Consider the following 141,229-nt stretch of genomic DNA (forward strand, 5'->3'; position numbering starts at 1 on the left):
TTTTTCCTTTTTTCTTCTCCCCCTTTTCTCTTTCTGTCCTTTCCTTCCTTCATTTTTTCTTTTCTTTTTATCTTTTTATATTTTGAAACAGGGTTTCTCTGTATAGCTCCCGGTGTACTGGAACTGGCTTTTTAGACTAGGCTGGCCTAGAAGTTAGAGATCCACCTGCCTCTGCCTCCCGAGTGCTGGGATTCAAGGAGTGAGCCACCATTCCTGGCTGTTTTCAGCATTTTAAATCGCATATGATCTGTGTCAGCATGACTTTGTCTGATGCTTAGAATGGTCTTTAGACGAAATGTATTCCCTGGGGGGTGTCCTTGTGCAGTTTGGCGTGACTGCGCTTAAGGGCCTAGCGGCACCTCGTCTTCCTAGGACTTTTTTTTTTTTTTGGTTTAGTGGCATGAGACTGCGTTAGCCCAACAAAGCCATCCTTGTTGGAATCTTTCTCTGGCCACTGAGGTGATGCAGTTCAGCGAAATCCATAGATTGCGGACTTGAAGCTTTTATTTGCAAGATCCCACTCTTGGGGCGAGGCTCCGCCCTCCGGTGAGGGCCCGCCTCCTCCCTCCAGCCAGTCTGCGCCTCTCACACAGCCCCATCCGGGCCTCAGCCCCCCACATGCACACACCCCTCGCGCGGGTTGTCCTATCCGAAGTGGAACCTTTAAGATGTCCAATCAGAGCGCGTCTCTCCAGGGCCCCGCCCCGAGTCCCGGTGCTCCGGCCCACCCCGTCCCCGCCGGCCCGGTGGCGGAGGCAAAGCGCAGTTACTCTCTGGACCTCGGATCATGTCGCTGCGAGTGGCGAGGAGCGTGCAGGCTGTGGCCTGCAGCCTGCGCACCGCCCTGGCCTTCTGCCCGCCGCGGCCCTGGGCGCCGAGCGCCGCCGCCGTCCGCTCACTGCGCACCGGATCTGGTTTGCTGTCGGGTAAGTGTGGGGCACGTGGTCACCGCTCCTGCCCGCCCCACTCCCAAGCCTCCCGGCCGGAGCGACCTATAGCCCTGCCCGCGCTTCTTCTCGCTCTTGGGATCCTGGTTCTGCGGCCCTTCTCCCTAAATAGGCGGGAGAGGAGACGAGCAAACTTTGAACCCGGGGTAGAAAGGTGGAGCTGGGAGGGAAGGACGGCTGGACCCGCAGGTAAACCGGCCACTCGTGCCGGGCTGAGCTTGCTTTTAGGTGCACCGAGACCCTGAATGTGGGGAGAGCTTAGGTTTGCTAAGTGGACTATTATGATGAACTGCGAAGTGAAATTAAGCAGAAACATACTAAAATTCAGCAGAATGTATATATAAATGAATGAAAAGTCAAAGTACAGAAATAAAAAAGCTTTTTACTCTCCTCCCCCGCAAAGCCAAGAGTAGTGTTGAAGCCTGAGCTGTGAACCAGACAGCAGGCAAAGTGTTCTAGACTTCAGAGGTCTAACGACTGTAATTGAATCACTGATGTGTGCTGGGGCTCAAACGAGGCTGATTTGATGAACTGGAAATAACTGGGAGACCTGCCCATTATACGCGTTTGCACAGTTAGCTGGGAAACAGTTTTATGTGCAAGTAGTGGAGACCTTACTCAGGCAGCACAAATCGGACCGGCTGCTCTCAGTAAGTGCCTTGGGTCAGAAAGCTATGGAACTCAGAATGTCGATTACATTATTCCTCAGTGTGGAGTGCCACGTTGGTTCCTTTCTTGCTGAAATGTTTCCAGTTTGTCACACATCAGTAATATCAGTCTGTTACTGACTGGAGTACAAGGGTAAAGAAATGCTCAGAGAAGCACTCCGTTTCAAAGCTGGCATGGTGGGTGTCTTCTACTTGTAACAATGTCAGCCCTGCTGAGCTGTGAGTCCGAGGCTGGCTGGAGCTACATGCTGAGTTCCAGGTATTAGTTAAATATTGCCTAATATATCAATTCCCATGGTCTGCTTAACGACCTGGATTTTCATTTTTACCCTCTTTCAACTGGCAGGATTGTGCACAGCTATTATGCAGGGCACAGAGCCTTGTGCTTGTTGTTGATGTGCTTGTTGAAACACAGACATTATTCAATTCTGGTTTTTCCTCTTACAGCTGGGTCTTGGGCACAGTCTCTCAACTTCTCAGAACCTCACTGCCCTGCATTAGAACACTGGAGGCAATAACTGCCTCAGAGATACTGGGAAGTCAGGTCCTGTCACCTGCAGCTTGACACATTAACAGTGAATAGTGTTATTAACTATCATTGCGTGTGCACCAGATAGCAACACTGACCCATATTAAGTAAGTTATTGTATGAGGATGCAGTATCTTCAGTTTCAGCTCAGTTTTTCTGAGGCCCCAAACCATGGTGGGGTTTTGTTTCTACTTTCTCAAGGCAGGGTTTCTCTGTGTAGCCTTGGCTATTCTGGAACTCCCTCTGTAGACCAGTCTGGCATAGAACTCATAGAGATCCACCTGCCTCTTCCTCCCTGAGTGCTGGGATTAAAGGCATGCACTATTTTTGAGGTGTGATCTCACTTGTTCATCTGGTAAGATTCCTGTGTAGCTGGGGATGACTGAACACTGCTGGGACTATAGGCAAATAGCGCCAGACCCAGGTTATCAAACTGTGTTTTTCAAGGATTAGGAAGAAAGTAATTATTTACCTAATCTGCTTTCTTGAGTGAGGTCAAGGGTTAATGGAGAATTGTAACCTGTGGCTAAGCCTAGGTAGCATTCCTAGGCTAAAAGGACAATCTGGACTTTGAGGGCAAGTGGATCTGGGTGTACTGAGCTCAGAATGTTGCTGGCTCAGACAGACTAAAGCTGCAAAGTTGAAGCAGAACAGCGACACTTACTGTCCCATGGTGACCAAGGATAGCACAAAAGGATCAAATATTTGTAATTGTCCGCCTCTTTGGTCAGATGTTGTGTTGAACTGATGATTGTTGGTCGGTGATGTAACCAGGGATTCTAAGCCTGTAAGAGAATGGCAGCTGAGAGCCACTGTCACAAAACTGCATCATCTTTGACCCAAATCCCTTTTCCTTTATTTTTTAGCAGGGCTGGGAATTGAAGCCAAGGCTTTGACAAGCTCCCTTCCACTGACCTCCAGGCCATTTCTTCAAGGACAGGCATAAATCATTGCAGAATGCTAAGAACTTGGCCAAGTTAGAATTGCTATAGGAAGACTATTTCAGTCCATAGAACTAAGTGCAGTCACCTTAGTGAACTCTACCTAAAGGCTCACATCACCCTTTTATCTTTAAATCTTTTGGTTTTCATATCTTAAAAGCTTTATGCTATATGTGTCTTTCTCGCATGTATGTCTGTGCACCACGCATGTGCCTGGTGCTCTTGGAGATCAGAGAGGGCTATCAGATTTACTGAAACAAACCGTTACAGAGGGTTGAGAGCCACATGTGAGTGCCGGATCCCACTCCTATGGCCCTGTACAAAAGCAGCATATGCTCTGAACTGCTGAGCCATCTCTCTACTTCAAATCTTTTTTTTGAGACAGGGTCTTGTGTTGCCCAAGCTCCCTTGAACTCAAACTCAATTGATCCCCCTTTCTTAGCCTCTCCACCCATATTATAGCTAAGGTCACTGTGCCCACTGTAAATCAATCCCCTCCCCCACTGGCAGGATTGATCCAGAGCCCCACTTGGTAGACAACTTGTCTATTGAGCTACATACTCAGTCCTTCAAAAACTGATTGCTGTGTTTTGAGATTGTCCTAATGGTATTTTATTTATTTTTATATTTTTGGGTGTTGTGCCTGTGTTGGAGGTCTGTGCATCGTGTGCATGCAGTACCTGTAGAAGCCACAAGGAGTCAGAGCTCCTGGGTCTGGAGTTAAGGATGACCATGTGGGTGCTGGGAATTGAGCACGTGCAGCATAAATCTTAACTGCTGAGCCATCTCTAAAGCCATCTTAATGGTCTTACCATTTCAATCCTACCACCTCCTAAGTGCTAGGTCACAGGCATATGCTAAACTAAACTAACCAGCTAGACTTGCCACATTGCCACCTCAGTCCTATATTCCAGATGGGCTAGCTGTGTCCTGGCAGGCATTACTTTCTGCATGAGCAGGCTTGATTCTGCCTCCCAAAAGCTATCCCCCCAAGCCTGTCTTCAAAAGAATAGTCACTGAATAAACCCAGAAAATATGGTCTGAGGTTTTTTGAGTGACTTAGATTCATGTTAAAACAAATAAGCCCAAAAATGTACAAGGACTCCATTTAAGAGATGATCTTTGGAGTTGGAGAGATAGCTCTGAGGTTAAAAGCACTAGTTGCTTTTAGATCCCCAGAAGACCTAGGTTTGGGTAACTCCAGTTTCTGGGGATCTGACATCTTCTGGCCTCAATGGACTTTGCACACTTGTGGTGTGCATACATATATTCAGGTAAGGCCTACCTGAACCTACATAAACACCAGTCTTTACAACGTTCATCTCAGTCCATGTGGCTGCACAGCTTTTTAAAATGCCTTATCTTTATACATTGTTGCTCTACCAGGCATGGACTACTTAAGCAGTGTCAGTTAAATTAAACACCAACCCTGGAGATGTCTTAACCTTTTGACAGCCATGATGTTTGGAGGGCTTTGAAGAAAGGCTGCTGCTGTTTTTCTGAAATACTGGTCTTGTGTTTTAGTGCGTAAATTCACAGAGAAACACGAGTGGATCACGACAGAGGACGGCACTGGAACAGTGGGGATCAGCAACTTTGCACAGGTACTGGGCTGCCCTGAGTTTGTAACAGCCTGCTCTCAAGAGGTTTGGATTCTCTCCACCTTAGGGAAATGGTGCTGTGCTTTGGGCTCTTCTAAAGACCCTTAGGGGAAAATCAGAAGTAAAGAGGTCAAATGTACATTAGTTAGGGCTTTAGTATGTGTTACAAGGGATACCGTGTTTGGCATGGTGCACAAATCTGTTACTTCATACTTAGGCCAAGGCAGGGCACTATGAGTTTGAGATTAGCCTGTGCTAAACAGGAAGATTCTTTGAAAAAACAATCATACTGTGTCAAAGTAGGGAACATTATTTAAGTGTTTTATGTTGGGCAGTTAAGAGCAAACTTGAGAGCTTGGCAGGAAGTACCGTGAGAACACCTGTGACCAAGGATGGAAAACACAGCTAATGATGAGCACGGCTAATGCAAAGAGAACCTTTTTGTTTAACCGCCCTTTCTCTGTAACCCTAGCCATGCAGTAGTGCTCAGTGGTCTCAACCTGTGCATGTGTGCATTGAGGCAGGAGGGGAAATGTTGGAGAAAGTGCACAACTCCTCAGACATGCTGGCTTCTCAGGTCTCCTGGTCTCTGACACTTTCCTTGGCGTGGCTGTATCCCTCCTGAGGGGGCACAGCACAGTACAGGTTGTTTATCTACAGGGGGAATCACCTGTGTGACAGGTTCAAAATGCATATGATGCAGCCCGTCCGGGTGATGTGAGGAAAGCCTGGTACGGCGAAGCCGTGGAGACAGGACCACGAGGACCTCTGCTTGATGAGTCCATGGATCTCAGGCACAGGGTGCTCAGATCAGAGCAGCTAGGAGTTTTGTTTGGAGCATGAGGTTTGTGCCTGGAGGTCAAATCCAGCTGAAGCCTGACCACCTAAGTTTGATCCTTGGGATACACTTGGTGGGGGTGACAAGTGGGAACTGAGTCTTGCAGGTTGTCTACAAACTTTCATGTGTTTTTGCACACATACATGCAACACATGAACACACGTGCCCACAGAACGCCTAACATTTTAAATTGTTGCCGGGTGGTGGTGGCGCATGCCTATAATCCCAGCACTCTGGGAGGCAGAGGCAGGCAGATTTCTGAGTTGAGGCCAGCCTGGTCTACAGAGTGAGTTCCAGGACAGCCAGGGCTACACAGAGAAACCCTGTATCGAAAAAAAACCAAATCCAAAATAAATAAATAAATAAATAAATAGTTATTTTTGACGGGCTGTGGAGTGAACCCTGGGCCTCACATTCCAGGCAGGCTCTCATCCGCTGAGGTACGGCTCTAGCCTTTCCTTCTCATTTTGAGCTAGGCTCTGACTGAGGTGACTTAGCGGCCTTGAACTTGTTCTATAGCCCAGCTAGGGGTTTTGAACTTGGTTCTCCCCTCCTTAGCCTCTGATATGTGTACCACCAGGTCTCATCTAATCTTTTTTGTGCAATGGAATCTTGTTATGTAGCTGAAGCTGGCTTTGAACTTATAACCCTCCTACATCTGTCTCCTAAGTATTGGGTTTTAGAGATATCCCACCACCCCTGGCCCATTTTACATGTTTAAGGAGATATAAAGAAAATCAAAGAGCCGGGCGGTGGTGGTGCACGCCTGTAATCCCAGCACTCTGGGAGGCAGAGACGGGAGGATTTCTGAGTTCGAGGCCAGCCTGGTCTCGAGGCTGTCAGAGTGAACTCCAGGACAGCCAGGGCTATACAGAGAAACCCTGTCTTCAAAAAAAAAAAGGGAATGTAGCTCCAAAATATAGACTAAATTATACATAGACAAAATACAATTTGTCTCTTTCTTGTTGTCTGGCGGGGTCAACTTCTGAGACACTTTAATGTTTTTATATTTTAGGAAGCTTTGGGAGATGTTGTTTACTGTAGTCTTCCTGAAGTCGGGACAAAATTGAAAAAACAAGGTGAGTGTGCGTCTCACTTGGAATGCCATGGTCCATTTTCTGACCTGATCTTCATCTGAATGGCCACTCGTTTGCACTCAGGGTCAGTTAGAGTAATTTCGGGAAAAGAGAATCTTCAAACAGGACTGTGTAGCAGTTCCTGCGGGGTTCACTGACTTCCACAGGCAGTCTACAGCGAGCGGGTGGACGGCGTTCCGCTACAGAGAGCCACTGAGGAGCTCCTTTCTTTACTCGACTTCCCCCTCAGTGTGTGTATCAGGCTGAAGAAGGCCGTTGGGGCTGTGGAGAAGTAATGTCTCAGCAATCGCTGCCTTACAGTTCTCCACCCAGCTCTGGGTTGTTTATAGTTTATATATTGACACACCTAGCTGTCTCAGATCATGAGCATAGAGAATATCTACTTTATAACGAAAGTCAGGAGGTAGAGGGTCAACACTATCTCTTCACCCACAAAAAAGGATACTGAGGTTTCTGGTTGTAAAGGGAGCTGGTGGTGTAGCTCAGTGGTCAATTTGTTGGCTAGCGTGCACATGTTACCCTGGGCTCCATCTCCAGCACTGCAAAAGTAAAAGCTAAAATCTGCCTACCTTTGCATGTAGCAGAGAGAATCCAGCATAAAGTCAGCCTATTTTTTGTTGCTTTTGGGGGGCGGGTAAGATTTATTTTATTTTACTGTGTATGAGTGTTCGTCTGCATGTTGCATGCACACTGTGTGTGCGCCTGGTGCCTGCACAGGCTTCAGAAGGGCATTGGAACTGCTGTAGTTATAGGTAGTGTGGATACTGTGAGCTGAACACGGTTTTCTCTAAAAGCAACAGGTATTCCTCAGCCCAGAACCTGGTTTTTAAAACCTAGCCTCACAATTTACCAGTCATGTGACTTCAGCAAAGTTACAGAATTGACCGTGAATTATTGACATATATGATAGTACTGTTCATCTCGGATGTCTTGATTTCTAAGTATCTTTAATAGAATCTCCCATGCATACCCACTTTGATCTTGTGTGAGGCTTTCAGTTTCTCTTTGTAATAAGGGTTCTGTAGACTGAATTCAGGTCCTTGTGCCTAAGGCGAGCCTTGTACTGCCTCAGTGCCCTACGGAACCACATTGTACTGAGTTGGTATTGTATGTACCGAACTCCCTGCCCTTCTTGATGATTTTTTTGTTTTTGTTTTTGTTTTCTTGGTTTGCTGGTTGGTTGTTTTGGTTTTTGTTGTTGTTGTTTGTTTTGTTTTGTTTTTTTGAGACAAGATTTCTCTGTGTAGTCCTGGCAATCCTGGAACTCACTCTGTAGACCAGGTTGGCCTGGAACAGAGGTCCACTGCTGGAATTAAAGGTGTGTACCACTACTACCTATGTGGTTTTGGGGTGTGTGTGTGTGTGTGTGTGTGTCTATCTGTCTGTCTGTCTGTCTGTCTGTCTGTCTTGCATATGCCATGGAGCATGTATGGAGGTCAGAGGACAATTTGGGGCAGTTAGCACCAGACTTGGCAGCAGGTACCTTTTGTAAAGAATAAAATAAAGATAGGGTCTCTGTGCTGGAGCGATGATAGTTCAGTGGTTAAGAGCACTAACTGCTCATCCACTCCCAAAGGAACTCAGTTGATTCCCAGCACCCATATGGTGGCTCGCAACATCTGTTCCTCCAGCTCCAGGGCACCTGACTGTCATCCCCTCCACCCCGCCTCTGAGGGCATCAGCACATGCACACAGAATACATGCATAAATGTAGGCAAAACACCCATAAACATAAAAAATTATAAATTTTAAAAATGAATTGAAAGAACAAACAAAAACAAAAATCCAAGGTCTCATTCTATAGTCCTGCCTGGCTTCCCACTCACAGAGGTCCCCCTGCCTCTTCTCCCTAGGTCGGGGATCAGATGCCTGGCTCTTAAGATGTAGGCTTGGTATGGTATGAACAACCATGGCCTCTATAAGCTCATATATTTAAATGCTTGGTCCCCAGTTAGTTGTGTAGGATTGGGAGGTGTGGGCTTTTTAGAGAATGTGTGTCATTGGGCTTTGAGGTTTCAAAAGCCCATACTAGGCCCAGGCTTCTCTCTGGGCCTACGACTTGTTGATCAGACGTGAGCTCTCAGCTGCGGGTCCAACACCATGCCATCCTGCGTCCAGCACTCTGTAAGGAGTCCCAGTGAAGTGCTTCCTTTAAGAAGTTCCTCCGTCGTGGTGTCTCCTCACAGGGTGAGCAGTAAGGAAGGCACTTGGCGTTCCTCTTACTAGGTGATTTTGGCTCACTCTAAAAGGCAGACTCCCAGGAGGGTGCTGCAGTTCAAATCCTGGCACAGTTCTTTCAGCTTACCAAGCCCCTTGGGTGACCGCCTGTGTACCCATAGTTTAGGGCTCCTCCACAGGCCAGGATATGTGATGCCATGGGTAGTAAACTGAAAGTGTGCTGTGGCACTGAACGCCAACACACTGCCAGCGTGCCATTTACAGTGTGCGGAGTATGCATGTTCACTTTGAAGCTATCTATGCCTTTCTTGTACGAACTCCACAGCACCTTGACTATAAATAAAGACACTCAGAATTTTTTAGCCTGACTGAATGGGAGATAACTACTTTTTTTTTTTATAGTTTGCTTTTATATTGTTTTGTAACACTGTTTGTTTTGACGGGATGTCGGGGAGACAACTTGCAAGAGATGTCCTTCTCTCCTTGTACCTTGGTCCTGGGGACTGAACTCAGGTCCTCAGGCTTAGCAGCAAGCATCTTCTCCTAATGAACCATCTCAAGAGGTTTTTTAGTTTGGGGTATTTATTTTGAGACAGGATCTTCTTTAGCTCAGGCTAGCCTCTTAACTCCCTGTGTAGCTAAGAATGACCTTGAACTGATTCGCCTGCCTCTGTCTCCCCAGCACTGATTACAGTGTTACCACCACACCCAGTTTATTCAGTGTTGGGGACTGAACCTAAGGTGCATGAGTGCTAGGCAAACGCTCTGTCCACTGAGCTATATAGCTTACCGTATTTTCTGTTTTGGTTTGTTTGTTTAGACAGGGTCTTACTATGTATCCCTGGCTGGTGTGGAACTCACTTTATAGACCAGGCTGGCTGCAAACTTAGAGAGATCCTCTCAAGTGTTGGGACTAAAGGTGTGAGCCACCACTCCTAGACACATTTTGTATTTTGGGTTTGTTTTTGTTTTTGTTTTTTTGTTTCTCTGTGTAGTCCTGGCTGTCCTGGAACTCACTCTGTAGACCATGCTGGCCTCGAACTCAGACATCTGCCTGCCTCTGCTCCCAAGTGCTGGGATTACAGGCATGCGCCACCAAGCCCAGCAACATTTTCTATTTTCAAGTCACTGACTTGATGACTTGATGACTATCTTTCGCTGCTTCCTTTTAGAGGAGTTTGGCGCTTTGGAGAGCGTGAAGGCTGCCAGTGAACTCTACTCTCCTCTGTCAGGAGAGGTAACTGAAGTCAATGAAGCACTTGCAGAAAACCCAGGGCTCGTCAACAAATCCTGTTACGAAGACGGTGAGTTGCTGCTCAGAATTTCATTCCTACATTAAAGTAACTCAGTCAAGTATGCCTACAGCAGTTTTCTCCATGTTATAGATGAATGAACAACCTCAAAAGTGTAACCAGGGTCGTATAGCCAGTAAGTGGCAATATTAAGATTTGGTTATGGTTCTCTTTGGCTTGCTGCCTTGCCCCTCAGACTTTCCCTTTGGGGTTGGATGGTTTCAGATGGGGTCACTACATAGATAGCTCTTGCTGGTCTTAAATTCACAGAGATCCTCCTGCCTCTGCCTCCTAAGTGCTGGGATTAAAGGCTTGCACCACCATGCTGGCTTTCAATCTTTCTACTTCTATTAGTTCTAATAGTTAATGTTTGGTATGCCCTTAAAAACATATGTCTGTGCAGGTGCTCTTAACCACTGAGGCATCATCTCTCCAGCCCCAAGGTTTCTTTTTGTTGTTGTTTTTCTTTTTTTTGTTTTTCAAGACAGGGTTTCTCTGTGTAGCCCTGGCTGTCCTGGAACTCACACTGTAGACCAGGCTGGCCCTTGAACTCAGAAATCCGCCTGCCTCTGCCTCCCAAGTGCTGGGACTAAAGGCGTGCGCCACCACTGCCCAGCCCTAAGGTTTCATTTTAAAATATTTTAATTAAAAAAAGTTATTTGAGCCGGGCATGGTGGTGCACACCTTTAACCCCACTCTGCAGGAGGCAGAGGCATTCGGAGGTCTGAGTTCAAGGCCAGCCTGGTTTACAAACTGAGTTCTGGGCTGGAGAGATGGCTCAGCGGTTAAGAGCACTGACTGCTCTTCCAGAGGTCCCTGAGTTCAAATCCCAGCAACCATATGGTGGCTCACAACCATCTGTAATGAGAGCTGATGCCCTCTTCTGGAGTGTCTGAAGACAGCTACAGTGTACTTACATATAATAATAAATAAGTCTTTTAAAAAAAAAACAAAAAAACAACAACAAAAAAAAAAAAAACCAAACTGAGTTCCAGGACAGCTGGGACTATTAAAACGGAGAAACCCTGTCTTGAAAAATGGAAACAAGAAAAAATTTGTTTCTATATAGGGATATTTAAGTGCAAGTGCTCTCAGAGGCCAGAGAGGATTGAAATCCCTGGAGCTGGAGTTATAGGTTGTGAGCCACCCGATGTCAGTGCTCAGAACCACACTTGGATCCAGTGCTACAGCAGTATGCTGTTAAAAACTGAGCCGTCTTACTCCAGCTCCCTCCAATAAATGTATTGAAGAAAGAATGGGTTTATGTTAGAGTAACAACATCACTTAAATGGGGGCACAGTATTAATTTGAGGGACTTAAAATTTTACATTTTGAATGAATTTGACTTTTGAAAGGCAATTTGAACTGAGGTTTTGTTTTGGTTTCAGGTTGGCTGATCAAGATGACACTGAGCGACCCTTCAGAGCTGGATGAGTTGATGAGTGAAGAGGCATATGAGAAATACGTGAAGTCCATTGAGGAGTGACATGGCACCCTCCACTTCCAGATAACACTGGGCTGCCACCTGCCCCAGCATGCTTGTCTTAATCTAGTGGAGAATAGAGGACTTGAAATAGCTTCTAGCAGTACCGATGGGAGGAACCTGTTCTTGACAGTGCTCCTTAAGACCCACCCCAACTTCCTAATGGATGCGGCTAAACGCCGTGTACAGATTTTTTTGATAATCACCATACTAAGTATTTAGACTAGGGGTTAAGCTCTGGAATTTAAAATTCTTAAGATCCTCTGTGGTGAACAGCTGGGTTTGGTGACGGACCACCGTTGAATCCCAGCACTCAACAGGCAGATATTAGTTCCAGGTCAGTCTATATAACCAGTTTCAGACTAGCCACAGCTACATGGTGAGATACTACCTACTGGTTATAAGAATTTCACAATTCAAGATAACAGTAGTGCATCTTACATAATTTTGTAACTTGCCCATATCTACCACTGGATTTTGGTCAGAGACTTAGTGTGTTCTCATTGGAAATGATTGGGAATGCAGAGAAGTGTGGTATAGTGTCAGAGGCAGGAGACTGCTGTCTTTGTTTCGCCATGTGCTGTGTTGGTTTGTTTCCCTACCGTGAAGCACTGGCTTTGCAACACTGTGAGAAACAAATAAAACCCTCATCCTCTTTGTTCATCATGGCTTTTATTTGGATATTAATGTTTCATTTAGTGACTGCTAGTTTTAGAAAGTTTAATCTTAATAATAGGAAGTTCCTGTGTCTGGCACTAGGGATACCTCTGAGGCGTATCCTGCCTAACCATGTGAAACTATTAAGGAAAAAAAAATTTAGTCCAGGGGCTGAAGGGGTCAGTGGTTAGGATTACTTGCTGTTCCTGCTTCTCCTGCAGACAGCCTGGGGGGTTCAGTTCCCAGCACCCATGTGGTAGCTCACAGACATCCCTAACTCCAGTTCCAGGGGATCTGATGCCTTCTGACCTCTGAAGGTGTCACACAGGCACATATGGTACACATGCTCAGAGTGAAGTTTACCCATTGTTCTCGGCATGCACTGACCCTGTGTGTTCCCCAAAGGCAAATTCGTTTATAGAACTTGCAATAGTGGGAAACTGCATTCACTCTTTTCCCTGTGATGATAAAGAAAAGAACGAAATTATCTTCACTTCTCATCGTTGCTAGCTTAGAAAGGGAACAGGTGACAGCTGGTCAGCAGTGCACACAGTGTGTCAGTGCACATGGTGTGTCTGAATATTGTGTTCAGGTTTCCATGTAATAGCTGTAGACACTAGAACTTTCTGACACTGGTTTGATGACCGTTCTTTACAACTCAAGTGTACTTCCTGCCAAATGGGGTTTCTGAAGGCTGATGTGGCACATTCTCTAATACCATCTGTAAAAGTGCTAACTGGGAATTGGGGATTCTATGCACACTGATGTGTATAACAAGCTTGGGGGCTCTCAACACTTGGAAGGTGGATGTTGGGATCAGGAGTTCAAGATCCAAGGTCATCTTTGAGCTACAGATCCCATGGCCAGCCTGGGCTCAGACAAGCTTATATAAGAACACAGACAAACTCCATTACCAAACCAAACCAAACCCACGGGTGAATTCCCCCACCCTCCCAAGGGAAGTAGGTAGACTGGTCTATCCTCTCCCCTCCGACTGCAGCATGCAATCCTATACTTAGTAATTGCTTTAGCCTGGCTCTCAAGCCCAGGCTGAGCTGGAGGGTGTAGCTGAGGACCAGCTTGACTCCAGAGTTTCCTGCTTTCATCTTCCAAGGGCTGGATTAGAGGCATGCACCACCATGTCTGGCCAGACTTTAAGCTTTGGAAGAGTACTTTTCTTTTTGCTTTAGTCTTTTGTCTTTTCTTAACGTTGTTGGATGTTTTCAAAGGATTAAATCCTCAGAAATATAGTTTGGGGTGGTGGTGGTTAGAGAAATGGTTTAGTGGTTAAAAGCTCTGGCTGCTCTTCCAAAAGACCTGGATTCAGTTCCCAGAATCTCCTTGGATGCTTATGAATGCCAAACACCAGTTCCAAAGTATCCGATCCCTTTTTGTAACCTCCATGGGCACCAGGCATGGAAGTGGTGCACGGACATGTCAGTCAAAATACCAATACACTTAGAAAAAATTAAAGTTTAAAAAATAGATTGTTCAGAAGGCATGAAAACAAACAAAAAAACCAACGAAAGAAAACACCTTGGAGGTTGACTATGTAGGGTCTCGGTAGAACCACTAGAGGGCTCTCCACACAGTATCTGGTATGAAAACGATCAGAACAGCAGACTTGGTGCCTCAGCAGACTGGAAAATTTGACTCACCCTCTCCCTGCTTCCCCAATGCTGAGCTTTTCTGTGGCTGTTTAAAAGACTTTTGCCTACCTTCGGTTGTAAAGATTATGATTGGGTGGCCAGGTCTGGCACCACATGCTGGTAGTTTCAGCACTCAGACAGAGGGAAGATGTTGACTTGGAGGCCAGACCAGACGGCATAGTGAAATCCTACCTCAAAACACTGAGGAAATGGAGACACATCTCAGTGACAGAGTCTCTGTCTAGCATGTGAACCTAGAAAACAATGAAAGAGTGTGCCTTTATGACTGCCCAGCACGAGCATGGCGTACATACGTATACACAGGCAGAACACTCATACACATAAATTAAAAATACATAGAAAATTTTAGAAATACGTGTCATACCCTTCTATGTTACAAAATACACAGGGATAGCAATATATATTACAATGTGTATCATATATGCTTGTTAAAATATTCCCTGCCCGCCCGCCCCCCTCCCCCCGTCTGTCTGGAGGAAATATCTTAATGAATATTCATAGTCTAGAAGAGTACTTTGTTCTACTTCATAATATGTCACATATGTCACATCTTTAGAGGTCGTTAATGCTATAAATCTTTGCTATAGATTGTATATATATTGTACAGTATAGCATCTGTATATGTATATAATATACATATACAGATGCTATACTGTATATATATTTTATAATGATATAAATGTAAAAAGTTAATTCTTAGCTATTTTTTCCAAACGCCTTTGACTCACCGTGCTTTTGGAGACTTGTTTTCCTAATACTTCAAAAAGTAGAACAGCCTCGGAATTAGACATGGGTTGGGATGCTAGATTTACCACCCAATGCCCGACTTCAAGCCTAGGTTCCCAGCCTGGGGTGCGTTTTTCAGTGCTCAAAGGCACCAAGGGCAACATGGTGGAGAAGTGTGTGGGGGGGGTCCCCTTGCAAGAAACTGCTGCTTCTGCCCCAGTAAAGTGGGCAGAACCAAAAAGCACACAACAAGAAATCCTTCATAGCAGCAGGGGCGGAAGCCCACGCCCTCAATCCACTCGATACTGATGTAGGCCACTGAGGAAGGAGGGTCGCCAGGAGTTCGAGGCCATGACCAGGCTACAAAACGAGGGAGACCCTGCCTCAAAAATATACGAATCAGGAACGAATCCTCCCACCAAGTTCTAAGTCTGCATTCCACTAGCACGCGGGACCTCAAGAAGAGAGGGACGATTCTGCCCAGAGGAAGTGGCCGAATCTTCAGACACTGCCTGGCATCAAAAGGCTGTTTCCAGAGCAACGCGGCCGCCCAATGTCGACTGTGCGAAGCCCTCGAAGCATCTGACAGCACGTGAGCCGCAGTGCGCAGGCGCCGCTGGCCAGACGCCTGAAAGCCTAAGGGCTTCAGGAGGCATCTAGCAACCGCGCACAGCACGGCGGGAATGCTCCTTAGCCCCGCCCTCAGAGGGCCTCCTCCCTTGAGTTGTTTTGTTACGGCATACGTCACTTCCGTCATGCCTGCACCTAGGCCCGCCTCCGACGCGGCGGTAACCTAGGGCAACAGTCCGGCTCTTGTGGGCCGCGACTAGCCGCTCCGGACCTTCCTTGCCTCGCGGCCCCGTAGGAGCGTCTAAGTGGCCGTGGCCACGTCCTCATCCCAGGGAACACTCCCTAGACACTTCACGGGCGGCAGAGCCGCGGAAGGAAGCAACCTTCAGGGCGGGTAAGCAAGACGAAGATGGGGTATGGCTCCGGGAGAACCTGGCTTGGGCGGGGCCTGGGGAGCCGCGTGCGCCTCGGGGAGGAGCCATTGATAGGCGTGGCCTGTGGGGGCGTGGTCGAGGTTCCAATGGGAGGAGCTGCCCTCAGGGACCTTCTGAAGGTAAAGGCTCAGCTTGTAGCATAGTGGGAGCCGCTGGGCGGGAGGAGAGGAACCAGAGGCTGTTATGCGGCATGAAGGAGTATGCAGGGACTATTGGTAAAAGGGAGAAACCTTTGGATGCCACGATTCTGTCTGCTGAGAGCCTTGGGAATCCTCAGGCCATCCTTTCAGGCTTCAGCACGTAGTGAATTCAGAGAGCTGGAAAAAGGGCAAAATGTAACCCTGTTAAAAACAAAAATCAGGCTGGAGAGATGACTCAGCGGTTAAGAGCTCCGACTGCTCTTTCGAAGGTCGTGAGTTCAAATCCCAGCAACAGCATGATGGTTCACAGCCATCCGTAATGAGATCTGATGCCCTCTTCTGAAGACAGCGCTGGAGCGAGAAGAAAAAGTGTCTGAAGACAGCAACAGTGTACTTACATATTATAAAGAAATAAATCCTAAAAACAAAAATCTAGACCCTAGGCAAAAATGCAAAAGGGCGAGAGTTGGAAGTGGTTGGAATACAAATGGCACACGCCCTACCCCACAACTGGAATTATTGACTGTTGTAAGTGGCCTTGTGGGTGCCGGGAACCGAACATGGGTCTTTTGCAAGAGTAGCAAATGCTCATAACTGCTGAGCCATTTCTCTCGCCCTCATCCACCTTATTTTTTGAGACACGTTCTTTCACGTAGTTCTCTGATTTTTGGCTATCCGGCAAGCCCTAGGAATCCTCCTGTCTCTCCTTCCCAGCGCTGGAATTAAAGGCGTTCACCATAGCAGTTGGCTTTTTATGTGGTTACTGGGGATCCGAACTCCATTTGCTTTGGTGATGGAGCCATCTTCTCAAGCCCACCCTAGAAGAAATGCTTGGGCTTGTTAGACAGGCAGCCTCACCCGAAAATGGTAAGCTTCAGGCTCACAGAGAAACTCTCTCAAGGGAATAAGGCAGGCACCTGATGTCACACTGAGTGCACACTTTGACATGAGTCTGCAGACATGTGTAGCTTCGTTTTGAAGCCCTAGGCTGGTGGGTTTGAAGGCCTGGGTTTTCTGTGATGACAGCACTCAGGAGGCAGAGGCAGGAGGATCAGGAATTCGCTAGGTAATGGGTTCCGGGCTAGTCTGTGCTACATGAGACCTTGTATTAAAAACATGGGTTTAAAAAATAGAAAAATATGGGCTGGAAAGATAGTTGAGGAGTTAAGAGCACGGGGCCCAGGTTCAGTACCCAGCTCCTGCATGGTAGCTAATGACTAATTCTAGTTCAGGGGACCCAGTGCTCTTCTCTGCCTCCTAGCCTACAGGGCATGCCCGCAGGACACATACATGCTAGCAAAACAGCCCTACACATAAAAACATTTAAAAAGGAAAGGAAGGTAGCAATACATACCTCCTGCATTCCAACAGAACAGTAAGCCTGAATATAATTTGTGAGAAACCACAGGCCAGTGATGGAGGTACTTGGCTTAATCCCAGCACAGAGGCAGAAGGATTGCTCCAAGCTGAAGGCCAGCTCTGCCTCAAAAACACATTAGAGCGGCTGGAGAGATGGCTCAGTGGTTAAGAGCACTTGCTTTGCCGAGAATTCTGGTTTGATTCCCAGCACCTACATGGTGGCTCTCAGGTGTCTATAAGTCCAATCCTCTCTTCTGGTCTCTGCAGCATGAGGCACACATGGAGTGTGCACATATGTACATGTGTGCAAAACACTCATACACGTAACACAAATAAGCCTGATACACTTTTGTTTGTTTTTATTTTATGAATATAAGTATTCACCTGTATGTGTGTATGTGTACCACATATATGCAGTTCTGCAGAAGACAAGAGATGGACTCAGAATATCTGGAACTCAGAATATTACAGACAATTGTGAATTGCCATATGGGTGCTGGGAACTGAACTTGGGTCCTCTGCAAGAGTAGCAAATGTTCTTAACTGCTGAAGAACCTCTCCAGTCCCCCCAAAATAAACAAATCTTAAAAAGAAAAGCCAAGCGGGGCAGTGGTGGCGCACACCTTTAATCCCAGCACTTGGGAGGCAGAAGCTGGTGGATTTCTGAGTTCGAGGCCAGCCTGGTCTACAGAGTGAGTTCCAGGACAGCCAGGGCTACACAGAGAAGTCCTGTCTCAAACAAACAAACAAACAAACAAACAAAAAACAAAACAAAAAAGAAAAGAAAACCCACAACAAAACAAAAAGATGAACCCACACATCTCTGGTTTTGGTGATTTTATTTTTATTTTTGGCAGTGGAGGCAGGGGGAGGGTGATGAGGGAAGATTGAGACAGGCCTTGACCGCCTCCTGCCTTACTCAGCCTCCCACATTGGGATGACAGATGTGCGCTGTCATCCCCAGCCCTAGCTGATGCTTGTGTTTCGTTGACTGTTGATGTGTGTTAGAAGAAAGGATTGGTGGCAGAAGTTGAAGGTATATTTACGGTAGGACATTGACAATTGAAGTCGTGAACTAACTGACTCATTCATTCTCAATATTGAGGCTGGAAAGGAGAGCACCAGCAGCTCTTGCAGAGGACCCAAGGTTGGTTCCTTGTGTCCCCTTCAGGTACCTCATAATTGCCTGTAACTCCAGTTCCCAGAGCAGCAGTGTCCCTGTCCTCCATGGGCACAGCACAGCACATGCAAATTACCACCCCTACACACACACACACACACACACACTCACACTCACACTCACACACACAGTATACTTAAAATAATACAAAAATTCATTAGTGTAATTAGATGTTTCTATGTTGGCATCCATGTGTCATGTGACTGTGCCCAGGCTCATGTGTGGAGGGCACAAGACAGCTTTCTGGAGTTGATTTCCCCTTCCACCTCTTTTTTTTTTTTTTTCTGTTGTTCTGTGTATTCTAGGCCAGCTGACTGACTAGCTTCTAGAAGGTTCTACTGTCAATGCCTTCCACTTCAGGGCAGTTGGGAGGAGTTACAGATCCAGCTCAGTGTCATTTTCTTTTTCTTTCTATTTTTTAAAAATCAAATGCTGTGGCTTCTGGGAATTGCACTTGGGTCATCAGGTTTGTACTGTGAGAGCTTTTACCTGCCAAGTCATCTCCCTGGCCCCAATTTTTTTTTTTAATTTTTAATTAGGAAAAGGGCAGCCACATTCTCTTGCTAATGGAACATTAGTTTCTGCCTCAGGAGCCTCAGTGTTCTCAAGTAGCATATAATGAATTGAAAGGCAGTGAACTGACCAAACTTTGACATGTTCCCCTGACGTCAGAGGAGTCAGTGCAGGTCATGGGTAAAGTACATATAAAAAATGTTGTTTATAAACAGTTACTGAATTTCCTTTGCTGCAGTGTAATAGAATACAGCTGGACCATCTTCTTAGACCATTGTGGGGGTCCAGTGTCTCCTGCAGCATGGGGCTCACCCCAAACTGCATCCTTCATCCTCTGCTGGCTTTTGCTATCAGTCTGCACAGATACCTTCAGATTCCTCTCAGGGTACACACGGCTGGAAAGGGCTACTCTGGAAGAGAGATGGGATGGTGAGCTGTGGAGACATAGGATCCCTTAATCTCTTCTGTCCTGATAGGCCACTCTGTGATGCAGATGCAGGCATTTTCAGATTCCACAGGCTTAGCCTGTGCACTTCCCCTTGCAAGGTCTTGCTCTGTGTGCAGGGCTAGAAGACACTGCTGGTGTACAGAAACCAGTATTGCTTCTGTATTAGGAAGAAAGGGCTTTCCAAAATCAGCAGTTCTCCAAGCTTGGTGGATCTTTAGAGTGACCCAGGGTTTTCAAAATACCGGGCACTCAGGTCATTGAGAGGGCTCAGCCAGTTACTGTGTCCTGGTAACCTGAGTTCAAGCCCCAAAACTCATGTAAAGGTGGAACAAATATATTCACCACAAATGATATATACACATGTATCAATGCTTAGCTGTAAGTGGTGGCCCATATCCAAAATCCTAGTCACTTGGTGACTAAGGCAGGAAGTTGGATCCAGTCTGGTAACGCAGGGAGACCTTGTTGAAAAGCCAAGCCATGCTGCATCTGTCAGTCAGAGTCCCACTGTAAGTCCTTCCCAGCACCGTGGCAGAGGCCTGAGGGTGAGTTTCTAAGTGTAGAACTCCGAGTAGAGTTACCAGGTTCTGTGACAGTATTGTTTCACTTCATTGTGTGTTACCAAGATGCTGCTTTCCAAGTACTTCCAGTTCACCCCCACACGGGGAACGAGGCTGTCATTTCTCCATATCTCTGCCAACACTCGCTGCTTTGCTTTGTGTGGAGGATGTAAGATTATCCCGGGGGAGCAGAGTGGGGCCAGCAGGGAGGTGTGGGAAGGAGAAACTAACCAGCTTCCTTGGAAGCTGTCGACCCCTAGCCAACTCCGAGGGTTCTGGAAACAAGTGAAGCCCGAGTCTGTAAGCTGTGTGAACCCACTCTTCTGATGTCAGCATAGTGCCATTTGTAGACCTAAGTCCCTTGTGAACTGTGTAGCAGTAGCCAGAGAGAGAGCTGATGTCTTTCTGTTACCTTTTCTTTGTGCCTTTGGTCTTTATTACATTCAGTAGTCTTGGGCTGGTAGACGACTTGGCAGATAAATGGACTTTCCTCACAAGCATGATGACCTGAGTTCAGTCTCGTGTGTGTGTGTGTGTGTGTGTGTGTGTGTGTGTGTGTTGGGGGATGGGGAATTAAAGGACAGAACTACAGAACTGCTGTCCTGTGACTTCTAGTATTAAAGTGTTTATCCTCGATCTTTCTGGAATATATTAATATATTTCACTTGAGCTACTGATTTGATTGAAAAATAATATTAAAACCAAGTTTAACTGAACTTTGCAGGAAGAAGATGTTAAAAACCATAAACAGTCACCCCAGTAATGGATCTCTGTGAGGAAAGTGAGACTTTTTTAGAAAATAAAGAAAACGAGAAAATTGAAGATACAGAAGAGACGGCGCCACCTTTACACTGTCCAGATGAGAGAAGTGAGAGGAACCATGTGTGCTGCCTTCTTGGTGTCAGCGACCTCACACTGGAAGAGGATGGGAGGGCCAGCGAGTTTGCCATCAGCACTGGGTGGGAGGAAGCCGTGAGTGCCTTCTTGGTCTTTCTCACCTCAGCATCTACTACAGGGCTTTTTCCAAAGACGTTTGTATTACTGAAAATGCTGTAGTGAATGTAGGAGCCTTGGGATGGAGGGGAATCGGGGAGGGGGCACCCTTAGATGGTCTGTCAGCATCTGCGTAGCCATCTGGGGCTTTGTGCTGGCAATGAGGCTGCTGAGCCCCCGGAGGTGAACTGTGGCACCCAGAGATCACTGGCTAGTAACTGGCACAGAGGGCTGGAAAGCTCCTGAGAGACCCGCGGGCTCTCCAGAGCCTCTGGATTCTCAGAGCCAGGAGTGGAAGCCAAAGCTTAGCGCTATAAGGCGGGAGCTAAAGCTAGCACAGTCTCCTAAGGAACGTGGGGCTTGGGATTTACTTAGTTGAACTGTGGGCCGGCAAGTTGGCTCAGCATGGAGAGACGCCTGCAGTGCAAGTCCCGGAGACCTGGGGCCCACATAGAGGAGGGAGGAGAGAGCTGACGCCACAGCTCACACTCACACTGCTGCATGCTCGCCCACGCATAGAGCATACACGGCCGTGTGAATGCACAAACACTTAACAGTTAAGGTAATAAGGAAACGCTGTCAAACCTAAGATTAAATGTGGGCTTCCCAGGTTAGACAACAAAAAAATACAGGCTGCCCTAGTTAAATTTCAGATTGTGATCCCTATATAACCCTGTGGGGGGTTTTGATTGATTGTTTTTGGTTTTTTTTGTGTTTTTTAAGTAGGCGGCCTCAGCCAGGAGGCTTCAGAGGTAGGTGGGCATAGCTGGACCTTGCGTACTCGGGCCCTGGATTCCCAGGACTGCTTTTTCTGAACAGTCTGTCCTGTGCTTGGGAAACTGACTCATAGTATGAGAAACCCTTGGTGGGGAATGGACAGCTCTGGTCCATGTTGCTGAACTGAATTGTCCCCGAAGGAAGCTTAGTCTGTCCTCCAGGGCTCGGTGCAGGCGCCGCTGCCCAGGTTTTAGTTAACCACAGCTCCTGCTCATGCCTGAGATCACCATACACTGCTATAACATAGTTGCTTGGGTGAGATTAAAATAGCAAAGTTTGCGTGTTTTGATTTTAAAAGGTTTAGGGTTTCAGAAGTAGAGGCAGGAGTTTATGGCCAGCTAGTCTACATAATAAGACTCTGTGTGTGTGTGTGTGTGAGTGTGTGTGTTTGTCTGCATGTAAGATAAGTCAAATTTAAGAAAAAAAAAATGTAAGCCCAGTGGTGGTGGCACACGCCTGTAATCCCAGCACTCTGGGAGGCAGAGGCAGGAGGATTTCTGAATTCGAGGCCAGCCTGGTCTACAGAGTGAGTTCCAGGACAGCCAGGGCTATACAGAGAAACCCTGTCTCGAAAAAAAACCAAATCCAAAAAACCCAAAAGAAAAAAAAGAAAAAAAATTATAGCTTAAGTAAGGCTACCAGAATAGGGGTGTGGCCAAGATGGGGAAAACAGGGCCTGGCCCAGCTGGCTTGAGGGTGACATGCTACTTTCTCTGCAGGTCCATGGCTGGGGAAGGACCTCACCAACTGCCTGCATCTGGTCAAAGAAGAAAGTGAAAAGGGGGAGGGTTGGAGAAGGCACCAATGGCGGCGGCAACGACTGCTTGTTCTGTATGAGTCTTTCTCAAGGGATTCTGGAGCCCCGGTCCCTCTCGGAGGTTGGGAAACTGGAGGCAGGGGCTGTGACCGAGGTGAGCGCCCAGAAGAACTGGAGCCCTGAGAAGAACTGGAGCAGCCCCTCCCAGGGCCCCAGCACCGCTTCCAGAGAACCTAACAAACTCTGCTTTCCCACATATGTGCATGGAGAAAAAAAAAGCCTGCAGATCAAGGAATTTATCTGGTGCATGGAAGAGTGGGCTCTCCCCGAGACAGTTAGCAGCAAGGCCTGCAGGAACCCCAGCGGAAGCACCGACCAAGGGCTCCCCACCTCAGACTCCCTTCCATCCAAGGCCCTTGTGGTTCTACCTCCACTGAAAAACTCTCCCCACAACCTGGATGTCCTGAGTAAGAAAAGCAGAAATATTTTCTGGCAGCCGGAAGAGAAGGTGCTGAGGGTGGAAAAGGACGAGTGCATGACTTGTGCAGACGGGCTGAAAACAGTCGATGGTCTGAAAACAGTCGACGGTCTGAAAACAGTCGACGGTCTGAAAACAGTTGACGGTCTGAAAACAGTCGACGGGCTGAAAACAGTCGATGGTCTGAAAACAGTCGATGGTCTGAAAACAGTCGATGGGCTGAAAACAGTTGACGGGCTGAAAACAGTCGACGGTCTGAAAACAGTCGACGGGCTGAAAACAGTGGATGGGAAAGGTGAAAAGAGACACTTTGAGCTGGCCAGCCGCCTGAAGGTCACCAACATACTGCCTTTCCCCCCCACCGTGGCCCGGACCCACCTGCTGTCAGCCGAGTCCCAAAGGTGCTGCCTGCACTGGTCCCTCCTGCCCCAGAAAAGCTCTGTGTTCCCACCTAACCCCTCCAACATCCACTATCTTGCCACCCTGCAGGTTTTGGGGCAACAGGGAGGGCAGAACAGAACTAGGCTCAAAGCGAAGGAGGCCAAAGCTCCCAGGACCACAGCTAAACACATAATCACAGAGGCCAAGCAGGAAAACAGGCCCCACGTACTGGAGAGCAAGGTCTTCCCCAAGCCTCTCTTGCCGTCCCTTACAGTGAGCAGAGTTGTCATCCCTGTCTCCACCCACAGAGTCCTCTGAGTTGTCACAATATAATTCCCTGGGACTGAGCGCTGCCTGAAACTCATTTCTCCCTCTTGTCCTGCCCTCTCCTTCCATTTCCACCCCTGAGTCGAGCCTTCTTCCCTACCCCCTTCCTTTCCCTCCCCTCCCCTTCCCTCCCTCCCTCTCTTCTCTCCCTCTCCCTCTCTCTCTCCCCCTCCCTTCCCCTTCCCTCTCTTCCCTCCCTCTCCTCCCCATCTTCTCCACGCTTCACCCCATTCTTTTCCTTTTTTTTTTAGTGGTTTGGATTCTTTCTCAAAAACAGCATATCGAGGTAGGCAGGTGTGGTGATACACCTATAATTCTAGCATTTGGGAGACTGGGGCAGGAAGATGCCAAATTCAAGGCCAGCCTGGACTATACAACAAGACACTGTGTGCATGTTACCTGCTTCTGCTGCTAAGCCATGTATAAAATCTAAGTTGGGTCAGTCTGTGTCTGCCTTCTTGGGCAGTGGCTCCCATGGTGGGGGGCAGAAAGGCACGTGCCTGCTCCCACCCCAGCCCCAGAGCCTCCCACCAGGGCTTCTGCCCACAGCCGAGCCCCAGTCTAGTGCAGGGGCAGCTTAGAGAGGCACTGGCTTGTCTTCTGAACCAGGCAGCTATTGGTTTTTCTTTCCCTCAACAATGATGTAAGATACTTGGGGGATGGAAAAATTCCAGCTGTGTGCAAATGGATATACCAGGGTCCAAGGTGTCATATCTTTGTCTTACATCCAGTCCCTCCCCTGCCTAGGGGGACACATCCTCAGATTGCAGCCTTAAGTATTCGTGTGTCTAGAAGGCTTGATCACAGATTAGCAAAAACCTGAAGAGGAGGTTAGGAACTTGTTGGCCCTGAGAAACCCTCACTGGCTACTCTGACCTGACCTCCGTTCTCCAGCCTTCCCTTGCCTCTGGGAAGCCTCTGCCTGGAGACACAGGGGGAGTGCTGCTGTTACTGTATCCCTGTCTTCCCTCTGCCCTTGGCTTCTTTCCACCAGTGTGTAGCGTCATACATTGTGTATTAGATATAAAATATGATATTTTAAGCCAGTGCTCGTAACTACTAGGCCATTTCTCTACCAGGGCTTATGTTGCTGTGTGGACAGATGCTCCAACCATTTTGTGGTGATCAGGAATCGCTAAACTGCTTTGTAATGGCATAGTTTGAATTGCTTAGAGCAGGCAGTGCTGAGCTCAGGTTTTCCCATCTCCTCTGTGATGACAATATGAGTGTATACTCCGGCTTCACATTTATATTTAGAATTGGTCTCTGACATCTTGTCTGTTAGCCAGAGGGCTTTTGGTTTGTTTTATTTTCATTGTTTCTGGTGCCTTGGTCTCATCTAACTCCTATTGGCCTTGAGGTAGATTTGAACCGACCCTCCGGCCTCAGCCTCCCAAGTGCTTAGATTATAGTTACCGCGCCACAATGTCTAGCCTTCTGAAAAACAAAAACCAGGAAGGGTTGTATAAGCCTGCAGTCCCAACACAGAAAAACAAAGCAAAGACCAAGTCAGACGGTAAAGGAGTGAAAGGCCTCAGCACAGGGTCGTGAGGTAATGCGCTGGCTGGGGGTGGCCCTCGAAGAGGTCGTCAAGAGTCCTTTTGTCCACTCTTCCTTTTCCAAATAAACCACCTGGATGCTATCCCAAAGAGAAATTGGCTATCTCAGTGTTTCTAGAGAGCGAGGTGGACCTACACAGGCCCTGGGCCTGCCCACCTGAGCCAGGGCTATCTCCAGTCCCCTGACTAAGCCAGAAGCATGGATGAGCCCTGTATGTAAAGCAGGCAAGAAGCATGTACTAGCAGAACACCCACAGTAACGGTGGCCAGGACTTCCCTGCTTGGCCCAGAGTCCTTTCTATTGAGTCTTTCAGGCAGATTGGAAAGACTAGGCTAAGTCACAAAATTTTTGTTAGGTTTATTTTATGTATATGAATGTTTTATCTCCATATATATCTCTATATCCTGTGTGTGTGTCTGGTGCCCACACAGGTCAGAAAAGGGCCTCAGATCCCTTGGAACCTGAGTTAGAGATGGTTGTAAGCCATTGTGTGGGTTCTGGAAGTCAAACCCGGTCCTTTGGAAGAGCAGACAGTGAGTGCTCTTACTGCTGGGCCGTTTCTCTAGCTCACACAATAGAAAATCTTAAGTGATCATGCAAAGGAATAGGTTTCATTATGACATTCATACATGGGATAACTTCTGGAGGGAAGTCTTTGAGGACTGCTGAGATGGCTCAGCAGGTGGCCTCTGCCACCACGCATGATGACCTGAGCTCAGTCCCCAGGCTCTGCATGAATGATAAGTTTGAAGAGTGTTCGCATGCACATATCCAGCAATTAAATGTTTTTCAAAATTAGAAAAAGTGTTCTATTCACAGTTAAGTTCTGAGGGACAAATTAGGATAGGTGATGAATAAAACACCATTATAAAATCCATTCCTGGGCCTTTGAGATGGCTCAGCATACAAAGGTATGTGTACAAACCTAATGACCTGAATTGAGTCTCTGGATCCTGTGGTAGGAGAGAATAGACTTCTGGAAGTTGTCTTCTGACCTCAACATGTGTGCCATAGCCCCTGACAATTATTTTATATTCTAAGAATTGTTACCTGGCTAGAGAGATGCCTCAGTAGGTTAGAGTTTGCTGGGCAAGTGTGAGGATCTAAGTTCAAATCTCTAGTACCCACGTTAAAGACAGACTCACCGTGGGTGTCCATAATGCCCGTGCTCTTCCAGGGAGAGGGGCGCAAAGACAGGAAAGGTGCTGGAAGCTAGTGGTCCCCCAGACTGCGGACTGCATGGAAAAGCAATGCGGAAAACCCTGTCTACTGGTGAAGGTGTGGGTCAACATCCACGGTGGCCCTCTGATTGCCACATGCATAGACCCACACTCTCGAACATACATAAAACACTTTGAAAGCATAGGGGTATTTTAATGCTCTTGATTCTCTTCATAAAGCTCCCCCTCCTTTTCCTGTAGGGTTTTTTTGTTTGTTTTGTTTTGTTTTGTTTTGTTTTGTTTTGAGACAAAGTCTTGCTGGCTGTCCTGGAACCTACTCCATAAACTAGGCTGGCCTTGAACTCAGAGATCCTCCTACCTCTGCCTCCCCAGTGCTGGGATTAAAGGCCTGCATCATCATGCCCTACATACATTTCTTTTTTTTTTTTTTCTTTAAATTATTTTACATACAGGAGTAACTGTAGTCCTTCAGACACACCAGAAGAGGGCATCAGATTCTATTACAGATGGTTGTGAGCTACCATGTGGTTTCTGGGAATTGAACTCAGGACCTCTGAAGAACAGTCAGAGCTCTTAACAGCTGAGCCATCTCTCCAGCCCATAAATTTCTTTTCAGGGCAGCTTTGTATTTGTGTCTCGCTACACTTCATGAAGTTGATATGTTGGAAAGAAATAATTGTTTTCATACAGTACATATAAGTCACATTTCTACCCCTCCCCCTCCTCATACCAGATCCCTCCACCTCCCTGCAAACCCAACTACATGTTCTGCCACTGTTACTTTCCAAAACAAACCCCACAAAAATGAAAATCAAACAAGAAAAAAGGCCAATAAGATATACACAAAAAAGCCAAACCAAAAGAAAAAGTCCCCAAAAATCAACCCTGAAGTTTGTTTTGTGTAACTCCTCCTGGGCCCAGGGCCTGCTCTGGAGTGTGGTTGATTTGCCCAGTGACACTTGGAGAGAACAGATTTTCTTTCTGCCAGTGAGTACCAATTGCAAATAGCTTTTTGGTTAAGGGTCAGGTGTCCATGTCTGCTTCCTTTTCTCGGTGCTGGGACCCTGTCTGGCTTGAACCCGTGCAGGCCCTGTGCGTGCTGCTGCAGTCTCTGTAAATCTCTACTTGAATTGGTCCGTCCTGTCGTGTCTAGAAGACACGGTTTCTTTGGAGTCAGCCATCATTACCTCTGGCTTTTACAATCTTCCTGACTCCACTTCTGCATAGATCCCAGCGCCTTGAGGGGGAGGGGGAAGTACACTGAATGAAGACAGGGTACTTGTCTAACAAGCACAAGGCCTTAGATTCAATCTCCAGGACTACATAAAACTGGGCGTGGTGGTGCATGCTTGTCATATGTATTTATCCCCCACCCTTCGAGTGGCCCCGAACCATGTGGAAACCTCATCGGGTTCTGCCAGAATTTCATGTGTCAGTTTCAACAGAAATGTTTATATCAAAAGTGAAGGGATGACCAATGACTTGTGTCACTTTCTGTGCTTGGTTTGCAGAGCACTAGAGACTAGACCCATGTGAGGCCAGGACCTCTGGAAGTCCGAGACACCACACCTCCACTGTAACATGCTCCACACAAGACACATGGCTTCCCCTTGGTGTTCGTGACTGGGAACCCAATGGGATCTCAAATTCCAGTAACCTTTTGCCTTTCCCTCAGCTTATCACGGGGCTGGTAGGTAGCCTAAAATCTCCACAAAACTGGGACAAGGTTTGGGGTGTCTTCATCTACAGAGATACAAGCTAAACTAGGCTAGAGATAGTGTTATATTGTTAAGTGTGGCCAAGAGCCTGAGACCAGCTAGGTCGGGCTTAGGGGAAAATGTACTCTATTATTCTGCTGAGGGAACATAGCAAGAAAATGACTCCTGGTGACACTGTTCCAGCCTCAGACAAGTGCCACACTCAGTCCTCACCGGAGAGGCTGCTTCTTGCAGTACATGCAGTTGTCTGTGTGTCTCAGGGTCTACAAGACACAAAAATAAACCTTCCTATAAAAAAGCTGCAAATGGATAAAAGGGATCGAAACCAAGGTAGTTTACTAGCAGTGCCAGACTTCCAAACAGTGAGGCAAAAATAATTTCCAAGAACAGAAATAAAGCAGTGTAAACAATTCCTAAAGTAGTTTGCCGAGGTTGGCGGCATCCAAAATTGTCAATTCTAGAAAGAAGTTGCTGAGAATTAAAATTTACTAGATTGATTTATGTTCGTGAGTGTTTTGCCTGCATGTCTGTGTGTACCATGTACATGGAGGTTGGAAGGCCTCAAAAACATCCTCTGAAGGACTGAGGGAGCTGAAGGGGTTTGCAGCCCCACAGGAGGAACAACAATATCAACCAACCAGACCCCCTCAGAGCTCCCAGGGACTAAACCACAAACCAAAGAGTACACATGGTGGGACCCATGGCTCCAGCCACATGTGTAGCAGAGGATGGCCTTGTCGGGCGCCAATGGGAGGGGAGGCCCTTGATCCTGTGAAGTGTAGGGGAATGCCAGGGTAGGGAGTAAGTGAATGGGGGAACAGCCTCGTAGAATCGGGGAGGGGAAATAGGAGAGGGGGTCTTCAGGGGGAAACCTGAAAAGGGGATAACATTTGAAATGTAAGTAAATAAAATATCCAATTTAAAAAAAAAATCCTCTGGAACCGGAGTCATGGGTGGTTGTGAGTTTCTAGGTGGGTGCTGAGAACTGAACCCAGGACCTCTGCAAGGGCAGCCAGAGCTCTAAAAGAGTGAGCCATCTGCCCAGCTCCATTGAGGAGAATTTGAATGGTTACATATCTGGCCATGACAAGTCCATTTGGATGCACCAACTTCTGGCAAGGTTGTTTTTTGTTTGTTTGTTTGATTTTGCATGGCCTCTACATTTTCCCAAGTTGCTTAGCACAGGAAAAAAAAAAAAGGCAAAGCAAGAGAGAGAACTGTTTCAAATTGTGTCCTAACCAGCCTATTTGAGAGGCAGTCATGTATCTGCATCTTGCCTGGGGCCCAGGACAGCAGCCGGATACCTCAAATAACTGCAAGGAGCAGCAGTGGCAGCAAGATGATGCCACTCTGAGAACAAGGTTTCATTTGTGCACGCCGGGCTTTAAGGCGAGCCATTCTAGAGCCAACAGGCCTTCGCCCATGTTGAGCAAAGAATTTTGAGGGAGATAACTAGTCACCATAGATCTGTTTTCAATCTTGCTTTCATTTTAGACATACTCTCTGGGCTAGGACTAACATTTTCTCAGAATTGTTTCTAGTTGCTGTTGTCCTTTTGGTAGCCTTCTTTCTTGTGATATCAACTTGCTTCAAAGAACTGAAGGTTAATAGAGACCTATGAGAGTCAATATGCTTATTGTAGGCTAGCCTCTGAAATCTGTAGAGTGAGAACAGTCACAAATGGTTTTATTTTGTTACTTAGTAAGATAATATAAAATGTAGTCTTTGAAAAGAACAAGGAGCCTTGTTGATGCGGTCCAAGCAGGCAGTGTCCTTTGTCCATTTGCCCAGTTTGGCCCTTGTTCCTTCCAAAAGCTCCCCTTTCAGTGTTGCCCATGTTATTAACTGCTTGAGAACCCAGAGTCCAGGACCCCTCTCCATTTGTCCCAGAGCCTGTATGTCCTGATGTGTGAACTAAGGCACCAGTGTGTCTGCTGATAGAGATAGCCCTGGCAACAGAAAGGGCCCTTTGAGCACCATGCAGACAACTAAGGCTCTCTTTGGTCCTAAGAATATCGTACTAGGCAGCGTTTGGCTGAAGAAACTAGATGAAAATTCATGTCACTTAACAATGAGAGTCACATCTGGATATGTGGATCTGGAGTATGGAGGGGTCTATGACACTTGAACACTCTTCAGGTGACAGCACAGATGCACTGTGATGTAAGAGAACATAATTTCATAGCACTTGGTCCCAAAGCTGCATGCCCTGTCCTCATGATCTCTTTAAAAGCCTTAGAAAGCATTCCATGCATTGATTTCAATGTATAAGTTGAAGCCTCAGGAGCCAGAAGCAGGATTACCGACATTGTGTCAGGCCAGGGCTACATGGCAAGGCCCCCTTCTTAAAAGACAAGAAACAAAAGCGCCTGAAGCAAGTATTTTTGGAGTTTTTGCTTTTTGTTTTTTGTTTTTTTTTGCATTTTTCATGATTCTGTGTGTGGTCTTCATGTATGTATATGTTCATATGTATGTACACGTGTTTGTGAACATAGTCATGTAGAGGTTGATACTGGGAGTCTTTAATTTCTTTCCACCTTACTCACGGAGGCATGGTCTCTCAACTGAACTCAGAGCTTGCTGCCAAGACTGGTCTAGCTAGCCAGCTTGCTCCGGGATCCCATCTTTATCTCTCTGGGATGGCATACTGGCGGGCTGCCATGCCCACTCTGGCCCACTTCACTGCTCAAGTAAGTGTGCCAGGTCGTTTATTCACTACGCCATCTTCCCAGCTACGGGACTGCTAGTTGGGATGAGCAGGCTCAGGTGAAATGAACATTCTAATCAAGTCCACACAAGGTGACAACATGCAGCCCCATCAGCTCCTAGAGGGACCTCAGCCAGACCACTGCTGGCCATTTTCTCCGAGTGAAAAAGCAGTATTGAATTTGACTCAGTATCTTTCATATAAGGCTACAAAACCACACATTTTCTTTTTATCAAAGGGAGCAGAGACATAAGTTTGTCTTTCCTGTAGATGACAGCAAAAAGCCATTGACTTGCGGTTTCTCTTGTTTTAGTCTGAAGCTGTTCAGGGAGGGATGGTAGCCCATTACACCAGGATCACATGTTCTGAGTGTATGAACGAGCCAATTATCATAGTTTTTTTTCCCCCCATACTGGTTTCTCTGTATTATAGCCTTGGCTGTTCTAGAAATCACTCTGCAGACTAAACTGACCTTGAACTTGGGAGTTCTGCCTGCTGGTTCTGCTGGATAAAAGGCACGCAGAATTATTAACAATAATAAACTTTCCTAAAAAACTCCCGTTATGTCATTGTCTATCTCAAAATGCAAACTAGTAATTGTGTACCTTAAAAAAAAGAGATGTGTTTTTTTTTAAAGATTTTTTTTTTTATTATCTATCTAAGGCAACTACACTGTAGCTGTCTTCAGACACAGCAGAAGAGGGCATTGGATCCCATACAGTTGGTTGTGAGCCACCATGAGGTTGCTGGGAATTGAACTCAGGACCTCTGGAAGAGCAGTCAGTGCTCTTAACCACTAAGCCATTTCTCCAGCCCTGTTTTTGAGAAAAGGTCTCACTATTCAGCCCTGGTTGATCCTGGGAACTTGCTAAGTGGACTAGGCTGGTCTTGAACTCACAGAAACTAGCCTGCTTCTGCCTCCAAGTGCTGGGATTAAAGGCAGGTACCATTATATTATGCTGGGCTTATGGTTTTAAAGATTTATTTATGTAGGTACACTGTAGCTGTCTTCAGACATACCAGAAGAGGGCGTCAGATCTTGTTATGGATTGTTGTGAGCCACCATGTGGTTGCTGCGATTTGAACTCAAAGACCTTTGGAAGAGCAGTCAGTGCTCTTAACTGCTGAGCCATCTCTCCAGCCCCATACTTTTAACTTACGAATGTTGTGTATGCACATGTGTTAGAGTGGCCTCTCAAGTCCAGAAGGCATCAAAGGCCTCTCTAACACATGCCCAAGAAGGCATCAAAGGCCTTGAAGCTAGACCCACATCTGGTTGTGATATGGGTGCTGGCAATCAAAGTTGGGTCTTTTGGAAGGGCAGCAAGCTGTCTGAACCACCAAGTGCCCTCTTCATCCCTTGAGGAAAAGTGTCATTGTCTTTCGGTGCAGGTAGCTGGGCACAGCCATGTCATCACCATCGTCTGAAATATACGAGTTCATTCAAAGTTAGGGCAACAAACTCGCATCCTAAGTATGGACAAAATTCACACAGAAAGGTAGAATTCTAGCTTCTCTTTAATCACCAAATTTATGTTTACAAACAACCTTAGGGGAGTTCAGGTGACTTAAGATTTTTGTGGGGACAGTTCTTGCACATAAAGGACAATTACATGCTCCATTCTTTTTCCTGTAACTATTAAGACACATTGCCACAGACACAAAAACTTAAAGCCATAGATCGTTGCACTTATATTTACAAAGAGCCACGGGCAGACATGCATTTCTCCTTCAGCTGGAGGGCTTAAATAGATAGCTTAAGGCAGTGACGATCCAAAACAACAGAAAATCTAAGTTAAGGCTTTATGTCTGTTCGGAAACTCACATTCACAGACATGACCACAACCACTGTTTAGCTCCTGGGTTGCATTCATCTGCCGGGCTGTTCTGAGCCCATTACCGAGTCCCTTGCATTGGGTGAATGGGCCACAACAGCAGCAGTACCAACACATTGAATGAGTCATCACCAGTCCTCTTACGTTTTATTTTGAAGGTCAGCTTTCAGCAGCACAAACACATGCCCCAGAAAGAACAGGGCTTTCCAGGCTAGAGTGGAAGCGTCCCCAGGCTGTGCTCATTCTGACTTTGCCTCAGAGCTGGGTAGCAGCTATGAATCCATGATCTACTTTGCCCAGGGAGCCTCCCCTCAGAATGAGAAAGTGTTCTTAACCATTGAAGCAATTGGTCTTTAGATTTTTCCTCTTTAAAGCATGTATCACAGCAGAATCTAGATTAGCACACACTTTGATGGGTCTGTTCTACAATTGCTAGTCTCAAGGTACACATGCTATGCTTGCCAGATTAAAGAGCTTCCTTCAAGGAAAAGATGGGGGTGCCTGGAAGGAAAGACGTTGTGGGCCCTGCTTCTCCCATCAACATTACAAGTGCAGCATACTGATGGGGCTGGGCAGGAAGGCCTTTCCCTCATCCCATGTCTACTTTTGAATTCTTTGAGGGTCTCTGAGTCCATTATGGGAAGCAGTCGGGTAGGCCCCATGGTCTATCGTGGAGCTAGAAGGATATTTGTAGGGGTGGTGATGTATGTATTTGCACACAACTTCCCCTAAACACAACCTGTTCAGAAAAAATGTTTTGCTATGAGGTCACTGGTAGCTGGTAGCCGCCAGACAGTAGTAAGACGGGGACAAGTCACAGGAGTGACCAAGGAATAATTAATGATCGAAAGGTTGGGCTATTTTTAGCTTCATCCTTACCTCCCAAGCCACTGGGAAGGGTGACACTCAAGCTTAAATTGATCACTAATGGTTTAAGCGACTCTCTACCCACACAACAAAGCAGCCATTAACCCTGCAAGACTGGGTTTGGAGGTTTCCGCAAGGCTAACACGCAGATTCTTGGTAGGTGGTGTGCCTAGGAGGCAGGAAGTCCTCTGCCCCTTTCTACTCAGCCTACCCTTCACAGAAACAGTATCCCTGAGTTCTAGTAAATTAACAGAGCACAGAGAGTGGGGAGTCACCGGAACCCCAATTTATAGAAAGCTAGAAGCTCTGGGGCCGACCAGGAACTACCCTGTAGCCACTGTTTGCTCACAGCTGGCTGCCGTCTGGGGTGTGGCCATCCCACAGATTTGGTCACAGAGATCTTTTTGATCAACACTGTCGAGGGAGCAGAGGAAAGCCTGTCTATGAAGCAGGAGGAGCCCAAGATGACCAAAAGGGCGGGTGTCCACGTCCACAGGGCACGTCTCCACAGGCTAATGCACTGAATGAGTCATCACCAGCCAGGCATCACCAGACTGCCTTCCTCTCACCAAAACTGCCATTTACACTAAGTGCTTGCTGGCCTCACACTGGGTGCTTGCTGTCCTGTCCTCACACTAGGGGCCTGCTGGCCTCACACTAGGGGCCTGCTGGCCTCACACTAGGGGCCTGCTGTCCTCACACTGGCCAGTAACCTCACGGTGGGAGAAGGATGGCACAAAGCTGGCAGAGGTCACAGCTCAGGAGGGAAAGGACAGCAAAGACTGAAAACTGTCATAAAAGCTAAAGACAGCTGTGGCTTCCCTTGGTGCTTCCAAGTCAGAGGGACACGACAAGGCAGGGTAGTGGCACCTCGGGCGTCAGCGCCACGCAAGCATTGTCTATGTATCTGGCGCCCTTTATGCGGAGGGGCACCTGCTGTGCGCTACTCAGTTAAGCAGATGCAAGGCTCGCACCCTATTATCTGGTAGGCTCGGCGATAGCTAAACAGTTCTAAGTTTTACAGTGTAAAATGCTTTTTTTTAAAAAAGATAGAATAGCTACACAGGAGCAAACATAGGCGACATTTTAGATCAACACTTTACACTTTATAATACACTCACATTTGCACACCAATCTTGTGTTCACAAGTACAAAACACCAAGAACTGCAGAGAATCTAAACAGCTGCCCCACCACATCCCCAGGCGGTGCCACTGTCCTTGGCCCCGTGTTCTAAACGCATAAGGAGGGGATGCCTGGCTGTGACTTCAAAAGCTGGAGACAGCATGCAGCTCCGCACACGTCTGCGTTTCCACAGAGCTGAACTGGGACTCCATCGTATTCCAGGCCAGATCGGCTAGAAGGAAGTCATCCATTGCTGTCTGAGTTTCGTTGCTGGTGAGGAACAGGTTCCCCAGGGGCTCGAGGCCAGAGCTCATGGTCTGTGTCTCCGTGCTGCTCAACTGGACCTTGCTCTCCAGAGCAGGGGCATGCCTAGTTGGGGAGGCTCCTTCGGTTTGGGTCTCTGTGTCAGAAGAGTCAGTGCTCACGGAGAAGCTGGAGTGTTTCAGAATGCTGCCCAGGGGCAGGTGAGGACTACTGTCTAAGAAGAAATTGAAGTCTGTTTGTGTCTGTGTGTCAAACATCTCAAGGCCCAAGAAGCCGGAACCTGCCCTGAACCCATAGGGCTGTGCGGAGGGATCGGAGAGGAAGATGTCAGTCTGTGTCTCGATGTCCAGGGACTCCAAGACCGGCTCAGTGCTCACGGAGCTGAGCTCACTCTCCTCAGTCTGAGTCTGGATATTTGAGGCTGAGAGGAACTCTTCAATATCAAAATCAATCCCAGAATTCTGGGCCGAGCCTGACGGCAGCTGGGCATCAGCCCCAGGGTTTGTGTCTGACAAGAGGCTCCGGTTATCCAGTGTCTGACCTGGAAGATTACTTGACAAGATGTTTTCTAAGTCAGTCAGTAGATCTATGGTTTGGGTCTGATTATCTGTCATATTTTGTGAAGGAAGCATGCTGTTCTGGGCACTGAAGTTTAACACGGGTGCAGACTTTTCGATGACCTGGCTTAAGATCTTAGGGTCACTCTGAGGTAATAGACCATGAGTTACTGTCTCTGCAACTAAACTGCTACTCATGATGGTGTCAGTGGGAACACTGTATGACGAATGGACACTTTCAAAAATGTCCCCACATAGGCTAGTGTGGCCCATCGGCACTGGGTCATCTGTGCGGTTCTGCATCCTGCTGGTCTGGGTTTCTCTGGAGACCCCACCAGGCTGGAAACAGGCATCTATAAATGCATCTGTCTGAGCAGCTATGGATGACGTGACCTTAGAGCCGGGCACCAAAGTCTGGGTGTGCACACTAACAGGAAGGGACACTTGAGAATCAAACGACAGGTCAGTCTGAGAACACGATGACACAGAGGAATCAGTGCCAAGCCACTGAGCAGAGGGTATCAAGTTGGCTGAGGCATACGACAGATCCGTCTGCACATTGGTTGAGGAAATGCTGTTTTTCTGACACACACTCCCTACCTCTTGTAAAGGACTACACAGACTTTTGCCCAAGTTCACTTGAACACCTGTATTCATTGGCTCAACAACAGGACTGATAATTTTTGAGAGAGGTAGGCTCTCCTTCAGAGAGCAGGCCTCTGAATCCAGGCTGAGGATCAAGGTTCCTACTGACAAGGGTACCAAGTGCACAGCACCCACTGCGGAACTGTGATCCACGCCTAACACCACAGGCTGGGCTGAGGAGTCGGCGGTAGGCACGAAGACAGGCACGGGGGAAAACTGCATGACTGGGAGTTTAACCAGAGCCACCTTGGGCTTTGGTAGAAGCAGCTTCTGGGGGCACCTGGGAGGCGTCGAGATGCTCTGCTTTTTGGTGTGGGGGCTACAAGAGTCTTCGAGGGATGCTGCTAGCTTTACTTCCTGGTTAGCATGTGGTTCATGCGTGACTTGTTGAGGGGCTGGTTGGTCACTCAGTGGTTCAGTGGTTTTATTGGACAACTTCTGGCTTTGCAGGTAGCTTTCCATTTTCCTTTTTTTACTAGGTGGGTCTCTGGAACAGTAACAAAGCAAAAATAAATATAATTGAAGATGAAACTTACATTTATTTATGTGCATGCGTGTGTCTCTGCGTTAGTTATGTGCACTTGGTGACAGAGGCTGAAGTGGGTACTGGATTCCTCGGAGGCAGAGTTCTGGGTGGTTTTGAGCTACTTGAGATCTGTCCTGGGAACCAGACTCAGGTATTCTGCAAGAGCAGAAAGCGCTCCTAGGCGCCGAGTCATCTCTCCAGCCCATATAGCGTCATCATCACTCAATGCCATTTCCCACAGGACAGTGGCGAGGATGCTTCCCTTCTGGCATCGCTAAGAGTTAGGCTTGCACGCGGGAGGCAGAGGCAGGTGGATTTCTGAGTTCGAGGCCAGCCTGGTCTACAGAGTGAGTTCCAGGACAGCCAGGGTTATACAGAGAAACCCTGTCTCAAAAAAAAAAAAAAAAAAAAGTTAGGCTTGCATTCAGAAACAGACCTCTCGCCAGGGACTTCCTCTAGCTCTGGCCTTAACTTTTGGGACCTTTCATGCTTCTGTCTCCTAAGGGATTTCATGCATATGTTTAGTACACTCCATTCTCAACTTGAGGTTTTTTGTTGTTGTTGTTTTCGAGACAGGGTTTCTCTGTGTAGCCCTGGCTCTCCTGGAGCTCACTCTTTAGACCAGGCTGGCCTCAAACTCAGAAATCTGCCTGCCTCTGCCTCCCAGAGTGCTGGGATTACAGACGTGTGCCACCACCACCCAGCTTTGAGGAATTTTTTAAAAAATTACATTTACTTCTTATGTGTGTGCATGTGTGTCACTCACATCTGTTGTGTGACGGTCAGAACAACTTGCAGGACTCGGTTCTCTCCTACCGCGTGGATTCTGAGGCTCAGACTCAGGTCGTCTGCCTTGAAGGCCTTGACTCACTGAGCCGTCTCTCTGGACCCTTAGCTTAGATCTTTAAAATCAGAACTTTAAAATCAAGAAGCTTATAAGTATCATACCTACAGCAGAAAGCCACTACACCAAATATAAATTTGCTGTTTTAAAATGCAATTTAAAGCTGAGCCTGTAATTATCCTAGCTACACAGGAGGCTGAGGCAGGGTGTTTAAGAGCGGCCTAAGGCACAGAGTGAGTCCAGGGCTGGTGTCAAGGAAGAAGTTCGAGGACTGGATGTGACTCAGGACTGAGCCCTTACCCAGCATTCACGAGGCCCCGAGTCGATCTAAAGCTCCACAGAATGTAGAGAAACAGACAAATGAAACACGGAGTCACACTCTAACTTTGAGCTCTCAGCAAGCTGTTTCCCTAGAGAAGATGCTGGAAGCTGAGCTGTTCAGATGGGAACAGGAAGGGAGCATCGGGAACTGTGTGCTGGGGAGGTGGCTCAGCGGTTAAGGGCACTTGCTACTTCCCAGAGGACCTGATTTGGTTTCCAGCGCCCACATCAGACAGGTCACACCACGGTGACGCCAGCTCCGGGCACTTCAATGCCCTCTTCTAGCCTCTGCAGGAACCTGTGTATACATGCCATTTGCATACACATACTGATACACACACATACATATAAATAAAAATGAAAATCTTTAAAAACACACAGCACCTGGATCAGTAGTACACACATACCTATAACCCCGGCACACAGTGGTGGGGGAAGGGGGCGCACACTTGTTATCATTAGGTCCAGAATCAAATAAAAAAATAAAGAGGATCCTGGCCCGGGGGCCCTTCCGTTATTACTGCTGCTATTCCAGAAGCACGCTTTTGAAAGCCACAGGTTCTTCCCTGGTCCTGTTCCCCATGTGGCTGGCTCCACAACTCCTCATAGCCACCCAACATAGCATCTCTGTTTTACCTGTGTTCTGCAGGGATCTCGTGGCCAGTTCTGTAGATGTGAGACTGCAGTGCGGTTCTGCTGGCGTAGGGACAGCCGCACGTGCACTGGAAGGTCTTGCCGCAATCCTCCTCGTGTCTTTTCAGGTCCCACTCGGTGCCGTAGGAATTACTGCACTTACTGCATTTGTGCTTCTTCTCTGCATGCATTTTCATAAAGTGCTGCAGAGAACACGGTGGGGATGAAGACAAGAGACAGCATCACATTAGGATCCACCCACACACCCAACTTCCCCATGATCACCAGGTACTGCTGCATTTGCCAGTGACAAACCTCAGTCTAACATATGCCTCTCCTTATGCACAGTGGGCAGGCTGCCTTGGAACCAACTGTGTATTCAGATTCTCAACTACACTTAAGTGCTGTGGGCAAGAATATACAGTGTGCTGGCTAGGTTTATGTCAACTTGACATAAACTAGAGTTATCTGAAAGGAGGGAGCCTCCATTGAGAAAATGCCTCAAAAAGATTGGGCTGTAGGACATTTTCTCATTAGTAATTAATGGGGGGAGGCAGCCCATTGTGGGTGGGGCCATCCCTGGGCTGGTGGCCCTGGTTCTACTCTCCGTGGCCTCTGCAGCAGCTCCAGGTTCCAGCCTTCCTTGAGTTCTTGTCCTGACTTCCTCTTTTTTCTTTTCTTTTCTTTCTTTCTTTTTTTTTTGGTTTTTGTTTTTTTCAAAACAGGGTCTCAGCTGGGCGGTGGTGGCGGCGCATGCCTGTAATCCCAGCACTCTGGGAGGCAGAGGCAGGCGGATTTCTGAGTTCCAGGCCAGTCTGGTCTACAGAGTGAGTTCCAGGACAACAAGGGCTATATACAGAAACCCTGCCTTGAAAAAACCAAATCCAAAAATCCAAAAAAAACCAAAAAACAAAAACTAAAAAAACAAAACAAAACAAAAAAGACAGGGTCTGTGTAGCCCTGGCTGTCCTGGAACTCACCAGGCTGTTGGTGGGCCAGAAGACAGATAAGATTTCTGTGGAGTTCCATGCACCCACACTGACTGAGGAATCACCGTGTGATCTGGCCAGCAGCTCCCTCAGAACTCACACTTGGATCTCTGGTTCTGCCTGCTCCGCAGGTGTGGCACAACTGAGTTTATGCCATCTGTATGCCACTGTGCTGGTCTGATGGCTTCACAGGCTCAGATATTTGAATCCTTGGTCCCCAGGAGACTGGTGCTGCTGTTTGGTTAAGTTTAGGAGGTGCAGTGTAGTTGGTGAAAGTATGCACTGGGGAGGGATGGCCTTTGAGGTTTCAAAGCCACATGCTTTTCCTAGTTTGCTTCCTGCTTGTAGTTTAAGACATGAGCATTCAGCGTTTGGTACCGCCATTATACCTGCTGCTGTGCTCCCAGCCATGGGGTCCTCACTTCTCTGGAACTGTAAGCCTCTTCCTTCTATAAGCTGCCTCAGGCATGGTGGTTTTATTTATTTTTTATTTTATGTGTATGGGTATTTATGTGCATGTATGTCTATGTACAACATGTGTGCAGTTCCTACAGAGGCCAGGAGAGAGGGTGGGAGCTCTTGGAACTGTAGCTACAGACATTTGTAAGTTTTGCTACGTGGGTGCTGGGAACTGAATGTAGCTCCTCTGAAGAGCAAGCAGTACCCTTAACCACGGAGCCTTCTCTCCAGCCTGGTCCTGAGCAAGCAATGCCCTTGACCACACGTCTCTCTAGCCTGGTCATGGTGTTTTATCATGGTAATAGCAAAGTAATTAGCACACACACACCCTGGGAAAAGTATAGTTAGTGACATACCTGTTTAACCAGAGAAAACTGAGAAAATGGTCTGTCAGGGCCTCGAGGACATCCTTTGATGGGACAACAGTAGAATTTCGGTACAGTTTTCAAATCTTTTCTTATTGTTGGATTGACTATGCCATCCTACAAAAGTAAAATCCAACAGTTACCTTTTTTTCCCTTTTAAGGTTGGCTCTCTCTATGTAGACCAAGCTGGTCTCAGAATCAAACATTAGCCTGGAAGTAAAGGTGTCTGCAGCACACACAGCAACTGTCGTACAAAGTCCATCACCTCAGGCTGCTGGCAGACATGCCCTCCCAGCCCCCACACCAGGCAGTGCTAGTTCCTGGGTGTCATCCTCACCCACACTCAGTCTCAGCCCGAGAAGACTCCTGTAAGAAGGATGTGGGCCCCGTTAGTAGCACTGCAGCTGTCCATTTCTTACTGTGTGTATGAGCCTGCACACACATGCATGATATGTAACTGTATAAAGGTTAGAGGTCAACACCAGGCCTAAATCATTCTCCATTTTATTTTTACTTTTAAGAAGTAAAATGATTTATTTAATATTTGTGTGCATGTGCTACAGAACACATGTAGAAGTTAAAGGACAATTTATCAAAGTCCCTTGCTCTGCCATGTGTGTTCAGGGACTGCCCTTAGGGCATTAGGCTGGGCAGCTAGCACCTTGACCTGGTGGGCTGTCTCACTGGCCCTCCATCCTGTTTTTGGGAGACTCGGCCCCTTACTATGATGGCTACTCTTGGTTGTCAACTTGGCTATGCCTGGAATGAGCTGCAATCCAAAACTGGAGGGCACACCTGTGAGAGAGCTTTTGCTTGGTTTGAAATGGGTGTATCCATTCCCAGTCTGGACATGTGAGGTAGGAAGACACACCTTCAATGTGGGCCTCACCTTCTGCTCTGTGCCTGCTTGCCCTCCCCTTGCTAGTGCACCATCCCTTCCCCAGCACCCCTGTTTGTCCTCCCCTTGCTAGCACAGTACCCCTTCCCAGCATCCCTGCTTGCCCTCCCTGTGCTAGCGCACCATCCCTTCCCCGGCACCCCTGCTTGCCCTCCCTGTGCTAGTGCACCATCCCTTCCCAGCACCCCTGCTTGCCCTCCCCTTGCTAGCGCAGCATCCCTTCCCAGCACCCCTGCTTGCCCTCCCCTTGCTAATGCACCATCCCTTCCCAGCACCCCTGCTTACCCTCCCCATGCTAGCGCAGCATCCCTTCCCAGCACCCCTGCTTGCCCTCCCCTTGCTAGTGCACCATCCCTTCCCAGCACCCCTGCTTACCCTCCCCATGCTAGCGCAGCATCCCTTCCCAGCACCCCTGCTTGCCCTCCCCTTGCTAATGCACCATCCCTTCCCAGCACCCCCGCTTACCCTCTCCATGCTAGCGCAGCATCCCTTCCCAGCACCCCTGCTTGCCCTCCCCTTGCTAGTGCACCATCCCTTCCCAGCACCCCCGCTTACCCTCCCCATGCTAGCGCAGCATCCCTTCCCAGCACCCCTGCTTGCCCTCCCCTTGCTAATGCACCATCCCTTCCCAGCATCCCTGCTTACCCTCCCCATGCTAGCGCAGCATCCCTTCCCAGCACCCCTGCTTGCCGTCCCCTTGCTAATGCACCATCCCTTCCCAGCACCCCTGCTTACCCTCCCCTTGCTAATGCACCATCCCTTCCCAGCACCCCTGCTTGCCCTCCCCTTGCTAATGCACCATCCCTTCCCAGCACCCCTGCTTGTCCTCCCCGTGCTAGCGCAGCATCCCTTCCCTGGCACCCCTGCTTGCCCTCCCTGTGCTAGTGCACCATCCTTGCCACCCCCCCCATCCCCCCACCCCCCGGTGCTAGCGCAGCACCCCTTCCCAGCACCCCTGCTTACCCTCCCCTTGCTAATGCACCATCCCTTCCCAGCACCCCTGCTTGCCCTCCCCTTGCTAATGCACCATCCCTTCCCAGCACCCCTGCTTGCCCTCCCCTTGCTAATGCACCATCCCTTCCCAGCACCCCTGCTTGCCCTCCCCGTGCTAGCGCAGCACCCCTTCCCGGCATCCCGGCCTACTTCTTTGGGACTCCAGCACATACTGAAGACCAGCTGAGACCTTCCGCCTTGTGATGCTTGAACTTGGTGTTCACAGCCAGTCATTGTCAGATTAGCTAGACTGCAGCCTGTAAGTCCTTCCTATGGATCCCCTGTACATGCAGAGAGATGCATTCTGCAAGCCCAGCTCCTGGAGAACCCTGACTGATACACTCACTGAGTATGGTACTCTTCTCCTCCGCTGGGCTGGTGGCTACGTTCCCAGGCAGCACTAATGTAGGCGTGGTCGCCACACTTGGGTCTTCATGTCTGCATCATGTGCACTTTATAGCTGGAGCCGCCTCCCCACCACCCTGTACTGAGGACTGAACCTAGGGCGTCACACACGCTATCAAGTGCTCTAGCACTGAGCCGTGTCCCCAGCTGGGACTTGGATCTGATTATCATTCTATCACCTAAAGTAGCTTTAATATAGTCTGAATGTAGGCTCTGGCTGCTGGCCGTGTAATGAGCAATACAAGGCCCTACGCACTTCCTATTAAGCCTTGTTGTTTTATTTTATGTAATGTGGGCATTTTGTGTGGCTGGTGCCCACTGAGGCCAAAAGAGGGCATCCGATCCTCTGGGACTGGAGTTACAGATTACAGATGGCTGTGAGCTGCTAGTACTAACCACACAGCCTCCTCCCCAGTTCTGATAAGTTTTTGTAACTAAGTGTAACTCAATTTTTCTTAACCCAGTATTTACCATGTCCAGTTCCTCCTCCCAAGTTTCCCTTTACAAGGCCTCACTCAGTAGGCTAGGCTGGCCTTGAACTTCTCCATCTGACCCAGACTCAGAAGTACCCGGAATGTTAGTGTTACCATGTCCAGCTTGTAGAATGTTTTCTCTATTTATGTGTTTAATTCTGGGCCAGTGTTACCCAGGGACAGAGTCCAATTCCCAGAACCAATGATAGAAGGCATGACCATTTCTTAAAAGTTGTCCTTGGACAACCATGAGTGAGCCAAATAATAATAATAACAATAATAATAACAATAATAATAATAAAAAAAATATAGGGCTGGAGAGATGGCTCAGTGGTTAAAAGCACTGACTGCTCTTTCTGAAGGTCCTAAGTTCAAATCCCAGCAACCACATGGTGGCTCACACCATCCGTAACAAGATCTGATGCCCTCTTCTGGAGTGTCTGAAGACAGCTACAGTGTACTTACATATAATAAATAAATAAATCTTCAAAAAAATAACAACAACAATAATAACCACAAGTGAGCCAGCCCCTAACAACAACATCAACAATAATAATAAATATAAAGCATTTTTAAGAGACATGGCTTTTCATATGTTGCTCGGGATGGTTCTGAGGCTCAAGTTAGCCTCCTCCCTCAGTCTCTGGACATATACACACCCCACCACACCAGGCTATAAGTGGCATCAACTGGGAGTTTTAAGGAAATTGAAGTGCATGTGTATGTCCTATGTGTGGAGGTTAGAGAAAGCCTTGGGTAACACTCTCAGGAACGAGTTTCTCTCACTGGCCTGGAATTTTCGAGCTCTGGCATTACTAGCACATGCTACCTTACCACACCAGGCATTTTTACTTGGGTTCTGTGGCGGATCAAATTCAGGTCCTCTGTGTAGGCACCCGCACCTCACACTCCTGGTGGCCTCAGACCTGCTTCTTGTCTGCCCCCTCCCAGCACGCTGTAGAGGAGGGGTGGGCCGTGGCCGGCTTGTCTCCGGGTCAGCAGAGAGAGAAGTGAGTGGCAGGTTCAGGCGGCAGCTGTTACAGAGCGCCTAGAAATCCCAGTCCTCTGGCGTCCCGCTAAGAGGCACAGGACCCCGGGCGCACCCAGTGAGAGATGCTACCAACCGGCCGGCCCAAGTCTCCCCAGGCTCGTAGAGGTACAGGTGGCCCTGCTGACTGCCCACTCGCTGAGAGGGAAGGAAGCCTTGTTTTGTCCAAACTCCATCACCTGACTCTTCATTTTAGATGAAGTCATTCCTGAGGTTTCAGTGCTGGTCCACTTGTCAGGACCATGGCACAGCTCTGGCAGTGACCTTCCTGATGCTGCGACCCTTTCATGTGGTTGGGGTCACCTCACGTTGTGGTGACCCCAACCACAAAATTATTTTGTTGCTACTCCATAACTATAATTTTGCTACCATCATGAATGATAATATAAATATCTGATATGCAGGATATCTGGTATGTGACCCCTGTGAAAGGGTTGTTTGATTCCCCCAACAGGGTCTGGGCCCACAAGTTGAGAACTGTTAGTCTAGAAACTCATACTCACTTCATATTTAAGTGGCCTCCCAAAGAAGTCTCCCTTCTCTTGTTCCCAGTAAAAGTCTTGAATCGCTGTTTAACCAAAGTATGTGATTCCAGCTCCTGATCCCTCCAACGTGCCACTTAAAAAAATTATTTGATTCTTATTTATGAGTGTGTGTGTGTATCACACTGTCACACATGCAGTGCCCACAGAGGCCAGAGGAGAGCCTCAGGTCCCCTGGAGCTGGAGTTACAGGGCTGCGAATGAACCGATGTGGGAACTAGTACCCAAACTCAGGTTCTCTGCAGGAGCAGAAAGCACTCTTCGTCACCGAGCCACCTCCCCAGCTTCAACCTTCATCTTCTTTTTATTGTCACTGTTTTGTGGGGCTGACTGAGCCATCTCCACAGCCATGTACACTTTTGATTTTTGCCAAAAGACTTAACATCAATAAACAGTTCCCTCAGTTCCCCCGTGAAGGTCTTGGTCCTCAACCTTCCTGATGCTGTGACCTTTTATACAGTTCCTTATGTTCTGGGCTCTATCCATAAAATGATTTTGTTGGTACTTCATAACTCTAATTTTGCTACCGTTATGAACTATAATGTAAATATCACTATGCCCCTCCCCCCACCAACCCCCTCCCCCACCAAAGGGGTCATGACCCACAGGTAGAGGACCATTGGTCTAACTGACCACAGTTTTTGTTGAACACTGGCACTTATGACAACTAACACTGTCATCACCAGCCTCATCTCATTTACTAATTTATCATCTGTTTTATTTGTTTGTTTGTTTGTTTTTGAGACAAGGTTTCTCTGTGTAACCCTGGCTGTCCTGGAACTCACTCTGTAGACCAGGCTGGCCTCAAACTCAGAAATCGGCCTGCCTCTGCATTCCCAAGTGTTGGGATTAAAGGTGTGCGCCACCACCCGGCTTATCATCTGTTTTAATGGAAAACATTTGAACCAACTTATACGTTCGCCATCGGGTATGACCAGTGAGAGGAAACGCACAGGCGTGTGTTCAATTGAAAGGTGCTTTCCAGCTCCTGAATTCATGTGTCCATGAATGTGTTCCTTCTGCTGATTCACACTAAGGAGCTGTCGCCTTCATCAGGTCCCAAGCTGTTAAATGTGCCCAAAAATTGAATTGGCATCCTGCGTATTTTGCCATATATATATTTATTTATTTATTTATCCTGGGGCTGGAGAGCTGGCTCAGAGGTTACAAACACTGGCTCCTTTTCCAGAGGTGCCCTCTTCCTGTACATAAGTACACGTGAGGTCAGCACACTGTATATATAATAAATAAATCTTAAAAAAATAAACATTTTTTCTGAAGTACTGTGTGTGCATGCATGAGTTTTTGCATACCACAGACATGTAGGAGCCTGTGGAGGCCAGAAGGGTGTCAGATCATCTGGAACGTGTGTTGCATGTGGTTGGGAGCATCTATGTGGGTGCTGGGGACCAAAGTGGCCCACTGTTAAAGCTGTACTCACTCTTAAATCATTGAGGTATTTTTTTAAATTAATATTTTAAAATTAATTTTAAAACATTAATTTTTTGCCCCAGATGAATATATATATTTATAGATATATAAAAATAAAAATAAAGGTTTATTTATTTTATGTGAGTACACTGTTGCTGTTTTTAGACACACCAGAAGAGGGCATCAGATCCCATTACAGATGGTGGTGAGCCACCATGTGGTTGCTGGGAATTGAACTCAGGACCTCTGGAAGAGCAGATGGTGCTTTTAACTGCTCAGCCATCTTTCCAGCCCAGATGAATATTTTTACAATGCCCCACGCCATTGCCTTGTACGGGCCATTGCAGCAGCTTCCTGATGCCACCCATGGCCACACTTCACTGGCCCGAGGCACTCGAGTGCCCAGCCTTTCTTGCATTATTTTTATACCTAATGGAGCTCAGACTGAAATGTCCTTTACAAAGTGTTTGGAACCAGAACTGATTCTGAGATTCAAATATTTGTACAGACTTTACCGTCTCAGTATTCCTAGATGGAAAACCCCCAAACACTCCTAAATCTGAAAGGTTTTTGAGCTTCAGACTGGTGGTCAAAGAGTTGTGGATTTGGAGCATTTCGGGTGCCCTGCCTGTACCCTTAACTACCAGCCTTTCACTGGTGTTACCAATTGGCTCTGAGGATTGTGAACCCAGGAAATATTCAATGTAAGCTTGCAGTTTACGTGGATGCTAAGCCCCTGTGCCCCGGCAGCCACCCACCGCCCCACACTTCCCTCCTTCTGAGGACCAACTTTTATATCATAGGTGCTCACAGGGCTTTGGGGTTTCTTTCTACTGTTCTGAGACAGTGAGTTCAAAGGTCAGCTGGGGAGGGGAGACAACTATACACCATACAACAGGAGTCACGGCAGGCAGGAGAGCTGCATTTCCCTGGCTGTCCTTTGCAGAGTCAAGGACAAGTGCCAGTCGGGGACACCGTGCTGTGTCTGGATGGAATGAGGGTCTGAACTCCATCACCTTTTTGCTCGTAGTCTACTCCCAGCCAAACGCCCCTCGTTCAGATGGAAATGTGGGGACATTTTATTAAAATGATATTATGAGTTACAGGTATTAAAAATAATATATCTAAATAACAATATTTAAATGTTTTAAGAATCTACAAAAGAGAAGAGGGTCCCAAAACAAGATGGTGGGGACCAAGGCTGTCACTCAGTGAGAATCACTTGGTAGCAGGAGTGAGTCCCCAGGTTTCATCTTTAGTACCACACAACAAAGCCTCCAAAAACCAAGACAGGAAAAAAGACACAGATAAAAGGAGGGGGGCCTGGGGAGAAGGCTCCAAGGTTAAGAGCGGGTGCTGCTCGTGCTGAGGTCGGTTTCTAGCACCCATGTGGCAGCTGGAAGCTCACAGCTACCAGGAACTCCAGCTCCAGGGGACCCAGTGCTGGCTTCTGGCCTCTGTAAGCATCCATACTTTAGACATGCACACATGCACACAAATGAGAAAAGAAGGATACTTTAAAGAGCTGAAAAGGAGGGCGAAGGGTGTGTGGCTGAAGACCCGAGTCAAGAAGACCATAAAGATGGAGGCAGAAGCTGCCTAGCACCTCACCGCCTTGCGGAAAGCGCCCAAGGAGCCTACTCTAAATGGAAGGTCAGTAATCGTCACAAGACATTCTGTGGAGCAGCTTGCTGCCACCTTTCTAACTCACTTAACCATATCCCTGGCTGGAGCAGAACCCTGGGTCACCAGGCTGCCCTTTAAGAAGCCGAATGCCACCTGAGAACAGGCTCTGGGAGTGCCCACCTGCACCCTTCCCTGCTTTCAAATCAAATGCGTCTCCAGCAGCCGGGCGGAGCATACCTCCTCCCACTCCTCCTCTGGATCATTTTAGCTCTCTCTCCACTGCATCACGGCTCCTTCTCTGCTGAGCCCACTGCAGGCACGGCTGGCTGGTGACATGTCCACACTTCCTTTCAGGGTGAGGAATATAGACATTTATTTCAAGAACCTGCATCAAACCAAGGGCGGCTTGCAATTCCTCAGCCTTATCTGCCATCCTTCAGAAGGGCTTGGGTATTAGGCTGCGGGGTAGATTAGAATATAATAACCATACAACAACAGGTAGGCGAGAGAAAAATTATCACGGCCAGGAAATTAGAAAAACAAGGAACGCAATTAGAATCACTCAAGTAGCTGTAGGCCAGACAACGAGAATTTCCATTGAGTTGAAGAAACTCAGCCAGTGTGAGGCTGGAGAGATCAGGGAGCTCAATCACGCTCCCCCAAACACAGGGCCTTCTTTCTGGGGACTGTATGTCCTCATGACACTCTTTTCTTTCCTAATAATATTTTGAGAATAACACACATCAAGAATGGAACTGAGGAGCCTCTGCGCAGTTGCCAGCTTGAGGGCACCGTTTGCTACCACAAAGGTATGGCTATGTCACACAGGCCTCTTCCTTCATAGGAAAAAACCGACTCCCTTTCCATCCGACAGAAGACGCCTAGGAACTGTGGGGCCCTGGAGGTTAAGGAGGCAAAGGTTACAAGGAAGTGAGCAGCTTGACCAGGAAACGGCAGCCACGGCCCTGAGGCAGTTGAAATACGGCTAAACTAAGCTTCCAGAGACCAAGCAGGAATCTCCCAACAGCCTTTTCTGTTGCTCAATATCTGGGTTCAGGAATGGGCCAGCCTGTTTATTGCCATCTCTAGATAGCAGAATCTGAAAGTGGGAATGAAGATTCTGGAAAGAATGACTTCCTTCACAAAGGCTCCAGGCTAGAGAGGACTCTGGTTCTCTGACATACTCAAATCTGAGTAAGCATCTGACTGTTGATATCCACATTTGCTGGAGCAGGCCCTGACAGTGCACACTGTAGCCCTGGTGCTTGGGAGGAGGCAGCAACATTCCCAGTAAGTTGAAGGCTGCTCTGGTCTGCATAGTGGATTCAGGCTAGCCAGAATGACGTAGCAAGGCCCTGCCTAAGAACTGAACTGAACCAAGCCAAGCCTGTGCTGCCTCAGACATGTTCCTCCAGTCCCATGTTGTATACCTGGCCTCTTGAGTATTTCTGAGCTTTGAGCACTAATCTAATGTTCATCACCACACCACTTCGCCATAGCCAGTGGCATCTTTGTGCTTCCAAGGCATAACCAAGTTTTGAGGGTACAGTGCTTCCAACAACAGCTCCAGAGAAAAGAACAAATACCTTGCTAAGAAATGCTGGCTAGAGCCACCGTGGCCAAGGCCAATAGTACGGCAGCTTTGCTTTGGGATCAGAAGTCACCTGGGGCTGGGGCTGGGGCTCAGGCTCAGAAGAGTGCTTGCCCAGCATTCCTGAAATCTGGGTTTGATCCCAAGCACTGAATAAAAATGGGCATGATGGCGCATGCCTGCAGTCTCAGCATTTAGATGACTTTAAGAGCATTTAGGGCAGGAGGATCAAGAGTTCAAGGTTATCCTCAGCTACACAGTGTGTTTGAGGATAGCCTGGGCTATACAAGGACATGAACTATCCTATCAGCAAGGGGGACAACACTGAAAGCAGGTTATGGTTGTCGAATGCAAGCTGTAAGGAACAGAGGGATTAGGTTGTGGAATTCTTACAGGCACACCCACTCTTCACACACCTAAATCATGGTGAGAAGAAGAGAGAATTTAACATTTAGGATGAAACCGGAAGTGCAGGTTGAAGCCCGCAGTGAGTGGTGGTCTGGAACGAGGCACACAACTTCCTCGGCATGCCCCTGCTGACATTCCTGACTGACCTTTCTCTGAGATCACTGTTGCGTCTTGTGTCCAGCTGCTAAGTAAAGGCAGGGCATCCCCTCAAGAACAACACACTTATTTGCCCTACTACAGATTAAAACCTCAAAGTTACTGTTGGGGAGTTCTCGGAGGGGAAAGCCCAACGTGGGTTTGCCTGAAGGTCAGACAGATCCTGCAACCCTTCGAGTAATGAGAAAATCCCAGGGTAAACGTGCACAAAACTGCTTTCAGTGACTTGCGTTTTCCAGTTGGAGCCCTTGGGGCAGAGAGATCTGATGGTGGAAGGAAGCTTCCTACTGTAAAAGCTGTGACTTAACAGGTCTGGCAGGGGGGTCCTACCATCTGATTCCCCCCCTCCCCCAAGCTTCCAGAGTATACCATAGGTTTGAAAGCCACCTTCCCCATTTATGTAACACGGGGAAGTCTAGGTTAGACAACCGTCATACTGGTGGACCTCCACCAAAAGATCCGCGGGAGAAACCTCCTTCCCCTCTCATTTCGGCGCAGAGTTGATCTTAGCAACCTTGTGAAACTTGTAGCTCAAGTGCCCAGAGCCCAACCCGCAGCTGCTTTTGAATGACCAGGTAGGACCCTCCGGCAGTTTCGTGGGAGGGGTGGAGAGCGTGTGAGGTTGCATCTGGGTGCCCCGGCGGCATCACCTGTCGCTCATCCTCCGAGCCTGGATAAACAGGCAGCTCGCTGAGGTGTTGCGGGCGGGCACGCCACCGAGAGAAGCTGCTGGCCCGGTGCGTGTGCGCGCCCCGCGCTCTCGCCGTGCTCGGTCGGGCGCAGGTGGCAGGCAGGGCACCGCGCAAACCCCGCACACCCCGCGCCCCCGCCGCGGCCCGCTCACCTGCAGTCGGTGGCTCTTGACTAGGTGCATGTTGAGCGCAGGACTGTTAGGCAGGATCTTGCCGCAGCCGCGCACAGTGCACAGAATATTGGTGCGCACAGCCCGGGACAGCTCGCTCACAGACGGCTGGATCAGCTCCCGGGCCGGTGGCACCGGGGCCGCGGCCCGAGCCCTGGCCGGTCGCGGTCGGCTGCCATGCAGTCGCGGCTCCGACGGCCTCCACGGGCTTGAGGCGGCGGCGGCTTCCCGCGTGCTCGCCGGCGTGGCCGGGATACCCGGGGCCGGACCCGCAGATTCAGCCGCCGCCGCCTCCGTGGCCGCCATGGCTCCCGCACGGCCGCCAGGCCCCTCTCGCTGTGCCCGCCCCCGCCGCAGCCACTTCCGGCAGGGGGCGGGGCCTCCGGGCTCATTAGCATCCGGCTGGGCGGCGGCCGCAGCGCCCCCAGCCGGCCAAGGCGAGCGCGTATTGGAAGTTGAAGTCCCAAGGGCTGGGAGAACAGGTGAATTGGATGGGTTCCATGGATCCACACTTTCTTCTTCCTAGGCACCTGAGCTCAGGCCACAGCTGGATAGCTTTTAACACTTAACCTTTTTTTGTCCGTTGCTTTATTGTTATTAGACTTAATTTTATATTGTAGACTATTTTTTAGCATGCTAAAGTCCCTGCATTTGATCAGCAGCACATTAAAAACAAAATTTATTATTTGAGGCCCCGTCTGGCCTCAGAATCCCCACATATAGTCTAGGAATCCTAAAACTCCTGATTCTCTACCTCCCTAGTCCTGGGATCTTACTAAGCCTGGCTAGTAGTGTTGAAGATTGAACTCAGGGCCTGGTAGGTGTACTCTGCCAGCTGACCTACATACAGCCCAGGACCAAAAGACTATCTCTTATCTCTGAAGAAGGAAGAGCCCGAAGTGGATGTAGTCAGCTGAAAACAAGGTGTCAGCTGGGCTTTTTCTTCCAAGAACCTTACCTTTTGCAGCTTCTAGAGGTCAACTGCATTTCTTTGCCCTTCCTCTACACCAAAATCAGTAATGAGAAGTTGAGTATGTCACATTCCACACCTGATATCTATTGTCATAACACTTCCTATTACATTGGACCTGGGTATCCCAGGGCCATCGCTCAACTGCAGGGTCCCTTTGTCTTGAGAACATACTCAAGACTCCAGGAATTAGGAAGCAGACATCTTTGAGAATTGTTCAGCATGATGTTAGGCTATTAAGCCCGACTGCTGGATGGATATTCGTGTCAGAAAAATAAGGCTGGTCATGTGGCTGGAGATGGTGGCCCACCCATCACCACAGAACTCAGGAAGCAGAGGAGGGATTGCTTTATGTTCAAGGCCAGCTAATACAAAGCAAGCGTTGTCTTACCCACTCCCAACAGGTCAGAATGCTGCCTGCTTATAAGAGCTTGAAAATGAATTAACGGTGTAAGTACCACAGTGCTTACCACAGGTAAAGTGTTCAATCAACAGCCATCAGTTTGGGAACTGGTGGCCTGAAGAATGGCTGTCATAGGCTCATGTTTGAATGCTTGGGTCTCAGTTGGTAGAACTGTTTAGAGGATTAGGTGGTCTATGTCCATGGAGGAGGCGTGTCCCTGTGGGTGTGCTCTGAGGTTTCAAAAGTCCACCCCATTGCCTGTTGGTTCCCTCTCTCTGCCTCATGCTTATGGCTAAGGTGTAAGCTATTTCAGTTACTGCTCCAGCATCATGCTTGCCTGTTAGCTGCCATGTTCTCTCCAATGATGGGTCTTGGTCTTTAATCCTTTGTAATGGAGATCCACCCCCCCCCCCCTGCCCCATTCAGTGATTTCACTTATAAGTTGCTTTGGCAGTGGTGTTTTGTTATAATAGGAAACTAAGACGGGAATTCTGCTGAGTCGGTTTTGACTGTAAAGGTCTCTTTGGCCTTGCATTTACTGCAGTGTCTATCCCCAAGCATTTGCAGATGGCCAGTAAGTATCCAACAGGTAAATTTGAGACGCCTTGAATTTTCTTAAGCTGGATCCTCACTCTGCTCCTGAGGTCTGCAGGATGCAGCCCACTAGAGGTGGGATGCAGTGGGTCTTTCTTGTTCAGATTCCAGGTCTTTCTTCCTGCCAACGGTACCAGGGAGAGCCATGTAGAATACCCCAAGAAGTTCAAGTTTCTGCAGTTACTGTGGGCATTCAGGAACCTTGTCGGCAGATTGACTTAGTATGTGACTGGTCACAACAGTGGTCAAAGGGAGTTTGTGGGTCTGGAGGGATGGCTCTGTGGTTAAGGGCACTTAATGTTCTTACAAAGGATAGGTTTGATTCCCAGCACCCAAATGGCGGCTTACTGTAACTCCATCTTCCGGGGATCAGGCAAGAATGTGGTACACACACACAGATGCAAACAAAGTACTCATACAAATGAAATACCCTCCACCCCAAAGGTATATATAGGGGAAATGTCTTTAAGTCTTACTTAGGGTTTCTATTGTGATAAAACACCATGACCAAAAAGCAAGTTGGGGGAGGAAAGGTTTTATTTGGCTTATACTTCCAGATCACAGACCATCACTGGAGAAAGTCAAGACAGGAACTCAAGCAGGGCAGGAACCTGGAGGTGGGAGCTGATGCAGAGGCATGGAGGGGTGCTGCTTACTGGCTTGTTCCTCATGGCTTGCTCAGCCTTTCTTATCGAACCCAGGATCACCAGCCCAGGGGTGGGACCATCACCCCCATCAATCACTAATTAAGAAAATACCCTTCAGGCTTGCCTACAGCCCGATCTTACGGAGGCGTTTTCTGAATTGAGGTTCTCTCCTTTCAGATAACTCCAGCTTATATCAAGTTGACATGGAACTAGTCAGCACAAAGCCCAAATATTCAGATCACTGAGGGACAGGGGAAATGCTGGACATGTCAGGTCACACTAAGTCTAAAGACGGTTTCATATTGGATGACCCACAGCCTGCACACACCACAGCATAAAGCATTACTTAGTCCTGTCATGACTACGCATTCTGCTCAGCCCGTTTGATTTTCATGCAAAGCAACTGATAGGCCAGTTTGTCAGTCTCTTTATTCACAAATCAGTGTAACAGTGATGCTCAGTTTCAGTGTTGCATGGAAAGCATATGTACAATAGGAACGTTATTTTACACAAAGAAGCTGTTAGACATGCAGCCTCACGCAGTCACCCCCAGCTCCCCTCTGATTCTCCTAGTTTGGGATTGGGTAATTTCTTGGTTCTTCTATTTGTGATGGAGGGTGTAACAGGGAGTCCACAGAAACAGACTTCTGACGATAAGCAGCAGCAGCAGCAGCAGCAGGAGAGAGAACAGCAGGTATCTACAGATTCAACTACTGTTCCTATGCTGGACTTCTGTGAGTGCCAGGGTTGACTGTATGTCTGTGCATACTTGTGCATGTGTGCGTGTGCATGCGTACACACATTAAGTACACAGCTGGTGTACTTAATAGGAGAGAGCGCATGCACACACAGAGGACAGATTCAGTCCCAATGGTTACATTAAAAACATTGAATTTCCAATGCTAAGGATTGGTTTCTAAAACATAAGCACAGTTAGCTACAACTGGAAAGGCATGGGCAATAAAAAAGCTAAGCCAAACGTATTTCATTTATCTCTAATTTTAAAATAATTCATTTTCTTGCTTGGTATGCAGGTGAGCAGGGGAGAAAGTGGCACATCTGCTATGCCTGAAAAAAAGAGAAAACAAAATGTAAGAATGATCACGGGGACGATCAGTTTAAAAGTGGCCCAGGTCAGAAGCGAACTGTGGGCACCTCCTCCTACTCTCCTAGGCATAGACATGAAAAGGGTTTGATGGGAAGCAGACTGGAGAGGTGGACACTCAGACGGAAGCAGCTCACAGGGAACCAGATGGAGAGGTGGGACACTCAGATGGAAGCAGCTCACAGGTAACCAGATGGAGAGGTGGACACTCAGACGGAAGCAGCTTACAGGTAACCAGATGGAGAGGTGGACACTCAGACGGAAGCAGCTTACAGGTAACCAGATGGAGAGGTGGACACTCAGACGGAAGCAGCTCACAGGTAACCAGATGGAGAGGTGGACACTCAGACGGAAGCAGCTCACAGGTAACCAGATGGAGAGGTGGACACTCAGACAGAAGCAGCTTACAGGTAACCAGATGGAGAGGTGGACACTCAGACGGAAGTAGCTCACAGGTAACCATATGGCCGCCTTCTGGGAAGCGATAGCTGCTCGTTACCTGCCTGGCTCGTCACACAGGCTGAGCACTCACCGGCTGGTGCTAAGGATTTCAGTGCTTCCAAAAGATGTGGACTGGAGAACTTTACAAGGCACCGGAGAGGCTCTTTCCTGTCAGCCAAGATGCCCCGACCTAGGTCACTCTTGAACTTGGTTTCCAGCTGTCAAAAAATGTATTTGTAAATGATGGTTAAGTATGGGATCTGCTGGGATGGTGAGAGCTAGTGAACAAATGATGTATTTCATTAATTCCCACACATGGATCAACAAATACAGGCAAAGCCCATTTAACTTGTTAACTGCACAGAGAGTAAAGTATCTGGTATAGGAAAGATCTGACAGAAAGTGTGCTATCTGCCGAGCTGCCCAGCATGGTACTGTTCTACATGGAAGCTGAGTGACTACACTTCCCTCAGCAGAGCACCCTACCCGAGAGAGAAGCCAAAGGTTTGTGCTGCCCTCAGCAGCTTGTTACATTCTGCATCCAAATAAAAGCAATACATCTCCGGCCTGGAGAAAGGGCTCAGTGGTTAAGAGCACTTGCTGTTCTTACAGAGGACCTGAGTTAGGTTCCTAGTTCTTATATGGTGGCTTACAACCATGTGTCCCTGACTCAGTTCCAGGGGATTCTACACTGCCTTCTGGCCTCCGTAATGGGCATATATACACATCCAGGAAAAACACACACAGAACAAAACAGAACAAACCTTAGATTTTTATTAAGGAAGACTCAAACATGCCTGGGAGCCTCATGGAGCAGCACATCCTTAGACTCCTAGCTCCCAGGAAGATGAGTCAAGGAGGATCCCACGGTTGAGGCCAGACAGTATCCCAACAGCCAAATGCACCCAAGAGCCTCCCAACCCAACCCCATTGTCCAGAAGGAACACACCGTGAGTGTCACGTGTGTATCATCCCGAGGAACCTGTTGCCAACAGCTCTGGATTCACCTGTTACAAACCAAACCCCCAAACCTAGGTGATTCTTAAAACTTGAAGCACCACGCTGAGATATCTGCAGGATGCTTAATGTTTGCAATAAATTCAAATTGTAGCTATTGGTGAGTTAAAGTGGACAAATGGCTCAGTATTATTCCAAAGCTGTTTTCTGAGGTTGGAGAAAATCAGGTGTGAGGAAATGACTACACTAACAGAACTCAACCACTCTAAGATGTTGAACAAGCAATGCTGCCCATCTCCTGAACCAGTGGCTCTCCAGCTTTAGCCTGTGGCCAGGAGCATGCAAAACTTCTGGCTGGGCACACCTCTCCTGAACCTGGAGGAACAGGGTGGAGCCAGGAGGAACTGGGTGGAGCTAGGAGGAACAGGGTGGAGCCAAGAGGAAAAGGGTGGAGCCAGAAGGAACAGGGTGGAGTCAGGAGGAACAGGGTGGGGCTATGTTTCCTCCCCACAAGAGACTGGTTCCACCACTCCAGAGGCCACACATGGAGGACTAATGTCCTAGATTATGAGCGTTTTAAAGCTTAGCTAATACTACACAGCTAAGAGCCATGGCCACACCAGTGACAGGAAGCAAGCAGCAGGGTCAGAAGGTCAAGGCCAGCCTTGGCTGCATAGTAAATGAGAGGCTTTCCTAGACTACAAGACCTTGTCTGAAAAACAAGCAGTCTGAGGTCCCCAGAAGCCATGGAAAAGCAAGGTGTGGTGGCATGCATTGTGACCTAGCACTTGGGAGGGAGGCAGAGACAGTAGGAGTTTGGGGCTCCCTGCAGCCAGTCTAACTGAAAAGGAGCTCCAGGCTTCTTTGTCTTCATAGTAATTCAGTTGTATATTGCCGGCTGTGGGGACTGGGGAGGTCTATACCCTACTAGCTTATCCACACATAGAACAGTATTTAGCATATAGTAAATGTTCATAAATACTTGAATGAGTTAGGTATGGTGGCATACACCGGTAATCCCAGCATTTAGGAGACTAGAGGCAGAAAGATCTCAGATTTAAGGCTAGCCTGGGCTACTTTGCGACTTGGAGGCAAACCTGACTGACTGACTGACTCAGAAACCCAAAAACAAGAAGAGAGAAAGCATATAACCTACTTAGCTGATTGGCATCTGATGCAGAAAAATCTGTAGTGTAAAGATACTGTGAATTAAACTTGTTCCAATGAGGTGCTGCTGCCCATCACATGGCCGTTAGAGATGACGTGCACAAGCCCATGGCCACCATTAGAACTGTCACTGGCACCTTGACATGAGCCCGTGCTCCTTCTCATAATACCTTCCTTCCCAACCCCCAAGAGAACGGCTTCCTGTGCGTCTTCTGACAGCTACAGAACCCACTGAAACTCTGCTACTGATCTGCTCACCCAGGCCCACAGACTGTTTGGTTTGATTTGTTTTCAAAGGAACAAGTTGGAGATTTTAAAGTGGATTCTGAGAGGTTGTATGTTTAAGTCATATATACACACAGCTTTGTTCATGTACGCTGACAGTTATAAAGGCCAAAGGTTGGATAGTTTTTTGTGTGTGTGGTTTTTCGAGACAGGGTTTCTCTGTGTAGCCCTGGCTGTTCTTGAACTCAGAAATCCTCCTGCCTCTGCCTCCCAAGTGCTGGGATCAAAAGCGTGTGCCACCACCGCTCGGCAATGTTGGATATTTCTTGACCTTGCTCTTTGACACAGAGTCTGTCACTGAGCCTGGAGCTCTTTCACAAAATCATACGTACACGTACACAATGTGCTTTGATCATATTGGCAAAAGCATATTCAGAATTTCATGATGTCTCCTTTGCTAACAAGAGAATTTAGAAATATAATGAAGAGATCTAGGTAACTTATTAAAAAGAGACTAGTGTTTGGACATTTTTCCAATCAGTTCCTGTACCTAACTTGCTGGCAACGTCTGCTGCACCATCTTACCGTGTACTGGGCGAACTCCAGCTGTGGCTGCGGATAGGCTCCAAAGGTCTCTTGAGTGACTCTGTGGATTCTCACTTTTTCTTCTTTGTTTTCATGAATGATCCTTGAATCCACTGTGGAGGGGTTCAGATTAAGAGTGTCATTAGGAACACACGTCACCTTACATAGCAGTCATCCCATCCCTAAACCTGCAGATGGTTTGTGTAGCTCAGATGTGCCCAACACCTTCTTTTTTCATTGAAATAATGATATGACAGAATAGCTGGAAGGCACAGGCTGACGTAGGGAGTAAGAAATCCCACCGTGCCATCCCCGTCTAGGTTCTAATACACCTCCTGAGTAGCTTCCTGACAGTCTCCATGAGCAGATCTGTACCATGCTTCTTCCTTAGCACAGGCCCACTGGCAGGCCTTCCGCCGCTGGAGTCTAACAGTCTCTGTTCCTAACGTCAGCTTTATTTTCTTCCTCTGCTAATCTTGAGTTTAGGTGTTCTAGGGAGAGACTCAGGTTCTCCCGAGTGGTGACACAGCTACCACATCATTCTAGAACCAGCATACTCCGCTCATTAGGAGCACAGGCTCCACCTTAGGACAGACTCAACTCTTGCTTTGAGTTACCAGGCCTTCCCAAAACTGGCTTTCCCGGTGGATAGCACATCTTTGCAGGACGGCCATCAATCACATGCAAACCTTGTGGTATGCTGGTGGGCATGAATGCACTCTCAGTGACAGTCAGCCATTTCAGTAAATTCTCAAGGACACCTGTGGCAGCTTGGCTTTCTGCCTCCAAATACTTAAATCTTGGAGTTTTGGAAAGTATGAAGCAGTTCTGCAGTGAGATCCCAGCACAGATGCTTTACAGTACGGCTGCCATCTGAGAGCCCTTCCCAAGCCTGCCTCAGAGCACACGTACAACTTATCTCTAGTCCAAGGCTTCTTTCATGCAAAGACATTGTGGAGTTGTAATTTTCAGAGGTCTGGGAGAAAGAAAAATAATATGTTACTAATTTGAACATGTTGGAGTAAGACAATTTTCTAAGGTGTAAAGAGATGTTAAATCTTAGTTTTTAAAAAAGTGGCCTTGTCTTACTAAATAGAAAGAAGCAAGGGCTCTGCCACAGGCTGGCAACGCTGAGCACAGCTCCTGGGACAGGAGCCACGCACAACCACGCAGCATGGTTGTGTGAGGAACCGGCGTAACAATGCATCGAGGGCAAAGGATTTAGCCTAATGTTAGAGCATCTGCCTAGCCAATGTGAGGCCTTGGGTTCACCACAGCACCAAACCAAACCAAACCATGTCTTCATACCCCAAAAAAGTCTCTCAGGGGCCTTTTGGGAAAAATAACTTTGTGACCACAGTCCACATTTCTTGCATCCTTTTCATTGACTCTTGCTGGAGTGAGTGACGGTTTCCCAGTCTGGCAGCTAACACGTGACTTCTCCTAATAAAGGGCTGGCTGCACCGCAGGGCAGCAGCTGATGTCTTCTTGGCAGGAGGGTGGAGGGCAGACAAAGAAGGGGCAGTCAGGGAGAGAGCCATCAGTCACTAACTTCTTACCAGGCCAGCATGGCAGCCCAGGCCTGTATCCCCACACCTGGGAGGCAGAGGCCTCAGCTGAGTAATACGTTTTAGACTAGCCCGGGGTATACAAGATCCCATCCTAAACCCCCAACAACAAAAGTAAAAATTATTTTCCTTCTTAAAAGGAAGAAGCATTTATGGTGGCTCACAGTTAGAGTTTATAGTGGCTGAAGTCACAGAGGCAGAACCTTGGGGCAAGAACGTCCTCATGTCCCCCCCTGTCCCCTTAGAGAGTGACTTGCAGGGAGCCCTCACTTCTCTGGTTAGAACAGAAGATAGAGCATAAATAACCTCCTTAAGAATTCCATCTGCCTAGAGTCTGACCTTGTGCAGACATTTGCCATGTACAAAAGAAACCTTAAGACCACAGGGGCAGCTTGTCCTTGTCATTCAATGGAAATGCCAGCATCCAGACAATTCATCATTCTGTCTAGGGGAGGGAGGGGCTCACGAGGCCCCACCCCATTCTGAGGAGCTCTAGGCAAGCACACAAGCAGCCCTAATTAAATGTTCTGACCTCCAAGGCCCCTCCCTGCCTTCCCACCCAGCCAGCCTATGAAGGGGTTTGGCGGGATGAGGACAGGGATAAGAGAGGATAACGGGAGGGGGAGCAGATATGATCAGAGTACATTGTGTCCGTACGATTTTGTGAAAGTTACGTAAGCACACTAACAAAACGAGGTGACTAAAAGCGTCATTCACTGTGTGAGTGACGGTGTGGCCTCCACCTATTTCGTGTGTGCAAGAGAAAAGGAAAACTCAACTTTAAAGAGTTGCTGGCTGGCTCACCTGATTATACTCTCTGAAAGCAATAGTCTTGAGTGAGTCCAGGTGCCGGCTTCTCAGATCCAACTGCACGATCTGATGGTGCTTGCTGGCGACTTTCAGTGCCTTGGAGAAGAAGGAGACTGTTAGGTTGTATGTGGGTCTACACATACTGCTCAGGAAAATGCAGGCGCTGCAACTGAGAATGGAAGAGCCCTGTGTGGGGTGCAGTGCACACCTGAGGCCCCGGCCCCAGGAAGGCTGAGGCAGAGGTGAGCCCTGTCTCAAAACAACCCCCTGACTCTTACAAGTGAGAAATGTAACTCTAGCTCATCCCTTACTCGTGGGACCCCAAGGCCTGCTGCTGACCGTGGAGTGTGAGGTGCATTATCAGACAGATGTGTGTGGAGAGCCGTGCGGCCAGCCGCAGAGCTCCTCACCTGTCCCCAGCTAACAGGAGGAGTAATCACTAAGCCCACATTTGGGATGAATTCTTTTTGGGAAAGCTAGGATACCCACAGCACAGAGGTGTGGTTTGAGTAAGAATGTCTCCCACAGGCTCCAATACTCCAGTGCTTAGGTCAGGGAGTGAACTGTCTGAAAGAATTACAGTGACTAGAAGTAGCTGTAGGAAGTGTGTCACTGGGGTGGGCTTAAGGTTGTAAAAGCCCACAACCCAGTCGGTGCCTCCCCCCCCCCCCATGCACCAGGAGGTAGGTTTCAGCTTCTAGTCCAGTGCCATGTGTGCGGACAAGCTCCCACCACGACTGTGATGGACCAAACCTTTGACACAGCAAGCAAGCCCTCAATTACATGCTTTCTACATAAGAGTTGCCTTGGGCATGCTGCCTCCTCACAATACAATAGTGAATAAGACACAAAGGCAAACCCCTAAAAAGAGAGAGGCTACCTCTGACACGGGCAGTATTTTTGTATACACCAAGTGTGGACAATGGTCATAAATGTCAGTTCCATCCACAGGCAGACTGTAGAAACACAGAAAGCACTAATCCTGACACTGGCAAAGCCACAAAGAGTTTGGGGGTGAGTGGGGTAGGGTAAAGGGGTGGGGAGCTTCGATGACTCGCCCTTACCTTTAGGGACTTTCTGGTTTTAATATTAAGCACATACTTTTACATTGACAATAAAGACTAGACCAAGGCAATACCTTTCGTCACATTTCTGACAGAGAAAAGCTCTCTCTCCTTGGGAGAACCAGAGCTGGGTATTTGTTCATCTTGGTATGCGGTTTCTATCTACGCGGCCCTGGAGATAAGGGTTGCGAGCACTCCAGGTGCTGTACTCTGTTCCCTACCTGATGGAGAAGGGGCACGGTGCTCCTCAGATGGCTGGAAGAAATGAAGACATACGGGGTCTGGGGATAGTACACCACAAATGTGGGCTTGTACTGGTTTGGCTGTGAATACTGAGTTCCCCAGGCAACCCGAATCCACACCGAATTCTCCTCGGAGACTCTGAAGCTGATGGTAACCTTATAAAGAAAAGATGGCCGGGTGGTGGTGGTGGCGGCAGCAGCGGCAGCAGCAGCAGCAGCAGCAGCAGCAGCAGCAGCAGCAGCAGCAGCAGCAGCAGCAGCAGCAGCAGCAGCAGCGGCGCACGCCTTTAATCCCAGCACTTGGGAGGCAGAGGCAGGCCAATTTCTGAGTTTGAGGCCAGCTTGGTCTACAGAGTGAGTTCCAGGACAGCCAGGGCTACACAGAGAAACCCTGTCTCAAAAAGAAAGAAAAAAAAAAAAAAAAAGAAAAGATGTCTTCATGGTTAAATCTCACCATGGCACCAACTACAGGCACCTGAGACACAGTCAATGTCAGTATAATTTTTTGTGCACGTTGGTTTGTAAGTATGTCAGTGTACACATTGCCACAGCACACACATGGAGGAGGGCTCAGGCCACACTCTGTTGGCTCTTTCGACTTCTTATGATACCATTTTGGGACTGTTCAGGAAAACATTTTGTGATTATTTTATGAAGATCTATTTACACCTTGTAAAGTATATCTGAGAAAGAAAATCCCTTAAAAAAAAAACAAAACAACCCGTATAATCTGGCAGGAGAGATGGCTCATAGGTTAGAGCACTTGCTGCCTTTGCAGAGGATTACAGTTTGTTCCTAGCATCAACAGGGTGGCTCCCGGGCATCTGTAATTGGAGGTCCAGGGGATGTGATGCTCTCTTCTGGCCTCTGCAGGCACCAGACACACACTTGCTATACAGATATATAGGCAAACATCAATATACAAAGTAATAAAAGAAATTTTAAAAAATGAGGTATCTGACTGCACATACCTTTAATCTCAGCCTTAGGAGGCAGAGACAGGCAGACCTTTGTGAGTTCCAGCCAGCCAGTGATAGCCTATCTCAAAACCAAAGCAAACCACAGGGAAGTGGGTGGCTTTCTAGAAGCCTTTCTGGCATAGAAGGCTCCCACCCTTAGTTTGACCCTTTGTTTACAGCAGGATTCCTGGGTGGCAATGAGCCCTGAATGCACGCTGATCCTGACGTGTGTCTCAGCAGCTATAGCGATTGAGCAATGTGGTAGCACAGGAGGTCCTGTGGCACCCATTTCATGGCCAGCCATCAGTCTTTCTAAACTTGCAGCTACGACTGGACCTGCTCTGGAGTTTAATGGCCACTGCTAGGCCGTCAGCTAGCTCCCGTCCACCTCTGGGCTCTGACCCGGGAAAGGGGAACCTGCAGAGGGACAGCTGGCTGGCTCCTCTTCCCTCTGGGACTTACTCCAGGAAGAGCTCCTGTTTCCTGATCCCCTGCTGCAATGGCGAGGAACTCTCCCTGGCTGCACTGTGCATTTGCAGAGCAGTGTGTCAGCCCCTGGTGAGCAGCGGAGGCCATGCTCGGTTTTGGGGCTCAGCGGCCCCTACTGGCTGGACCAGCAGAGTGTCCTACTCTAGGCAAGCGTGACTGATGACCAATGGCAGAGCCACTAGCCACATGTGGACCATCTCATGGGAACTCTTTAAGTAAGTTTAAGGATTCATTTGCTTGGTCCTATCAGCCACCTCTCAAGTCGTCATGTGGCAGGCAGGCAGCTATGAAGTGGACACTGTCACCCGAGGGTACCTCTGCCACAGCAGAGCGCCACTGGGCAGTGTTGCTCCTAAGAAGTACTGGGTGGGATGGGCAGGTGAGAGATGGAAGCACCATTTCAGTTTGTTAAAGTAAAATGGCAGCCGGGCGGTGGTGGCGCACGCCTGTAATCCCAGCACTCTGGGAGGCAGAGGCAGGCGGATTTCTGAGTTCAAGGCCAGCCTGGTCTACAGAGTGAGTTCCAGGACAGCCAGGGCTATACAGAGAAACCCTCTCTTAAAAAAAAAAAAACCAAATCCACTCCCCCCCAAAAAGAAAAGGTAAAATGGCATATTATCGCCCACCCCTCCATTTCCCAGATATCATTAAACTGAATTTCATACAAACCTAAGAGGACTTGGGTTCTTACATTTTTTAATGCTCTTTGAAGAATTCTCTTAAAGGAATGTTGGAACTGTTCCATATCAAAAAAGTCAATTTCTTCACCTGTCAAAATGCAGAGATACAGAAATAAGAAAAGGAGAGGTCTGATGTCTTTGTCTCCTGTACCCCAGAGCAGTAATGACCACACCACACGCATGCTCCTGACAGGGCCAGGGGACACACATGAGCAACAGTCACATCCTTCCAAAAGCCTACAAGAGCAGATGGCTGGGCTGGGTGTGGCGGCACACACCCGCAGTGTCACCACTCTGGAGGCAAAGGCAGGAAACCTACCATAAGTGGCGGACTAGCCCTGTCCACACAGTGAGCTCAAGGCCAGCTTTGCCTAGTACTGAATTCTAGATTAGCCGATGATACACAGGGGTACATCAGAAAAAAAACAAATAAAACCCTCTGACAAACAAACAAACACCACTTGCTACTCATTTCTAAACTGCTAAAACACCAATACAGGCGTTTAATTTAAAGCAGGAAACATTACCTGGTTCTTTTCTCATCTGAAAGACAGTCCAAAGCTTCTGGTGCCGATGAAACTGAGTATCTGAGAGAGAAGGGCTTACAGTTAGTACTGCATCTTAGGACTTTGAAACATGTGCTGATAAACATATATTCATTTTTAAAACTACATAATGTGTTAGATGACATGGACATTTTTGAGCAAAGTGTACTTTTGTGGTTCTCCTCATGCCCCAGAAAATACATATTTTTAATACTATACAATAATAGTAACCAATGGATGAGGTGACACAGCTTTGAAATCAAAGTTCAAATGTAAGAAACCCCAAACATAAACTATAAATGGAGTAAATTTATTGCAGACACATACCAATTATTCAACTCAACAAAGATGAGAGTTCAGTTTTAGTATTTACCATCACTCTTGCCAGGTTGTTATTTTTATTTATTTCAAATGGGCAGAGGTTATCTTCTGTTTGTGGTGTTTCACCCGAATTTATGTGTGCCTATGCACGTGAGTGCCTGGTGCCACTGAGGCTAGGAGAGGGCAGAGGGGCCTCGGGGTGGAGCTACAGGTGGTTGTAAGGCAGCACACGGGTGCTGGGAATGAAACCCCGGTCTACTGGGTTCTTTCTGAGCCAGCTCTTCAGCCCTGTATTTGCCACTTTTTACAAACATCTGTTAAGCAAAACCCAGGACACACCCACAAGATGGACTAACTCTGACAAGGGTGTCACTGCCGGCCTTGAGGCCTGAGGCCTCTTCTCCAGTTCCTTAGACACCTCAGTCTTCACCTGCCTGCTTGTCCTCTGCAGCCACCACCCAGGGGCCTTAACTCATTCCACTCAAGCTGCCCCTGGTTCCCTCCAGGGCTGTCACCCTGGCTAACTAACCCTGCCCGCATAAAGCACTCACTGTGTGGACTGAAGGCAAGGGTAAGTGTGTGACACAGACCATGTCCTTCAGAGAGCAAGAGGACCTGAGCAGGAACGGGAGCCAGCAAGCTCAGCTCTTTCCCATCATCCTCCTGGATTCAAACTTCCCTGTGCTGACCTCTGTGTCCCCATCACTCAGGGTACCGGCAACATTGGCACCGTTTTCTTTCCTGAGCCCACATGTCCCTGTCACTGGTCCCTACTTCCCTTCATGGCAATGGGCCTGGCAACACATCACTGACAGATCGGTGTCAAAAGGCAAAGTGTGAAGCCGGCCCCAGAGCATCTCCTGTGGTTTGTTCATCCATCCTTCCCTCCACCCATCCTTCCTTCCCTCCTTTCTTTGTCTGATCCTGTGTCTTATTTGGTTCTGTGTTTGGAGTTGGCAAGACTTGCTAACTGGCCTCTGAGTTAGACTGGTGGAGCAGAAAGTCAGAACTCTTGTCAAAAGCTCTGCTGCACGTCACCTAAAAGGTGACCACTGAGGACTTAGGTCAAATGGAGACAGCTTTCCCTGCAATAGGCACATGCTAGCCTCCCCCCACCTGTGACGTATCTGATATACCTGCATCTGCACCTTCCTCAGCATAAAGGGGAGGCCCCTAGCTCATGTGAAGGTGCAGAGAATCCTGCAAGCTTACCCCACTTGTCTGTGTCCCTGGGTTGGGTGGAAGCCCCTTCCACGCCTTGGCCCCTACCCTCCTCTCTATCCAGACTACAACCTCATGTGGGCTGCTGCCCTCTCTTGCTTATACCTCTCTGGAAGATCCCTCAGGTGTGTGAATTCTAGTGCCCCGGTCTTTTATTCTGTAACCAGCATGCTCTCTCAAAACCCAGGCACCTAGTAGTTGTTTTGGCTCAGAACCTGTCCAGGGCTGACATCATTAGGAGAGATGCTGAGACCTTTCTAGTGGCTTCCAAGTCTCTGTGTTACCTCACTGTCCCGTCCACGGGACCCCAGCTCACCTCTGCGCCTGCAGCTCAGACGTCCCTCCCCCGCCCCCCTCCCCCCAGCGTCGGCTCTGCCAGGCTAGTGCTGACTCATCTTTTAACTTGAATACCATCTCCTCAAGGAAGCTTCCTTACATGACCGCTGGAAAAGAAGTCCCACCGTGCTCCTATAAGCTCTTAATTCTCCCTCACAAGCTAATGTTAGGTCTACCTGAGATAGGTAACGCTTCTCCTCAGGTAAACCCTAGTCAGTATCTAACAGAGCGCCAGGCGTCTGCTCTGCTCACCAGGGTTTTGGGGATCCACTTCTTTTTTTTTTTCCTAAGGAATTAATCATTTTCACTTTGTGTGTATGTGTCTATATGCATGTAAGTGCACAATGTGTGGGCCCGGTGCCTAAGGAGGCAAGAAGAGGCTATCGGAGCCTTTGTAATGAGGGTTAGAGACAGCCGTGAGCTGCTGTCTGGATGGTGGAGAGAACACAGGTAGCAAGTACTCTTAACCGCTGATCCATCTCTCCTGCCCTGCACCTACCACAGCTTAGAGTCCAATTACCGAGAACAAGGCAAACTAAATCACGCGCAGATGCAGCCATATCACAGCTGGGAAAAAGCTGAGAGGGACGATTCTCTCCAACACTTCCAGTCACATAGGCAACTGGTTAGTTTTCTGTCAACTTCATCAGACTGGCCTGTCAACAAGCCTGTGGGACTTTTTTTTTTTTTTTGATTGGTATGGGATGGCTCAACCTGCTGTGCTGTCTATCACCCTTATGCAGGTGTCTTTGGGTTCTACAAGAAAGCAAACTGTGTAAGCCAGGATGAGAAGAAGCCAGTATGTAACAGTCCATGGTCTGCTGAGAGCTTCTGGTGCCACTTCTAGGAATTTGGCATTTGTCACTGGGCTCGGACAAGGAAGCAGGCTCAGATAAGAATATTAGAAACAGCGACCACGGGGCTCTGTTTACTTAATTATTGTCTTGTGTGACCCCTGGGCTCACTACTTTGCTTAATTACTATCCTGTGTGATCTCCTTGTTTACTGCTTCGCTTGATCCCTTTGCCTTTGATCTAAGAACTGACCATGTGTTCTGGATGTACCTAGAATGAAATCAAAGCAGGCCGGAGATAAAGGAAGCTGCTTCAGCCCCAGCACGGGCTGGACTCATGGTATAATGCTGGCTCATTGTCTTCTTTTTCAGCCCTCCCTCCCTCCCTCGATACCCTGCTGACTGACTGAGCTGGCTTGCTCAATGGCCTTTGCTTCAGTTCTTGCTGGCAGGTTTCACCCCTGATTTCACCTTCATGATGGACTATAAACTGAAATACAGTGGCCTTTCTTCCCCAGATCGCTTTTCATCATGGTTTTTATCCCAGCAATAGAAAAAACAAACAAACAAACAAACAAACAAACTAGGGCAATATATAATGACAACAAATTAGTTTAAAAAGGGGGGGAGGCTCTGGGTCAGAGAGTTCAGCTGTTAGGCACCAGCTACCAAGCCTGGCAGCCTCTTGGCAGAGTTTGATCCCTGGGGCCCTCAAGGTAAGACGGAGCCGACTTCAGCTACCTGTCCCAATGTCCACAGGTGTGTTGCTTGTGTGCCCCTTCTAGTAAATAAAATTTAAGAGACAAACCCCTGCATCCAGAGGAACTGCATCTGCTCCAAGGGCTTGACATGCAGTTTCGTCTGATCCCACTGCAGCCCTACTTGATTTTGATCATTATTATACACATTTGCCAAAAGGAAGTAGCCAGGCAAGTGTGTGAGCTGCCCCCCCCCACCCCCCAGCACTTACAGGCAAGCCATGATGGAGACATGAAACCAATCCAAGCTGTCTGTTCTTAGGGTCTATGTTCTGAAATTTTAGTAAGGGAATTTTGAAGAAAACAAAGCCCAAGAAGTAGCAAACCGTGAGAGGCAGCACTTATGACAAGTTTTCTGTGGTGCATTCCCAAACGAGTAACAAAGCCAGACAACTGATACCTTACACTCGTGATAATGAAACAGCTCCTGTCTCTAAAGGTCCTGAGTTCCCACAGTCCTAAAGATGGGGTCTGACTGGTCCATGTCCACTGACTTAGGTGAAGTCTGAGGGCCAGGGTGGAGATACAATTCAACAAAGGACACTAGACCCGTCAGTGAGAGAGCAGGAATCTTGTTCCAGGCCTCTCGACTGTAGAATCTGCTTCCTTAAAGATTTATTTATTTTGCCGGGCAGTGGTGGCACATGCCTGTAATCCCAGCACTTGGGAGGCAGAGGCAGGCGGATTTCTGATTTCGAGGCCAGCCTGGTCTACAGAGTGAGTTCCAGGACAGCCAGGGTGACACAGAGAAACCCTGTCTCAAACAAACAAACAAATAAACAAACAAAAAAGATTTACTTATTTTTATGTGTTATGTTTTGCCTCAGTGTGTCTATGTACCATGTGCATACAGTGCCCACAGAGGCCAGAAGAGGACAACTAGAGTTACAGGTGGCTCTGAGCACCATGTGGGTACTGGGAACTGTACTCAGGTCCCCTGCAAAAGCAGTCGATGCTCTTAACTCCTGAGCCATCTCTTTTGACCCTAGAATCTGCCTTAACATAAGAAATTCCCTCTGATGAAACAAAATCCCAAAGTAAAGGCAAATCCCCAAACTTACACATAATGTCTAACAGGGCCACGTCATCAAGACTTGCACACTGCTTCTGAAAAAGAGGGGTAGACCAATTAGGAAACAAGGCATTAGCTCCTCAAGCCCATTTTAGGGCTGGTCAGAGCATCCCATGTTGAAGTGCCTATTGCCTTGGTGGTCTATCTCCAATCTATAGTCTCTTCATAAGAAACAGACACCCCTCCAATTCTTACCCTCAGTCCACACTCTCCAGAAACTCACTTCACATTCATGACTTAATGTTTACATGTTAAAACAGAAAAAAAGCTGGGCAGTGGTGGTGCACGCCTTTAATCCCAGCACTTGGGAGGCAGAGGCAGGCAGATCTCTTAGTTCGAGGCCTGGTTTATAAAGTGAGTTCCAGGACAGCCAGGGCTACACAGAGAAACCCTGTCTCAAAAAAACCAACCAACCAACCAACCAAACAAACAAACAAACAAAAACAAAAACAAAACAGGAAAAAGCCAGGTATGGTAGGTCACGGATGAAATTCTACTCCTTGGGAAGCAAAGACAGAAGGGTTGTAATGAGTCAGCCCTTCTGATTCATTAGGCTGAGGTCAGTCAGGACTACAGAGACTGCCTTAAAACAAAACACCACTCTTGAACATACAGGGAACTGCACACACACTGGTTTGCATGTGAAATGTCCCCAGAGGCTCACATGGCGAGCACTTGTCACCAGCAGGTGGTGCTGTTTGGGTGGTGGTGGTGGAGCCTCACTGGAGGACACAGGTCAGGGGAAGTGGGATGCTCTGGAGCTGGCCCTACTTCTTGCTCCCTGGGGTGCATGCAGCTTGACTGGCCTGACTCCTGCTGCCTGTGCTCTTCCAAGGCTGCTGTGCTTTCCGAATCATGGTGGACGGAGTCCCCAGGAGTGTGAGCCAAAACAAACCTGGTCTTGCTGGAGCTGCTTCTGTCAGGGCATTTCATCAGAGCCACAAGGAAGCCGATAAGCTCACAGTTTTCAGATGTGGCCACTGGCATGTCAATGTGGCAAACATGTCCAACAACCTCCAGGTCGAATTTCTCTGTGGCTCTCACTCTCATATCCTTTCCTGTCCCCAATTCTCTTCGTCCCAGTCCTTGGTACTGAGACAACTACGGATCCGTCTGCTGTCATAACATTTGTAATTCCCAGTTTTATATGAACGTTAACATAAGGTTGGATTCTTTTCTGATCTGGCTTCCTTAACTCAGCATAATTATTTTGACACCTAGCCATATTTCTGCATCTATAGCTCAAGTCCTTTTATTGCTAGCAGCTTTCTGTGAACAGACACAACATGTTGCTTACCTGTGGTTGGACTTGGGCTGCCTCTAGGTTTCAGACATGAACATTGTGCTAACAGATGTGCCTTTCTGTGGACATGCCCCTGTTTTCATTTCTCGTGAGGAAATGTCTGGCAGTAGAATGACTCAATCTACGGTCTACAGTGGCAAATATTTAGACTTTTGGAGAACTGTCAAGGGCTGGAAATATAGCTCAGGGAGAACACTAACCCAGTAGGTCTGAGACTCTGGCCTCCATTCCAAGCACTAAAACTCAAAATGAATGCTGGGCTTGAGGTATAAACAGCTCAGCAGGAAGTTCCGACTTAGCAGAAGGAACAGGGCCCCATCTATTCCACAGGTATGCTCTGTCTTTTCAATCGCAGCCATCCTAGCGACCATATTTTGCGGCATTTATCTGCATTTATTTGCTGACTAGAGATTCTGAGCACTTCTTCACATGCCTGTTTACCATTGGCATGTCTTCCGTCCAGAGTGTCTAGCCAAATGTTCAAAAAAATTACTATGAGTGTTTTGCCTGCATATATATCTATGTACCAGGTGTGTCCCTGGTGCCCTGGAGGCCAGAAGAGGGTGTAAGATCCCCTGGAACTGGGGTTAGATAGTTGTGGGCTGCCACTTTGGTGCTGGGAATAGAATCAGGTGTTCTGGGAAAGCAGCTGGTGCTCTTAACCACCAAGGCATCTTCCCTACCATCATTTTTATTACTATTATTATCATTATCATTAGTATTATTACTTTGATTCTTTTTTTTCCGTATTACTGACTCCTGAGGCATTCTAACATGCTACTTGCAGGTCCCTGACGGACCAGCATTTAGAAAGTTTCCTTCAGCAATTATCAAATTCATCTCGAACAACAAAAAACCCAGGATACCTAAAACTATTCTCAGCAACAAAAGAAAATCTGGGGGAATCAGTATCCCTGACCTCAAGCAATACTACAGAGCAATAGTGTTAAAAACTGCGTGGTATTGGTACCGTGACAGGCAGGAGGATCAATGGAACAGGATTGAAGATCCAGAAATGAACCCACACACCTATGGCCACTTGATCCTCGACAAAGAGGCTGAAAACATCCAATGGAAAAAAGATAGCCTTTTCAACAAATGGTGCTGGTTCAACTGGAGGTCAGCATGCAGAAGAATGTGAATTGATCCATCCTTGTCTCCTTGTACTAAGCTCAAATCCAAATGGATCAAGGACCTTCACATAAAGCCAGACACTCTGAAGCTAATAGAAAAGAAACTGGGGAAGACCCTTGAGGACATCGGTACAGGGAGAAAGTTTCTGAACAGAACACCAATAGCGTATGCTCTAAGAGCAAGAATTGACAAATGGGACCTCATAAAATTACAAAGTTTCTGTAAGGCAAAGGACACCATCAAGAGGACAAATCGGCAACCAACAAATTGGGAAAAGATCTTCACCAATCCTACATCAGATAGAGGGCTAATATCCAATATATATAAAGAACTCAAGAAGTTAGACTCCAGAAAACCGAACAACCCTATTAAAAAATGGGGTACAGAGTTAAACAAAGAATTCTCACCTGAAGAACTTCGGATGGCAGAGAAGCATCTTAAAAAATGCTCAACTTCATTAGTCATTAGGGAAATGCAAATCAAAACAACCCTGAGATTTCATCTTACACCAGTCAGAATGGCTAAGATTAAAAATTCAGGAGACAGCAGGTGTTGGAGAGGGTGTGTAGAAAGAGGAACACTCCTCCACTGCTGGTGGGGTTGCAAATTGGTACAACCACTCTGGAAATCAGTCTGGCGGTTCCTCAGAAAACTGGGCACCTCACTTCCAGAAGATCCTGCTATACCACTCCTGGGCTTATACCCAGAGGATTCCCCACCATGTAATAAGGATACATGCTCTACTATGTTCATAGCAGCCCTATTTATAATTGCCAGATGCTGGAAAGAACCCAGGTATCCCTCAACAGAAGAGTGGATGCAAAAAATGTGGTATATCTACACAATGGAGTACTATTCAGCCATTAGAAACAATGAATTCATGAAATTCTTAGGCAAATGGATGGAGCTAGAGAACATCATACTAAGTGAGGTAACCCAGACTCAAAAGGTGAATCACGGTATGCACTCACTAATAAGTGGATATTAACCTAGAAAACTGGAATACCCAAAACATAATCCACACATCAAATGAGGTACAAGAAGAAAGGAGGGGTGGCCCCTGGTTCTGGAAAGACTCAGTAAAGCAGTATTCGGCAAAACCAGAACGGGGAAGTGGGAAGGGGTGGGTGGGAGGACAGGGGAAGAGAAGGGGGCTTACGGGACTTTCGGGGAGTGGGGGGCTACAAAAGGGGAAATCATTTGAAATGTAAATAAATTATATCGAATAAAAAAAATTAAAAAAAAAAAAAGAAAGAAAGTTTCCTTCAGTCTGTGGCTTTTCTTCACAGTATTTTTCAAAGAAAAACAAGTGATTAATTCTATCAGTTTACCAATGGCCTTTTCTTTTATGAACCATCCTTTTGGTTAGTCCAGTGGAGTAAGGATTTCCCTCTTGCTTTCCCTACATATTTGATAGGCTTCAGTATTGCATTTGCGTCTTGGATCTAATTTGAGTCCAGCTTTCTTTTCTAAACAGTAGAGGGGATGGGATGACTTTGTCATATTCGTTAGACAATCCTCCTATTCTGCTGACCTTGAATTCACTACTTAGCCTAGGCTTTATCTGAATTCTAGATATCCCTGCCTCAGCTTCAATAGTTCTGGAACTGAACACATCAGCTGCCTCGGGCAGCAAAGGTGTTTGTTTCGCACGCAAACATCTAACAGTTGTAGCCTGTCTGCTGGAAAGATTGTTCTTCCCAGACTTGTTCTTCGTAGCTTTGCTTTTTTTAAAAAAAGAATCCATTAACAGTATGAACATACTGTATGTCTAACTGTAGTCTATTGTATCAATTTATCTGGTTGATAATTTTGAACACCATTACCTCACACAGCAGAATCACTTCCTGGGCGAGAAATTCCTTTCTCTGCTTCAAGTTTACAGTCTGCAGTTGGCCTTCAGACAAGAAGTCCCAGGCTTCTAGGATGGGCTTCATCTCACACAGAGGGATTTTTAGGATGAGCCTCCGCAGGAACTCGGCAGTATTCTCATCCATCTCCGTGGCCCTGGACCAAAACAAAGAGCACAGTAATGCATTCCTCTTTAAGCTGCACAGGTGAATATAAATATGCATATGTGCATATATATATATATGTGTGTGTGTGTATATATATATATGTGTGTGCGTGTATGAATGTATGTATATATACATGTATATACATATGGTCTCAGGGAGCCTTAGGCTAGACTCAAACTCAGTATGTGGCCAATGCTCACTTTAAATCATTAAAAAAAAACCAAACCACACTTATTTTAACCATTCATTTCTTGGTATGACAGGGAGCCTCTGCACATGAATGCAGGTATCTGAGGAGGCTAAAGGTACCAGATTCCCTGGAACTGAAGTTAGAGCTGGTTAGGAGCCCCCTGATGTGGGTGCTGGGAATTGAACTTGGGTCTTCCACAAAGAACATCAAGTACTCTTACCTGCTAAGCCATCTCTCCTGCCTGACCCTTCAAGTTTTGATCCTTCCGCCTCTAGTTTCCACGTGTGGGATGATGGAGTGAGTCAGTGCACTACGTTCCAGGCAGTGGTGGGTTAAACCTCAGGCTTCCTGCGTCAAGCCAAGACTCTACCAACTGAGCTAGACCTACAACCCAACCTCTAGATTTTTTTCCCTTCATTTTTCCAGAGGCAGGGTTAGCCTGGAATCTATCATGTAGCCAAATCTGATCTCCTGCCTCAAGCTCAGAGCTGGAAATAGAAGGATGAGTCACTATTTCCAGGATGCTTCAGAATTAAAAATTAGTGCTGTTATAATATGGATAGGATTTGTATTTCACAAGTCTGCACTGAACACCTACTTAATGGTACTGAGAGTTGGCCATTCTTTAAGAAGCCTAAAGGAAGCTGATTCAGTAGGTCACAGGGATATGACCCTCAGAAGGGATTAATGCACTCTCATGGGAAGTCAGGTCTAGTGGAACTTGGGTTAGTTTCCTACAAGGATTTTCTTCTTTTAAGAGAGCACAGGAGATGCTACTGTCAGTAAAGCCCTTGCTCTACATTAGACTGAGTCTGATCCTTAGCACTCTTGTACACATCCTGGTGGCGGAGAATAGTGTGTGTTTTGCGGGCAGAAGCCTTGAGGTGGGAGGCTTGCTCGCCAGGCAGTCTAGCAGGACTAGCAGACCACAGAGTGAGTCTGTCTCAAAATATAAGGTGGAAAGTGACAGCACATGCTAATCTAGTCATGGGGATACAGGACTGTAAACTTAGCTCAAGGAGGCTGCTAGGGCTACAGGGTGCTGCCCTGTGTGGCTCCTCCCCCCAAGTCTCTTCCAGCCATCGTCTGCCTTCTCAGCCTGCCCCTCACACAGGACCCTGCATTAAAGCCCTCCGCCATGCTCCGATGCACCTAATAGAGTGAACGTTACTCAGAAACTTATTTCTGGAATTCTCTATGTAATACTTTAGGCAGTGGCTGACTCCCTATGGTTGTGAGACAGTAAGCATGGACACTTGTGGCACTTGGTTTTCATGCTTCTGCGCACCGCCAGTTGACCATACTGTCCTGCTCTGTGTCTGAGGCAAAGCCGTCCAGGGCCCACTTTGTCTTGAGCCCTGAACATGGGCTAGCTCCCTTAGCAACAGGTGACACTCGGGCGTATTAAAGCTGTGGTACCTGGATGGGAGATCCTGAGCCTTTTATCTTTCTTTAGCGCCTTTAAAAGGCACAGCTAATCCTGTTACCTCAACTGGACGACCAATGCAAACAAGCATAATTTCATTTCTTTTCTTCTTTCCTTTCTTTTCTCTCTCTCTCTCTCTCTCTCTCTCTCTCTCTCTCTCTCTCTCTCTCTTCCTTCCTTCCTTCCTTCCTTCCTTCCTTCCTTCCTTCCTTCCTTCCTTCTATTTTTCTGAGACAGGGCCTTTCTACATAGCTCTGGCTATACTGGTACTCCCCATGTAAACCAGGTTGGCCTCCAACTTAGAGATCTACCTGTGTCTGCCTCCCAAGTGCTGGGGTTGAAGGCATATGCCACTGTGGCCAACAAACAGGCATGATTTTCACGTAAAGACTAAACAAAGTTTTAATTTCCTTGACCAGCTTGTCTTCTAGAAAGAAGCAAGGCCTTCAGTGTCCATGTTTAAGGTGAAAGGCAGCCCTGTCACATCGCTTCCCTCACACCCGAGGACTAAGAGTGAATGGATGGCTAGTCCTCATAAGAGTCCTGGCTACACCAGGCATCCACTATTACAAGAGCTTCTTGAATGCTGCGTGTAATTTTCTGCCACTGACTGTTGGCTAAAGATATACAATTGGATATACTTAATTTCTTCTTAGATATGAGTGTGACTGTGCGAACATTACAACATGGGTGTGCTGGGTCTCCCATCTAGACAAGTGTCCTGTCCCGGAACTGGACAGACAGGCAGTTGTGAGCCCTTGATGTAGCTGCGGTGACCTCCACTCAGGTCCTCTGCAGGAGCAACACAGAGCTACTCTCTAGCTCCTCCTGTGAGACAGGGTCTCGTACAACCCAGGTGGGCCTGACCTTCTGGTCTCCCTGCCTCCATCTCCCAGGCGCTGCCATTACAGGCGTAAGCTACCAAAGCCAGGTTCATGTGGTCTGGGAGATGGACCCCCGGGCTTACCGCATGAAAGCAAGCATTCCACCAGCTGAGCTGCCTCTCTAGTCCCAGTCGAGTTCATTTAAAAAGGCAATGAAAACCACAGCATGACTGAGGATAAAAAAGAACTGAATTAAGGTTGTGAAAGTGGAGTTATCATTTGCCGTATTGTTCAGTTATGAGCCTATTCTCCCTTAAAGTCAAAACCAAAACCTTTAGCATGGTCTACAAGACCCTCTATCACATGGCCTTTGCTTCCTCCATGTTGCTTGCCTCCTCCTTTTCTTCTTTGTGTGTGTGTGTGCACACACGGATGTGTATGTGAGGACGGAACGCAGGGCCTTCCTTGAGGCAAACAATCTACAACTGAGTTACAGCCCTGGTTCCACCTCCTCAGCTCCACTGTGTCTCAATTCCTGTAAGATAAAGGGATCCCTCTGAGGAGAGAGCATTGTTCCTGCTGCTACCCTCTATAGCGGTTATTAATAAAAAGGTACTGCCCCGCCAGGCCTCTGCACCAGGGCTCGGTGGGTCTCACTCTGGACAACTCTCACTGCATCCCAGCTGTGTTTCCTCTCTGCCATTGACTCTGTAAATGGTGGGAATCCCACACTTCTGCCCAGCACCCATTCTTTCCAAGTATCCAGTAAACCATGACTCTTTAACTTAGTTAACCAAATACCTTTATGTATATACAACTCCCAATTACATAATGTCAGTTTACAATGATAAAGTCTTATCCCAATATTTCTAACCTCTCCAAAACACCAGGAATACGTCTGAAGCCATTTGGATATCCACCACCTTTTCTGCTCCCCTTGTTTGGTCTACACAGCCTCTCTCCGCTCCTCACCTCTCTTAGCTCCTCCTCCTCTCCCTCCCCCCCCCTCAATCACTGGCCTCTCAGTGCCTCAATGTGAATGGATTGGAAATTATCTTGCAAAAACCCTCACCTATAATTTCTTGTGGTAATTCAGTTCTCAGCTTCGTTTCCCCCCAGGAAGCACACTGCAACCATCCAATTTTTTTTTCTCAATCTTCCATTGCTGATTGCTCCTTACAGAACCACCTGCCATCAGATTTATTATCCTATCATAGCTACATCCATTTTCTTGTGTGCGTGTGCTCAAGACAGGGGCTATCTTGATCTTATTCATGACTCTGTCTCTAAAACATACACCAGTGTTATGATTGTCCTGGCAGGAGCAAAGCTATTCTAAGGAGAGTCACTTGTGAGTTTCCCCTTTGAGACAACAGACAAGAGAAATGGAAACTTGCCAAGGAATCTAATGGAGAAGGAAAGGCTGACACCTGGTGCCAGTCAGAGGGAGTTTTCTGTCTCCTCGTCAGACCCTCTTGCAGAAGAGACTGAAACCTGGACAACGATGGCTCAGAGATGGGCAGGACCACACCGTGACCACGACTACCTAGTTGCGTATACCTTCTGCTTTCTGTTTAATGTTCTGTTTCAGGACTGAACACTTGGTGTGTGGGTCCCTAGACCTCTTTTGCCAGTGTGCTCACACCGAATGCATTTCTCTTTTCTGTATTTCATTTAAGACTTGTCCTTTTAGTTGGCCTACTGAGCCTAGCTTGTTAGGGCTGCCAGGGCTCGGGGCTCTGATCCCAGCAATTTCAGTGACCATTTGTCAAATCACACAGTGAGCCTGGTCACCCAAGAACAATGTCATATGCACTTGACCAATGCCTGAAGGAAGAATGACTGGATACCCACCCTAGGCAGTGTGCATATGGGAAGGATACGGCTCAACCATCTCTCAATTATTAAACCATCTGAGAGGGCTTTCCTGGCCTCGGTGAGATAAATTGGGGGAGGGTGTATGCAAGGCAGGCGTTTCCCCTACTCCAGGACTGACCAGGCTAGATGCTGCTATAAGCTTCGGAGATCAGGGTATTCAGGGTGGGATAACCAATGGCAAGATGTGACAATCCTTAGCACTTCCAAAGATTCCTAATTCTGAGTGATCTGTAGCATACCATTCTAAAAAGAAATGACAGAAAGGGCGTAAAACATCAACAGCGTTAGCAAGCTTTTGAGTGAACTTTTGACCTATTTCAATTTCTATTTTCTAGCGCTTTATTATGGTAGCTACTGAGACATGGGTGTTGAATGAACACGTGACAATAATGATCCCGTAGACGCGCAGGGGCCACAAAAACAGACGGACGCGACGCTAGGATTAGGGGAGCTGAGGCCCAGTCGGAACGGAACCTAAGGACCAAAGTAAAGCAGCTCTAGAGCTGGCAGCCCGGAGCTTCCACAGAACGTATTCCAAGGGGCGCATAAAGCCCCACCCAACTCCGGGCGGATATGACGCCACGGATGCTCATCATCGCCCTCTTGGCCCAGACCAGGCTCAACTAGTGTCACTCCTAGGCTGAGAGCCCATGGCGGAACTGCGCCGTGGCAATGCCCCCGTAGAGGTCTGGGGCCTGGCTTCCGCAGTCCTCCCGCCGCCTCTGTGTCTAAATCGGTGTCGCTAAAGTCCACCTTACCAGTCCGCATCGGCCTCCTTGTCTGCAGCGGTTCCCGCCGAGGCGCTTTCGAAGCCGCCAATGGCAGCTTGGGCCCCGCCCACCTGGCAAGGCCTCCGCACGGCTCCGGCTGCACAGGGGGACGCGTCTGTGGGCGCCCTATGGAAAACGCTTTGGATCCCCAGAGTCCCTCCACTCAGGGATAGGATCAGGTAAATATTGGTGTTCTCCGGCTTGAATTCCACCAGAAAGTCAGCGCTCTGTGCTGTCCCCGCCGAGCATCGGTCGTGGAATGGCTCTAGATCACCCCTTAGCCTCGGACACTGGACTGGTCCAGGCGGGGCGGGGGGGGGGGTAGGCGGGGCGGCGCATGCGCGGAGCGTCGGGGCAGGTGCGTACTCCTGAGGGAGCTGCAGGCTCAGTGTCCGTGACTTCTCTTTCAGTGCTTCCCGTGGGGGCTGAGTGGCGGTGAGTGTCGGGTGTCGTCCTTCAGCCTCCGGGCGTCGGGGATCTGCGGCGGGAGGACGCGGATCTTCTGCTTCCCACGCCGCGCTAGCTGCACCCATGTCCCTACCCTTGGACTCTTCTTCGGAACACTCGCTTGGTGAGCGGCGGGTGTGAGCTGTCACACTGCTGAGATCTGCCTGCCGCTCGCTGGCATTGCGACCTTGGGTGTGCGACTCGTCGAGTGCGCGTGCCCTGCCGCCAAACTTTGGAGAAGCGTGACACTGTGGGCGCAGTGAGCTAACTGTTCTGGATGGCTACGTATCTAGGGAGCTGCTGTCAAAGTTCCTTTACTGAAAAGTCACTTAACTGGCTGGTGATGTGGGTATCTGTAAAGATCCTCCCCCAACTCCACGGTACACTTGGCAAGGAAAGTAATGTTTAGGGTCCGTTATATAGGCTTCGAGGACGACTGTGAGTGTTTTCACACTAGATGTATGTAGAATTGCAATATTAGAAGCCTCTGTTAAAACTTAGCGAGATCAAGCAAAATCCCAAAATCCCAAAATCAGTCCCAGCTCAGGGGAGGAGGTGTAGGCAGGAATCAGGAGTTCAAGGTCACCCTCAGCTACATAGGGAATTTTAAGCCAGGCTGGAATACATGAGACCCTGTGTCAGTGACAAAACCCACTTTAAATGTATGTGACTTTGCACTGGCAAAGGTATTCTCTTGACACCCTTTCTGTCTTGTACATTCAAGCCTTGGTATTTGGCTGATCGAACTGAAAATAAGCCTTTTCATTTTCAGTGTTAAATGTCAGCTTTCAGCAGATATTTATTGGGCACTAAATATTTGCACTTTCTAGACTTCTTCCTCACAGGCTTCTGTTCTATCACCTGTGTGCAGACTGATTTCTTCTCTTCTCTTCTCTTCTCTTCTCTTCTCTTCTCTTCTCTTCTCTTCTCTTTTCTTTTCTTTTCTTTCTCCCCTCCCCCCCAACAGGGTTTCTGTGTAGCCCTGGCTGTCCTGGAACTCACTCTGTAGACCAGACTGGCCTCAAACCCAGAAATCCACCTGCCTCTGTCTTCCAAGTGCTGGGACTAAAGGCGTGTGCCACCACTGCTGGGCAACTAATTTTTTTTTTTTCTCTAAAATTCCCCTAGTCTTAGCAGACTGCTTGCCTGCCCACCTGGTACTAGTAAGAGATTGTTCCAGAATGATGCAGAGGAGACCTATTCTTTTGAGAAGCAGTTTAGTGGAATTCAAAGGTAGTAAGCAATGTTGACTGTTATCTTGCTAAGGTTGATAGTTGAGATGTGATTTGTGTGTGTGCGCGCGCCTGATTGTCTGTCTGTCTGTCAGTCAGAAGGTTCTCGCTGGACTTAGTTTTCTTCTTCCACCATGTACATTTTGAAGACTGAATTTGAGTCGTCATGCACTTGGTGGCGTGAGTTAGTGTGTGGTGTGTTTGTATATGTCTGTTTTGTAACCTCAAACTGTCTGTTTTGTGTTTGGGGGCTGACCTCTGTCCAGTCAAACCTCATTCCCTATCTCTGTCTGCCTTACAGATTTGAGACCAGGTTTCTTGTTAACTGTGCTAGCTTGCTGTTTTGGCTAGGTCGGCTGGCCATGAGCACCTTCTTGGGGTCTGTCTGTCCCTGTCTCCTCATTAAGGGTTACAGACACCCAAGGCACAGCAAGAGCTTTACCCGCCAAATATCTCCCCAGCTCCTTGCTTATTTTAAACTATTAGAAACGGCAACTCTACTGTAAGTTTCTTTCTTGAGCAGCAATAGTAGAAAATCTTTCTAAAAGAAACACAGGTGGCATTAAAATATGAGGATGTCACCTAGTATAATACCCTCTGTTATCAGCCCGCATTTCCTCATACTAGTGTCTCTCTATTTAAAAATGTGTCTGCTGGTGCTAAAGCAAGGACTTTGTTGAATAAGGGCTTAGGTTAAATATTGTTCTTCTTGCCTTGAGTGGAAGAAAACAAAATTAACATTTTATTCTTTGAAACAGCCATCTAGAATAAGCAACGAGAAGAGCCCATTTTTATTTCTCAGTTAAAAATAAAATGAAAACGCTTTTTCTTTTTTCTGGCTAGCCCTGTAGTAATATACATATTTTAAGTATGCTTTTGTCACAATGGGAAGAAAATACATGTAATTATGTGTGCTTATGTTTGTTTATGATACACATATATAGATTAGTAGCCAAATGCCTTCTCAAGTACAGATACTTACTAACTTGTGGTCAGATTATGGACGGATATATGCACTGTGAGTTCAGACCTTCATTTAAAGGGCAAGGTGAAACATTGCCATGGCTGGTGTTTGGTTGGCATGACACACGGCCCTTGGTTTGACCCTCTGCTCTGAAAAGCCAATGATTTTGGTATACCTAATGGACTGATAACCATAGCTTTCCCTGGTTTATGTCACCATGCCAGAATGTTTTAAGGTAGAGCAGAATCTTCTAACACAAACCCTGTTTTTAAATAACATGTTGCATATAGTATGATACATAGATATGCATTTTTCCAGACATGGAAAAAAATGTGGAAACAGAAAACACAATGCTGCGGGGCGTTGGTGGCGCACACCTGTAATCCCTGCACTTGGGAGGCAGAGGCAGGGGGATTTCTGAGTTTGAGGCCAACCTGGTTTACAGAGTGAGTTCCAGGACAGCCAGGGCTATACAGAGAAACCCTGTCTTGAAAAACCAAAAAAAAAAAAAAAAAAAAAAAAAAAAAAAAATACAATGCTTCAATGAATGATAGCCCATCTGGTATACCCGTAGTGTGAGCCCAGCCTGGGTACCACTGCTCAGCACCAAGAGAAAGCATGCCTCTGCTATAGTTTATGCTATAGCATAAACTTTGCTAGTTTATGAAAAGTTTACGATTTGAACAACATCTCATCTTTCTATGATAATGAAATTGAGAAATTGTAAGGTGGGCCATCAGAAGTTGGAGACCATATGTCTGTGTTGCTAATTAAATTGCTCAGAACATCTTAAGTTTGTGTTTGACCTATAAAGGAACAAATTTGAGGGCTGCTTGATCAAAATGTACAAAAATATTTTGACAAGTATGTTTTTGAAGTGAAATAGTCAAGCCATTTTCTAGGTGGCAGATCTGTATTTTCGGAAAATACAAGTGAGATGAAAACAAACTTAACTACAGTCTACGTTCTGTTCCATTATTGCATACGGCAGATGTTGGCGCTTACCTCCGTAATCTTGGCTTCTGAGGTGTGTAATTTGTGTCATTGAAAGAACCTGTAGGATTGGAGAGACGGCTCAGTGGTTAAGAGAACTGATTGCGGTTCCAGAGGTCCTGAATTCAATTCTCAGTGACCACATGGTGGCTCACAACCATCCATAATGAGATCTAATGCCCTCTTCTAGTGTGTATTAAGACAGCTCCTCTATACTCATAAATACATTATTTAAAGAAAAAAAAAAGCATTGACTACTCTTCCAGGGGTCTTGAGTTCAATTCCTATAACCCACATGGTGGCTCACAACCATCTGTAATCGAATCTGATTCCTTCTTCTGGAGTGCATGAAAACAGAGCACTAATACATAAATAACAACAACAACAACAACAACAACAATAATAACAATATAATAATAATAATAATAATAATAATAATTTGTAGTCAGTGCCTTGGCTGTGTTTCCATTTTCCATTTCAGACACTGAGCTGGGAGGAAGAAGCTGATTTGTGGTCTCTAGCTATGGTGTAGGTTTGGTAGTTTCTGAAGGTAGTGGTTAAAGCTGCAACTTAAGGTAGTGGCTTTGCTTTAGTCCTTGGGAATTATTTATTTAGGTTTCTTTGGTATTTGTTGGAATTGAAGTGGGCAGTTTGTGAATTTCAAAAATAAATATGTGTTTCTTGGATTTTTTAAATTAAAAAAATTTGAAGCATAAAGTACATACCAAATTTGCCTACTGTAGTGAGTTTAGTGATGTTAGTGCATTTGTAGGATTGTGCAGCCATTACCAGGACCTAGTTTTAGAACATTTTCATCAGCCGGGCAGTGGTGGTGCACACCTGTAATCCCAGCACTCTGGGAGGCAGAGACAGGCGGATTTCTGAGTTCGAGGCCAGCCTGGTCTACAGAGTGAGTTCCAGGACAGCCAGGGCTACACAGAGAAACCCTGTCTCGAAAAACAAAAACAAAAAACAAAAAACTAACAACAACAACAACAAAAAAAAAACCCTAGAACATTTTCATCACTTTAAGAAGCCTGTGCATGTCCATTTACGAATTAACCCTATTTTCACCTTTATTCCTAATCAACTGGTGGTTTGGTTTCTGTTTCTGTGAACAGGAGTGTGACCTTTTGTAAAAACTGTTTCAATATGTGTCTGGTGTCTACTCCTCCAGAATAGGGCTTTTCATGAGGATTCCAGCATGAAGCTAGTGAGTAGCTATTATATAGTTAGGCCGCATTTGTTTGTGTTTACCTGGTTAGTGACACTGGGTGGCTTTACATTCCCGGGCCTAACTCTGAAGAATAATGCTCCCAGCCTGGTGTGGAGGTACACGCCTTTAACCCCAGTCTCTGGAGGCTGAGGCCTGCAGATCTCTCAGATCAAGGCCAGTCTGGTCTACCTTGTGAGTTTCAGAGCAGCCAGAGCTGCCTGGTAAGACCCTACTTCAAAAACACTGCGAGAATAAAGGAAAAAATGCTTCTGCATACGTTCCTGTAGGTCTCAGTGGGAGGTTAGGCTTTTCTTTCTTGGGTGGATGGCCAGGTATGCTGCTGCTTTCTTTATCTAGGTATCGGCATACTGCTGCAGGTGGTGCAGGAGATCATCTCTCCTCCCCCTAACCCTGGGTGGTAGTGTCTGGCTTCTGATGCAAAGGTGGTTCACTTTAGAGTGCTGCAGAAACAGCGCAGCAGAGACCTGCCTGCTGTTGATGTTCCCTTTGGTCCTCTCCCTGGCGGAAGGTGTGGCGTCTTGGTGGTAGGTCGCAGCCTGGCCGTAGCTCCCAGTCAGCCTCAAGGTCGCAAGGAAAAACTTCACAGTATCCTTTTAGATATTGTGGTTTTGTATCCCATCATATCTACAAAATGTCCTTCCGTGTACCCTGCTTCTGATGTGAAGAAAAGGAGGAAGGCGATTACTCTAGAGATGAAACTCAAAAATTATCTCCCAGCACAAAGGTGGCCAGCCAGTGGTGGTCATCTCATGGGAGCCAGGAGTTTCCCAGTCCACAGTCTCAACCATCTTGGAGGATGAGGGGATCAGTGGAGTTGTAAAATCACCAATGTTCATTGTTAAGTCGGCTTTTGTCACTAAGAGAGCCAGACCAATCAATGATATAGAAAAGCAACTTGGAGGGTAGACAAAAGAGCTGTGTAGAGGCGCCTGTCTCTCAGCCTGCTGAGGAGCTAGGCTGAGCCTTTCCAACATGCTCAGGGAGCATACGGAGCACACATATACACAGATGTTTATGCCAGGCCATGGGGTGACTGCCGTGCTTCGAAAAGTGTCAGAGTTTTCATACTGTGACATTCAGTGGTGGGGCAATAGCTGCTGATAGTGACTGCGGAAGCTTTGGAGGAAGCACTGCAAAGGGTAATTGTGGATTGGAAATTCTTAGCAGAAGGGATATTTCATGTTGATGAAACCAGCTTGTTCTAGAAGCGTATTGCAGTGAATGCTCATCCAGAGTGCGAGAGAATGCTGGGATTCAGAGACCATGTGACTCTGCATTGGGAGGAAATGTGGCATTCAAATTAAAGCCTTTCGGACCTACTGTTTAGAGAATTCTAGAGCATTCAGGAATGTGCGCCAGCAAACAGTTTGGTTTTCTATTGCCATAACTAGAAAGCAGATGACATCAGCTGTGTTGGAGAGCTGGTTTCTGAACTGTTTCATTCTACAAGCTAAGAGATATGACAGGTAAAGCAGCACCCCGTTCACAATGCTCCAGACATTGATGGCGCATGGTTAAAGTGCATCCTGAGGTGACAGTGTCATGCCTGTTACTGAACACCATCATACTTTTCCCACCAATGGACCAGGGCGCCATAGCTACATTTGAAGCACACAGTTCATACCAGGCCTTTGCCCAGGCTGAGGAAGCCTCCGAGGGTTTTGGAAAGGCATCACTCTCCACTGTGCCATCCAGAGTATTGCTACTGCATGGGGAGAAGTCACCCAGCAGTGCGTGAACTGCCTCTGGAAGAGCGTCCTGAGGATGTATGTGAGTGCACTCAAAGGCTTCAGCGAAGATGCTGTTGATATAGTCAGTAACAAGACATTAGCTTTAGGGAAATGGCTGGAATTGGACATTTATGAGGAAGAGATTCATGAGCTTGTCAGGATGAAGAGTTGATGTAACTGCAGGAAGAAGGAAGGGAAGCAGTTGAAGTGGAGGAAGACGTTATCATGCCTAAGGCACCAAAAAAGTTCACAACCAGGAAACTGGCAGAAGCACTTGCCACTAGCCGGGTCATGCAGATGCTAGAAGTTGAGGACGGCCATAGTGGGGAATTTGTGAGTGCTGACAGGCTGACACAGGATGCTCTGTGTGCTGTGGAGAAACACATCACAAAACCCAGAAAGTGGGGAGTCAAAACTTGGCGTTTTCTTGGAAAATACGATGTTTACTAAACCAGTGGTATCCTTACCTCTGCCTTCCACAAGCTTTTCCGAGCCTCTCTATACCACAGTTGAGTGCTGCAGACTCTGCTGTGACTCAGTGTGCTGGAGTGTATACGTGAATGGTGAGCGTCCACAAGCCTCTCTGTTTTCACTTTCACTACAGCATTTGGCAATATTTGAGGTAACCAGTACTGCATTATAAAATAGACTTACAGTTTTTACTTTTATGTAAATGTGCATATTTGTGTGTTGTGTGTATGTCTGAATGTAGGGCCTGTGTAGTCCAGTGAAGACATCAGATCTTCTAGATCTGGACTTCCCAGGTGGCTGGGAGCCATCTTCTGTGGATGCTGGAAACTGAACCCAGGTCCTCTGGAAGAGCATGAGCTCTTGTGTTGAGTATCTTTTTAAGGGCTTCCTTAACTTAACTCTTCTTATATTGTAGAAGTATTTCTTCAGGTCTTTTGCCCCTCTAATGGATCTTACAAATTGGCATTTTACTGAATTGTAGGCCTTTTTATATTCTTAGATAACAGTCTATAAATCTCTTTGTGGTTTCTTTGTTTTAATAGATTGTAGTTTCTAGAGTAGTTTTAGGTTCATAGTGAAACTGATCAGAAATTACACGCCCTTTCCCTGTTTCCTCAACTTGTGCAGAGCTGTCAGAGTCCTGAAACTAGAGCTGTAAGTGTTCTATAGCTGATGCCACTGTCGCACTGTAAGTGTGCTGTAGCTGATGCCACTGTCACACTGTACTGTAGCTGATGCCACTGTCATTTTAAGTGTGCTATAGCTGATGCCACTGTCGCACTGTAAGTGTGCTGTAGCTGATGCCACTGTTGCACTGTAAATATACTGTAGCTGATGCCACTGTTGCACTGTAAGTGTGCTGTAGCTGATGCCACTGTTGCACTGTAAGTGTGCTGTAGCTGATGCCACTGTCATATTTTAAGTGTGCTGTAGCTGATGCCACTGTTGCACTGTAAGTGTGCTGTAGCTGATGCCACTGTTGTACTGTAAGTGTACTGTAGCTGATGCCACTGTTGTACTGTAAGTGTGCTGTAGCTGGTGCCACTGTTGTACTATAAGTGTGCTGTAGCTGATGGCACTGTTGCACTGTAAGTGTGCTGTAGCTGATGCCACTGTTGCACTGTAAGTGTGCTGTAGCTGATGCCACTGTCGTACTGTAAGTGTGCTGTAGCTGATGCCACTGTTGCACTGTAAGTGTGCTGTAGCTGATGCCACTGTCGTACTGTAAGTGTGCTGTAGCTGATGCCACTGTTGCACTGTAAGTGTGCTGTAGCTGATGGCACTGTTGCACACTGTAAGTGTGCTGTAGCTGATGCCACTGTCGCACTGTAAGTGTGCTGTAGCTGATGCCACTGTTGCACTGTAAGTGTGCTGTAGCTGATGCCACTGTTGTACTGTAAGTGTGCTGTAGCTGATGGCACTGTTGCATTATAAGTGTGCTGTAGCTGATGGCACTGTTGCACAGTAAGTGTGCTGTAGCTGATGGCACTGTTGCACTGTAAGTGTCCTGTAGCTGATGCCACTGTTGCACTGTAAGTGTGCTGTAGCTGATGCCACTGTGCACTGTAAGTGTGCTGTAGCTGATAGCACTGTTGCACTGTAAGTGTGCTGTAGCTGATGCCACTGTTGCACTGTAAGTGTCCTGTAGCTGATGCCACTGTTGCACTGTAAGTGTGCTGTATCTGATGCCACTGTTGCACTATAAGTATACTGTAGCTGATGGCACTGTTGCACTGTAAGTGTGCTGTAGTTGATGGCACTGTTGCACTGTAAGTGTGCTGTAGCTGATGGCACTATTGCACTTTAAGTGTGCTGTAGCTGATGCCACTGTCATACTGTAAGTGTGCTGTAGCTGATGGCACTGTCGCACTGTAAGTGTGCTGTAGCTGATGCCACTGTTGCACTGTAAGTGTGCTGTAGCTGATGGCACTGTTGCACTGTAAGTGTACTGTAGCTGATGCCACTGTTGCACTGTAAGTGTGCTGTAGCTGATGCCACTGTCCCACCATCACCACCTGTCTTAGAGTTTCACTGCTGTGAGCAGACACCATGACCAAGGCAACTGTTATAAGGACATTTAATTGGGACTGTCTTACAGGTTCAGAGGTTCAGTCCATTATTATCAAGGTGGGAACATGGCAGCATCCAGGCAGGCGTGGTGTGGAAGAGTTGAGAGTTCTACATCTTCATCTGAAGACTGCTAGCAAAAGACTGACTTCCAGGCAGCTAGGATGAGGGTCTTATAGTCCACGCCCACAGTGATACACCTATTCCATCAAGGCCACACCTCCTAGTAGTGCCACTCCTTGAACCAAGCCTATACAAACCAGCATACCATCCCATTGGATAAAATCAAGATTTAATGTTTTAAAATTACATTTCCTTATTTTTGTAAGTTGCCACAACTAGGACAGCTCCAGGGACAGACCTGACTGGGGAGAGGAGGTAAGGAAGACAAAACAGACACAAAGCCAGGAAAGCTGGGTCAGGTGGTCTGGGTCCTTCGCTGGAGAAACAGCATCTCCCCTATTCAGCTTGGTTATTGTGCAGAATTGAACAGGAAGTGGGGTTATTGCCTACAGCTGAATCAAGAAGACAATGGGTTATTGTATGCAGATAAGGAGACAGGGTTTATGGTAGACAGCTGGATCCAGGAGACAGGTTTAGCTTATCTCTGTAGGCGCAGTCTGTGTAGGAGAGGTGGGTAGAGGAGAAAGCTGTGGTGAATATTTCTTCGCACACTAGCAATACAGACAGACACACACAGAGACCAGAGGGGAAGGCATTGCCATTTTCTCCGTGGGTGTGAGGGTCTGGAGTCCTTGATGTGGCTGTGACAATGTCAGTAAAACACTTTTACCTGGGACTTAACTCACTCAGGGCTTCCTCTGCTCCCTACAGTGTGTGTATGTGTGTGTGGGCACGTGTGTGTTGTGGTGCTTGTGTGGCTTCTGAGAGTGAGTTCTCTCACTGTGTGGGGCCAGGGGATCGAAACTCAGGTCATCAGGCTTGGCAGCACGTGCTTTTGTCTGCCAAACCATCTTGCCAGCCGGGGACTTTTAGTTTTCTTAACTGTGTTCTCCAAAGTGCAAAAGATTTTAATTTTGATGAGATAATCAAAATTTTGTTTCATGGATAATCCTTTGATTCATCTAAGAAGTCTTTGCCCAATAAAATGTCTTGCTTTTTTTCTTTCCCGCCCTTCGTTGTAGTGAAATACACTTAACGTAGAATGGGCCATCTTACCCATTTCCAGGCACGGTATTGAACAGGTGAATGGGGGCTAGAGAGATGGCTCAGCGGTTAAGAGGAAGGACTGCTCTTCCAGAGGTCCTGAGTTCAAATCCCAGCAACTACATGGTGGCTCACAACCATCTGTAATGGGATCTGATGCCCTCTTCTGGTGTGTCTGAAGACAGCTACAGTATACTCATATAAAAACAAACAAACAGGTGGATGATGTACAGTGACCACTTGTGTGTGTGTGTGTGTGTCTGTGTCTGTGTCTTGGAAAAGGAACTGTCTCTTCCACAGCTCCCATGTCCTCAGGCTAGCAGCTCCTGCATGTGGACAAAGCTTTTCAGTCAATGCCATCGTCACTGTGGGGTTTGGTTTGGTTTTAAGAATATTTTCTTCAGCATTGTATCCCAACCTTATCCCTGTTGCAGCAGGAAATGGCTTTCTCCTGCCCCTGCCTCCTGAGTGCTGAGGTTGCAGGCATGGGCCCCTGTGGTGTAGTTGGAATGACTACATAACTCTCACAGTGGCCGAACCAGCGGTACACGGGGTGTCCAGTCTCCCAGTGTCTTTGCAGCCCCTCCAATACTTGTATTGTCTTTTACTTTGGAAAGACTATTTAGCCCGAGAGTGGTGGCACACACCTTTAATGTCAGCACTTGGAAGGCAGAGGCAAGTAGTCTCTGGAAGTTAGAGGACAGCCTGGTCTACAAATCAAGTCCAGAACAGTCAGGGCTGGTTACACAGAGAAATCCTGTCTCAAAAAAGGAAAGGAAAGGAAATACAAGAGTATTTAGGGTGTGGTGTGTGTGCGCGCGTGTGCAGGTGCCCTTGGAGGACAGAAGAGGGTGTTGGGTCCCTTGGAGCTGTAGTTACGGGGCTGGAGCTGCCTGATGTGGGTTCTGGGCAACTCCAGTTCTGGAAGGACTGAGGTATCTCTCAGCACCCCCTCCCTCCCCACCCCTCAGCTTTCTTTTTGTTTGTTTGTTTGTTTGCTTGTTTGAGAAAGTCAGGATTTCTCTATGTAGCCCTGGCTTTCCTGGAATTTGCTTTGCAGATCAGGCTAGTTGCAAATTCATAGATCCACTTGCCACTGTCTCACAAGTGTTGGGATTAAAATCTACCTGGCAATGATAGCTTTCTTAATAGATCTGAGGTAGTTATATCTTCTCATTTAGGAGCTTTTAAGAATTAAACAAGACGTGGTTCTTTTGGTTATGTTTCTGAATTAGAAAATGAGGCAAAAAAATAGCAGAATAATACTATAACAGACACTTTAATAACCTTGGTCCCTAATTTTCTATTTTGTAGTTGACCCATTAAACTAATCCTGGGAGCTTGGATTTCTGTTTTTAGTACAGTAATTACTTTTGTGCACAGATCTGTTAAATTTGAAAACTGCTTATTGCTTGTTTCTTCATTAGCTAAGTGTCTGAGCCAGATAAGAAAGCGGTCTGCATTCATTCACATTAATGTGAGACTGATTATGGCCCTTATACCTCACTTAGAGGAATATACAATTTAAAAGAAGTAATAAGCCAAATTTTTTTCTTATAATTAAAGTCCTTAAAGTCCAGCTGTTGACACAGGCAAGAGCTCCTGTCAGCCTGACTGCTTTTCCTCTCTAAATCCAGGTAACGCGCCAGCTGTTTCCATCACGGCTGGTTCACACTAGCACTTTCTTCTGATAAAGGCCATTGCTGTCTCTTGAAATTACAAGTGTGTCCTCACATACTCAATGCACTCTTGTGTCCACAGGTCTGCACCTACTCGTCCTCCTAAGATGCATCCTGACCTGTCTCCACACTTGCACACTGAAGAATGCAACGTCTTGATTAACTTGCTTAAGGAATGTCACAAAAATGTAAGAATCCTGAAGAGTGACTGTAAGGCGGAAGTTACACTTAGGTACAACACTAATGAGACATGTTCTCTGTTAGTGCAAAGGGACAGTGGCAGGGCATGAGCAGCATGTGTGAGCTGCGTGAGGCTGGACGTGTGTGGTTCCGTGTTCTTTATGACTGGTGAGGTAGAATCTGTGTGGTCCTGCGCAGAAGCTGCAGGGCATGTCCTCATATGTCTTAGTGAAGGATGCTGGGACGGTGGCCACATGGCGTCATTCCAGGTTGTCCCTTGGCAGTCACCTTTACGGAAGCGTGTGTTAAGTAGCTGCAGCTTTCGGATGGCCAGATTTGAAGGGTTTACTTAAGTCTTGGTGGAATGGAAAGTAGAAAATGTTGCAGATCAAGTTAATGTCTTTGTGGATGTTGAATACATCGTTGTTACAGTTTTATGAAGCATTAGTGATTTTCTTTAACTTTGTGCTTCTGTTTACCCTATGATACTGTAAACTGTAGATACATCACACTTAGTAACAGTGACTGCCACTCTATTGGAGGACTAAGATTAAGATCAAAGAATGATACTAAGGAATGTCTGCAGCCTTGGCAGACACATTCACTGGGTCACAGGATGCTGTTGATGACAACACACTTTGGGCAGACAGTTTACACAGTATCTGTGTGTGTGAGTGTGCATGTGCATGTGCTCACACATGCACATATATATGGATTAAGAATATGTGCTCTTACGCAGGATCTTGGTGGCACACCTCTCATCCCAGCACTAGGGAGGCAGAGGCAGGTGGATCCCTGGTGTGTCTTGAAAAAGACAAAGAATTAGGCACTCTTGCACACACTGGACCTAACTGGAAAACAAATCAGGTGATATAAGTGGAATACAGCTTCAGGGTTTTAAAACGAAAAATGTCAAGTCTTGTTTGAAAAGGGATCCGACTGTGTTGACTTAGTACAGGACGTTTCCATGCTGTGTATAGTAAACACAGACAAGGGCAGAAAAGAGCGAGAGACTTCAGAGAGAAACAGCTCCATTTTGCCACTGAGCATTAAGCCTGGGGTACTGCCTTTTCATATGCACTCTCTACCTTAATGAATTAATGGTCAGGAGTTTCAGTCTTTGTTTTCAAATATTCTTTGTGGAGCTGGCAGGGTGGCTCAGTAGGTAGCAGCGCCTGCTGCCAAGCCTGAAGCCCTGCATTTGACCCCAGAACCCACAGGGGAGAACCAGGTGCGGAAAGCTGTGTTTTGAGATCCGCATGGTGTGCACACAGCATACACAAATGTAATTTCTAAGTTATTCTGTGTTACATGTTATTTGCATATTAACATTCAGTCTCATACTATTACAAATTTCAATCATTTTAAGCATTTGGTTCTGTTTTTCATTTCTAAAAGATTTCATACAGTAAGGGTAATATCTCAAATTCTAGAACCAAAAGGTAAACTTTAAAAATTAATATCAATACATACACAAACAATACATTTATAGTTCTAAGTGTACAGTTGAGTGAGTTTGACCAGTACGCATGCCTCCACGTCACAGTCAGTGCATGATGTCCCTCTCATGGGTGTCCCTGCGGAGAGTGCAGTGCTCCTCCCTCTCACCCGGCCCTGGAGCTGTAAATGTCCTCTCTGCATCCCTCTGCCGTGCCCGTAGCTCAGTGGCTCCTATTTCTGAGTGTGGTGCACTGTGTGAATTTCTACAGCCTGTTTCCATCCTGGTAGACATTGGCTCTCTTGGAGTTGCGCTGTGTTGAATAAAGCTGCTATGAATATTTGTTTACAAGCAGTCATGAGAACATCTTTTTATTTGTCTTGGATGAGTGCATTGGAATGGAACAACCAGATTGTGTGGTGTCTGTAAGAAACCGCCAGGCACTTTTCCATTGTGTGCTGTGTAATGGTGTCACCAGCACTTGCTATAAAGGTTTGAATCTCAGCTTTAATGGCTGTGAGGATGTAGTAATGTCTCCTTTTGATTTTAAGAATGTGTTTTTCTGATGGGTAATAATTTTAATTTTTTTCATGTGCACCTTGGCCACTTACACAATCTTTTCCTTATGTTGAAAAATTTGAGTTGCCTGAATTTTTTTTAAGTGATATGGAATATAAGTCTGATAAGTGTGCTATTTTCTTTTATTCTATAGTTCTATAGTATTGTCAGTCTTTTCTTTTGGACCGGGTCTTACCTTGTAGCCCTGGCTGGCCGTGAACTCACAGAATCTCCTGCCTCTACCTCCCTAGTGCTGGATTGAAGACTTGTACTACCGACCATACCTGTCTTCTCTCTCTCTCTCTCTCTCTCTCTCTCTCTCTCTCTCTCTCTCTCTCTCTCTCTCTCTCTCTCTTTCTCTCTTCCCTTCCCTCCATTCCTTCTTAAACATTATAAAATTTATTTTTATTTTTTTGTGCATTGCTGTTTTGTGTGCTTGTATGTCTTTGTGACAGCGTCAGAAGCCCTGGAACTGGGGTGCTGGGAGTTGTACCCAGACCCTCTGGAGGAGTAGCCAGTGCTCCTAACCACTGAGCCGTCTCTCCAGCCCTCTATTTCTTTCTTTTTTTAAATTTATTCATTATTATATGTAAGTACATTGCAGCTGTTTTTAGACACACCAGAAGAGGGCGTCAGATCTCATTATGGATGGTTGTGAGCTACCATGTAGTTGCTGGGATTTGAACTCAGGACCTTCAGAAGAGCAGTCAGTGTTCTTAACCATTGAGCCATCTCTCCAGCCCTCTATTTTTTAAAGATATATTTCAAAGAGAAACTTGCAATTTGTTAAGGTCATGTTTATCTTTTTCTTTTATGGTTTGTCTTTTTTTAATTTTTTTAACTGTCCTAAGGATCTTCGCTTGTTTCCTGTGGTCACAAAGAGAATATTTTTCTGTCTCTCTCTCTCTCTGTGTGTGTGTGTGTGTGTGTGTGTGTATGTGTGTGTGTTTAAACTAGAATCATATGGTTTTGCTTTTATATGTAGGTCTCTGGTGGATGAAGTTAAGTTTCATGTGTGGTATGAGGTGTGATTTTTGAAGTCCATTGTTTTACTGATAGGTACTTAATTGTCCTAGCACCATTGGTTGAAGAGACTCTCTTGCCTCTCCATCCTCCAGTTTATCTTCAGAAATCACCTGACTCTACGAGAGTAAGTAAGTGTGTTCCTGGCTCGGCAGCCTGCCCGCTCATTCTTAAATCTAATGTCTCTTTTTTTTTTGGTTTTTCAAGACAGGTTTTCTCTGGGTAGCCCTGGCTGTTCTGGAACTCACTCTGTAGACCAGGCTGGCCTCAAACTCAGAAATCCGCCTGCCTCTGCCTCCCATGTGCTGGGGTTAAAGATGTGCACCACCACCGTCTGGCTAATGTCTCTCTTTTTAAAAATTGTTTCTCTTTTCCAGCTTTTTAAGGATTGAGGTTATATATTGGAGCTTAATTGCCAGAGTGCTCGAGTTCAGTACCCAGTACTGCCTGTCTATAACCGAGCATTTAGAGCAAGGGCCTTCAATCTTCCTACACTTACCCATGCTGTGGTGACCCCCCAACTATAAAATTATTTTTGTTGCTATTCATAACTGTAACTTTGCTACTGTTATGAATTGTAATGTAAGTATTTGATATGCAGGGTATCTGATATTCTACCCCCAGAGGGGTTGAGACCCACTGATTTAGAGGAAGTGGAGGCAGGAGGATCATATGCTCAGTGATCCTTAGGAACATAATAAGTTCAAGGCCTGCCTGAGCTACGTGGGATTCTTCTCACAATAAATACGCAAAAACCCCAACCTCTTCAACTTCTCAAAAGAGGATTTCATGTATGTATGTGTGTATATGTATGTATATGTGTGTGTATGTAGGTACGAATGCCAGGGTGTGTGTGTGTGTGTGGTGTGTAGAGGTAGATGACTACTTGAAGGATTTGGTTTGTTCCTCCCACCTTGTTTTGAGGCAGGACCTCTGATTTCTGCCATTGTGCTGGGTGAGAGAGCTCTGGTCCATTTTGTCTCTGCCTCCTAATTTGCCCTGTTAGTGTTGGGGTTACAGACTCAGCTCCGTGTAAGGTTTTACAGCACCAAACTCAGTTTGTCCGGCTTCTGAGGCAAGCACTTTATATTACTACACTGCGCTGTCTCCTCAGCCGTGTGTCTGTCCGCTTTCTCCTCAGCCGTGTGTCTGTCCTAGGACCACACAGCCATGGATACTGTTGCCTTGAATTGGCTCAAACCCACACTCCAACTGTGTCCTTTCTTTTTGGAGATAGGTCTCACACTGTAGCCCTGGCTGGCCTTGAACTCACAGATCTGGCCTCCTCTGCCTCCTAAATGCTAGGATTAGAGGCATGCACTGCTATGCCCAGCACAACCATGGTTTTGGCTATTCTAAAACCTTTGAAATTCCTCAGATGTTTTAGAACTAGCCTGTCACTTGAAAAAAAAATCTTACTAAGTGTTTTTCATTTGGTGCTGACCATTTGGGTTTTGGACAGACAGACAGACAGACAGACAGACACACACACACACACACACACACACACACACACACACCCATAGGCAAGTTAATTTACTGATTGAAATTCTCTGCTGGATAGGCATGTTGTTGAGTTTCAAGGGCTGTCTGGAGCTTCTTAATTAATCTTGATCCTAGGTTCTCTGCTGCTCGAGTGTTGAGTGAGGTGTCTGTTGTGGCTTCTAAGAACCTCGTGGACTCTTAGCTGCTTTTCAGCCTCGGCTTCTACAGTTCTTGTAGTTACTGCAGCCCTGAGACACGTCAGCCCATAGGTGTGGTGGTCCTGTGTGGTACCCTTAGCTGACAAAGCTACCTTTCCCCCAGAGCTGTACTACTCAGCCCCCTGTCAGGTGCTGTAGAAGGAAGGTAAACACGGGGTTTGCCTTGCTCTGCCTCTTCTCAAATGCTGCAGACCTTTACCATCTGTGGTTTTCTCACGTGTTCTAGCCATGCGTTGGGTTGTTGGAAGACCAGTTCTTTCCTAAGGATTTCAAATGGAGTTTTAATGGCTGACACTAGAACAATTGCATAGTCACTTGGAAAAGTTAAAATCAGATCCTTATACTAGACCTATGAATATAGTCTGGCGGGTCAGGGGTTAAATGTCAAAAGAAAATATGCCACACACATAGTAAAAAACCGTGTGTGTAGCCTGCATATGTGGAAGACTGGCCATGAGTCACTAGTCTAGGTGCAGTATCTATGTAGTTACTTAATGTTTACAGTCTGGGTTATAGACCTGTCTTATTTATTTAGTGCTAGCAGTGTGGACTCATGCATCCTGGGGCTATGATCTACTAATACAGGTTTTGTGGCCCAGGCCGGTTCAATCTGGGCCCTGGGTGTCTGTCGGTGTGCTGTGTAGAGAAGCTAGTGGTAGCTCAGGCCTCCCTCAGGTAAGACATGCTCAAGAGGCAGAGGCAAGATGACCAGGAGCTCAGGGCCGGCCCAGGTTACACCTTTAGCTGGGCGTGGTGGCCCATACCTTTAATCCGTGGCCTCAGAAGTGTGTCATGAGTAAAACCACATGGTTATAACTTTATTCCAGATGAGTCATCTAGCCACACCAGAGGGAAGGATGACCAAAGTGAAGTCAGGTGGACATGGGCCAAGGGTGGCATTGCTGTTGGTAGAGCGCGGCTCTTGCCGTGGTGTGGGTCAGCCGGTTGAGAAGCGCCTTCCATGTGTTCTGTGGCCCCAGAGGTGAGTGGTGAGAGACTGAAGCAGCATCACTGGGGCCCTGCACCCCTCCTGCTCACAGTAGCACTGAGCTTCAAGTCAGAAGCATGCCTAGGTGTACTTCCGTAGAAAGTGCTGCAACTAAAGCTGCAACTTCCTGCCGTTTCCAGCGCCTGCAGAGGACTCTGGGTGTGCACCACACACTGCCCCGGTAGTTAATTGATAGGATGGTAGACTGAGTCATCTAGCTGCTGCCCCCAGTTTGTGTAGCAGTTTTGATCTCTCTGTTCCAAGGCTGTGTCACTCTGGCTGTCCCTTTCCATGCGGGAACAGCAGTGTTCTCTGGTCTTCCTCATCTCCAGTTGGCTGTGCTGCAACACAGTTTGGCAACCCCTCGTTGTCTCTGCATCGGCAGCATCCGCAGGCTGCGTCTGATGGACTGGCTTGTCTTGCCTACATTTGTCAGCAAGACTCCAATCATCTGCACTTAAAATACAGAATGGAGAGCAGCTGTCTCTGTGAGGGCCCTGGAAGTCCTTAATGTGGTTTTCTCTGGTTTATAAAGGCAATATTTAAATAATACATGTCATTGTAGACAGTATGAACAACCCAGGGAAGCATCAAGGGAACAGGAGCTCCCGCTCCTTTGCCACCAGAGAGAAAGTTGCTGAGAGGAGGCTTTACAGAGCGCTCTCTTATCTCTCTTTCCCCCTTTTTGGGGGCTGGAGGTGTCTTCCTATTAACATTTTAAAAGACTTACATCTTCCCCATCCTGAGAACACAAACATAATTGCAGTAATCCCAGGCCTCAGAGCAGACTTGAAGGAGTGTTTGCTCTCTCCTCTCTGTTTTCTGTAGCCAGCGAGGTCGCTGCCGCCGAGGTTATACCAAGTGCATGTTGAACTCGGGGTGTCTCCTCCAGCACTTGCCCCACTCAATAACCTTGACTCTGTCACCTGGGGGTGACTGCTCTCCCTCGGTCTGCTTGGCTGCCTAACCTCTACCCTAAGCCCGGTTCTTGGCTATACCATGAGAGATTCTCTTGTCATGTCAGCGACTGAAATCTCTGGCTCAGACTTTTTTCCTGAACTCTGTTTATCTCTGCTTTATATCAGCTCCATGGGCTTAGCTGTTCCACAAACAGGCTCAAGTTGTCCAGACAGACTTAGCTCTCCTGAAACCACCCCCCCTTCTGTCTTAGTGACAGCTGCCTGTCAGACAGACACTAGACTTTAATTTCTTCTGCCCCACTTCTCTCCAGCCTCTGGAGCTGTCTGCTGTCACTCTTGTGGGAGGGTGAGAGTGGGCAGAACTGATAAGTACTTGGAGTTATACTGAAAAAGAGTTTTCCCGTATTTAAATTTCTATCAGAGTTCTATGTCTGTTATTAAGTTTGTTGACAGTTTCATGCATGTGTGCAGAGCTTTCTGCTTACTCTCTACATCCTCTCATCTCCTTCATCCCTCCGTCATCCCTCCTCCCTTCTCCCTCCTCACCAATCCCTCCGTCACCCCTCCTCATCTCCTCCATCCCTCCATCATCCCTCCTCCCTTCTCCCTCCTCACCAATCCCTCCATCATCCCTCCTCATCTCCTCCATCCTTCCGTCATCCCTCTTCCCTCCTCACCAGTCCCTCTTCTCATCTCCTCCATCTCTCTGTCTTCCCTCCTCCCTGATCTGCCCATCCCTCCTGGCTGATCCCTTTCCCACATTCATGCCTATTTCTTTTGTTTTACCACTACTGATTTTAATCAGGATGGATCATGAGCGTCTCCCAGTGACAGATTCTTGGGCCCCACAGCATGTCCGTGGACTACAGTACTGTTATATGGAAATAGTGCATTTTGTCCTCTACTGCAGTGAAAGCAGGGCCAAGGTCACTTTGTTCACTGCTGACACCCCAGTGTAAAAGGTGTTCAGATACCAACTCATAATACGTGCCTAGTACTCGCAGGTGCTAGGGAACTCAGTCCACGGTGCTTTCTCCAGTTCCCCTTGGGTATTTGGGCTCCATAAAGTGTCACTCTCAGGTGGGCTTAGCTGGTGTGGAGGTGATAGGACAGACGTTAGTTTTTATCTTAGGTTTTAAAAAGAGCACATGTGTATGAGAAGCAGCTGGAGTGCCGCTCAGTTGGTAAGTTTCAACTGTGTGTCTGAGGGCTGCGTTCTACGCAAGCACCGTGTAAGAGCGGGCACAGCAGCGTCCACTCAGTTGGTAAGTGCTAACTGCATGTATGAGGGCTGTGGTCTACACAAGCATGCATGTATGAGCGGGCACAGCAGCGTGGGTACCTGGCCCGGGGAGGAGCCCTGGTGCTAGCCAGCTTGCTAGGGTGGCCCAATGGGACATCTCCAGGTTCAGGAGACCCTGACTGAGAAAGTAAAGTGGAGAGAGATGGACAAAAACACCAGCATCAACCTCTGATCTCTATACACGTGCACATATTAGGGTCAATATGTATGTATGTACGTATGTATGTACATATGTATGTATGTACATATACATGGATGCATGCTTGGGGGCCAGGAGCTGTAGGCACTGAGTACTGTGCTGTGCTTTCTTAAGTGCTGTCTTCTATTTTTTTTTAGAAAGGGTGAACATGCCTTGTTCTTGTTTATTTGCTGTCACAGAAATCATTTAGGGAAAACACAGGAAGTGCTTGTTCTGAAAAGGCCAGTAGGTGACAAAGAGGAAATCATGGGCTATTTGAAGTATTTATTGGAACAACTCAGACTGTTTATTCATTATGGACCTAAGAAGTGCTTCTCCAGTGGCCCTGAAGGAGAAAAGAGAAATATCACAAGGTGTAGCTTACTAACTATGTGTTGTCTGGTTCCTGTGAAAACCATAATTAGGAAGAGAAGGAGAAACCTGCTTATTAGGCCACAGTTCAGCAGTTACAGCAGATCGCTGTGCTGTCTGGCCCACCTTAACCTTGTGACATGCAGGCTTGCCTAACTTTACTAAAGCTGGGTCCTTAGTGCCTACCTCTGCATTGGCCAAGCATCATCCATAGTTTTGGCAGCAGGGTTGGAAACATAGATGAGATTTTGTTTTGCTTTTCCAATGAAGCAGACTTTGAACTTGAGAAACATTTTTCTTTACATTTTTTCGAAGTTTATCTTTATTTTATGTGTATGGATGTTTTGCCTGTGTGTACATGCGTGTACCATATGCATGCAGTGCCCGTGGAGGCCAGACAAGGTTGTCAGGTACCCTGAACCTGGAGTTACAGCTCATTGTTAACTGCCATGTGGGTGCTGGGAACAGAACTCAGGTCCTCTATAAGAACAGTGGCGCTCGCAACCACTGAGCTGTCGCTCAGCCCCAATACAGGATTTTCTTACACACTAGTGGCTTATTTATATAAGCCATCAAATGATATTCTATATTTCTGATGTGTTTTGATGACATTTGGGATAGAGGCATGTGAAGCAGTGGCTTTGGCAGCAAGTGTATTATTAAATAACTTTTTCAAATGTATTTTAAATTACACATGCACACATAGGGAGGTGTGTGCATACACACATGCATGAGTGCAGGTGCCCACAGGCCAGAAGAAAACATGGGTACTCTGGAACTGGACTTGGGCCCAGTGTAGGTGCTGGGAATTGGATTTGGCCTCCTACAGAGCAGCAAGTACTCTTAACCACAGAGTCATCTCTTCAACCTGTAAATAGCTTTTATGGACCACTGTTTTCCTAGTGAAGACAAAGTTAGTCTTCACTCGTGTCACTGGGCCTGCGTTTCAGCCACATCCTTCTAGGAGGGATGCACAGGGCGTGGTACTTAAGGGAATGAGTGATTTTAGTTGATTAAACTTTATTTCTTTTTAAAGTATTTGTATGTGTTTTTCTGTCAGAGCATGTGTGTATGGGTACCTTTGGAGGTCAGAGGCATTGGATTCCTGACCAAGCCAGCTCAGTCAGTCAACAGGGTCTCAAGGGAGGGAGGGAGGATTGAAAAAGAAAAACAATTAAACAAAATTATAACATGACTCCAGCCTGTACTGAGGCTGAAGTTGCTTCATTTTATTTCTTTGTTTGTTTGTTTGTTTGTTTTAAATGTATTTGAGTACACTGTAGCTGTCTTCAGACACCCCAGAGGAGGGCATTACAGATGGTTGTGAGCCACCGTGTGGTTGCTGAGAATTGAACTCAGGACCTCTGGAAGGGCAGTCAGTGCTCTTAGCCGCTGAGCCATCTCTCCAGCCCGCTTTATTTTTTTTCCCCAGTCTGCTTTCATATCATCCTAGGTACATCCCCAAACCATGGTCAGTTCTTAGATCAAAGACAAAGTAATCAAGCAGGAAACAAAGAGATCACACAAGTTGGTAATCAAGTAAAGGGGTAAGCAAAGAGGTACACAAGGTCGTAATTCAGCAAAGGAGTAAACAGAGCCCCAGAGTCGCTGTTTCTAATATTCTTATCTGAGCCTACATCCTTGTCTGAGCCCAGTGACAAATGCTAAATTCCTAGAAGCAGCACCAAGAGCTCTCAACAGATTCCTCTGGAGATGGAGTTACAGGTTGTTATGTGGGGGTGCTAAGAACTGACTGAATTTGGGTCCTGGAAGAGTAGCAGTGCTCTTAGCTGCTGAATCATCTCTCCACCCTGTGATTAAACTTTTCTACTCTTTCACTATGGAAGGTTTTAATGGGTTAGGAGGCTATTTTGTGTTTTTAAACTAAGAAAAAATGTGTGTGCGTGTGTGTGTGTGTGTGTGTGTGTGTGTGTGTGTGTGTGTGTGTATGTACGAGAGTGTGGAGGCCAGGGGTCAGTATTTGGTATCTTTTTCAATCCCTGCACTCTTGAGACAAAGTCTCTCACTGACTGTGGAGCTCGTGGGCTGGGTGGGCTGATGAGTTTTCTGTCTCCTCCTCCCCTGGCTGCCTGGCTTTGACATGGGCACTGCAGGGGTGGCTTGGGTCTTTGACCTTACATGGATCACAAGATGACCCATCAAGTCATCTCATTCAGATTTGTGTGGATTCTGTCCTGCAAACATTTGTTAAGGATGGGGTAGGCCTCCTTAGGAATCTTGTTTAATCTAATTACTCACAGAGCGACATAGTAGGTGACATCTCCACAGCAGTGTCCTTTTACAGTCCGTGTTCCAGAGATGTTGGCAGATTGAAAGCTGAACTGCTTCTCCCTTCTCTTCCCTGTAGCACAACATTCTGAAGTTTTTTGGCCATTGCAATGACCTTGATCGGGAAATGAGGAAGTGCTTGAAGAACGAGGTAAGACTGGTGTCCAGAGTTAGGCTGTAGAGCATTTCTGGATATTCCGTTGTTGTTGTTGTTAGATTTCCTATACTTTTGGTCTAACAGCAAATCAACTTTACACATATGGCATTCTCTTTCAAACCAAGAGGACTGAGCTTGCTGTGGGAGCATCTTTAGAGAGTCGTCCCCTTTCTTCCATGTACAAGAAAATATTCAAGAAATGTAGCCTCTGGCATCAAGGCGGTGCTTTGTGACCTTGATGAACTGTTTTGTAGGTGACCGAGAGTCTTTGAGCCTCAGTTTCCATAGGTAAAGTGAGGGGGCTAGCTTAGGCTCGATCCTTCTTTAGTGAGACGCTTAGAGTCTTTGTGCTGTGAACAGCAACAGGGATCTTGTGTGATCATGTGACACTGGTGCAGGCTGCACCGTGGACCCGGACGGGGGCCAAGAGCTAAGCACCAGGCGTTGCCTCTTTCCAGGTACTAACCAAGCAGATCTGCTTTAAGCTTTTGAAAACAAGTTACTTCCATCTCTGTTTAATACATCAGTTACTTTATATCCAGAACCTTTTAAAGTAAGTAATGATTACATGTATAGGTGCTTCTATATATTAATATTATATATGGACTAAAAGATTCATTTTCCAGTTTTAATTAGATGTGCGTGTGTTTGAACCGCCTCTCCACCCCCACCCCCCATTAGTTTCAGTTATTATTTGAATAACTCTATACAGGGTTATGGTCCATTCTTAAATAGCCCAGTCTGATTTTTAAACTCCCAATTCTCCTGTCTCAGCTTGCTGAGTATTGGGTTAAAGGCATGTGCTCTATATCCAGGGGTTGTATCTAGGGTGATCATCTTTGTTATAACAAATGTGTGTGTTAGGATTTAAAGATGGTTCTTGAAAAATGTTTTTCCTTCATGTTCAGGGGCTGGTTTGTGTGGCCACTGGTGCTGTGTAATGTGCTTGTAGAAAACAAGTCCTGTGCTATTCTGACACCTACAGTTTTGTTCACACGTGTTCAATTCTATAGATTTTTGCTTATGCTTAGATTTATTGTCCCAGTGTAGTTCAGTAATTTTACCATTGTTTCGATGACTAAAACCTCACGTGAGCTCTTCTTCCCAGCTGGTCCTGAATGTTGTTAGTGGCCCGTCAGCTGGCTGTCACAGAAATGTCTTGTGTATAAGATTTCCTCTTTCCTTCGGTCTTAGTTAGCGTTCCTATTGCTGTGATGAGTCACCATGACTAGAGCAGCATGGGGAGGAAAGGGTTAATCAGGCTTACACTTCCACATCACAGTTCATCACTGAAAGAAGTCAGGCAGGAACTGAATTGAAGTTGGAGTCAGGGTCTGCTACAGAGAAGACTTCTGCCGTGGAGAAGTGCTGCTTACTGGCTCGCTCAGCTTCCTTATAGAAACCAAGGCCACCAGCCCAGGGATGGCATCACCCATAATGGGCTGGGCCCTCCACCACTAATCACTAATTAAGAAAAAATTTACAGGCTGGTCTGCAGCCGATCTTACGGAGATTTTCTCAATTGATGCTCCCCTCTCTCTGATAACTCTAGCTTGTGTCAAGCTGACAGAAAACTAGCCAGTGCACCTCCCCGTGTTTAGTGTTGCTTCATTTCTGCAGCCGATGCGTGCTCCGTGTGATCTCTCTACTCCCGAGTCTGCTCTGCTCTTTTTTTTTAAATTTCCTGTTCTTTTTTTGTTTTGGTTTGATTATTTGGTGGTTTGTTTTCAAACAAACAGGGTTTCTCTGTGTAGCCCTGGCTGTCCCAGAACTTGCTCTGTAGACCAAGCTGACCTCTTAAGTCAGATTCATCCGACTCTGCCTCCCAAGTGCTGGGATTAGAGGCATGCGCCACCACCTCCTGGCTTCTCCGTTCTTAATAATGGCACCAGAGGCTGTTCTGCCACCATCCCTCCGTTGGTGGGAACTGTTAAAGAAATTATGTGTATGTGTGTGGGTGTGTGCACATGCAAAGACATGCTGTAGGTGGCGGATTCCCTGGAGCTGGAGCTGGGCCTCACATGGGTGCTGGGTACTGAGATTGGGTCCTCTGCAAGAGTGCACAGGCTCGTGCCCTGAGCCGTCTGAGGCCCAGTGTGATGGGATATTCCACGCCACTTTAAAGGTCTGCATGATGCCGCTGTCTGCCGCCTTCTCCTTCGCTGTTACTGCGCTGCACGCCCTTCCTCCCTGTCAGTTCACTGTGTGCTTAGCTGTCCTTTTTAGTCTGTGCCGTTAGATGACGTCTCGCCAGTGGCTTTACCCTCTCACTTTCCCCTTTTCTTCAAGGCCATCTCCACGTACTCCATCAGCACACAATCCGTGTGCTCATTGATTTTCATGCCTGATGCACGTGTCACCTTTGACCCCTCCTCTTGTGGTTGTCATGGACCATCCAGTGTCAGATCCCTTTCCCTAGAATACCTCTCCCTCTCCCTCTCCCCCCCCATGTCTCTGTCTCTGTCTCTCTGTGTCTCTGTCTCTGTCTCTGTCTCTCTCTCTCTCTCTCTCTCTCTCTCTGTGTGTGTTCTGGGGTAGTGCTTTATATTGCCTTCTCCCAGGCAGTCCTTTTGCTCTGTTTTGTCTTTGAGACAGGGTCTCCTACAGCCCACAGCTTGGCCTCCTGCATTCAGAAATTTGTTTGAAGGGTCCCTGTGCCTGTCCTTCCTCACCTTTTCCTTGTTGTTGGTTTTTGTTTGTTTGTTGTTTTGTCTTTTGTTTGTTTGGGTTTTTTTTTCTGAGACAGGATTTTGCTGTGTAGCCCAGGTTGTCCCAGAACTCAGCCCTCTGCACTCAGCCAGAATTACCAATGTGATCCACCAAACCCAGGCTGGAGTAGCCTATTGATGAAGAAAAACAGTTTGAAAACTGTTACTTAAGGGCTGAGAACATGGGGTGAGATGCTTGAGGCCAAGGGGACCACCTGAGTGCCATCCCTGGGACACACATGGTGGAGGAGAGAATTACCTCCTAAAAGTTGTCCCCTGATCGTCACACATGAACCATGACATGTGTACACTTTAGACACATGACACATAAACACGTAGACATAAAAGTATGTACGTATGTATTTGACACAGCATCTCACCATGTAGCTCTGGCTGTCATAGAATTCATTCTGTAGACCAGGCTGGCCTCCAACTCACAGTGGCCCACAAGCTTCTGCCTTCCAAGTGCTGGGATTAATGGTGTATGCCACTACACCCAGCAATAAATGTGAATTTTTAAAACTGCCATTCAATGGGATTTATACAGTTCTTCAATCAAAATCTTTGCTTTGAGATTGTATTGACTGAAACTTGTTAGTGGTTATGTGGGTGACTCTTTGTGTTTGAGGTTCCTGCCTCAGATGAACAGAGGAGCTCAAAGGTTGAAAGTCTACATGTGTTGTTCTTAGCAGTTGGGGAGGGATTCCAGTCAAGTTCTTGGTGGTTTGTTACTAAATCTTCTATTTTTGTGTTTTTTTCTTTCTGTGTCTGTGGCCCCTAAAAGATGTTCCATTGTTCATATATGGTCACATTTTAATTTAATTTCTGTCTTTTCCTCTCCCCAGGGAAGAATAATTTATTTTGAAAATATGTCCATATTTACCTATTGATAATATATAAACACATGTATATTAAGACATTCTGGTTTGAGATTTGAGAAAATCTAAGTGCTCTTTCAACGGGGGCAGTAGGGGGAGGGTTATGACCAAGAGCTTTGTTTACTCTTCGTAGTGTTTAGAGAAACACATCAGAAGCAGGCTCCCTCACCCATCTGTCAGCCATGGCTTGAGTAATTTGTTCAATTCTTGTTCTGAACTTTTAATAAAGATATTGCTATTAAATTGACCTATAAGACAAGTCAATTTACAGGGTCAGAAGAAAGGGGCCAAGCCCTCTAAACAGTTGGAGAAACTAGTAACATTTGGGGTAGAATCGAGGGAAAGAGGGTCTCCGTTGGCCATCAGTTACCTGAAGGTTACTTTAAAGTTGCTTAAAGCAAGAGTAATAGAAGGCAGGAGGGGCATTTTCCAGAAAATACCGCTTCACTGTGGCAACTTCGAATAAGCAGAGCTGCCCAGCAGCTGAACAGGCTGCTCTCAAGGTAGTGACCCTGGTGATTAGACAGAGGAGCTACTAGGGACAAGGATAGGATGCATCTGTCCAAATGTCCCCTGACTCCTTTGGAAGGAGCTCGACGCCACTGTTGACAAGTCTGTTGAACAAGCTTGCGCCCCATGTTCCTTGGGGTCCCTGCCTCTGCTCTCAGGTTCAGGGAGTGTCGGTGAGTACACTGTAGGGCTTAGCTGATCCAGCGCTGCTGTGACCTGTCGTCTCTTCTCTCCCCTCCCCTCCTTCCAGTACTCACAGAAGAGGACCAGGAGCAGGGAGCACGGCGCTGCAATGCGAAGGAGGCTTTCTGATCTTCCAGAGGAAGCTGGGAGATAGGCTCACTGGATGCCTCGGCTGGGAGACCTGAAATCCCTTCCTTTTGGCCTCTAGTACTCTTTGAATGAAAAGTACTCTGTGAAGAACTGAACCACAGAGAACCACTGGAATGTGGGTTCTCAGTATGTGCTGAACTTTAGTGCCATGCACTGTGTCTGCGAAAGTTTCCTCTGCTGCTGCCCTGAGTCTGCGTCCACCTCATCCTGACTCACCTCCTGCAATAAAGTCCTTGGACAGTGTGGTCCTCTCTTTTCTTTAACCCTCTTGGGGCTAGAGCGAAAGCGGTGCCTGTAGGTGCTGTTTGAGAGCAGGGTGGTTGAAGGTTAGTTAACACTGTGAAGACACAAGCTAACTTGGGTATTCTGGGGAACCATACCGAAGCTCCCGGCTTTATTGTTTTAAAGAGACATTTCCTGAAAGGTCAGGTATTTCTAGTTAGCTTTCAAATTATGGGTGGAAAATATTTGGAAAATCGGACCTGTAGTGAACAGGTACATGCTCCTCACCATTCTTTAGATAGTACAGCAAGTACCAAAATCATTTATACAGTCTATCTATTAGGCATCAAGTAAGCTAGAGCTAGAGTGGCCACTGGTGGAAGTGTGTAAGTCTTATGCAAATACTTTGCTCTTACGGAACTTGAGCCTTTGCAGGTTTGAGGATAGAGGGTTCTAGAAGCAGCACTGCCTGGACCTCTGCAGTGATGACTGATGTGGGTAAGATTGCATCTGGCTAGGCCTCCGTGGCTTGGTTGAAGATTCTCACTATGGGTACCAGTTAACTCCTGGGCTCTAGCCAAAGAACCCCAGTGCTCTTCTTGTGTTCACCCCTCCCAAGCCCCCCCCAATCCCCACCTCACGAATACTACTTCCAGTGGTTTCTGAGACCTGTGACAGTTTGGAACCCAGCAACTCCAGCCGCAGCAGGGTGTCTTGGGCCTTCTCAGGAGCCACAAGACTGACCAAGCTATAAACTTCTCATAGTGTTTGGTGTATATAATGTGTGTATGAGACCCCACTGGTGTCCAATAAATGATTTTCATATTGTGGGAGAAGCTGATCATTCAATTTGCAAGGTGGCTACACAGCTGATGAAAGGGGCAGGGCCAGAACCAGAATTCTTGAAGTCCCTCCTGTGTCAGTCACTGTGCATAAATGTTATAGAGCCTATCAAAAGGAGACATTTTGCTAGTAGAATCTTAAACCAATAAACTGGCTTAACTATAGTCAACACATGGTCATTACAAAAACCCGATGATTAGGGAGGTGTTAAAATGTAGCAAGGGAACATGTGCCCGGTGTTCATTACAGGAAGGCTCTCTGGTGAAGGTGACTTTTGGCAAGGTAAACTGGCGTACCATCACAGCACCAGCAGGGAATCTGTCACTGGGAGATGGAGCTGATGGCGGAGGACGAAGGGTCTATAAAGCTCTGAAGTCTAGGCTTGTCTGCAGGAACTTGGAGAGAGTTATAAGTGGGCTGTTTCAGTTTGTGTGTGGGGATTTGTTTTTTGAGGCAGGGTTTCTCCGGGTAGCCCTGGCTGTCCTGGAACTCACTCTGTAGACCAGGCTGGCCTCGAACTTAGAAATCTGCCTGCCTCTGCTTCCCAAGTGCTGGGATTCAGTTTGTGTCTTAATGCATTTTTTTTGGGTTACAGTTTCGGGGTCAAAAATCAATCCTTTTGCTCAAGGCAGCCAGAACAGCAAGGGAGAGTCTGGGAGCAGATCAGGGAGCTAATCAGGAAGCAGCCGCCCTACTCACACGCTCTGCTTGGTTACAGGAGAATGATGTGAGAGGAGTGCTGGCAATAGGAGCTGACAGAATTTGCAGATATTCCAACTGTGACACCTGCTCTCAGCCCCAGGGGTGGCAGGTGGCCCTCTTGCTCAGTTCTAAAAGGCTCCTTGGGCAAGACATCTTGAAGTCTGAGACATGCTGGGTGGGCTGAGGCAGGCAATGAGCCCTGCCTGGGCTTGTGGCCCAGGAGCCAGGGCTCAGAGGCTCCTAGTCCTAAAGCTAATTTTCTGTGATCGCATTAGCAGCTAACTCTAGCTCTACGTGAATCCTACAAGTGACCATGGGCTAGTTATAGTTCATAAATTATGCCACATCAGCCTCTGGCTCAACTCTAATTTTGGTGAGGGTTTTGTTTTTTTGGGGCACGGGGTGGGGGTGGGGGTTGGGGGTGGGGTGGGGGGGTGGGGGGGGTGAGACACATACCCGTGTATAGACACCTTGTGTGTAGCTATGTGCACATATGTGTGTGTTTATATGGAGACTAGATGTTGGCAGAATCCAAAACACCTTAAGCCTGGGTGTTACATCATGAGTAGAAATAAGCAGGAGGGAAGTCCCTGTGTGTGTGCCCATGCGCCCAGTATCTTGTATGTGATAGGCCAGCGCTATAATCCACCCAGTTTCCTCTCGGGCTGATTTAACATTCTCCCTAATGAAGTTTGTCATCAGGAGCGGTTTGGTCAGGGTTCTGTTTGTTTTGTCTTGTTTCTCTTCTGGTCTACGCTTCAGCTTCCGGTGTTGACATTTCTCACCCTCCTTGGAGCCACTTTACCGATTGGAATTTATAGGAGGAGGAGTGTTGAGAGTCTGCGGAGGGGTTGAGTCCTATGCAGGATGATTCTGCTCTAGTCTGGGTTCCTTCCAGGCTCTCTGCAGTACGGCCTGGGAAGCCCTTTACCAGCTTGTCAAGCCATGGGTAAGGTCTTCCAGCCATTTTCAATCCCTGTGAAGTAAAGACTCAAGGCCTGGGCCACATGGGTCCTGTCAGTCTTGGAGCTTGAGGAGAAAATACCATAAAGCTGAGCATTGTGGGCAAGGCCCAGTGAGACAAAGGGAGGAGGGAGTGCATGCTGCCCAGGGCTTGGGAACCACAGAATGCAACAGAGATACTATTTAGTACACATCATTGTGTGGAATGCTTTTATCCTGACCTTCCTAAGACTTTTCTCTTTATGCCTTCTGGGAAAGAATGGGGAGAGATGAAGAAAGTCAAGCCCATGGTAATGCCTGTCATAAAGAGTTAAAACAGGCTTCATTGAGATGCATAGAAGAGCAAATTCTTTGGCTTTGTCAACATTGCTGTTTTTATAACTGCATGCAAAGTAGGGAATTGGAAACAGTAACCCTACATTTCTTTCTTTTTTTTTTCTTTTTTTCTTTTTTTCTGAGACAGGGTTTCTCTGTGTAGTCCTGGCTGTCCTGGAACTTACTCTGTAGACCAGACTGGCCTCGAACTCTGAAATCTGCTTGCCTCTGCCTCCCAAGTGCTGGGATTAAAGGCATGCGCCACCACTGCCCGGCTCCTACATTTCTCTGGTATACACCATACCACTTGGGTGTACCACCCTTTTGGACAGGAACCCACTGATGGGGGAGGCACAGAGGACAGGACTTGGCTAGAAGACAGAAGGAGGGGCCAGGTCTATAGAACTTACCCTGTTTTAGTTTGCTTGCTTTCTTTTTTTTGTTTTTTTAAAAAAAGATTTATCTATTATGTGTAAGTACACTGTCTTCAGACACTCCAGAAGACAGATCTCATTACAGATGGTTGTGAGCCACCATGTGGTTGCTGGGATTTGAACTCAGGACCTTCGGAAGAGCCATCAGTGCTTTTAACCACTGAGCCATCTCTCCAGCCCTCTAGTTTGCTTTCTATTGCTTTGATAAAACACCAATGTAACTTGGGGAGGAGAGGCTTTATTTCACTCTGCAGGCACAGGAAAGTCAGGACCGTAATCTGGGGGCAGGAACCGAAGCTGTTACTGTCAGTCCTCATGGCTTTCCCAACCTGCCTCCTTATACAATTCAGTATGGACCACCTGCCCAAGTGTGACAGCATCTGTGGTGGATCCTTCCCACATCCATCATGAATCAAGAAAACACCCCACAGATTTGCCTTTAGGCATTTTCTCAGCTGAGATTTCCTCTTACCAAGTGTGGTTTGCATGAATTGTCCCCCATATCCTTGGGCATTTGAATATGTGGTCTCCAGTTGGTGGTGCTATTGGGGGTTCTTTGGGGGCCTTGGTGGAGGAGGTGTGTCGTGGCAGGGATGAACTTTGAGGTCTCAAAAGCTATGTGGCATGCCTAGTTTGCTCTCTCCTGTTCGTGGTTTGAGATGGGAGTTCCCAGCTTCCAACTCCAGCATCTGTTGTCTGCTGTCCCTGCCATTGTGAAACTGACCCTCTGAGACGAAACCCCAAATAAACCCTTCTATAACTTGCTTTGGTCATAGTGTTTTATCACAGCACTGGAAAAGTAATGAATACACCCGTTATTCAAACTTCCGTCAAGTCAAAAAACCCACAGATACCCCACCCTGACCTTCTTCCATGGCTCCTTGGCTCCCACCATTCACGGACAAGAAGGCTGATCATCACCTTCCACAATCACACCACCTTTGCCTCACACCACCTCTGGCTTCCCTCATTTTCTTCAACGTCCGGTAGACAAGGGTGGAGTCCCTGTTACTCTGTCTAGAGCAAAAGAGCTGTTTTTTTGTTTTTTTGGGTTTTTTTTTGTTTTTGTTTTTTATTCTCTTGGTGGGAAAGGAGCAGACCCCTCTTCCAGCCTTTGGGGAGCAGTGCCTTTGGCATTGCCGGATGCTGCAGGGAAGGGAAGAGCAGCAGGGAGGTGGTGTGAGGGGTTCTCGGGACTGTGAGTGCCACCCAAGTCATCTTCTGTGGTATAGCTTTCCTTCTGTGGGAACTGCGGAAGCGTCTGGTCTGCGGGATGCAGTAGGTGAATAGATTGACTTTTTAACTTCATGCCCCCTTTCCGTTGTAAGGCACTGTCTCTTGGAATTTGAAGGGCTCAGGCCAAGGCTTTCCCTAGAAATCTAATTTTGTTGAACACTGAACCCTGATGCTCCAGTCGTCACAGATTTACTAACGCTTATTGCGAGAGGCGGAAAGAATTTTATTTGAGAGTGGAGAGCGAGAAAGCCGCGCTGTTTCTGACCTTTCGTGAGTCGAGTTTAAAATCGGGTTAATCTCCCGAGGTTTTAACTGAATACACAGAGAGTTTTCCGGACAAATCTTGGCCTGAACCAAATAAACTGTGCCCCCAACTTACCTGCTAGACAGTTCATTTTGTACTTTGCAAAGAGAAACAAAACATGCCTCACAGGCACGAAGGCACAGCCTTTTCCACCACAGCCTTCCAAATTGGCTGTTTACTTCCATCTATCTATCTATCTATCTATCTATCTATCTATCTATCTGTCTGTCTGTCTGTCTGTCTATCTATCTATCTATCTATCTATCTATCTATCTATCTATCTATCATCTACCTATCATCTATCTATCTATCATCTATCTATCTATCATCTATCTATCTATCTGTCTGTCTATCTATCTATCTATATCTGTCTGTCTATCTATCTATCTATCTATCTATCTATCTATCTATCTATCTATTATCACACTCCCCCCTTCTTCATTTTCTGGTGCTGGGGACAGAGAAGGAATTCAAGGTGTTTGCTACCACTGGGCTAAGTCTCCAAGCCCTTAACTTCTTAGATTTGCTCCAGTGCTTCCTCAGTCTGTCTGACTCCCTGAGAATTCAACTGAAGAAGGCGCTAAGGACCCATGAGAAGAGATATGAAAATGTTGTGGTGGTTTGGATGGGACATTTTCTCATTGTCATTTAACTTCTTGGACTTTGGCTGCCGGGGGTGTTGGAGAGCGTTAGAAGGCGTGGGCATGTTGGAGCAAGTGTGTCACCTGAGATGGGGTTTGGGAGTTTTAGATTCCTGCCATTTCTAATTCGTGCTCTGCTTCATGCTTATGATTTAAAACACGAGCCCTTGGCTTCCTGCTCCAGACGTCAGTCATGCCTGCTGCCTCTGCTCTACCATCATGGACTCTGATACTCTGATACTCTGAAACTAAGCCCAAATAAGCTTCCTTCTATAAGGTGTTTTTTTTTTAAAGAGATTTATTTTATTTATTTTATGTATATGAGTACACTGTAGCTGTACTGATGGTTGTGAGCCGTCATGGGGTTGCTGGGAATGAAGGCTACTCACTCCAGTCGTCCCTGCTTGCTCTAGGGTAAAGATTTTTATTTATTATTATATGTGAGTACACTGCAGCTGTCTTCAGATACACCAGAAGAGGGGTCAGATCTCATTACGGATGGTTGTGAGCCACCATGGGGTTGCTGGGATTTGAACTCAGGACCTTCAGAAGAGCAGTCAGTGCCCTTCACCATTGAGCCGTCTCTCCAGCCCGTAAGTGGTGCTTTTATCGCAGTGCTATGAAAGTAACTAATACCGAGGCTTAGTCGCTCCATCGCCTACCTCACTGTAGGATGGAGAAGGCCTGCTGGACAGGGGCTCTTCTTCCTTTGGACCCAAGTCTGATCTCACTAACAGCTGTAGGCATTTGTGAGTCCTCTGGTGCAGGTGCTAGGAGCTGAACTTAAGGGTCCTGTGCAAGAGCAGTGTCTCCGTCGCTGTCCTGCTGTGGTGAAGAGCCGCCGGGACCAAGGCAAGCATTCAATGGGGGCTTTGCTTCCAGGTCAAGAAGCTTAGTCCAACATCACAGTGGTAGGAAGCATGGCAGCGGGCAAGCCAGGCATGTTGCTGGAGATGTAGTTGAGGGCAACATGCTGATATGGAGAGAGAGAGAGAGAGAGAGAGACAGAGAGAGAGAGAGCTTCAGCCCTGATGTGATTTTTTGACCCCTCAAAGCCCTTCCCTGGTGACACATCTCCCCCAACAAAACCACACCTTCTAATCTTTCCAGTCCTCTTGAATAGTGCTACTCCCTGGTGACTAAGTACTCAAATATCTAAGTACTCAAATATCTAAGTACTCAAATATCTAAGTACTCAAATATCTAAGTACTCAAATATCTAAGTACTCAAATATCTATGGGAGCCATTCTTACTCAAACCACCACAAGCAACAAGTATTCTTAATATCTCCAGCCCTATATATAAATAGTCTTAATGGACAGAGGAATGGAACACTGAATGAGTTATTAGCCTGGAGAAGCTTACATTTCTCTTACTCTTCTGTAGATTACTGGGTAGGTACATTTTTGGGGTATTTACAGTCAAAGTGAGAAGGGCTCCCTTTGTGCACTTCTAGGGGAGTGAGGAGACAATGGTGTGCTCAGCCAGGCGCAGTGGCGCACGCTTGGATGCACGAGGTGCAGGGTAGGGGAACAAAAGTTTGAGGTCACCCTGCGCTGTCTGATGAGTTTGTAGTGAGACTGTGACACGTAAAAAAAAACCCCAAGCAGCACATTTACACGGAAGTGCAGTGCAAAGCCGTAAAAGGAATGGCGCTTTTCTGTGTGTGCCTGTGTGGGTGTGGCTATGTACGTAAAAAAGAAAATAAACTGTGTAGTTTTAAAAGTAAGCAACTACAGAGGGATTATTTTGGTGTTCGGTCTTGACTGCCCATCCCTAGGAGATACATTCTGAGAGTAAAAAGCCAGCAAAATCTGAGATTATTTGCTTATAATAATGATCCATCTGGCACTGGAGAGATGGCACAGCCACAGAGAACAAGCACTGTTCTAGCTAAGGACGGGACTTTGGTTCCCAGCGTCCATGTTGGGAGGTTCACAGTCACCTGTAACTCCTGCTCCAGGGGATCTGGGTCCCCTGGGCATTCAGAGATCGAGGCTCTGTATGCATCTGTATATGCATGGCATATATACACAGTGACACACACACAATCACTAAAATCTAAAAAATAAAAAAAAAATGGAGATCCTGACGTTTTGGGTACTTTTATTTTATATCATTTCTATAAAACACATCAGACCATGGTAGTAGCAATAGAAACCTGGGTTTTCAGCCAAATACAAAACAAAGAACAAGAATAAAACCCAAGTCAGAACACCGTAATCATCCATTTGAATTGGAAATAGGACTTTGGAGTCATGAGTCTTTTCTTTCTAAAACACACATTTTCCAGTTTGGCTCAGTAAAGTGGTGTGCAGAGTGCCAAGAGTGGTGATCGCCACCTTCAGTTCTCAGACGATGCTTTTCAAAGGTCTGTCCCTAGAAGACACCAGGCCTCTAGGCCAGGCCAGGCCAGCTCCTGGGAAGCAACATCAGGCTATCTTGTACCAGGAAATGAGGACCCTGTTAAAGACCACTGAGATCACACCAGACATAGGAGCACTCACCCGCTATGAACAGACAACCTTGAACATGAGACTTGAATACATTGAATAAACATCCTTGAGCTGTGGAAATACTTTAAAAGGCATTGTCATCACAGAGCAGTATGAGGGCATCCAGCTCACTACTCGGAAGGGAAAGAAAGAGTTATACTGACTTTACTAGAAAAGCCATAGTCATAAGAAAAGAAAATCCTTGGTATCGGGAATTGAAGCCAGGGCCTCAAGCATGCTTGGCTAGCACTTTCCCCACTGAGTTCTGGCCCCCAAAGGAAAGTTGTTTATTTCATTTTATTTTGTATCTTTCTTGGGCTATAATTCTGCACATGCCATAAAACACACCCATTGAATGTAATGGTTTTGCTATATTCATAAAATGTTGCCCTGCTAATCAAGGTCAAAAGATGACATTATGGGAAAGCCCTGAGCTCAGTGCAAAATGTTGGACTCTCTTGGTTGATGAGGCTTCCTCTTCTCAACCTGGGGGATCCCAGACCCCACACCCTCTACCTGCAGAATGTCCTTAGTCACCTCGACCTCCAGACCAAGTGGAAGGGATCTGGGTTTGAGTGGGGAGAACCTGAACACCACAGCATTGGAACCAGACAAGGGTGTCTTTGCTCCCCCGGCTGGACGAGCGATTGTCTCTTACGCAATGTACTCATCCATTTGAAAGCCTAAAGGCTCTGCCCAGCGTGGCCCGAGAAGAGCCTGTCGCTCTGGTGTGGAACGCCAGCCTCTATTGTCACTTCATCGAATCTAAAAGCAGTGGTTGGCAAGTGGGTTTGGTAGCTATTGCTCCAAAGCATTCGCATTTCAACAGGAAACAGATGCCTAGCATCCCCATTACTGTGACTATTCAGAGTCATTGGAACAAAACACAAACCCACTCCCTTGTAAAGCAAAATGCCTAGGAAGGCCAGGGACAGGGACAGGGAAGGGTGGTGGGATGGGAACTGGAAATCTGTAAAGCCTGCATGCAGAGTTAGATGTCTGGAAGACCTTCATTTTACCAAAAGAAGCTTAAAAAATGATCCATTTATCACCGGAGGGATATAGAAACACAGTCATAATTGAAAGCGTGAGTCACTTCTTGTTCGACCAGGGAACCAAGGGACTTAGAGGCAGAATAAAGTTAATTAGTTTGTGTCTCTTAAGAACATGATGTTCAGCTGGGTGGTGGTGGCACATGCCTGTAATCCCAGCACTCTGGGAGGCAGAGGCAGGTGGATTTCTGAGTTTGAGGCCAGCCTGGTCTACCTAGTGAGTTCTGGGACAGCCAGGGCTACACAGAGAAACTCTGTCTCAAAAAACCAAATCCAAAAGAAAAGAAAAGAAGAGAAGAGAAGAGAAAAGAAAAGAAAAGAGAAAAGAAAAGAAAAGAAAAGAAAAAAAAGAAAAAAAGAACATGATGTTCTCTGCCTGCTTGTGCCCTTGGGGTAAAAGGCGAAGTGTCAATCCTGGTCTGAAGCGGTCACGGGCTTTATGACTGGCCGTTTGTCTGAGGCTCCTTTTCAGCGTATTAATGACGCTAATCATGTTGTCTAAGGGCCAGCACCATGCCTTGTGCTCTCCTTGGCTTGCCTCACCCCCTGTTACCCTCAAGGGAAGTGAAATTCTCTCTGTATTATAGATGAGGAGGCGGAGGATTGGAGAGCTCGGCCACCTACCTAAAGCCGGTCTCATCCCGTAGGTGTCATGAGCAGCGGCCATAACTCAGCTGTTACACTCACTTGTCTTATTGTCCTGTAGGATGAGACTTCTCCTCCCCACCCCAGTTACAAACTGCTGTGGCAAAACCTGTCTGGCCACGACAACAGCGATCAGCCTCAGCAAAAAAGATTCAGGGGCAGAACTGAGCCGTCGGATGGCAGTGGGTATTTGTGTGTTTCTAACTGCCTGACTCTCTTCAACCCTTTCCTATTTCTAAGTAGGGCTCCAGGACAGCATCCAGTAGCTTCTTAGGAAAAGAATGCAATATATTTTCTCCACATGTAAAGGGCATTCCAGTTTATTTCCTAATAAGATATAGTTTTCCCCTTCAGATTCTCACTGATGTATTAACACCTCAAGCAGGTTCCTGAGTTCCCAGAGCCAGTACATAGAGTTCTGTGTACCCTGTGTTTCTTCCCCTCAACAAGTATTTATGGAAGCCCTCTCTTCCAGGGTCCAGTCCAAGCCTGGAACCACAGCTATGAAGACATCAGGCTATGCCCTTGGCCTTCCACCATCAACAGGGTTCAGAAAGGTTATTGTCTAGTCTCTCTCTCTCTCTCTCTCTCTCTCTCTCTCTCTCTCTCTCTCTCTCTCTCTCTCTCTCTCTCTCTCTCCCTTCCCTCCTTTCTCTCTGTCTTCCTCCCTTCCTCTCTCTGTCTCTCCTTGTCTCTTTCTTTTTAAAAAAAGATTTACTTATAATGTATACACATTGTTCTGCCTGCATGTATGCCTTCAGGCCAGAAGAGGGCACCAGATCTCATTACAGATGATTGTGAGCCACCTTGTGGTTGCTGGGAACTGAACTCAGTACCTCTGGAAGAGCAGCCAGTGCTCTTATCCTCTTATCTCTCTAGCCCTATTGTCTAGTTTTTAAGCCAGGCAATTCCTCACCCTCTATTGTTTACTGCAGTCTATTCAATATCTGAGCTGAACACTACTCTCCAACACCTCTCTATGCCGTGCCCCCCCAGCCCCCTGAAAGTTCCCAAGCAGAATCATTCCAAATGTCGTCTCACATCTCTATGTCCTCCAGGGGGCACTACAGCCCCTCATGGAAAAACCACAACCAAAAGTTGGCCTTGTAACAGATTATGTGTGGGTGGAGTCAGCATCAGTTGTGTCTTGAGTAGGGTGGGTGTTTGTTGTTACTCTAGGGATTTAGGACTGAGTATAAAGAATGAGTTTGAAAAGAATCAGAGAGATGGTTCAGTGGGAGGGTGCTTGATGAAGAAGAAACATGAAGAGTTTAAATACCCAGCATCTTCATAAAAAGCTAGATGTGGGTGGAGAGACAGCAGTTTAGCACTTAGCACTTGTTGCTCTTGCAGAGGGCCCAGGTTCAATTCCCAGCATCCAGAAAGGTGGCTTACAACCATTCATAGCTCCAGTTCCCGGCGATCTTTGACATTTCTAACAGGTGATGTAAGGACCTTGAAATGGGCACAGGACACCCCAAGATCAAGTTCTCAGCACAAAGGAGATTTATTTGCCCCAGAGGGACAAAGGACGGGTATTAGGAGACAGAGACAGGAGATAGAGGATGAGGGAGAAGGGAGGGGAACAAGGGAGGGGAGGGAGAAGGGATATTTGCCTTGGATGGACAAAGGCCTGCCTGTGGATGGAGAGGAGACGGACATGGACCATAGGCAAATGCGCGTTATAAAGATAAAAGAGGAAGTCTTGTGTTAAGATGAGGTGTTTAATTTTAATTGGGCATGATAATTAAGTGAGCCAAAGGGGGCTTTTGATTGCTGGACTTCAATAGTTTGATAGCTGGACCTTGGTAGCTAGCCTCAGGAGGAGGAAGTGGCCAAATAAGGGAATAGACCTTGGGGGCCAGCTCTAGGAATATACACTAACAGTTTAGCAAGGCAGAGGGGACTGGCAGAGCGGTAACAGGCAAAACCTGCCTTCAATATGTCTGCCATGTTTGCCATGCTTGGGCTGGTTAAAGCCCTTCTGTGACTATCCCAGAATGCAGGTGTGACCAGAGCTGTCCCGTCAGAGCCTGGGCTGCTGCAGTCCTAACACCCTGAGCTTACCCACCTGCTGTCAGTTAAACAGATGAGCGAAAGAGAGACAAGGAGAAGAGGAGATTCAACACATACACACAGGGATGAGCAGACAGAGAGCCTCAGTAACTTTCCAAGTCATGGCAGCAGAAACAAAGCAGGAGCAGCCCCCCCCCCCCCCCCCCAGCAATCGGGAGCACCACCCAGGAATCCCACCAGCCACTGGTCCTTCTCAGCCTCCTTTCTCAACATGCTGGAGCTACATGCAGACCTGCTCTCCAATGGGGACAGACTTAAGAAGCAGCGGACAAGACACTGTGAGTGGCAAAGCAAGAAGTCAAGCCTGTGCTATCGATCGTCCTAAGTCCACGCCATTTATGCCTTTCTGGAAGGAAATACTCTTGAGGCTGAAGGTACTTTGGCTTAGATTTTCACTGTTTGGCAACCAAAAGTATCGGGCTATACCACAAAGGTTGCTACATAAGCATATGGAATTACTTACAAAGCAGCAGAGAAACAAAACTTTTTTTAAAAAAAATTCATCCAATTTGAAATTATTCCTCCTATTTTTTTTTAATACTTAAATGTTTATCTCTGTATTAGTCTGTCCTCTGTTTCTGTAACAGAATATAGAGGCTAGGTGCTTTACGAAATAAAGAAGCTTGTTCAAGTTATACATGAAGCCTCAAATTTTGGCAGCCCCGTCTGTTCAGCTTCTGGTGAGGGCTCCTTCGGTGGCATCTGAACATGGCGGGTGGGATAAAGATGAAAATGGGTGTGAGGAGGAGCGATCCTGGCAAGACAGAAAGTCAGAGAGGTACTCAAACTTATTTATTTATTTATAATAATTTTTATTGAATATATTCTTCATTTATATTTCAAATGTTAAAACCTTTCCCATTTCCCCCCCTCCCCGCAAACCCCCAACCCCTCCTCCAACCCCCTGCCTCCAAGTGTATGCCCCTCCACCCGACCCACTCCCACCTCCCCCGCCTCCCCCATTTCCCTTTGTTGGGGCATCTATTGAGCCTTCACAGGAACAAGGACCACTCCTCCCACTAATGCCTGACAAGGCATTCCTCTGCTACACTTTTGACTGGAACCACGTGTACCCCTTGGTTGATGGTTTAGACCCTGGGAGTCCTGGGGCGTTTAGGTGGCTGGCATCGTTACTCGTTTATTTTTATGCGTGTGTGTTTGTGTGTGTGTGTGTGTGTGTGTGTGTAGGAGTTCTTTTACCTGGGCTTCTGGAGATGGAAATCAGATCACCAGCCTTAGCCACAGGCATCTGTACTAGCAGAGCTATCTCACTGTCTCCAAACTTGTAACAGCAAGCTCTCTCTCCTGCCGGCCCCAGGCCCGCATCAATCCTTTCTGTGAATAAGGCCCCAGGACCTCCCGTCCCACCTAACTTCTCTTCTTCTCGACACTGTCACATTGTGGACCACATTTCCCTTGTTGGGAGAGACGGAGATGAGTCAGTTCATCTTCTGAGAACAGGTGTTCCCTGGCTGTTCATTTGTATCTATCTGCTGCAACAAATGATCGCCAACTGGGTGGCTGTGTTCAGTAGACTATTCTCCCACCATTTTGTTCAGTAGACTATTCTCCCACCATTTTGTTCAGTAGACTATTCTCCCACCATTTTGTTCAGTAGACTATTCTCCCACCATTTTGTTCAGTAGACTATTCTCCCACCATTTTGTTCAGTAGACTGTTCTCCCACCATTTTGTTCAGTAGACTATTCTCCCACCATTTTGTTCAGTAGACTATTCTCCCACCATTTTGTTCAGTAGACTGTTCTCCCACCATTTTGTTCAGTAGACTATTCTCCCACCATTTTGTTCAGTAGACTGTTCTCCCACCATTTTGTTCAGTAGACTATTCTCCCACCATTTTGTTCAGTAGACTGTTCTCCCACCATTTTGTTCAGTAGACTATTCTCCCACCATTTTGTTCAGTAGACTATTCTCCCACCATTTTGTTCAGTAGACTATTCTCCCACCATTTTGTTCAGTAGACTATTCTCCCACCATTTTGTTCAGTAGACTGTTCTCCCACCATTTTGTTCAGTAGACTATTCTCCCACCATTTTGTTCAGTAGACTGTTCTCCCACCATTTTGTTCAGTAGACTATTCTCCCACCATTTTGTTCAGTAGACTGTTCTCCCACCATTTTGTTCAGTAGACTATTCTCCTACCATTTTGTTCAGTAGACTGTTCTCCCACCATTTTGTTCAGTAGACTATTCTCCCACCATTTTGTTCAGTAGACTGTTCTCCCACCATTTTGTTCAGTAGACTATTCTCCCACCATTTTGTTCAGTAGACTGTTCTCCCACCATTTTGTTCAGTAGACTATTCTCCCACCATTTTGTTCAGTAGACTGTTCTCCCACCATTTTGTTCAGTAGACTATTCTCCCACCATTTTGTTCAGTAGACTATTCTCCCACCATTTTGTTCAGTAGACTGTTCTCCCACCATTTTGTTCAGTAGACTGTTCTCCCACCATTTTGTTCAGTAGACTATTCTCCCACCATTTTGTTCAGTAGACTATTCTCCCACCATTTTGTTCAGTAGACTGTTCTCCCACCATTTGGTTCAGTAGACTGTTCTCCCACCATTTTGTTCAGTAGACTATTCTCCCACCATTTTGTTCAGCAGACTGTTCTCCCACCATTTTGTTCAGTAGACTGTTCTCCCACCATTTTGTTCAGTAGACTATTCTCCCACCATTTTGTTCAGTAGACTATTCTCCCACCATTTTGTTCAGTAGACTGTTCTCCCACCATTTTGTTCAGTAGACTGTTCTCCCACCATTTTGTTCAGTAGACTATTCTCCCACCATTTTGTTCAGTAGACTATTCTCCCACCATTTTGTTCAGTAGACTATTCTCCCACCATTTTGTTCAGTAGACTATTCTCCCACCATTTTGTTCAGTAGACTGTTCTCCCACCATTTTGTTCAGTAGACTATTCTCCCACCATTTTGTTCAGTAGACTATTCTCCCACCATTTTGTTCAGTAGACTATTCTCCCACCATTTTGTTCAGTAGACTATTCTCCCACCATTTTGTTCAGTAGACTGTTCTCCCACCATTTTGTTCAGTAGACTGTTCTCCCACCATTTTGTTCAGTAGACTATTCTCCCACCATTTTGTTCAGTAGACTGTTCTCCCACCATTTTGTTCAGTAGACTGTTCTCCCACCATTTTGTTCAGTAGACTATTCTCCCACCATTTTGTTCAGTAGACTATTCTCCCACCATTTTGTTCAGTAGACTGTTCTCCCACCATTTTGTTCAGTAGACTATTCTCCCACCATTTTGTTCAGCAGACTGTTCTCCCACCATTTTGTTCAGTAGACTGTTCTCCCACCATTTTGTTCAGTAGACTATTCTCCCACCATTTTGTTCAGTAGACTATTCTCCCACCATTTTGTTCAGTAGACTGTTCTCCCACCATTTTGTTCAGTAGACTATTCTCCCACCATTTTGTTCAGTAGACTATTCTCCCACCATTTTGTTCAGTAGACTATTCTCCCACCATTTTGTTCAGTAGACTGTTCTCCCACCATTTTGTTCAGTAGACTATTCTCCCACCGTTTTGTTCAGTAGACTATTCTCCCACCGTTTTGTTCAGTAGACTATTCTCCCACCATTTTGTTCAGTAGACTATTCTCCCACCATTTTGTTCAGTAGACTATTCTCCCACCGTTTTGTTCAGTAGACTATTCTCCCACCATTTTGTTCAGTAGACTATTCTCCCACCATTTTGTTCAGTAGACTATTCTCCCACCATTTTGGAGACTGAAAGTTTGGTTTACTCCTGGTGGCTGTTGGTATCACACACACACACACACACACACACACCTGCCTCATCTTCCCATTGTCTCTTCTGTTTTTTATTTTTAAAGATTTATTTATTTATTTATTTTATGTATGTATGAGTACAATCTCGCTGTCTTCAGACAGACCAGAAGAGGGCATCAGATCCCAATATAGATGGTTGTGAGCCACCACGTGGTTTCTGGGAATTGAACTCAGGTCCTCTGGATGAGAGGTCAGTGTTCTTAACGGCTGAGCCATCTCTCCAGCCCCTTCCCTCTTCTGTCTAATGCAGGACACTTGTTGTGGATGTACATCCACTTGGACAATCCAGGATGAGCCCATAAGGTCCTTACTTGGCTCTCGGTTTTCCAGCACTGATTTCCAAACATAGCTATGCTTGTTCCCGACTTCCAGAGATCCAAGCACAGACTCATCTTGTCTTCGCATCAGCAGTCAATCAACCGTATATCATCCTTTGTACTAATTGTAATAGCAATGACCGTGTTTCTTTGGGTTGGAAGATGGGTTAGTGGGTAAAGGTGCTTGCTGCTAAGCCTGACAGCCTGAATGTGATCCCCAGGACCCACAAGGCGGAAGGAGGACTAATTCCTGATCTCCCAACATGCACCTCTGTTTTATATATATATATACACACACATACTACACATACATACACACACATATATATTATATACATATATAATATATAACATATATCATATAACACACATGTGTATATATGCATATATATGCATATACACATGTATACATATATAGCATATACATATATACATATGCATAATATACATACACATATATATAATATATACACATACACATATACATACACATAATATACATATACATGTACATGTACATATACATAGTATACATACACATACATATATGAATATATATGAGACAGGGTCTCACTATATAGCTCTTGATGTCCTGGAACTCTCTATATAGACCAGCTGGTCTGAACTCAGAAATCTACCTACTCCTGCTTCCTGAGATCTGGTTTTAAAAGCATGCATTACTATAACCGGCAAATAAATATATAATCTTAAAAGTTAAAGTTCTTTTGTTTGTTTTGCTTTGCTTTTTGAGACAGGGTCTCACTGTGTAGCCCAGAGCAGTCCAGAGATTACTCTGCAACCTAAGTTGGCTTTGATCTCACAGAAATCCACATAGCCTCTGCCTCCCAAATCCTGGGACTAAAGACAAAATGTTAAAGTTTAAAAAGTGACAACAAACAGGCGATGGAAGTGGTGAGTTTCTAACCCAGGAGGGTGTTCAGGGACCAGTCTTGTGAGACTACGCCATTAGAAACCTGAATTCTGGGAAGGTTGGAGGCAGGAGGATTCTGGGTAGAGGGGACAGTGTATGTAGGAGGAGTGGCATGATGGTAACAAGCTATCAGTCACTTTTAACAGCGAGTTCTTCCTAGGTGACCTGGACACCATTCTCCTCACCCTGGCGGGACTTCTTCTTCTTCTTCCCTTTTTTCTAATAGCACTTTCAGTGAAGAGGAAGGATTGGCCGCTTCCTCCTCTGTTGCGAGTTCCCAGGTACCGGGTTCTGTCCTTTTGTGCGCCCGTCCATCTGTAGCAGTGACATTGAAACCTATTGATATTTCTAGGATGAATCCGTGGGTGGGAGGTAGACCAAGCTAAGGACACACAGCAAAGAAGCTGTGTGGGTTTCTGTGGCTCGAAGGACAACTGCAGATCCCGAACTAGACACAACCCTGAGCTTTATACCTGCTCTCCTAAAAATACTCAAGGGAAGTAAATTTACAATCTACAGCCATGCTCCCTAAAATTCCCAAAGTGATGATGCTGTCTGTCCGTCCGTCTGTCCATCCATCCATCCATCCATCCATCCATCCATACATCCATACATCCATCCATCTATCCACTATGTCTTCCCCAAGAACAATGAAGGATATTTTCCTTCTCCTTCAGTATGGGGTGAACTCAATAACATTCACCTTTTTTTCCTCCCAAGATTTCCATTTACTTGCATGTGCACGCACATGTCTTTGTGTACCCACGGAGACCAGCAGAGGGCATCAGATACACTGGATCTCTGTAGGAGCACAGCAGTACTCTTAGCTAGCCTTTCCAGCTCCCACCAATACCTCTCTTTTAACCCTCGCCATTGGAGAGAGAGCCCATGTGGTGAGAGATGAGGCCCTGGGTGAGCTGCCCACCTTCCCAGATGATCTGTTAGTCAGCTCTCGGTGGCCGCCAGCCCGGACAGGAAGGCATCCTAAGCCCAAGGACAAGAAAGACACTTGGAGCCACAGAAACCCCCCTAAGCTTCTCCTAAGTCCTCGAGCTGCAGAATAGTCATTGTCTTAGCCTTGGGCTAGCTTGTTTTGCAGCTGCAGATGACTGACTCCTGCTCCTTCCCTGACTTAGGGGGGCGGGTCCTCAGTCTATCAGCTTGTTTCCTGTTCCCCCCCCCCATGCTTCCCCAGACTTCACACACACATCCCCATTCCCACTCCTCCCCGACTCCTGTAAACTCTTCTTATTTTTATTCCGTTTAGCTTTTTCTATTGCAAATTCCCATAAATTCTTAGTTCTCCCAATAATTGTCCAATCTCTCCAATAAGACCCCAGGAGAGGATAAGGTGGGGGAGAAAGGAAGCGTAATCAATGTAAGCCTTTTTTCAAGTGAGGGAGGGAACACCACATTCATGCATCAGTCAACTTTCCCCCCTATTATGACTTCGAATCTAAAGTGTCTATGTCCTCAGTGTAAGTCTGTATTTTAAAATCACATCCCACTGAGGGAGACTCTAGTGTTTCTCTTCTCCCTTTCTCCTTTTCTCCCTCCCTTCTCTCCCCCACCTTTTCTCCCTCCCACCTCTCTTTCTCTTGCTGATGCCAAGGGGACTGAATTCAGGGCCTCATGCCTCATGCATTCTGCAGCTGAGCTGTATCCCCCAACCTTATTATACCCCCTTTTTTGTTTTGTTTTTGTTTTGTTTTGTTTTTTTGAGACGGGATTTCTCTGCATAGCCCTGGCTGTCCTGGAACTCACTCTGTAGACCAGGCTGGCCTCAAACTCAGAAATCTGCCTGCCTCTGCCTCCCAAGTGCTGGGATTAAAGGCGTGCACCACCACTGCCCGGCCTGTTATCCCATTTTTAAAGAAGAAAATTGAGGCTCAAAGAGTTAAATCATTTCCCCAAAGTTGCAGAGTTATGAAACTCAGAGCTATGAAACAAGACTGAGTGTCGAAGGTCTGCGTAACTCAAGTCTCTGTTCATCTCTAATCCAGCTGATGTTTAACTACTACAAAGCCACAAAGGCTGACTGGCCAAAGGTTCCCTGCCAGCCAGGACACTTATAAATCTCTGTTCCCTAATCTGTCTTGGGCTAGAAAAAGATTCAGGATGTCCTGGATAATGAACTCATGGTGACCCTTTTCTTCCTTCAACCTCAGGCAGTATGTGCAAGTGGAAAATTCCAGGAAAGTCTAGATTGGGAAGTAAAATCTAATTTGCTTACCCCCCACCCCCCACCCCTGGAAAAAAAAAGAACCATCAAAGTAAGCAAGCAAACAAAAAGACCAAGGAACCGGAGGAACCCGGTTACCCTACTGTTACCTTCCCATTGTCAGGTGTGATGGGCAGGACCATTTGCGATTAAAATGGGCGAGCCTCACTGCCTCATCTGAAAGGGAAGCCTTCCTTCTCCACCCCCAGGTCTGGCAGGGAAAAGCAGCCTCCTTTCGTGGCTGGGTCATGCTGTTTGAGGCTTCAGGAAGAACATGTGGTTTAAAAACAATAACAACCTCACAGACTTTTTCTTACTTCTTCATTTTTTTAAAAAAAATATAACAATTATAAAAGTAGCACAATAGAGCACAGGGGGAAATTACTCATTCACAGTGCTTGAGACACTCATGCACCCCCCTGGGGTCCTTGCAATCTTTCCGATGATGTGTCTTTATGTCGAACATCTCTAGTTGGGCCCTAGATGTTGAAATCTCTAGTGCTCATGATCTTGTTTTTGCCAGTAGAACCCACCCTGTCCAGAGCCAGGATGCTGTTCCAGGATCTGGGAATTTCCTCTGTTCTTCCTCCAACAGTCCTGCTGCTGAGACCTTTTGTGGATTCGGAGTCTTCACCACGTGCTGTTTGTGTCTAGGTGTAATCTGCACTGCCAGTTGTCTGCTCCTCCCTCCTCCCTCCTCCCTCCTCCCTCCTCCCTCCTCCCTCCTCCCTCCTCCCTCCTCCCTCCTCCCTCCCTTTTTTCTCTACCACTTTGCCCTGTGGCTTCCAGGAGCCACTGCAGAACTCTAGGAAGCAGAACCGATTTCTTTCAGGAGTGGTTCTGTAGGTGGACCGCCTGTAGGCTCTGCCAACCGCATGTGAGTGAGCGCGGTTTATTCAGAGCCGGAGCAGAATCTTCAGTGAACCTGTGGAGCTGGGCTGTCTCTTGCTTTCCCTGACACAGCTCTTGCTAGCCTGTCTTCAGCCACAAGATTAGTAAGCACCACAGTGTGCCTTCTGAGTGCTGGAGAAAGAGACTCCTGGAGCCAAGCTGAACATACCTACCTCAGCAGCTAACTTAAGTGCAAGAAATAAGCTTTTAAATTTGAGGGTTGAGGTAGCTAGCTCATTGGTTATGGTATTCTTTTTATTTTTTAAATTTATTTTATGTATATGAGTACACTGTAGCTGTCTGTACTGATGGTTGTGAGCCATCATGTGGTTTCTGGGAAGGAAGGATGTTCACTCCAGTCGGCCCTGTTCGCTCTGGCCGAAAGATTTATCTATTTCTATAGATAAGTACACTGTATCTGTCTTCAGACACACCAGAAGAGAGCATCAGATCTCATTACAGATGGTTGTGAGCCACCATGTGGTTGCTGGGATTTGAACTCAGGACCTTTGGAAGAGCAGTCAGTGCTCTTAACTGCTGAGCCCCTAAATTATAGTATTCTTTATAGAGGATCCAGGTTCAATTGGCAGGCACAACTGTTTGCAGTTGCCTCTACTCCCCCTTCTGGCCATGTTAGGCACTGCATGCATGCCGTGTACAAGCAGACAAGAAGCCCATACACACACAATAAAATTAGTAACAAAATACAGTTTTATTTATTTATTTTGCGTGTCTCTCTCTCTGTGTGTATGTAGGTCAGAAGACAACTTGTGAGAGTTGGTTTTCTCCTCCCACTATGTGGGACCTTGGGGGTGAATCTCAGGTCTTTAGCTTGCTACGCCAGTCCAGTAGCTTTTAGTATAGAGTTCTAATGGATGGGGAAAAAAACCAGTTCAAGGAAGAGGTTATATTTATTATACTCTGTCACACTTTGGAGTCTGTCTGCCAAGGACGTGGTGAGGGATGTTCACAGAATGTGGAGAAGAACTTCACGAGGGCCTAGAGACCCCACCTCTTACCTCTTCAGGCTTCTGTGGCTCTAGTCTCTGTTCATTCCAAGAGGCAGAGGTCTGTCTATGTTGTCGTCATCATTTGCAGTGATGGAGGAAGACCTTAGGTGGGCCTGATGTGGTTTGTACTTCTCTACCCAACTTCTCTGTCCAGAGGGGTCTTCCGGGAAGCTGATCCAGTGCTCACTTGATATGGGCAGGTGTGGAGGCCGGGTTCTTGCCAGAATCACAGGAGAGGGCATCGAGGTTGTACCCCAATACCCAAGCTACTGTAACAGGTGCCATCTGCAGTGCTCTGTGTCATTGTAAAGAGCTCGCCGTATTGGAGGGGAGGCAGCCATGTGAATGAGGCAATTTTATCTCAATAAATCTTCATTCCCTGAGACCAGAGCTTTTCTCCCTTGCAGGTTGGTTGTGATGAAGTGAGGTGAACACCCCAGAACACACACTCAGGAGACTAGTTACTACCCCAGGTTTTGCCCCAGGTACAAGAACCTAGGGCTATGTAGATATAATGCCTCCTTCCCTTCTGCATTTCTGTCTCCATCTCTCTGTCTCTTTCTCTGTCTCTCTCTGCCCCCTCCCCTCTCTCTGTCTCTTTCTGTTTCTGTCTGCCCCCTCCTGTCTCTCTCTGTCTCTGTCTGCCCCCCTCCTCTCTCTGTCTCTTTCTCTGTCTCTCTCTGCCCCCCCCCCCGTCTCTCTAACCCTTTCTCTCTCTCTCTCTCTCTGCCCTTCTCTCTGCAGTGAGAAACACAGCTCTCACAGGGCCCAAGTGACCCTCATCAACAGCTTCCTGTGTTCTCTTCCTAGAGGCAAGCCAGACGGGAAACCATATAAGCAGAGGCTAGTGTCCTGGCAGCGATGCCAGGATATACTAAGACTTCCCATGCATGCTCTTAACAGCTTTCAGTCTTTGACACAAGGAGCCCCTCTGAAAATCTCAGTGAAGGTACGGACACTGTTCTTCGGAAACGTGTTCTATCATACGTTCTCTTTGGGGAGGTCCGCGGAGCTGCAAGAAGCCATCCACAGGACACCAGGTTCAGCTCTCCAACATTAAATGTGTCGTCTTGCCAAGAAAGCCCAGACCGGCATCCACTACCCTGTGCGGTGTGCTGATGGCCACTACCCACTCTTCCTTTACCGATAGATCCTGCTCTGCCTATCACCTGTTTGTGACCAACCTTTCTTTCTTATGGGCACACTCCATGCTAGGTGCCTTAAAGGCACTGGAATTCAGGTTGTCAGGCTTGGTGGTGAGCCCCTGAGCCATTGACCAGCTGGCCTTTTATTTTTATTCAGATATCAATAACCCACAACATACATCTCTGGAGACCACCATCATGCAAAGCCTGGCCTGCAGGGATCAGAGATATCCCACCAGGGGGCCTCTCAGGCACTTTCACAAGTGTTGTTTTCTCTACGATAGCATCTTCATTTTAAAAAAGAGAGAGAAAAGAGGCTTCCAGGTGCAGCTGACTTGCCCAAGGACAACACAGACTCCCAGGTTCGCCCAAGGGCTGGAAAGAGCCAGCACCCTTGGGACAAATCCAGCTCCTTCCTAGTGGTGTAGCAGGTGTTCTGAGCCATCTGGACCCAGAAGGACCTGGGCTTGTGGCTGTGAAGGTGTCCCTAGGCCATGGAAATCAGAGGGGACCTGGTCCAAAGAGGCCAGTATTTCAGAGTCTAGCCTTCTCCAAGATGAAAGGAGAGGTCCGTGGAGGTACTGCAAGCAACGGGCTGGAGGAAGATGGTTGGTCTTCCTTCTAGAAGCCTGGCCTCCATCTGCAGGGGATGTCCCGCCAGGAAGCAAGCGGGTTAGAAGGAGCCCACAGCTCTTGGCTCCCGCAGAAAGCCCTGGCGCGCAGCCTGCCTGGCTCCCTCCGCGGCTCCCGCTCGGCTCCAGGCTGTGCGGTAGCTCTGGCTGCAAACCCGACAGAGAAAGTAGGTCAGCCTGCGGCCAGCAGCCTCCTGGACAGGTTCCTGTCTCTCCAGAGCACGGGCTCCCTCCCCTGCCAAGCCTCCTCCTCCCCTGCTGCTCCCTCTGCCTCGCCTCCATCAACCCCAGGCAGCCAGTCACCGCCTTTGAGGAGGCAACACGTTTATTTTGTAAAGAAACTAAAAAGATACAATAAACTTCACACTGGAGAAAACCAAAAAATCTCACTGTGAAGGAGGAATTACCATAGTCAACAGAGAATGGACATTACGCAGGTGTATCTTATTTTATGGGTATATGCGTTTAGAGGAAAAGAGTAACTATCTTATTAAAATGAGACTTAAAATAGGTGCTTTTAAGATGAAAAAAATCACTTTAGAAATTTTATTTGGATCCAAGAAACTACAGTGAAATGGGAAGAATTGATGAATTTTAAGTAAATTAATTTTACTACAGGATGTACAATAAAATATTCTTTATTCCTTTCAGAAGGACTCAAAAAGAAAATGGAGAGGGGGGAGGGGAAAGGGGGAGAATTAAGTGGTTGGAGTCTTTTTTAAAGCTAAGGGTTTCAATTTTAGCTAGTTAATTAATTCCTACTAGGGAATCAGAAAGCCTTTAGCACGAATCTTTCCTCCTATTCCCCCCCCTTTTGATTTTTGATTTTTAAGTTATTCTAAGATTACTTTTAATTTTTCACTTTTATAACATCAATGTTTAATTACATATATGTATTTTCCCATCTTTCTTTACTGTTGGTTATTTACTTATCTATAGTTTTAAAAAGACAAGCTGGCCTTGAACTTCTGTTCTTTTGCCTCCACTTAAATTTTTTTTTCTAAAATTTTACTTATTTTATATATGTGAGTACACTGTCATCGGATCCCATTACAGATGGTTGTGAGCCACCATGTGGTTGCTGGGAACTGAACTCAGGACCTCAGGAAGAGTAGTCGGTGCTCTTAACCACTGAGCCATCTCTCCAGCCCCACTTAAATTTTTTAAATTATTCTTTTTATTTTATGTGTTACAAGTGTCTTGCCTGCACATATGTCTATGCACCGTGTGTTTGCCTGGTGCCTGTGGAGGCTAGAAGAGGGTATTAGATACCCTGAAACTAAAGTTATAGAGCATTGTTCTCCCTGTCCCTGTCCCTGTCCCCCTCCCTCCCTCCCTCCCTCTCTCTCTCCCTCCCTCCCTCCCCCCTCTGGTTCTCTTGCTGTCCTGCAGCTTGCTTTTAGAGGTCAAAGGACAAGCTGGCACAGACTTGTTGGCAAGGGTTTTTACCCACCTGGGCCATGCCACCGGCTCCCTAATCTATGCTTAGACACAATCTTTATCACCAAGCCTCAGGTTTTGTTTTGTGTGGTGGGTGCTGCTGCTGCTGCTGTTAGTAAGACAAGCTCTTGTGGAGCCCAGGCTGGTTTTAGATTTCCTATATAGCTAAGAGAGGACCTGGAACTTCTAATCCTCCTGCCTCCACCTCTGAGTGCTGGGTTTCGGATGTTTACCAGGATCCCAGGTTTCCCTTGCTTGCATTCCTGAATTGCTTTCTCTTAATGTCTGGATTACATTTTGAAATTGTTCAATAACGACTTATGGATCTTGTTTTTCTTGAGGAAAGAATATTGGGCTGGGTATAATATTTTCAAGCTAACCTCCCTCTTCCCACACCTTGTGACCTAGCATGTTTTTTCCCCTTTGCTTACATTTTAGGAAAATAGTATGTATATCTCCAGGTATATCTGTTGGATTGCCTGTCTAAAAAAAAGTCACTCAAACACAGTAGACGTTTTCTCTACTGTTCTGTTAACTTCTCTAACAGGTCTAACTTAGCTGGCATTTTAATCGCGATACAGATCTTTTCTTTGTTGTCCTCTGTAATTTATTTCTTCTAGAGTGCTGTTGTGTGAGTCCTCAACTTGTTTCTTAAAGTCTTCATTAAAAACTATCTTAGAGCTGGGCGGTAGTGGCGCATGCCTTTAATCCCAGCACTTGGGAGGCAGAGGCAGGCGAATTTCTGAGTTCAAGGCCAGCCTGGTCTACAGAGCGAGTTCCAGGACAGCCAGGGCTACACAGAGAAACCCTGTCTAAAAAATAAAAAAAAATAAAAAAAAAAAAAACCAAGGGGAAAAAAAAACTATCTTAGCTGGGACGAATGTACATACCTATAATTCCAGTACCCAAAAGACTGAGGCAGGAGGATCACAAGTTTGAGGTCAAGCTAAACTTATTTAGCAAAACTCTACTTCAATTAAAAAAAAATCATTGTGTTGTTTTATCCACGTCTTTGGAATTTTTTAAAATTGGGGTTTGTTCTCGTATTTGCTCTTCTGTAGTCTGAACTCTCTTCCTCTTTCCCTTCCCCCTCCTTCCCACCCCGCCTCTCCCCCCACCCCACCTCACTCTTCTCTTTCTTTCTTTCTTTCTTTCTTTCTTCTTCTTCTTCTTCTTCTTCTTCTTCTTCTTCTTCTTCTTCTTCTTCTTCTTCTTCTTCTTCTTCTTCTTCTTCTTCTTCTTCTTTGGTTTTTTCGAGACAGGGTTTCTCTGTATAGCCCTGGCTGTCCTGGAACTCACTTTGTAGACCAGGTTGGCCTCGAACTCAGAAATCTGCCTTCCTCTGCCTCCTAGAGTGCTGGGATTACAGGCATGCGCCACCAACACCCGGCTCACTCCTTTCTTTCCTTGTCAGTATTAAGCCTACCTGGTTTAAATGACATCTGTCTTCTGCTTGCTCATGCTTTGGAAACGGACCCTGTGTTGTAATCATATACTGCACACGTTCTGGACTCTCTTCCTTCCCTTCCGCCAAACCAGTTGTTTCCTCTGACGACTGTGTTTTGAGTGCAAGGTGTTTGTTCCAACCAATGGCCTGTGGCCTTGGGGGGATGGTGGACAGAGAGAGGGACATCAAAATGCTGTTCTAGTCTTTCTTCAAGGTTGCCAAACACCTCTGATCCTCACAGTACTCCACTAAGGTGGGTGAACTGTACAGGTTCCTGAGGTGGTGCTGGCAAGGGCAGCAGGGCTGGACAGGGACCTCTGGATGGGCAGATGAGGTGGGAGCCAGAGAGGGTGGGACCGGAGTGGGTGAAGGTGGGGAGGGACATCCTGGGGTCCAGTCAGCATCTGCATTTGGAACTTTTATTTCTTTTCTTTTTTCTTTTCTCTTCTCTTTTCTTTTTTCTTTCTTTCTTTCTTTCTTTCTTTCTTTCTTTCTTTCTTTCTTTCTTTCTTTCTTTCTTTCTTTCTTTCTTTCTTCTTCTTCTTCTTCTTCTTCTTCTTCTTCTTCTTCTTCTTCTTTTTGTTTGTTTTTTTGTTTTTTTGAGACAGGGTTTCTCTGTGTAGGCCTGGCTGTCCTGGAATTCACTCTGTAGACCAGGCTGGCCTCGAACTCAGAAATCCACCTGCCTCTGACTCCCAAGTGCTGGGATTAAAGGCGTGTGCCACCACTGCCCGGCTTCTTTTCTTTTCAAGATACTGTTTTTGGAGATTATAATAAAATTATATCACTTCTCCCTTCTCTTTCCTCCCTCCAAATTTCATCTCTCTATATTCTTTTTTCTCATGGTTTTATTTATTTATTTATTTATTTTTTGGCCTTTCTCTATTCCCAGCAAACATTTCTTCTGTTTCTATATCAGTGAGAGGATGAGTTAGGATTTGATGCATAAGGCATGCGTAGAAGCTATTGATTTACTGTTAAGACTTAATCAGGAGAGGGTGGCTTGCATGAGCAAGGTTATGTCATACTTTTTGTTTTCATTCAGAGGTGTGTGTGTGTGTGTGTGTGTGTAGTGTGCAGGTATGGGTGCATGCACACCATAGAGCAAGTATAGAAGTCAGAGGCCAGCCTTGAGCCCTTCTCACCTTGCTTTGAGACAGGGTCTCCTCAGCTTAGCTGCCTGGGAGGTTCTGGAGATATTCTTGTGTCTGCCTTCCACTTCATCACAGCAGTGCAAGGGTGACAGACCCTTGTACTACTGTGTCGGGCTTTTGTGTGAGTTCTGGGGATCCAAACTCTGCTCAGTTGGCATGAATGGTAAGTGTTTGACCGATTGATCCATCTCCCCAGCCCTCCTGACTATTTTTCTTTTTGTAATTGATCTTTTGTTACTTTATACCTTAGATCGTCCTTCTTTGATATGGGCAGCATTTTGTTTTGCTGGTTGTGCTGGTTTGAATAAAAATGGCCCGCATAGGTTCATAGGGAGTGACACTATTAGGAGGGGTGGCCTTGTTGGAGTAGGTGTGGCTGTGTTGGAGGAAGTGTGTCACTGGGGGTGGGCTTTGAGGTTTCAGATGCTCAAGCCAAGCCCAGTGTCTCTCTCTCTTCCTGTTGCCGATCTGAATGTAGAACTCTCAGCTGCCTCTCCAGCACCATGTCTGCCTGAGTGCCCTCATGAGTACCGCCATGATGATAATGGACTCAATCTCTGAAACTGTAAGCCAGCTCCAATTAAATGATTTCCTTTGTAAGAGTTGCTATGGTCACGGCATCTACTCTCTGTGGAATGAAGAGATGGCTCAGTGGTTAGGAATGTGTGCTGCTCTCGCAGAGGATCAGAGTTGGGTTTGCAGTACCCACAGGACAATGGCCTGTATCTCTAGCTCTTAGACTCTGGCCCAATACCCTCTTCTGGCCTCCAAAAGTACCCGTGCTCATGTAAGCATATGCACACAGACACACACACATACACACACGCACACGCACAAAGACATGTGCAAGAGCACACACATATGCATGCACCAGGACTCTCCTGAGGTTTTATTTTTTTAGAACTTATGTCCTCAGTAAGCTTCAGTTCAGCTTCCAACTTCATGATGAACTCTTAATTTTTTAAATTTTCTGGTTTTTGAAACTCTCTTACATACAACATTATATGTTAGAGATAGGCTACATGGAGATTTAAAAGGAGCTCCTCACTCAACAGTCTGGCTGAAGACAGTTGTACTCTTGCTTGAGTGATATCCACACTTAAGCCTGCCTTACTTTTGGTAGCTCTTCAGGAAGCCAAAACCCTGGCTTAAAGTATGATGTCCTTTCTCCACACACCTCTTCATCTAATTCTGGTGCTTAATGTCTATATTAAAATCTCCTTAATAAAATATCCAAGTCTGTCTCACATGATCCAGCCCTGCATTTCTTTTCTGTGTCAAAGATGCAAATCTGATGCAGAATTGATGCAAAAAGATTCAGAATTGAGGTTCTTAAAAGATTAGGGAGAACTCCTCAGGTTGCTAAAAACGAGGGCCTGGAGCTGTGTCCCTGTGCCCTCATTCCTGACAGGAGTTCTCCTTTACCTTTCTCTACCCTTACACTTGTAGTTTACCTAGGTTACAAGCCAGGAGCAGATACTCAAGGGGTGTGACTCTCCCATATAGCTCACAAGGAAAGGGGAACCTGACAGAAATGGAATTAGATACAATCCTATTCTTGTTTTTCAAATGTTGCTGGCTTCTGTTATCTTGAAATATATATGCTGTTCTTGTTTACAGACAATAAAATTTCATTCTTATTTGCAGTGAAAAGCTATTGCACATGAAATTTTGTATTATTTTTTAAACCATGCAATACTCATTAGCATTTTATAGTCTCCTCAGCTTTTCAAGTGTCATTTTTAGTGGATATGCCATAATTTATCATCCCATTTTACTGGTGTTAGATATTCAGTCTCTAGACATTGTTATTTTTCTGTATTAGCTGACAATGTAATAAGCATATTTGTGACACATAGGCATTTTGATTTTGCTGAATTATTTCTTTTAGAATACATTTCCAAGGCTGAAATCCTGGGAAATGTTTACTACTGTTTTCCAAAGAGGTCATCTTTATTTATACTGATAGCCGTAATAAATGTACGTCTTCTTTTTATTACCACCTGGCCTACTAAACACATTGGCTATTTTGTGAAATCTCACCAAATCAGGGAGTTTGTACATGACTTGTCAAGGTTTCCTTGGCACCACATTGAGATTTAATGGGGAGCCGGTGATTGCTCAAAGCATATCTTAGTTTCTTTCCTGTTGCTGTGATAAAATACCAAGATCAGAAGCATCTTAAGGAAGAAAGTTTATTTTGGTGTATAATTCCAGAGAGCTAGACTCTCCTCTAGTGGGGAAAGCATGGCAGCAGGTAGCTGGGAAGAAAGACTGTTGGTCACATTTTGTCACCAGGAACACCAAAAGAGTGAATTGGACCTGAGCTAAGGCTATAACCTCTTAAAGCCTACCCCATGACATACTTTCTCCAACAAGAATCCATGTCTCAAAAGTCCCATACCCCTCACCCCACCCCAAACACCACAGTGTGGTAGTGTGAATAAAAATGGCCTCCATAGGCCCATATGTCTGAATACTTGGTGCTCAGCTGGTAGACCTGTTTGGGAAGGACCAGGGGGCGTGGCCTAGTTGGAGGTGTGTCACTGATGGTGAGGCTTGAGGTTTCAAAAGACAAAGTTCTCAGTGAGCTCTTTCTGCCTCGTGATTAAAGACCAAGATATTCATTCTCAGCTATTCTTACCACCATGCCTTAACTCCATCAGCATGGACCCAACCCCCTGAAACAGCAAGCGCAATGCAATGTTTTCTTCAATGAATTGCCTCAGCAGGGTATTTTGTCACAGGAAAGTGATTAAGCAGAGGGTAAAGGTACTGTCAAGGCTGATAACTTGTGTTTAGTTCCCAGGATCCACGAGGTATGATGTGCTCCTGCAAATTGCTCCTTGACCTCTACAAATACACCATTACATGCATTTGTCTACACACATAAACAAAACAATACAAATTTAAAATTCAACAGCATAGATTTCCTCCTATGCCTGTCTAAACAATTTGTATTGACACATAGAAAATATTTTTTAGCAGTTATAGCTGGAGCTATTCATTGTGAATTTTAAATATTTATTTATTTATTCATTCATTCATTTATTTATTTTATGTATGTGAGTACACTGTAGCTGCCTTCAGACACACCAGAAGAGGCCATTGGATCCCATTACGGATGGTTGTGAGCCACCATGTGGTTGCTGGGAATTGAACTCAGGACCTCTGGAAGAGCAGTCAGTGCTCTTAACCGCTGAGCCATCTCTCCAGCCTCTACTCATTGGGTCTTAAAGTGCTTCTTCAATTCAGAATTACCTCAAAAATTGACACATGCCATCTAAATACTTTTCTCTATCTTTGTTGTGTGAACAGCTGTCTACTCACTCCAGATGGGGCACCCATGACACATCAGAGTGAAAGTCCCTCTAAGTCTAGCTTGATGAACTAACAAGTTTATTGGGGTTACTTATAAGAATGTGATTAACCCCAACACAGCTGTATCAATGAAAATTCCAGGGATGACACCCCAAAGCTGCACATATGAAGTCTTCACTTTGGTTAACTTCCCATTTCTGTAGCATACCCCAAGACCACATGCAGCTGTGATGGAATTACATACAGTTCAGAGGGGATTCAGGAAGGTATGGCTGTAATCTCAGGCTAGAGTCTAGTGGCCTCACTACTACTGCCTCCTTTTATAACAGGCAAGACTTTGTTGAGAGACTCTTGCAGATACCCATAGTTGGTACCCATATATATTACCCATTAAGATGCTAATATATATGCAGAGGACATAGTTCTATGACATTTTCATCAGCACAGTAGTCCTAACCCTATGATAAAAACTCACACTTAATCTAGACAATGGTGGTGCATGCCTTTAATCCCAGCACTTGGGAGGCAGAGGCAGGCAGATTTCTGAGTTTGCCTGGTCTACAGAGTGAATTCCAGGACAGCCAGGGCTATACAGAGAAACCCTGTCTTGAAAAACAGAAACAAAAACACAAATAAAAAAAAGAAAAACTCACATGTAAAAGACTCACTGGTCTTAACAAATGTATACAGTCCTATCACCAAAAACACAGCCAAGAACAGTTTCACCTACTGGTACTTTTTTTAAAAAAAGATTTTATTTATTTATTTATTTATTTATTTATTTATTTATTTACATATTTCATGTATATGAGTACACTGTAGCTGTCTTCAAACACACCAGAAGAGAGCATTGGATCCCATTACAGATGGTTGTAAGCCACCATGTGGGTACTGGCAATTGAAATCAGAACTTCTGGAAAAGCAGTCAGTGCTCTTAACCGTTGAGCCATCTCTCCAGTCCCACCCCATGGTACTTGATTCCCATTCCCCAAACCACATCCCCAAGTTCAGGCCCTGGTATCCAGGGCTCTGTTCTTCTGCCTCATGGTCTCCCATTTTCCAGGATGCTCTGGGAATGGAAATGGTCGGCATGCGGCTTCTTGAGTCTGCAAGATCACCTGAGTGTGGTCCTGAGTTTTCTTCATTGCAGCCTAAGTTTTTTTTTTTAAAGATTCATTTGTTTATTATATGTAAGTACACTGTAGCTGTCTTCAGACACACCAGAAGAGGGTGTCAGATATTGTTATGGATGGTTGTGAGCCACCATGTGGTTGCTGGGATTTGAACTCAGGACCTCTGGAAGAACAATCAGTGCTCTTAACCACTGAGCCATCTCTCCAGCCTGTAGCCTAATTATTATGCGGCTGTCGCATGGTGAGTCCCCATCTCTTCAAGCCCTATTGTTTTAGCTTTGACAACTTCCTCTCTTACCTTAAATATCTGTGTTCATCACCTGGTCTTTCCCTTTTTTGCTCACTTCTCTCTTGGCTCCTTTTGCAAAAAAGACAACCCCAAGAGCACCGCGTTTAGTCATTCTTCTTTCTTAAGGTGGCTGACAGTCTGAATCCCATCTCTGCCACTTTGGACCAAATTTGGGGCATCCTGGGTAACTCGGGGGCAATCCTGAGAGTGCGCTTGCTGTAAGCTCTTGATTTTAATGGAGTTTTGTTAGTGGCAGAACTAAAGATGCTGAAAATAAATATGTTGTCCCAGATATAATGATGAATTTGAAAATGTTGCACCGTTGAGAAGGAAGAGATGGGAGGTGGCATTTTACCTGGCCACGATCCCACGAGGCACACCCAGCGACTACGACTTAACGTTCAGTAGAGCAGTTTGTTTTTGGCTGAGCTGAGGATGCAGGCTCTGTTTGTCAACTTAGAGCATCTCCAAAGTGATGTCCACTGCTAGGACGGAACGTCTTGGTTCCCTCAGAGATGTGCAGGAGAAGTTGAGTGCCCGTGCGACCCTATCCACCTAGAGCCTCTCTCATCCTAGGTATAGGAAGGGAACATGTACCAAAGGATCATTTTCCCCTCCTGGGATCTCAATGATTCATCTCATCTTGAGGCAGTTTCCTCAAAATTTTGCAAATTTATTTTCACCCCTGACCCTTTTAAGCTATCAGTCTGATGCCACTGAACACAGAATAGGAGCGGTGAGTGCCAGCCGCTCTTGTGAACTAGCCAGCTGAGCAGGAGTTGGCACCAGCACACTCCCGAGCCCACCTGAAAGGCTCTACACTGTCATGGCTACTGCACTCTGTCCTCACTGCTCTCCTTTGTCACCCCTCACCCTTTTGTTAGAACAAGAAGGGGAGGCAGAGGAGGGAAGAGCCCATTTCCGGTGTTCCTGTGATGTCTCAAAGCCTTTGACTGATCCGATTCATCCAAATAAGAGTTTTTTTTTTGGCTATCAGATGAAAGGCACAGTGTATGTCCTGTGATTTCCACACTGAACAGGACAGGCAAGGTCCCTGTACTCAGAGAGTGTTGTCTAGTGGTGGAGATACTACAGAAGCAAAAATGGAGGCTGGAGGATGGCTCAGCAGTTAAAGCACTGGCTACAAAATCATGAGGACCAGAGCTTGGATCCCTAGAAAGCCATGTAAATGCCTTGTGGGTCCATCTGTAATCCCATCTTCAGAAAGCAGAGACAGGGGTCTCGAGAGCAAGGTGACTCACCATATTGGTGAGCTCCGGGCATGATTGAGAGAACTTGCTTCAGTAAATAAGTTGGAGAGTGATGGAAGGTGATTCCAGACACCAGCCTTCTATCTCCACATGAATGTGTGCACACATATGCACCTGCACTCATGTAAAACATGCAGCAACACACACACACACACACACACACACACACACACACATGAAAAATGGGGAGAGGGTGTCTTTGGTAACAAGCAGGTAGGATGCTGGTGGAGGATCTCAGCAAGATGGAGTTATAGGGTTCAAGGCAGATACCACAGGTGGAAAAGCATCAAAGACTTCTCTGGGGATAGGACATGCAAACTAAGACTGGGAGGACAAGAGGCAGGAATGTTGTCTGATCAGTTGCTCCCTGAATATGTACCACTGAGTGTATGTGTGTACTCACGTGTGTGTGTGTGTGTGTGTGTGTGTGTGCTCATATGTGGTATGTGTGCATGTGTGTGTGTATGGTGTGGTGTGTATGCTCATGAGTGGTGTATGTGCATGTGTATGTGTGTGGTGTGGTATGATATGGTGTGTGCTCACATGTGGTATGAGTGTGTGTGTGTGTGTGGTATGGTATGCATATTGTGCTCATGTGTGATGTGTGTGCTCATGTGTGGTATGCATGCATGTGTGTGCATGTGAGACTGTGGGTGTGCATGCATGCAGGTACACACAGGTACACACCAGGACTTGAACTCAGTGTCCCATTTGCACTTAGCTTGTACTCTTTGGCTGAACTAAATCTTTAGCCCCCTGGATTCCCCTTCTAGCCCAGGCCTTCTGTGACATTTCCCTGTTCACTGGTTTTACCCCTTTGTTTAGAACAGTGCTCTGCATACAGTTGGCACTTGTAAATATTTATTGGATGACTAAATAATTGAACATGATTTGCAGTTTTATTCCCTGATGGCAAAGCATCACCTTCAACTGTGGTACCTGACCGTTCCTGACTGGAAATCAGGGTTGGTTTCCAGTTAGGAAAAGGGGACTATTGGGATTGTGGGAGACACCCACAAACAACCCTGAAGCCTTTGAATAAATGTAGGGCCCTCACTGCCTCTCCAGTTTTTGTGTCCAGTGACATAATGCTGGTAGTTTAACACTGTTAAGGGAAAAAAACAAATTTACAAAGTTTTGAGGAAATTCCCTTAAACTGAGATGAATCCCTGAGATTCCAGGAGGGAAAAATGATTCTTTGATACATGTTCCCTTCGTATACATAGGGTGTTGTTGTGGATAGCCCTGGGCTTGTATTTTGATGCTAATTCCACTCCTTAGAGGGGCTGCAGATGTGGCCTTGTGGATCTTCTCCCCACCTTAACTTTTCTTTTTTTTTTTTTTTTTTGTCTTTTTTTTTTATTTGATATAATTTATTTACATTTCAAATAATTTCCCCTTTTCTAGCCCCCCCCCACTCCCCAAAAGTCCCGTAAGCCCCCTTCTCTTCCCCTGTCCTCCCTCCCACCCCTTCCCAGTTCCCCGTTCTGGTTTTGCCAAATACTGTTTCACTGAGTCTTTCCAGAACCAGGGACCACTCCTGCTTTCTTCTTGTATCTCATTTGATGTGTGGATTATGTTTTGGGTATTCCAGTTTTCTAGGTTAATAACCACTTATTAGTGAGTGCATACCATGATTCACCTTTTGAGTCTGGGTTACCTCACTTAGTATGATGTTCTCTAGCTCCATCCATTTGCCTAAGAATTTCATGAATTCATTGTTTCTAATGGCTGAATAGTACTCCATTGTGTAGATATACCACATTTTTTGTATCCACTCTTCTGTTGAGGGATACCTGGGTTCTTTCCAGCATCTGGCAATTATAAATAGGGCTGCTATGAACATAGTAGAGCATGTATCCTTATTACATCCACCTTAACTTTTCAAATAAAGGCTTGAGCCAATGATTGGGCAGGAGGAAGGGGGAGGAGGAACTGAGAGTTTGGGGGAGGAGAAAAGGATTGGGTGGGGAAGGGGGAGGAGCTACGGGGGATTGACAGAGAGGCTGCAGAGAGAGAAGCTCGTGGCCTGGAGAAACCACAAGTTATATGGGATAGTATAGATGGGAATAGAGTAGTGTAGTGGGAGGTCTGCCCAATCTATGCTTATAGCTTGTATTGTTACTGATTGAGTTGAAATTTCTTTTACTGGGTAACTGGGTTGGAAACAAAGTAGCAACAGAGCGTGAGAGGCCCTAGGTCAATAGGGTCCCATGGGCACTCAACTTCTCCCACATATCTCTGGGGAAACCAGAAAGCTCAGCCCTAGCATTGGTCTATGCGAGAAACTGATAGCTGGTAAGTAGAGAAAAATGCAAAACTCATGTTTGAGTTTCACTTAGATCTTGCTGAGACTCTGCCTGAATGTTTATTTTTAATAGTATGAGGTTTATTGGATCTCTCACATTGTGGTGGTTTGAATATGCTTGGGCCATAGGGAGTGGCACTGTTAGGAGGTGTGGCCTTGTTGGAGGAAGGGGTGGGGTGAGCTTTGAGACCTTCTTCCTAGCTGCCTGGAAGTCTCTCTCTCCTGGTTGCCTTCGAATCAATATGCACCAGCGCCTTGGATCAAGCTTTCTCCAGCACACTGCCATGCTTCCTGCTATTATGACAACAGACTGAACCTCTGAAACTGTAAGCCAGCTCCAATGAAATGTTTGCCTTTATAAGAGT

General features: G+C 46.6%; 5 protein-coding genes across 13 annotated transcripts; 3 read left to right on the forward strand and 2 right to left on the reverse strand.

The window, feature by feature from the left end:
• Window positions 1-698: 698 nt before the first annotated feature.
• On the forward strand, window positions 699-12,237 carry Gcsh (glycine cleavage system protein H). The gene is made up of 5 exons (XM_052167074.1): window positions 699-926; window positions 4,610-4,689; window positions 6,540-6,603; window positions 9,972-10,103; window positions 11,480-12,237. The coding sequence occupies exons 1-5, from the start codon at window positions 788-790 to the stop codon at window positions 11,575-11,577; spliced, it is 513 nt and encodes a 170-aa protein (XP_052023034.1). The 5' UTR covers window positions 699-787; the 3' UTR covers window positions 11,578-12,237.
• Window positions 12,238-15,408: 3,171 nt separating this feature from the next.
• On the forward strand, window positions 15,409-28,504 carry C21H16orf46 (chromosome 21 C16orf46 homolog). Of its 3 annotated transcripts, none has more exons than XM_052167008.1 (3): window positions 15,409-15,591; window positions 20,556-20,803; window positions 22,321-28,504. In XM_052167008.1, exons 2-3 carry the CDS (start codon window positions 20,594-20,596, stop codon window positions 23,533-23,535), a joined length of 1,425 nt encoding a protein of 474 aa, XP_052022968.1. In that variant the 5' UTR covers window positions 15,409-15,591; window positions 20,556-20,593; the 3' UTR covers window positions 23,536-28,504. The 3 variants fall into 3 exon arrangements, with proteins under 3 accessions (XP_052022968.1, XP_052022969.1, XP_052022966.1); XM_052167009.1 differs by lacking the exon at window positions 15,409-15,591 and adding an exon at window positions 19,732-19,816; XM_052167006.1 differs by lacking the exon at window positions 15,409-15,591 and adding an exon at window positions 20,040-20,131.
• A 3,706-nt stretch (window positions 28,505-32,210) lies between these two features.
• On the reverse strand, window positions 32,211-50,895 carry Atmin (ATM interactor). Its single transcript, XM_052166633.1, has 4 exons — window positions 50,555-50,895; window positions 40,131-40,256; window positions 38,330-38,529; window positions 32,211-36,489 (listed from the first exon to the last, which is right to left on the reverse strand). Exons 1-4 carry the CDS (start codon window positions 50,876-50,878, stop codon window positions 34,680-34,682), a joined length of 2,460 nt encoding a protein of 819 aa, XP_052022593.1. The 5' UTR covers window positions 50,879-50,895; the 3' UTR covers window positions 32,211-34,679.
• A 2,701-nt stretch (window positions 50,896-53,596) lies between these two features.
• On the reverse strand, window positions 53,597-78,297 carry Cenpn (centromere protein N). 5 transcript variants are annotated; one of them, XM_052166295.1, is made up of 13 exons: window positions 78,056-78,291; window positions 77,416-77,540; window positions 75,563-75,649; window positions 72,788-72,968; window positions 68,514-68,559; window positions 64,006-64,065; window positions 63,490-63,566; window positions 61,330-61,506; window positions 60,039-60,140; window positions 58,579-58,642; window positions 57,667-57,779; window positions 54,824-54,950; window positions 53,597-54,254 (listed from the first exon to the last, which is right to left on the reverse strand). In XM_052166295.1, exons 3-13 carry the CDS (start codon window positions 75,577-75,579, stop codon window positions 54,172-54,174), a joined length of 1,047 nt encoding a protein of 348 aa, XP_052022255.1. In that variant the 5' UTR covers window positions 75,580-75,649; window positions 77,416-77,540; window positions 78,056-78,291; the 3' UTR covers window positions 53,597-54,171. The 5 variants fall into 5 exon arrangements, with proteins under 5 accessions (XP_052022255.1, XP_052022256.1, XP_052022254.1 ...); XM_052166296.1 differs by lacking the exon at window positions 77,416-77,540 and having other exon boundaries at window positions 68,514-68,556; window positions 78,056-78,297; XM_052166294.1 differs by lacking the exon at window positions 77,416-77,540.
• Window positions 78,298-78,406: 109 nt separating this feature from the next.
• Cmc2 (C-X9-C motif containing 2) lies at window positions 78,407-105,835 on the forward strand. Of its 3 annotated transcripts, none has more exons than XM_052166301.1 (4): window positions 78,407-78,425; window positions 90,137-90,242; window positions 101,086-101,157; window positions 105,510-105,835. In XM_052166301.1, the coding sequence occupies exons 2-4, from the start codon at window positions 90,162-90,164 to the stop codon at window positions 105,594-105,596; spliced, it is 240 nt and encodes a 79-aa protein (XP_052022261.1). In that variant the 5' UTR covers window positions 78,407-78,425; window positions 90,137-90,161; the 3' UTR covers window positions 105,597-105,835. The 3 variants fall into 3 exon arrangements, with proteins under 3 accessions (XP_052022261.1, XP_052022259.1, XP_052022260.1); XM_052166299.1 differs by having other exon boundaries at window positions 78,408-78,502; XM_052166300.1 differs by lacking the exon at window positions 78,407-78,425 and adding an exon at window positions 78,509-78,638.
• Window positions 105,836-141,229: the final 35,394 nt, after the last annotated feature.

This window comes from Apodemus sylvaticus, chromosome 21 (genome assembly GCF_947179515.1).
Source record: "Apodemus sylvaticus chromosome 21, mApoSyl1.1, whole genome shotgun sequence".
NCBI lineage: Eukaryota > Metazoa > Chordata > Mammalia > Rodentia > Muridae > Apodemus > Apodemus sylvaticus.

Bases quoted from the DNA above. Each gene is read 5' to 3' on its own strand.
- Gcsh (XM_052167074.1), top strand. From the start codon at position 788: ATGTCGCTGCGAGTGGCGAGGAGCGTGCAGGCTGTGGCCTGCAGCCTG. The intron at 4,690-6,539 runs GTACTGGGCTGC...TTTATATTTTAG, and splicing joins GGATCAGCAACTTTGCACAG to GAAGCTTTGGGAGATGTTGT. The intron at 10,104-11,479 runs GTGAGTTGCTGC...TTTTGGTTTCAG, and splicing joins CAAATCCTGTTACGAAGACG to GTTGGCTGATCAAGATGACA.
- C21H16orf46 (XM_052167008.1), top strand. From the start codon at position 20,594: ATGGATCTCTGTGAGGAAAGTGAGACTTTTTTAGAAAATAAAGAAAAC. The intron at 20,804-22,320 runs GTGAGTGCCTTC...CTTTCTCTGCAG, and splicing joins GCACTGGGTGGGAGGAAGCC to GTCCATGGCTGGGGAAGGAC.
- Atmin (XM_052166633.1), bottom strand. From the start codon at position 50,878: ATGGCGGCCACGGAGGCGGCGGCGGCTGAATCTGCGGGTCCGGCCCCG. The intron at 40,257-50,554 runs GTGAGCGGGCCG...TTACTTTTGTAG, and splicing joins TCAAGAGCCACCGACTGCAG to GATGGCATAGTCAATCCAAC. The intron at 36,490-38,329 runs GTAAAACAGAGA...TTACTGTTCCAG, and splicing joins GAGATCCCTGCAGAACACAG to AGACCCACCTAGTAAAAAAA.
- Cenpn (XM_052166294.1), bottom strand. The intron at 68,560-72,787 runs GTAATGGTGTTC...CCTCTTTTTCAG, and splicing joins AAGTGATTCTGCTGTGTGAG to AAGCAGTGTGCAAGTCTTGA. The intron at 61,507-63,489 runs GTAAGAACCCAA...TTTCTTTATAAG, and splicing joins TTCAAAGAGCATTAAAAAAT to GTTACCATCAGCTTCAGAGT.
- Cmc2 (XM_052166301.1), top strand. From the start codon at position 90,162: ATGCATCCTGACCTGTCTCCACACTTGCACACTGAAGAATGCAACGTC. The intron at 90,243-101,085 runs GTAAGAATCCTG...TCTTCCCTGTAG, and splicing joins TTAAGGAATGTCACAAAAAT to CACAACATTCTGAAGTTTTT. The intron at 101,158-105,509 runs GTAAGACTGGTG...CCCTCCTTCCAG, and splicing joins GGAAGTGCTTGAAGAACGAG to TACTCACAGAAGAGGACCAG.